This window comes from Prionailurus viverrinus, chromosome A2 (assembly GCF_022837055.1).
Source record: "Prionailurus viverrinus isolate Anna chromosome A2, UM_Priviv_1.0, whole genome shotgun sequence".
Lineage (NCBI taxonomy): Eukaryota > Metazoa > Chordata > Mammalia > Carnivora > Felidae > Prionailurus > Prionailurus viverrinus.
The window spans coordinates 132,789,833-132,934,011 of NC_062562.1; the positions used below are offsets into that span (position 1 = coordinate 132,789,833).

Sequence of the window (144,179 nt, forward strand, 5' to 3'; positions counted from 1 at the left end):
AATTAGTTAGCATATAGTGCAACAATGATTTCAGGAGTAGATTCCGTGATGCGCCTTACCCATTTAGCCCATCCCCCCTCTCACACCCATCCAGTAACCCTCAGTTTGTTCTCCATATTTATGAGTCTCTTTTTTGTCCCCCTCCTTGTTTTTATATTATTTTTGTTTTCCTTCCCTTATGTTCATCTGTTTTGTCTCTTAAAGTCCTCATATGAGTGAAGTCATATGATTTTTGTCTTTCTCTGACTGCCTCATTTCACTTAGCATAATATCCTCCAATTCCATCCACGTGGTTGCAAATGACAAGATTTCATTCTTTTTGATTACTAAGTAATATTCCATTGTGTGTGTGTGTGTGTGTGTGTGTCTGTGTGTGTGTGTCTGTGTGTGTATACCACTTCTTCTTTATCCATTCATCCATCCATTGATGGACATTTGGGCTCTTTCCGTACTTTGGCTATTGTTGATAGTGCTGCTATAAACATGGGGGTTCATGTGTCCCTTCAAAAGAGCACACCTGTATCCCTTAGATAAATGCCTAGTAGTGCAATTGCTGGGTCATAAGGTAGTTCTATTTTTAGTTTTTTGAGGAATCTCCATACTGTTTTCCAGAGTGACTGCACCAGTTTGCATTCCCACCAACAATGCAAAAGAGATCCTCTTTCTCTGCATCCTTGCCAACATCTGTTGTTGCCTGAGTTGTTAATGTTAGCCACTCTGACAGGTGTAAGGTGGTATCTCATTGTGGTTTTGATTTGTATATCCCTGATGATGAGTGAAGTTGAGAATTTTTTCATGTGTCAGTTGGCCATATGGATGTCTTCTTTGGAGAAGTGTCTATTCATGTCTCTTGTCCATTTCTTCACTGGATTATTTGTTTTTTGGGTGTTGAGTGATAAGTTCTTTATAGATTTTGGATACAAACCCTTTATCTGATATCATTTGCAAATATCTGCTGCCATTCTGTCAGTTGCCTTTCAGTTTTGCTGATTGTTTCCTTTGCTGTGCAAAAGCTTTTTATTTTGATAAGGTCCCAGTAGTTCATTTTTGCTTTTGTGTCCCTTGCCTCCAGAGACATATTGAGTAAGAAGTTGCTGTGGCCAAGATCAAAGAGGTTTTTGCCTACTTTCTCCTCAAGAATTTTAATGGCTTCCTGTCTTACATTGAGGTCTTTCATCCATTTTGAGTTTATTTTTGTGTATGCTGTAAGAAAGTGGTCTAGGTTCATTCTTCTGCATGTCACTGTCCAGTTTTCCCAGCACCACTTGCTGAAGAGACTGTCTTTATTCCACTGGATATTCTTTCCTGCTCTGCCAAAGATGAATTGGCCATAAATTTGTGGGTCCATTTCTGGGTTCTTTATTCTGTTCCATTGAACTGAGTGTCTGTTCTTGTGCCAGTACCATACCGTCTTGATGATTACAACTTTGTAGTATATCTTGAAGTCTGGGATTGTGATGCCTCCTGCTTTGGTTTTCTTTTTCAAGATTGCTTGGCTATTTGGGGTCTTTTCTGGTTCCATACAAATTTTAAGATTATTTGTTCTAGCTCTGTGAAGAATGCTGGTGTTATTTTGATAGGGATTGCATTGAATATGTAGATTGCTTTGGGTAGTATCGACATTTTAACAATCTTTGTTCTTCCTATCCAAAAGCATGGAATCTTTTTCCATTTTTCTGTATATTCTTCAATTCCTTTCATAAGCTTTCTATAGCTTTCAGTGCATAGATTTTTCACCTCTTTAGTTAGATTTATTCCTAGGTATTTTATGGGTTTTGGTGCAACTGTAAATGGGATCGATTCCTTGATTTCTCTTTCTGTCGCTTCATTGTTGGTGTATAGGTATGCAACTGATTTCTGTGTGTTGATTTTATATCCTGCACCTTTGCTGAATTCATGAATCAATTCTAGCAGTTTTTTGGTGGAATCTTTTGGGTTTTCCATATAGAGTATCATGTCATCTGTGAAGAGTGAAAGTTTGACCTCCTCCTGGCTGATTTGGATGCCTTTTATTTCTTCGTGTTGTCTGAGTGCAGAGGCTAAAACTTCCAATAGTGGTGAGAGTGGACATTCCTGTCTTGTTGCTGACCTTAGGGGGAAAGCTCTCAGTTTTTCCCCATTGAGGATGATATTAGCATTGGGTCGTTCATATATGGCTTTTATGATCTCGACATATGCTCCTTCTATGCCTACTTTCTTGAGGGTTTTTATCAAGAAAGGATGCTGTATTTGGTCAAATGCTTTATCTGCATCTATTGAGAGGATCATATGGCTCTTGTCCTTTCTTTTATGGATGTGATGAATCACATTAATTGTGATATTGAACCAGCCCTGCATTGCAGGTGTAAATGCCACTTGGTTGTGGTGAATAATTTTTTTAATGTATTGTTGGATCTGGTTGGCTAATATCTTGTTGAGGATTTTTGCATCCATGTTAATCAGGGAAATTGGTCTATAGTTCTCCATTTTAGTGTGGTCTCTGTCTGGTTTTGGAATCAAGGCAATGCTGGTTTCATAGAAAGAGTTTGGAAGTTTTCCTTCCATTTCTATTTTTTCAAACAACTTCAAGAGAATAGATGTTAGCTCTTCCTTAAATGTTTCGTATATAGAATTCCCCTGGAAAGCCATCTGGCCCTGGACTCTTGTTTTTTGGCAGATTTTTGATTAATAATTTGATTTCCTTACTGGTTATGGGTCTATTCAAATTTTCTATTTTTTCCTGTTTCAGTTTTGGTAGTATATATGTTTCTAGGAATTTTTCCATTTCTTCTAGACTGCCCATTTTATTGGCATATAAAATTGCTCATAATATTCTCTTATTATTGTTTTTATTTCTTCAGTGTTGGTTGCGATCTCTCCCTTTCATTCTTGATTTTATTTATTTGGGTCCTTTCCTTTTTCTTTTTTATCAAACTGGCTAGTGGTTTATCAATTTTGTTAATTCTTTCAAAGAACCAGCTTCTGGTTTCATTGATCTGTTCTACTGGTTTTTTTTTTTTTTTTTTTGGTTTCAATAGCATTAATTTCTGCTCTAATCTTTATGATTTCCTGTCTTCTGCTGGTTTTTGGTTTTATTTGCCATTCTTTTTCCAGCTCCTTAAGGTGTAAGGTTAGGTTGTGTATCTGAGATCTTTCTTCCTTCTTTAGGAAGGCCTGGATTGCTATATAGTTTCCTCTTATGACCGCCTTTGCTGCGTCCCAGAGGTTTTGGGTTGTGGTGTTATCATTTTCATTGGCTTCCATATACTTTTTAATTTCCTCTGTAACTTGTTGGTTAGGCCATTCATTCTTTAGTAGGATGTTCTTCAGTCTCCAATTATTTGTTACTTTTCCAAATTTTTTCTTGTGGTTGATTTCGAGTTTCATAGTGTTGTGGTCTGAAAATATGCACGGTATGATCATGATCTTTTTGTTACTTAGGGCTGATTTGTGTCCCAGTATGTGGTCTATTCTGGGGAATGTTCCATGTGCACTGGAGAAGAATGTATATTCTACTTCTTTAGGATGAAATGTTCTGTATATATCTGTTAGGTCCATCTGGTCCAGTGTGTCATTCAAAGCCATTGTTTCCTTGTTGGTTTTTTGACTAGATGATCTGTCCATTGCTGTAAGTGTGGTGTTGAAGTCTCCTACTATTATGGTATGACTATCAATGAGTTTCTTTATGTTTGTGATTGATTGATTCATATATTTGGGTGCCCTCACATTTGGTGCATAAATGTTTACAATTGTTAGGTCTTCTTGGTGGATAGACCCCTTGATTATGATATAATGCCTTTCTGCATCTCTTGATACAGTCTTTATTTTAAAGTCTAGATTGTCTGATATAAGTATGGCTACTCCAGCTTTCTTTTGTTGACCATTAGCATGATAGATGATTCTCCATCCCCTTATTTTCAATCTAAAGGTGTCTTTAGGTCTAAAGTGGGTCTCTTGTAAACAGCATATAGATGGATCTTGTTTTCTTATCCATTCTGTTACCCTATGTCTTTTGATTGGGGCATTGAGTCCATTGACATTTAGAGTGAGTACTGAAAGATATAAATTTATTGCCATTATGATGCTTGTAGAGTTGGAGTTTCTGGTGGTGTTATCTGGTCCTTTATAATCTTTGTTGCTTTTGTATTTATTTATTTATTTATTTATTTATTTATTTATTTATATTTTCATCTTTTCCTCCTGAGAGAGTCCCCCTTAAAATTTCTTGCAGGGCTGGTTTAGTGGTCACAAACTCCTTTCATTTTTGTTTGTCTGGGAAACTTTTTATCTCTCCTTCTGTTTTGAATGACAGCCTTCGTGGATAGATTCTTGGCTGCATATTTTTCTGATTCAGCACATTGAATATATCCTGCCACTCCTTTCTGGCCTGCCAAGTTTCTGTGGATAGGTCTGGTGCAAACCTTATCTGTCTTCCCTTCTTGGTTAGGGACTTTTTTTCCGTTGCTGCTTTCATGATTCTCTCCTTGCCTGAATATTTTGTGAATTTGATTATGATATGCTTGTTGATGGTCGTTTTTTGTTGTATATAATGGGGCTCCTCTGTGCTTCCTGGATTTTGATGTCTGTGTCTTTCCCCAGGTTAAGAAAGTTTTCTGCTATGATTTGCTCACATAATCCTTCTACCCCTATTTCTCCCTCTTCCTCTTCTGGGACCCCTATGATTCTGATGTTGTTCCTTTTTAATGAGTCACTGATTTCACTAATTCTTTTTTTTTTTTCAATGTTTATTTTTGGGACAGAGAGAGACAGAGCATGAACAGGGGAGGGGCAGAGAGAGAGGGAGACACAGAATCGGAAACAGGCTCCAGGCTCTGAGCCATCAGCCCAGAACCTGACGCAGGGCTCGAACTCACGGACCGCGAGATCGTGACCTGGCTGAAGTCGGACGCTTAACTGACTGCGCCACCCAGGCGCCCCTGATTTCACTAATTCTTAAATCGTGCTCTTTTGCCTTAATCTCCCTCTTTTTTTCTGCTTCATTATTCTCCATAAGTTTGTCCTGTATATCACTGATTCTCTGTTCTCCCTCATCCATCCTTGCTGCCAAGGCATCCATCTGTGATTGCAACTCAGTTATAGCATTTTTTATTTCATCCTGACTAGTTTTTAATTCTTTTACCTCCACAGAAAGGGATTCTCATCTATTTTCAACTGCAGCTAGTATTCTTATTATCGTGATTCTAAATTCTGGTTCAGACATCTTGCTTGTATCTGTGTTGGTTAAATCTCTGGCTGTCGTTTCTTCGTGCTCTTTCTTTTGGGGTGAATTCCTTCATTTAGTCATTTTTAAGGGAGAAAAGGGATTAATAAGGTAGAAATTTTAAAATTAAAAAAATTAAAATTAAAAAATATTAAAAATTTAATGCACACACACACACAAAATCAAATAAATGATGCTAGATCCTAGGTGTGTTTTGGTCTGGATGTAGAAAGTGATTTGATAGATTAGAGAAAAAAGGGGGAAAGGAAAAATAAAGGAGATTATTTGAAATTTGAAAAATTGAATACACTGAAGTAGACTAAAATGAAATGATGGGAGTAGTAGAAAAAAATTAAAGAAAAATATTTTTAATAAAAATTTTAAAAATATGATTTTTTCTCTTTCTGTACTCAAAAAAAAAAAAGAAGTGAACAAGAGAAAAAAAAAGAAAGAAAGAAAATCGAATAGATGGACTACTAACAGATTGAAATAGGACTGAAATTACTTCGTTTTCCCCAGAAGTCAGACTATGAAGTGCTTTATAGTCCATAAACTAAGCAGGTGGTGAGACCTGTGTTCTTCAAGAGCAAGGTTGGCCCAGTTGGGCGGGGCTTAGTGTAATGGCTCGGTTCTCCACTAGATGGAGCTGCTAGCCTACTGGGGTGGAGTGTTGTGGTGCTCCTAGGTGCGTATGTGCATGTGCTGGAGCAGTGAAAATGGCGTCACCCAGCTACCCAATCTCTAGTATCAGAACTCTGTTTTCCCTGATCAGCAATTGTGCACCTGTCCTCTGTCTTCAGCTTTTGTCCACTCCCCACTTTTTCACTGTCCATGACCAAGCCACAGGCAGTAACTCTTTCCCAAGTTTTGTCTCAGATGTGGCTGTTTTCCCTGGCCCCTTACTTCTTCTTCCCCCCCCCCCCCCGGCACCTTACTTCTGAAGGACTGTGGCTTTGACCTTTTCTGCCCCTCTGCAGGGGGGTCTCACCGAGCAATGGCCAAATGTCGGCTGTACCCAGGAACGTTTGCTGAACCCTGCTGCTGCCAGTGCCCTGAGACTGCGGCCAGGTGCCACCCAGCCCCAGAAAAAGTTTGAGAGAAAGTATAGCAGCAGCATTTCAGGGTTTATGGAAAATCACAACACACATCTGACACCAGGCTTCACCGTTTACGACTTGTTCCAGCACCAGCGAATGTGGCTGTTCTCTGGGGTCTGCTGGGACCAGGTGCCCTCAACAGTCTCTACCAAATGTCCTTCCAACAGTGGAACCGCTTTTTCCCGTGTGGCCCAAGAACCTCCTGGACCCCACTCCACTCCTGGGGATTTTCCCTTCCCAGCAGAGCATCTCCAGGTATCAAGCTGCAGAACTGCAGACTCTGTGCTCCCCTTGTTTACAGTCTTAATGGAATTTAAACCCTCTCCTTTCTCCATTTTTAGTTTAGTCCCTATGGCTGTTTCCAATTTTCTACTTTCTGTCCAGCTGCTTTTGGGGAGGGGTGCTTTTCCCGTATTCTTCCCCTGGTCTCCGTCCTCTCTCCACCCACAAAAGTGGCTCGCTGCCCACTGCAGCTTCTCTCTCCTCAAGTTCACCTCTCCATGCCAGATACCTGCTGAATTCTGTGGTTCAGGTTGTGCAGATTGTTGTGTTAATCCTCAGATCAGTTCTCTAGGTGTGCTGGATGGTTTAGTGTTGGTCTGGGTGTATTTCATGGACACGAAACACAAAAAAACTTCTATGCTGTTCTGCTATCCTGGCTCCTCCCTCCAATTCTTCTATTTCTTAATCATTGTAGTTTAATGACATGTCTAGGTGGTAAATTTCTTATTCTTTGATCTATGCAAAGATGGTTGACTCAGAGTTTTCTTTATTTGTGGGTATATGTTGTCTTTATATTTTCCTCCTTCTTTCTTCTTCTTCAATGTCCCCACAAAGCTCAAATAATTAAATAATATGTACATAAAACAGGTTCGACATTAAGCGGTCATCAGGATTGGGTTGTATTTGGGTAGAGGGGGAAAATACACCATTTCTCTTTTTTTTTATTTCTTCAAGTCTTAGACTTTCCAAGAAAAATGACAGAACTAGAAATAAATAATGCAAGCAATACCACCTTATTTATTTAGCAAATAATTGATAAATAATAAAGTTAAACTTTTTAAAGTTTATTTATTTTGAGAGAGAGAGGGAAAGAGAGAGAGAGAGAGAGAGGAAGGGGGAGAGAGAGAGGGAGAGAGAGAATCCCAGGCAGACTCTGCATGACAACAAAAAGCCTGATGCAGGGCTTGATTTCATGAACTGTGAGATCATGTCCTGAGCTGAGATCAAGAATCAGACACTTAACCCACTGATCCACCCAGGCACCACTACAATCACTTGATATTTATATGTCATTTAAGAAAAATGAGAACTGGTATAATATATATATATATATATGTATATATATATATATATATATATACACATAATATATATATATAAATATATATAATATATAAAATTATAAGAGATATATATATTATATATATAAAATTATAAGATTTATATATATATAAATATATATAGTTATTAAAGATGAGTTTTAATAATTAGATATTCTTATATTTAAAACTCTTTGAATAGGGTGAGCTTGAAACTAAAATAATTCTTCCTTTCACTTCATTACTTCAAGTATTATGCAAGGAAAAATTAAGAATCTGAAGTAAGAGAACAAGGATCAATCGTGTTTTTTTCTAATCTTAAGTAATTTTCCAGGCACACTGGAAAATAATCGTAAGTCCAAATAATGTTATGTTGAAAATGTGTCCGTATTTAGATACTTACAAATGCAAAAAGAATATTTATACATATACACACATGTGCTTTGAGTAAATAGACCACAAATGACACAGAAAATAGTATTCTTTAGTGAATATATAAATATATGGTCAATATTTTATAGTTGTTTCTTGATATAATAAACATAAATCTGTTTAACTTCATTTTCTGTATTCAATTAAGATTTATTTCTGAAAGAATATTTCTGAAAAGGCATTTCTGAACTGTATACAACTAAATATTTCTCAATATTTTCTAGCTAAAGGTAAAGAATGATTTCAAGACTGCAACTGTAAATTCCCTCATCTTAAGCCCTAATTTTTGTTTTTAGTCATAGTAAAAATGTATATTACTAGATTTGCATTATTGGCACCTTAGGAAAATAGACATTTGAATATACTAATGGCAGAGAGATTTTCAAGGATCTTTTGTCATATCCCAAAAGACAAATTGAGAAATTGCATACACACAAAAAAAAGGACCAAGGAGAGATACTGGTTAAAATGATTAATCCAAACAATGCAAACAGCATTGTGGAATCAAGTAGCATAACTTTTCAAATATTTAAAACCAAAAAGAACAAATAATGCCAGTGGAAGAGTTTAATGCCACTAGGTTCAGACAAAGCAAATGTGTGAACTAGAAGAAGCTGATTTTGTAGTTTTCCCTCCTACCCTTCTTAGAGCTTTCCCTACCGTAGTAGCCAAAGGCAACCATCTTGTCAACTGATACTCACAGAGTAGGCTTCATGACAGCTTAGGCTTCCCTTCCCCATACCACATTTGAGGAGCAGGAAGTTCAAGAGTCCTTGGGGCCCACTCTGCTACAAGATGAAGCATTTTTTTTTTCTGACACTTATTTTTTCTTTTGGCTTCTCATTTTTAACTTTCAGATCTAGATTGATTTTCTTTAGATATTTAAAAACTTTTTTGAGATATAATGTATATAAATTAATATGCTGCTTTTAAATATACAGTTTGATAAGTTTTGACATTTGTGTGTCCCTATGTAACTATTGTATCATTCAAGATATAGAATATTTTTAACAACCCAAGTTCCCTTGTGCCCTTCCATTCCAGTCATCCCCTCCCCTCCATGCACCACATACCTTCTGCCTCAGAGAATCAGTGATATGCTTTTTGTTACTATAGATTAGTTCTGACTGTTTTAATACATCAAAGATACGGAATCATGTACTGTGTGTCCCTTTGTGTCTGGGTTCTTTCATCTAGCAGAATGTTTTTTAGATATATCCATGTTGTTTTGTTTCAGTAGATTATTTCCTTTTGTTACTGACTAGTTGTCATTATATAAATATACAAAATGTGTTTAATCATTCATCTGTTGCCAAATACCACTTAATATAACAAGTGTTGTTGAAGATATGGAGCAATTGGAACTCTCTACACTGCTGATGAGGTTAATTAAATGGCACAATGACTTTAGAAAACAGTTTGGCAGTATCTTTTAAAGATTAAATATATACTTACCATATGATCCAGCATCTCCATTTCTAGATGTTTGCCTAAGTAAGTTAAAATGTATATCCGCAAAAGTATTTATACATGACTGTTCATTACATTTTTTTACACTCTCTTGGTAAGGTAAGGTGAAATTACACTAAGGCTACTACTTCCTATTTGGGAGAGGCTTCCTGCCTGTTTTGAGAAAGCTAGGCAGGATTCAGATTGTCACTCAAGAAAAAGAAATCACCATCCAAGTCTTTTAGGCACAAGTTAATGAACTGAAAACACATATCAGTAAATGTAAACCAGGTATCTCTCAAGTGATCTAAGCCAGTTATCAACATATGGGAGTTTGGGTTAAAGCCCTTTGCTAACAATAAAGAAAAAGGTTTTTACCCACTCTTCTCTTTTCTTATCTTTCTCAAAAACATAGGTTTTGGCTTCAGGATCTTAGCCAAACATCTTGGCTGTCTCATCATATCTATGGAGATCCTCCCTCCTTGTTTTCTAAGTAAACTTTTCCTTTATCATGAAACTCCTGAAATGGGGAAGTAAAGCAGCACCTTGATAGATAAGTAGGAAAATTACTTTTGGCTAGGTAGAAACGTGAGAAACTCTTCAAATCAAACTATGTGCAGATGCTAAGTTGCATGGAAGAACCAGCTATGAAACCTACCAGCTGGCATTTCTCAAGGAAAAAAAAAAAAAGACAACTGTAATCCCCAAATTATCAATATTGTAGCTCACAAGTACCCTTAATATAAAAATTATTAGATCATACTGGAAATCGTCATTGCTGATCCACACTTGTTCTCTGTTCTCTGGTTGTTAAACCAGGTCATTCACTGAAGAAGGGAAGCATTTTGTTGCATGTTCTGCTTTCTGATAACAATTTATTGTAAAGAACCCTTATCTCCTTTAGTGAGTCAATCAACTTGACAGAGCGTCTCCCTGCATCACAAATTACAGTCAATCATTTTTAAAATTATACTCTTTCAAATGATTAATATGCATTGAAACAACAGCAAGCAAACACAGGTAGAGAAGGGGAATTCTACCAATTTCAGACCTTCTCTTCTACCCATTCTCAAGAACAAAAAGCATACTACTCAGGGAACCTAACTTAGTAAATCACTTGGTTCTCAGTTGTTTTTTGTTTGTTTGTTTGTTTGTTTTTTCACCTACAAAGATATACTTTTCAAGGAGTTTTGTTTGTTTTCTTGCTTGCTTGCTTGCTTGCTTGCTTGCTCCCCACCACCTCTGGTCTCTCTTCCATTATGCCTTGCCACCCTTTATCACTGTTCCCCTTATTTTCATACTAAGATGGCCTGTTCAGAAACAAATAAAGTGGAACTCTTTGTGCCATGGTTTCAGGTGGACAAATATAAGCATAGGAAGTTTGGTCTGCAAACTTCCTAACCTTCCCCAGTCTAGCTGTTCAACTGAACACTCACTCTTTCCTCTTCAGAGTATTCTGCCCAAATCAGTAAATTATAGGACCAGAAAGATTCTAACTGGCCAGTTAGAAATTTGAAAGAGTGACTAATGGATTATCTTTTAAGCATATTTGTAGGAAACAAGATTCCTTTTTTGTGTTAGCTTTTTAATCTGGATAGTTTCAGTAGAGATGAGAAATACATAATACAACTTTATAAATTCCCTGTGATTCAATGGTTAGTAAAACTATTTTTCCTTAGGCATATAGTATTACATGGGCTATTTAAGTTAATAATGTCAAGTCATTGAGTCCCAATGTGAGGAAACTAGAATGTCTCTAAGAGATTATGGAGGAGTCAAATGTTTACATACTTTCAAAGTAAAAAAAAAAAAAAAGAATGAAAAGGTTCCCAGTTTTGATCATATTGTTTTGTTTTTGTGTGTTTTTGTTTGTTTTTGTTTTGTTTTTGTTTTTGCATGGGATTAGAGGCAACATTTCATGTGCAACATCAAACTGTAATTAAGAATTTTCCAGAGAGCAATGTCAGCGCTGAAATACTAAATAGAGGAATGACATTATGCCTGATCTGTTTTAGGGAGAGGGATGTATTGAATTGACATTGGAATGGTACTTCCCAGTTGGATTTAATGAGACAGTAAATGGGAACAGGAATTGAAGTGGCATACATTCTTTTAGTATCAAGGAATTAGGGCTATTTTCATTTTTCATGCTGTCCTAAATAATAATAACAACCCTATTTATTGGAACAAGAGAGTCCCCTATTTAAGTTTAAATTATTTTTTCTTGTGAAATCCCTTATAGTTATAATAACTAGAAAAAATACTTAGAGAAGGAAAGCTTTGAAATGAAGCAATCAAAAGAAAAAACTGCGTGTGGCATTATTAGAGCAGTAGTTAAATATAGTAGAATTATTTACAAATGGATAAGTAAATTTCAATTTAATTTAATTTAAAAATGATTTGGGACCTGTTTGATTTGTTTATAGATTCATGAATACCAAGAATCAGAGGGGAAGGATATGGATTGTGTGTAGTTAAAGCACAGATATTTTTGTTACACTTTATGTTTCAAGACTAAAGTTTTTTTTAGATGTAGGGACTTCTAGACCTTATCATGGATATGATTGAATTGTAGACTATAACCTTGAAGACTTTAGAGGAAAAACTCTTTCTATTAAGAGCATGGTAATCATCTCACTTTTTCCATATCTCAAAAGAAATATTCCTTCAGAGCAAAGGAGGGCTGAAACAGTCCCTTTGGCACATTACATTTTTGTTAGTGCTAATGGAATAAGGTAGACCCTTTCTACTCAAAGTATGGTGCATGTACCAGCAATGTCCGTGTCATCCTGGAGCTTGTTAGCAATGCAGAATCTCAGGTCCCACTCCAGACCTTCTTAATCAGAATTAACCTTTAAACAAGATACCCAGGCAATTCATATGTACACTAGACTCTGAGAGCAACTGTTACAAATCTTGGCACTGTAAACGAGTGCTGTCCAATAGAACTGTGTACAATGATGGAAATTCCCTGTGCTATTCAGTACAGTAACCAATAACTGCATATAACTATAAGAACTTCAAATATGGCTAGTGCCAATAAGAAACTAATCTTTTTATTTTATGTAATTTTAATTAATTTAAATTTAGATAGCCACATATGGCCAGTGGATACCATATTCTACATTGCAGCTATAACTTTTTTTTTTTTTAATTTTTTTTTTCAACATTTATTTATTTTTGGGACAGAGAGAGACAGAGCATGAACGGGGGAGGGGCAGAGAGAGAGGGAGACACAGAATCAGAAACAGGCTCCAGGCTCTGAGCCATCAGCCCAGAGCCTGACGCGGGGCTCGAACTCCCGGACCGCGAGATCGTGACCTGGCTGAAGTCGGACGCTCAACCGACTGCGCCACCCAGGCGCCCCAGCAGCTGTAACTTTTTATTCAAATGTATTTATGGGAACAATGTATGCCTTCTGAAGCTTTGGGACATTTGTTCTTTTTACCTCATTTGCCAAAGGTTATAGGACCTTTATAATACATTGATGCTTGTAAGTCTTGTGTATTTATTTATATATTATCTGCACTATTCCTGGGACATACTTCTTGTATTCTACTACAGTTATTTGTTTATGTTGGGGCTCAGGGCAGGCTGCCCCCAAAATGCCACTTTGGCATATTGATTATTTGAAGACTACTTAAACAGCCAAGTAAACAGGACATTTTTCACCCTCCTTTGTCTCCAGAAGGTAGGAAAGAAATCTCACATGTGAAAAGTACCCACCATGTACCACATGATAGAGAGTCATCCTTGTCATCAAAGATAGGGAATTCAAGGCCAAAGAAACCTATGTGAACAAACTTTGTTACTTTTATTGATTTACTATTCCAGTCCAAATTCTGTTTAGAATTCCTTACTAATTGAAGCTGCATAACATAATTTTATTTCTCCTGTCAATATTTCACAGATTTATTTTCTCTAAAGTTTATATAAACTGTATGCTTTGGTCATTTCTTGGGTCTGAATTTTATTATTGGGCCTCCATACACACGTAATTAGACTTTTTTCCTGTTAATCTGTTTCGTGCTAATTTCATTTAGACCAGGGAGAAGAACCTTGAAGGGGAAAGCAAAATTCTTCTTCTCCAACATTTACATGGCTGTTTTCTACCATGTCCCACCATCAACCTGATCCCAAGAAGATGACCTATAAGCTTCTCAAGAGAGATCATGTCTTAATAATCTTATTCCTATTAACTTAGTACCAAGTTAGGCGTGTATGAGGTACTCTTTGCAGTAGCACTGAATTGAATTGGCAAAGAAATAAACCCATGGGTATTTATTTTAATAAGACTTAGTAAAGCATGGAATTAGATCTAAAGTAACATTATCTTGGACAATATCCATTAGTATTCATCCCACCAAAAAAGAAACTGTCAAGCCAACAGAAACAATAACAACTATAAGAACAATAAATTTTGTATGGCTAGAATTAGTTTCAGCCCTTTAAATTCAGGCTGATGTACAGAAAATACTGAAGCATATCAGTAAACATATAAAATGTACTGGCTAAGTTATTTATGAGTAACATGCAAATCAATATTTTGTACTGTCAGTTCTGAATTAGCAAGAACCCCAGAGTCGGACCTGAGACATGGAAGAGGGGATGTCTCCCTAAGGAGCTAGATGGCTTAGATAGTGAGGCTGGATAGCCGAATTCTCCAAGTCCCAAGTTGATATGAGCTAAAAATTTAGCTACAGAAGACAAATAACCATGGGGTCACTAACACCAGGTGGGTAGCCTGACCCTCACACCATGGTGGGAATACACAAATGCTTTTCTGACAAGCAGTGCAAAAAGCCAGGTAAACAGCTTGGGATATGAACAGATGGCTTTGTAATGCCAGATTTTTTTTTTTTTTCTGCTTCTCTTTCCTTTTCTCCTCTCTTCATCCCCCCTTCTCCTCCTTTTGTTTTTAGAGAAGAAGCAGACTGCCTGTGGTAATAATGGCTTCTAATTTTGAATTTAACAATCTTTCTCATCTAGATTCTCAAATCCTGTGACTTGGAATAAACTATTACTTTACTAACATCAGCTCCGTGTGTTTTGCTCATTTCCATTGTCTTGTGAACAAAGATAAGTCTATTTTAAGTTTTTAATTATTGCACCTTCATATTATTTGAATCACTAGACATTAGGAATGATATGATATACTGAGAACATTTTGTCGATAAAGTTCATACTTATAGTTCATTCTTTAATAAGTTTGCCATATTTACAAAGAGTTCTGTCAACCAGGGGTCTTTTGTTTATTTGTTTAATCTCTAATTATGGACATTTTCAAACATATTCAAAAGTAGGTAATGATAAAAATCCACATACTTATCACTCAGCCTCAAAAAAAATCAACATCCTTCATCTCTCTTTGTTATTTGAATAGAATATGTTAAGCTAAGTCTCACCATACTGTTATTTCATTTATGAGTACTTCACTATGAATCTCTAACAGATAAGGGTTTAAAAAAAACAATATCATTATCACAACAATAATTCTTATTATTTAATATTCAGTCCCTTTTCAGTTTTTCCTGGTTGTCTCAAAATTATCTTCTTACAGTTGGCTAGTTTAAATAAAAATTCATGCAAGATGCAAATTGCATTTATTTAATGTGCCCCTTCATATATATATATATATATATATATATATATATTAAAAAGATTAAGTTGTGGTAAGAACACTTAACATGAAATCTACTCATTTAACAAAATTTAAAAAAATTAATGTTTATTTATTTTTGAGAGAGAGAGAGAGAGAGAGAGAGAGGAAGTGCAAGTGGGAGAGGGGCAGAGAGAGAGGGAGGCACAGAATCCGAAGCAGGCTCCAGGCTCCAAGCTGTCAACACAGAGCCTGACAAGGGGCTCAAACTCACAAACAGTGAGATCATGACCTGAGCAAAAGTTGGATGCTTAACTGACTGGGCCACCCAGGCGCCCCAACAAAATTTTAAGTATATAATACCATTTTGTTAACTATAGGTACAATGAACAGATCTCTACAATTTAATCATCTTGCATTACTGAAACTTTATACCTACTGGATAGTAATCCCCACCCACCTGCCAAACTAAGTTCTGCCAACCACTATTCTACCCTCAGTTTTTGACTTTTTTAGTGTATGAGGAGGAATAATAATTTTCCCTTTACCCTCCTGAGTTTTTAGCTTATACCCTTGTAATAAAAGATAGATTAACAATAGAAAATTGAACAGAAGTTTATTAACATGTGTACCTAATGTACACATGGGAGAGACCCAGGGAAAAATAAGTAATTTTCACAGTTAGCCTAATCCATCATCTTAAATACTATCTTCAGCTAAAGACAAAAAAGGGAAAACTGGGAGAGAAGGATTGGATGGGCGAAGGACAGGAAGCCCAGTTATGGGTAACCTGGAGGTTACCAAGAAAATTATATAAACAAAAGTAAGGTTTGTTATGCAGATCTAGATTGATGCCTTCTCCATTAAAAAAATTTTCCTAGGATTTAGAGTCTGCTTTTCCTTGGCTTGAAGGAAGACACCCTTAGAAATGGAGATTTGCCTTATACATGTAAACTTCCCTTAAAAAGGGTAATTTCTATTCTGTTTTCAGAGCTTCTCCTTCCTGTATTTGCTGTTTCTCAAAATAATCATAAGTAATCCTTCTGCCAATGATGTAGATTTCAGGGTGGCATATTCTACCCTTCATTAGATACTTGTTATCAGTTGAATCATGTAGTATTTGTTCTGTGGCTGATTCTTTTCATTTGTTATAATGTCCTCAAGGCTCATCCATGTTGTTGCATATGGCAGGAGTTCCTTCATTTTGCAGGTAGAATAATACTTCATTATCTTTATAGACTACATATTGATTGATAACAATTCCCTCTCTCCTTTTAATGCCAAGTGTTTGCTGAATAAATTGGGTCATTTGTGCTGTAAAATTTCCCACATTCTGAATTTGAATATTCTTGTGGTATTTTTTAACACGTTCTTCTTCTAGTTCCTGTATTTAAGTCTATGGTCAGATGCAGAGATTAGATTCAAGCTCAAAGTCTTTCAGCAAGAATTCTTCACTTTGGTTCTCTGTCTTCTAAGTCCTTCTCCACAAAGTAGATCTCTGAAAATGGAGGCAAATTAGGATGGGAGTCTTCTATCAAAGAATATTTAAAGCTTACTAGAAGATTTAGCTGTGAAAATGGATTCTTGTGAGGCTTCTTTAAAGAAATTTTTGATCCTTTTTTTATTATTGAAGTTAAAATTGGAATGTAACATAAATTTCATAACATATAAATTAGTATATAACATTATAATTTAATATCTGTATGCATTACAAAGTGATCACCACCAATAGTCTGCTTATATCCATAACCATAAAATTGACCCTCTTTCCTACCTATTGACGTACCTATTTCACTGACTCCCAATCCCCTTCCCATTTGGTAACCATCAGTGTCTTCTGTGAGTTTGTTTTGTATTATTTTGTTTGTTCTTTTTTTTTTATTTTTAGATTCCACATATAAGTGAAATCCTATGGCATTTGTCTTTCTCCATCCGACTTATTTTGCTTAGTATAATACACATAAGGTCCATCAGTGTTGTCACAATTGGCAAGATTTCATTTTTCTTTACTGGTGAGTAGTACTCATTAGGTAGATTAGATTAGATTAGATAGATAGATTGATAGATACAGAGATATCTCCTCTTTACCCATTCATCAATGGTTAGGTTGTTTCCATATCTTGGCTATTGTAAGTAATGCTGCAATGAATAGATGAATGTATATGTATTTTTGAATTAGTGTGCATATTCTTCAAATACATACCCAAAAATGGAATAGCGGGATCATATGGTAGATTTTATTTTTTGAGGAATCTCCATAATGTTTTCCATAGTGACTGCACCAATTTACATTTCCACCAACAGTGTACAAGGGTTCCCTTTTCTCAACATTTTCTTCAACACTTGTTATTTCCTGTCTGTTTGATAATACCCATTGTAATAGGTATGAGGATTCATTGTGGTTTTAATTTACATTGCATTTCCCTAATAATGAGTTATGGTGAACATCTTTTCATGTTCCCGTTGGCCGTCTATATGTTTTCTTTGAACAAATGTCTATTCAGATCCTGTGTCCATTTTGTTGTAACAATTTTTTTTTATTATTGTTAAGTATGTGTGTACTAAATATGAGTTCTTTCTATATTTTGGATATTAACCCCTTATCAGGTATATAAAATATTTTTATTATCATATATATAAAATATTTTTATTATTATATTTGTTATAAGCTCTGCCTTAAAATTTTTAATTCTCTCCAGTTTATAGTATTGTCATACTTTTGGAGATAATTGGATTAAAAAATAACAAAAATTTAATTTCTATATATCTCAGGTGAACTTTCTGTTTCACAAGTAGCAAATGAATGAATTTGGAGAAGTCTATCAGAAAGATCTCAAACCTGGTCTGTGGTTGCCTGGAATGGAAGGGGATCAATAACCCACCCAAAATTGGGTCTAAATATGTTATGTTAATAATGCTGTACACCCTGAGGGTATGAAGAGATTTATTTTGCATATAATGGGCCTTTCTGGGTAGGGTAGACTCTCCAGCACACTGAAAATAACTTGACAGAGTAAGGTGAGACACTAGTTTTACTTTTATTATAGTTAGGGGGTAGTTAGAGGACAGGGATTATTGCTGAGTAGTTTGAACTTGCTACGTCTTGGCTTCCCTAATGGCTTTCCCAGATATGGGGCAAGAGGGGAATAGACAGCTGGGGTTTGAGCCAACTGACTGAGCCACCCAGGCATCCCCAGACATTGTCTTTCTAATGAGTTCCCAGGATGTTGTGAACTGGGATGGCACTCTGAGAACCACTGTTAAACACAAATTTCTATGAACACAGATTGATACAGTACATGTGACTCATTTACCTTAAGAGTGATATGTCTTCATTAAAGTTTATCTGACTGGACTTACCAATACTGGTTGGAGTATAATATTAGTCACACCATAAGACTAATACTCCAAACTAAGACAGAATAGCATAAGGGTTAAAAGCATAGCCCTAATTCAAAAAGCTATATGCACCCCTATGTTATTGCAGCATTATTTACAATAGCCAATATTTGGAAGCATTCTAGGTGCCATCAATAGATGAATGGATAAACCCCCCCCACACACACACACAACACAACACAACACACACAAATATGTGTGCATATTATGCAACCATCCAAAAAAGGATGAGATCTTGCCATTTGCAATAACATGAACAAACCTAGATGGTATTATGCTAAGTGAAAAAAGTCAGACTGAAAAAGGCAAACACCATATAATTTCACTTATATGTATAAATCTAAAAAAGGAAAACAAATGAATAAACAAACAAAAAGCAGAATCAGTTCTATAAATACTGAGAACAAACTAGATGGTTGCCAGAGGGAAGGGGATGGCAGTGCGCAAAAGGGTAAAGGGAAGTGGGAGATATAGGTTTCTAGTTATGGAATGAATAAGTCACTGGAATAAAAGGCACAGCATAGAGGATACAGTCAATGATGTTGCAATAGCATTGTATGGTGACAGATGGTAGCTATACTTACAGTGAACATAGTTGAGTCACTATGTTGTAGTACACCTAAAACTAATGTAACATTGTGTGTCAACTATACTCAGAAAAAAAGGTTGCTTCACTTTAGAAGATCAGGATTTCTTTTCTTTTTAAAAATTGTTTTAATGTCTCTTTATTTTTGAGAGAGACATAGCATGAGTAGGGAAGGGGCAGAGAGAGAGGAGACACAGAATCTGAAGCAGGCTCCAGGCTCTGCACTCTCAGCACAGAGACCAAAGTGGGGCTTGAACTTATGGACCGTGAGATCATGACCTGAACTGAAGTCAGATGATTAACTGAGCCACCTAGGCACCCCCAGGATTTCCTTTCTAATTCTCCCACCAAATAACTATGAAACATTAACCGTGTTGTATAATTTTATGACTCATTTTCTTCACCTAGAAAATGGGGAGGTACTAGTACCCAATCATGGGACTGTTGTAAGGATCAAATAAGATAATGTATATAAAGCATCTGGCAAGTATGTTAATTCTTTAGCATGATATCAGAACTTGGTTAATGTTCTCACCTAGGATGCTCAGAGTTTGAAGTTTAATATCACTTGGCATTTGTTAAATATGTCCCAACAGTAGTAGTACAAAGTACTACAAAACTACAAAGTAGTTTTGCAATAACTATCTTTGAGGGTATAAAATTATATTTGCTTTTATAATTTGCTGTAAGTAGATTTAACTCTTAGCTTTGAAAAGGTTTTTGGTGACCCATAAGCAGGAAAAAAATAAGTTCATAAAATCAAGTGTGTACTTTCTATTGTGTTGGGTGAATAGAGAGGAATAATTTGTTTTTAAGGAACTCATACAACCTGAAGCAAAGTTTTGCAGAGTCTCAGAACTTATTTATGTCAACTGTCTTCTTAAATAAAATCTACTGATATATATCCAACTAATAGGAGATCAATTTAATCAATAAATTTATTTTTTAAAACCATCTCCATTAATGAAATTGAATTGAATAATACATGGTCGAAATAATTGGGTAATTGATGGATAATTGGCAATACTTTCTGTCTTACAGCCAGGACTTTCGGCATTATAGCAGATCCTAAAAATTTTGCTATGCTTTCCTCATTGCTGGAATAAAATGAAATTGGTTAACATTTGGTGTCTAGGTTTTTTGGTGTTTAGGGTTTTGGGTTTTTTTTGTTTTTTTGTTTTTTTTAAATACACTCTGTGTCCTCTGAGTTTGTACTGCACTGCCCTCTGGAGGACAGAATTCATCATAACACATGCATTGTAATTTTAGGAAAATTCATACTCCTCCATAAAGATAAATTGTGCTTCACGAATGTGTGATTCAGGATAATAGCACCAGGATATAATAGCAAAATAAAAGATATAATTTATGCTAATATTTCAATTGGCATTATTGACTAGTGTTTTTCCTCCATTCCAAGTATCACATTTCAATTTCCATAACAAATGATTAAAGCTTTTTTAATCAATATTCCTTTAAATAATGATGCACCTCTCTTAGTTGGATTTTAAAACAAAGGTCTAAATTTTTCCAAAATTTAAAATATTAACAGTTGAAATTCTCTAAGTGCATCAAATTTACTTTCCTGATTGTTAGTTTGCCCCTTTTATTTTGAATATAGACAAAGATTTCCTATTTGAAGAATAATTATGTATTTTTATTCACTTGCCATAGATTTTGATACATAGTCAAAGGTTAATCCTTTATCAATCATGAATACTAGTTGGTTGGGTTAAAGAAATAAGCTACTGGGTGCCTGTCTGGCTCAGTAGATTAAGATTTGATTTTGGCTCAGGTCACGATCTCACATTTTATGGGTTTGAGCTCCACGTTGGGCTCTGTGCTGACAGTGCAGAGCCTGCTTGGGGTTCTCTCTCTCTCTCTCTCTCTCTCTCTCTCTCTCTGCCCCTTCCCTGCTTGGGCACTCTCTCTTGCTCTCTCTCTCTCAAAATAAATAAATAGACTTAAAAAAATAAACGCTTAAGATATTTCTGTAGAAAATAAGTCTGTTGAACGTGACTGGTTGATAAAATCAGTGAAACCAGGAAAGAAGGATGGAGAAATATTTTAAGCAGATCTAAGTGACTTTTTGATCTTTCTTGCATTTTGGAAATCATTGCTTTAAAAAAATAGCTGTCACAGAAAGAAATTCAGGATGAACTTCATGGGACAAAATTTGTGAAAAATTACACAGTGCCAGTATTGTCCATAATTATCTTCTATCATTGTCTAATTGTATTTGGTTTATTTGAACTTGTTATAACAAGAGAAGTTACTTGTGTTTTTCTTTTATACCTCAGACTAGAAATCCAAAATGTTTTTGGTGATGATCTTTAAGTTGAGAACTAGACTAAATTTACAAGAAGGATGAGAGAGGAAGAAAGAAAAGAGGGAGTCTTGAGGCTTTAGTCTATTTTCCTTTCCTCTTCTTGTCTGTTTTTCAATCAAACAAACACATCTGCATGTTGACTTCAGACTGCTAACCAAAATTCTATGTAGATAAGTTCTTATTTAACACTGGTAAGCTGCCACTCTAAACTGGGATGGGTAACCAAAAAATAGAGCTAAATAGTAAATGTTACTTGTCTCTCACAGCTGTTTTTCAACTCCTGTCATCTTATGAGTATTCCTCATTGTCCAGCGTCAGGACAATGTTTGTAAAACATTTGTAAAAACAAACGGGTTACTTTCTATTTGCTTTTTAATTAATACTAGTTCAGGTCAAATAGCCAGCTAACAGAGATTAATCAAAACATGAGAATCTATCTCCATTGCATGGCAGGGGTTAAGATTTAAGAGAATGAAGAGAGTGAGGCAAAAAAAAAAAAAATGAAGGGAGACGTTCACTCTTTTTAATAATACTTATTTTACTGGGCTAGCCAGATATTAAGAATATATGTTAATTTCTACATTAACCTTAAAGCTGTACAATTGTGTTAGAAAAGAAGCACTGTTTTTTAATCCATTCATTCAGTTAATATATTTTGTTTATTGAATGTCAGCTATGTACAATGTATGGTGCTGTTAGGGCAAGTCATGGTGCACATACCTTCCCTTTGATTTAGTTTAAATAGAAATAAAATAGATAATTATCCGCTTTTAAATATATCTGACTTTAAATCCCCATTAAGTCCTCCAATTTCTAGTTCAACTATTAATATACACTTAAAATTTGTGAGCATTTCAACATTTCAATAGAAATAACAAACCTAGATAAGCTAGAATCAGATGTAAGATTATACCTCATATTCAGATTTTTTTAACTTGCTATACAATTATTATTTATTTAACAAACTGTTGGAGTATGCTTAACTCTTTTCTTCTGGATACAAGCCTTTTATAATGAATGCTCACTGTGCCTATCACTTCCATTGATTTATTATGTCAGGGAGTCCCTGTGTCACTATTTTATTATATTACATTGCCTTTCTAGTGCATATAGCTTTCTCATGATAAAGCTAATTCCGAACTCAATACTATGAGTTGCAAATTAGCTTGTATCCCCTTCTGACTATTGAAATACTTAATTTTTGTGCCAATAATTTTATAACGTGATATTCATGTACTTAATCTGTTAATCACTGCAATCCGAATTAATGTAGCTATATATCTGATTTATTTGCTACTGTGTCATGATTCCAGAAGAGCTGTAGCATATTTCTGGCTCTTATTTTTATGCATGTATTTATGTTGCTTAAAATTTTAGAGTAAGATTTTGACTTTCTGTGTTAAGTTTTAAAATAAAATTTAAAAAAAAGTTTTGAGGTTTCTAAAACACTCATTTGGCATATAGTAATGCTGACTTTTAAATATGTGCACATATGATTTCTTATTTGCTGATTCCTCTCTATAATAGAAATTTTGTGAATATGGACACTCCTACCCCCAAAATATATTTCAGTTTTCATCCATGAAGAGTTTGACATACAAGTTTCAACTCTAATTTGCATTGTATAATTTTAAGTTGCTCTGTATATTAGATAGATTTTTCAAAACCTGAATAGATGAACCTTGCCCCATTTCTAACGACTGCACTTCTCATTGGATTGCAGAGTTAGATTCATACACATACATGCTTCTCAAACTTCTTGGCTATATGTACCCTTTATTAACTATTTAAAGTATGATTACTCTGAAATCATAAATGCAGGTGGATTGTACTGAAATGAACTTTGCAGATTTCTATGAAGGGACTTAGTGGATGTGTTTTTAAAAAGTTAAGAAGCTGAAATAATGTACACAATTTTAGGCCTTTTTTTTCACTCTGTTTTCAAATACACTAGAACCAATAAGCATAGCAAAAGGCAATACACTTGTGATGTCATTTATTTTATTAACTATGATGGGACTCCACTATTAACAATATGGTAAGTCATTTTGTTCAGTGAGGATAAAGTTACAGGAACAAACACAATCATTCTGGTGTCTTTGAGCAGAAAAAATCTGGTAATAAGACTAGCTCAACTCCATCCTAAAGTGAGATTGAGATACAAATGTCTAAGGAATAAATTTAATTAATCTTAAGGAATCCACACCTCTCCAATCCTCACATCAGGGGAAACTTCAACTTTTGACCAGTGGCTTTAATAAGCTTTTGCTAGAACTAAATATCATCAGCATTAGAGAGCTTTTGTATATCCATCATTCATTGGGATTATCTATTTCCTAAAATAATCATCGTTAGCATCTTCCTTACTGACTCTGGAGAGGGAGTATAACCCATTAATTCACTTGCACATAATCTAAAGGTAGGAGTTTCACTCCTAACAGTTATGCCAGTTAAATGAGAAAACTATTCTAATTGACCTTGAGAAGTTAAAAGAATGAATTTGATACAAAAAAGATTAATTGAAAAAATGAGCTAAAATAAGATCATCTAAAAAGTAACAAAAAGAACAGTCAGAAGTATTTACTTAAGTACAAAATAGTAATAATAATTTAGGAAAACACATACAATATTACCTATAGCTATTTTAGCACAAGACAGGGGTATAAATATAATATCCAATATAAAATTGGCACTAATTTATATTATATATGTGATTGTTTTTGACTGAGGAAAGCAATTAACAATAAATCAGTTTTCTGATGTAATAGAGAAGTGGGATCTTTTATCCATTGAAAATTGGTTCAGCCTAACCTCAGGTTAATTTTCTTCCTGAGTTTTCTTCCTAAGACCCAACCCTGGGAAAGAAGAGTCTTTTCAAAATATGGTCCTGGGAAAACTGGATATCCACATGCAAAAGAACAAGATTTGAACTTTTTACTTATATCATATATAAAAATTAACTCAAAATGGATTAAAGCTCTAAACATCTGACCCTATGCTACAAAACTCTTAGAAGTAGACATAAGGGGGAAGCTTTATGACATTTTTGAATGAGATATAAGATACCAAAGTACAGGTGACAAAAGGAAAACTAGGTAAATTCGACTTCATCAAAAATAAAAGCTTTTTGGGCTTTGAAGGACACTATCAAGAGAACAAGAAGGAAATCCACCAAACTTGAGAAAACATTTTAAATCATGTATCTGATAAGGGACTAATATTCAGAATATATAAAGAACTTCAACTCAATAACAAAAATTAATCTGGTTAAAACATGGTCGGAGATCTTGGATAGACATTTCTCCAAAGAAGATATACAAGTGGATAATGAACACAAAAAAAATGCTCAACATCACTAACATTAAGAAAATGGGAATAAAAACCACAGTAAGATAGTCCTATGTAAGATGGCTATTAGAATGATTGTTATTTTAAATTTTTTTTCAACGTTTTTTTATTTATTTTTGGGACAGAGAGAGACAGAGCATGAACGGGGGAAGGGCAGAGAGAGAGGGAGACACAGAATCGGAAACAGGCTCCAGGCTCCGAGCCATCAGCGCAGAGCCTGACGCAGGGCTCGAACTCACCGACCGCGAGATCGTGACCTGGCTGAAGTCGGACGCTTAACCGACTGCGCCACCCAGGCGCCCCAGAATGATTGTTATTTTAAAAAGGCAAAAAATAACAAACATTGGCAAAGATTAGAGAAACTGGAACCCTTGTGCACTGCATGTGGGAATATAAAATGGTGCAGCTGCTGTGAAAAATACTATGCCAGTTCCTCAAAAAATTAAACATTGGATTACTATATGATCCAGTACATCCACTTCTGGATTTATATCCAAAATAATTGAAAGCAAGGACTCAAAGAGGTATTTGTACACTTATGTTCATAGCATTATTCATAGCAGCCAAAAGGGGAAAGCAACTCAAATGTCCATCCACAGATGAACAGAATGTGGTATGTATCTACTGTGATGACCAGTGTGTCAACTTGGAGTAGGTTTTGGGATGAGATTAACATTTAAATTGGTGATCTTTAAGTAAGCAGATTGCCCTCTATAATGTGGTAGGCCTCATCCAATCAGCTGAAGTCCCAATAGAACAAAAAGACTGGTTTCTGTGTGCAAAAGAGAATCCTCTAGCAGACTGCCTTTTGTCTTCATCTGCACTGTCACCTGTCCTGGATCTCTGCCTGCTGACCTTTGGACTGAAATTGCACCACTGATTGTCCTCAGTCTCCAGGGCTTTGGGCTGGAGTCCACACTTTGGGCTTTAGTCACACCATTGGTTCCTCTGGGTCTCAGGAATTGCTGGCCTAAATTGCAGATTTTGGACTTCTCAGCCTCTGTAATCATGACAGCCAATTCCTTATCACAAATCTCTTTAGGTAGAGATTGGTTCTGTTTATCTGGAGAACCTGCCTAATATACCTACACAGATATGTGTATCTGTGTACTTGTAGCACTTATCTTTAGTTGTAAAATTTGTCACCATTAGAGCTCTCAGTTGCTACTGTTAGTGTCTTATACTTCACTCCTAGTTTTGGGATACTAAATGCGTGTTTTTAGTGCTCTGGTATCCCAGAATTCCATACATTTTATAATAGTGTAATGCTCCCTTTTCTTGTCATGAATCTTCATTTCATACATCAGTTAGCAGTTTCATTCATCTTCAGTGGTTTGGTACAATCTCTTTCTCAACCCCTTCCCTGCCTCCCTGCCTTAATTACAATACTGGCATCTTAATCTCAAAGCCCCTCATTCCTGCTTTACCACTCAGCTGGCCAGTGCTGAGTGTAAGCTTCAGAGGTCTCTCCAATCTTGTCTAGGGAAGGTAAGTAGAAAGGTTCCAGGCTGGATAGACTGTCAGACAGGCAGCTGAGTAGATGCCAGAGAGTGCTGGCTGTCCTTGCACAGTGTTACCAAAGTCTTTTTCTATTCAAGGGAGTTCAAGAGAGTGGGAAGTAGGGGGAGCCCAACTTTGTACTCTGTAGATACCCAGCTAGAATAGACCCTCGCACAGGAAACTGAAGAATAAGTGAACATAGCCAGGCTGGTCCCAGCAAAGGAACCTTTTCTCATGTTCAAAAGTTTTAATACTTAATATATATTAAATGTCAATAATTTTTAATTTTAAAAATTCTGACAAGTCAATAATAAAATATGTTAATACCAATTAAATGTTGACATATTGCTATTTTGCTACAGTATTGTATTAATTATTATGAATTTTAACCTCTGAAATCCTTGCCATTGTGTTTCTGCCTGTTAAGCACCGCTTTTCTTATATCACATCTATAGGTTTGCCAGAATTAGCAGATAAAAATACAGGATTTCCAATTAAATTTCAATTTCAGATAAACAACAAATATTTTTTTAAGTTTGTTTGTTTACTTATTTATTATTTTGAGAGAGAGAGAGAGGGAGAGAGCAAGGGAGGGACAGAGAGAAAGTGGGAGAGAATCCCAAGCAGGCTCCACACTATCAGTGTGGAACCTGATGTGGGGCTCTATCTCAGGAACCATGAGATTATGACCTAAGATGAAACCGTGAGTCAGACACGCTTAACTAAGTGATGACCCAGGCGCTTCTACAACAAATAATTTTTAATTCAGAAATTCAAATTTGCCTGGGTATCCTATATTTTATCTGAAAGTCTTACACACTTCCCAGTTTTGACTATTGATCTTCTCTGGGACCTTCAAATAATAAACCATGACCTTCAAACTGGACTTTCTCTCTCACATCCCCAGTTGGCCTATTTCCGTCAAATCCCCTGCCTCCCCTTCATTCAGGTTATAGGTGTCTATGTCCTAAGATATGACAGCCAGTAATCTTTTGATAGTGTTTGTACCTTTAATTGAATATAGTACTTTTCTTGAGTGGTGACCTGAGCCAAACAGAATAGGACTAGCATCTCCCTTATAGAATCTACTTCTAAAAGGGTCTAAAGTAACAGCCTGTTGGTCAGCTTTATCACCCTGATAACTAGTATTCATCATCATCTAATTAATTTTGTCTTTTTCAAATGTTCAGCTGAATGGTATTTTACTCCTAGTTTTCTCCTCAAGCCTTACTTCATTCTATTTTAAAAGATTACAGCAACAAGTTTTCCTGTCCATTTCATTTCTGAGCTCCTCTGAGAGTTAGTTGAGTAGTCCCACTAGCATTGCTAGGTATTCACCTTAACTCCTAATCAGGCTTGTCTGAGATTGTGTCATCTGAATTTCATATTATCTCTGAATACTTTTTCCTCCAAAACTGAAGAAATTTAATTCTGTAAAGTATATGTCCACTTATGCCCATGTTTTAGGTGCTTTACATATATTATCTCTTTTAATTCTCACATAACCATGAAAGGCCAGTTCTATTAATTCTAATTTACAAATGAGGGACAGAGATTCAGTGAAAGCAAGTGATTTGTCCAGGTCAAGACTTGGAGTAAAAGTAGAAATGCTAGAAATGGAAGAGGCAAGGACAAATATGTGCTGAGCTAGTTGACTGGATAGAATCCTCACCTCAGAAACATCAGTGAGGGTGCAAATTTTGTGAGAAGGGGTAGCCTCAGGGCATTCCAAGGGTCCACAAAGTCTTTGATCTCACAATAAGCTGCCAAACTGCTCACCAGAGCTCATCTTCAGATAGACTTTGAACTGGCCTTTGGCACTAAGATATATATATAAAAAAAAAAAAAGGGGGGCGCCTGGGTGGCGCAGTCGGTTAAGCGTCCGACTTCAGCCAGGTCACGATCTTGCGGTCCGGGAGTTCGAGCCCCGCGTCGGGCTCTGGGCTGATGGCTCAGAGCCTGGAGCCTGTTTCCGATTCTGTGTCTCCCTCTCTCTCTGCCCCTCCCCCGTTCATGCTCTGTCTCTCTCTGTCCCAAAAATAAATAAACGTTGAAAAAAAAAAAATTTAAAAAAAAAAAAAAAAGCTTATAAACCCAAGCGTGGATTAGACTAACATAGACTATGGTTGCCAAATATATGGAATTTCTAAAAAATTAAAATAGGTTTGTAAAACAGTAAATTAAACTTAAATTCTAAGTTTGACTCCTCCAAAAATTACACTGTAGCAGAGCAAAGAGTCTAGAGCCTTTATTCTTTAGTCCATTTTCTTTTACTTTTTTATTGTTTATTTTTGAGAGGGAGAGAGACAGAACACAAGCAGGGAAGGGGCAGGGAGAGGGGGAGACACAGAATCTGAAGCAGGTTCCAGGCTCTGACCTGTCAGCACAGTGCCCAGCACGGGGCTTGAACTCACGGACTGTGAGATCATGACTTGCGCCAAACTTGTGTTTAACAGACTGAGCCACCCAGGTGCCCCTAGTCAAATCTCTTTTAATTAGACTATATTGATATTATGATTATAGTTGACTTTAACTCTAAGTAGATAACTAACATTTCATTCATATTTATTCTACTGATGGGTAGACTATCTCTATCACTCTCTCTTTCTCTCTCATTACCTTTCTTTCTATTAAGCCACTTGCCTTGTTTTTTAGAGTCTCTTTTTTTTTTTTTTCCCCAACGTTTATTTATTTTTGGGACAGAGAGAGACAGAGCATGAACAGGGGAGGGGCAGAGAGAGAGGGAGACACAGAATCGGAAACAGGCTCCAGGCTCTGAGCCATCAGCCCAGAGCCCGACGCGGGGCTCGAACTCACGGACCGCGAGATCGTGACCTGGCTGAAGTCGGACGCTTAACCGACTGCGCCACCCAGGCGCCCCTAGAGTCTCTTTTTTTTAATGTTTATTTATTTTTAAGACGGGGGGAAAGGCAGAGAGAGAGGGAGACACAGAATCCGAACCAGGCTCCAGGCTCCAAGCTGTCAGAACACAGCCCAATGTGGGGCTTGAACTCATAAACCACGAGATCATGATCTGAGCTGAAGTTGGCCACCCAAGCACCCCATGCCACTTGCCATCTTATAGTTGCTTATTTGATAGTTCTGAGACACTTGCTCTTTGGAAAAAGGCAACGTGCCATTCGGTGGTAAGTAACCTGAATGACATTCAGAATTCCCATAAAACTTAATTACGAAACGCATCAATGAGACATTTATCCAAATGTCTCAGGCACAAGATACCTCTCTCATACTATACAAAAACCTGAATATGCCTTTCCTTCTTACTTTTAATTATAATTTTTAAAAATTATCTCAGTTCTCCAAACCAGACACTAAGGACTGAGTCCTAGAAGCTAATAAAAGAAGATTTTAAAAGACTGAGAAGACACCCAAATGTATCAGAGTGTCTCAGAGCAATGCTCTTTCTGGGTATATTTTGGTATATAAAAATATTTAGAAACAGAATGACATTCCTTAAGATACTGTTCTGAAGCTTTCCTGAGAACCTCTCAGAGAGAGAGCCTAGAAGTTTACAGCTTAGTAAGTTCAGCTACTAGTTCTCTTCCAGTGAATGTAAATATGGGTACTCATGATAATTCAAGGGGCGAGTTATTCTAGGATGTAGCTTAACATTTATTTTATTGGAAGTTAACTCAGCAACACTAGCTTTCTTTGTTTAGTATTTTCCAGTGTATCTTTTACTGTATCTTTCTTTCTGCTTTTCTGTTTTAACTTTTTTAAAAAAATATTTATTTTTGAGAGAGAGAGAGAGAGCATGGATGGGAGAGGGACAGAGAGAGAGACAGATGATCTGAAGCAGGCTCTGAGCTGACAGCAGCAAGCCCAATGTGGGGCTGGAACTCATGAACCCGGAGATAATGACCTGAGCTGAAGTCCAATGTTCAATCAACTGGGCCACCCAGGTGCCTACCACCTTTGTGTTTTGATGTTGAGATATTCTCATGAGGCAAAGCTAAATTAAACAAATCCAATCACATTTTTGTGATTATGATATACATGGACTTACTTCCATCACCTTATTTTGTTTACTATTTTACATGTTTTTTTTTTCATTTAACTTTTCTGCTCAAGTTTTCTAATTTGCTTTTTAGTCCTTACTAGTTTAGAAATGTGTTCGATTTCATTACATATAACATTTGTCCTTTCATTTTTAATATCCTTTCCTAACATAAAATCTAGAATTAAAGAATATCTCTGTCCTCTCAAAAAGATTAGAACAGTTTAATTTCCAATACACTTCTCATTCTTTTATGTTAGTTTTATACTATAGTATTAGATTCTGCTTTCTTTAAACTCCTCAAAATAAGGTGGTTTTTGGGGGGGGGTTTCTTTTTGTTTTCTTTGCAATTAAAGCTTATTTAGTTTTACCGAAATATTTAACATTTCTTTGGAGAGAATTCCTTTTTGAATTGTAGCTCTTTCCTCAGAATACTCTTTTTTGTAATGAAATACATAATTTAATATTTATTTCAGCAAAGTCCACAGATTGAAAAAGCTCTCAAACTTAATCTGAAACAAATTTATTTTACCTTCTCTCTTAACCAATCATTTAGCTGAGTATTAAAGCCAATTTGTTCACTCATTTCTCCTGAGCCTTTTGAAGGTATCTTTCCATTACCTTGTGCAGCTTTTGATGATAATAAACAATCTTTTGTCATTCTGATTACATTTCCTTACTACGTGATTCGTCTTTTCTTTTGAAATATTTGATTATTTTCTTTTTATCTTTTATGTTCTTCAGTTTCACAACACCATGACTGGTTGTAGATTTAATTTTATTTTGTTGCTCTGGATCTTTGTGTCAATTTAATCTAAAATCTCATGTGACAATTGTGACAAACTTTCAAGCAATAAGTCTGCAAATATTGACTCACTCCTAGTCTCTACCTCTCCTAGCATACTTTTCAGACAGATATAGGATTTTCTCATTTTATCTTCCACATATCTTAATATTTATTCATTGTGATGGTTAATTTTATATGTTAATGTGATTATGCTAAGGTGCCCATTTGTTTTGTTAAACACTAGTCTAGATGTTGCTGTGAGATATTTTTTAGATGTGATCATATCCAGATTTGGAGGAGCAAAGCTTCTTGTGTTGCCTCTGCTAAGTCTTCATCATGGTTTGATTCTTCATAGAAGTGGGTTGTTTTTTTGTTGAAGACTTGTGATTCTTAAGTTATAAAAATGTCTCTACAAATGTTGCTTCTCCTGAAGTCTTAGGAGTTTCTGTGGTTCTCAGCTAAATGTCTCATTCTTGGACCTTCTCTGACCACTGGCTCTGTGTACTGCTCTTGATTCCCATCCACTCCTCACTCCACCATCTAGATCAACTTTCATAATTATAAAATTTCATAGAGTACTATTTATTTGATATCACTTCTCTGAGTTTTTAATTATACTTTTATTAGTATGATTACTTGACAAAAATATGTGACCCCCCCTTACGCTCAATAGACTCTTGGCTCCATGAGAACAGGGAATATACGTTTTTAGTTCACTACTTAATCCCTAACACTTGGCACAGTGCCAGAAGTCATTCACTTAAATTAAATATGTTTGTAGACCAACTGAATGAGCAAATAAATACACCCTTCTGTCCTGCTAACCATGAAAAATTTTCTCCTGGATGTGTTTCATTCAGATATTGAATAGATCAGAATTATTGAAACTTTTTTATTCTCTCCTACATCTGCTATTATTGGTGCTACTATGACTAAAACACTCAAATACCTGACATATCCAAATAAAGATATATTTCTAATTATAGAGTTTCTGAGTTTTTGAAAATTTGTAGTTGGAGTCATGTAAAAACACCAAAAGTTGCCTTTTATAAGTCCACAAAGTATATGAGTTTCTCCAGTAAAGGAATTGCAAACTCTCCTCTTCATGGAGAAAGGTTAGATCAGAGTGAATGACATGAGGCTGTTGCAAACTGGAATGAGATTCTAATTCATGGTTTTAGGAAACTTGATCTTTATTTCAAGTTGGAAGACTGCAGGCCAGGGTTGTCTTAATGTTCAAGTGAGATGTTTGGTGCCAGGAAACTCTTGAATTTTAGAGAAATTGGGGTACCTAGGTGGCTCAGTCGGTTAAGTGTCCAACTTCATCTGAGGTCATGATCTTGCAGTTTGTGAGTTCAAGACCTGCCTCGGGCTCTGTGCTGACAGCTCAGAGCCTGGAGCCTGCTTCAGATTCTGTGTCTCCCTCTCTTTCTACCCCTCCCCCACCTAGGCTCTGTCTCTCTCTGTCTCTCAAAAATAAGTATTAAAAAATAAGTAAATAAACAAATGAATTTTAGAGAAATAGCATGAGAAGTTTCTACTTTTTATAACAAAATATTGTGAAACTGTTAATGTTAGAGCTTAAATGAAACTGCTGGTACCTCTCTCTGGCATTCTTCAAAATCCCTATGTACTACCATAGTCATTAAAGGATGTAAATTTCTATACCAAATTCTGAAGTCAAAGAACGATCCTCCTTGCTTCATTACTAGTTGATGACATCTTATACTGGCTTCAGCTTCATGTTGATAGGTGTGTGTGTGTGTGTGTGTGTGTGTGTGTGGTCGTTTGTGTGTGTTTATGTGAGAGAGAGAGAGACAGTATTCTGATGGTCCCAAACATTTTAGCCAGCTAGCTTTTAATAGTAGTATTCTTTAATTGTTTGGGTATCCCTTCTGAAGAATTGGCATCCTTGTCAAGTCAGTGGTTAAATAACTTGGTTGTTCAATATTTTGACTTGTGTGTTTGTACATATACATGAGGTTGGATGGAAGGATAAATGAGTGGGAAAGCCACTTGTTGCATGCATTCATCTGGTTGAATCAACCCATATATGACTTCTGAACAATGAACTGAATTTCTCAAATAGTCACACCTTGACATCAAAAATAACCATGTCTATAGACCTGTTATAGTGTATCACTTATGGGGAACTTAAATTAATTTTCATTTTAGAAGCACATACCTTAAATGTTTTAATTTACTGTAAATACAAAGCAAAAATTTTAACCAGAGTATAATCTCATTATTGCAAATTTAATGGCTGGCCAATTACAAATGACCAGTAAATCTTTTCTTTTATGGTTGTCTTTTTTTTTTATTTCAGCCTTATAAATAGTCATCTGGCATTAAATATTTGTGATCTAGGCCAGTAACCTTTTTCAATCTCACAGGACCTTTTTTAATTAAACTATATCTTTGTCCCATGTCTGTAATCCTCTCACTGACATTTTATATACAAGACACCTTGCTGAAAAAAGGTCAAGCAGTACAGTTATAAATGGAAAAGAGATTAAAAGAATTCTCAAGCCATGGTGTGATCTAAGAGCGAGTTAAATATGGAGCAGTACTTAGTAGACCTGCTCAGTAGACAAGGAGGAATCCTCTGGGTAGATTTTAATGATTGGAGCAGCAAAGCAAATGAAAATTACTTTTACGACAAAAATGAAAATTACACATTTTTTTCATAGCCTTCCATAATTATTGTGAAAGACCATGAGGCTTTAATAGTCATAAAATGTTTAGGAAAACAGTTGGGAAATACAGTCATGATGTTTGTATAATTCTTGCCTACAAAGACACTTTTGTTGCTCCGTAAACCTTGCAAATGTCAGTCTTGTGTTAAGGTTAATTAACTCTAGAAGTAAAAGAAACATGTTGAAACTTATATGCATCAGTGAAGAGTAAGAAAGGAATGCAAAAACTGAGTAAGGAAGAGAGAGTGAGCAAATGCCACATCACTGAAAAATCTATTTTAGTAAGTATATATCAAAGAGTAGCTATGTGTTTGGAAGGTAAATACATTCACAGAAGTGACTTACATTATTTTCACCAGAACATTAAGCAGAAATTGAAAACGGATTTTTCCCCCTTAATATTCTCCAGCTGGCATGTTATGACTAAAACTTGCTGAATCCATGCCACACTGTGATGCTTTTAATGGTGTACATGGGTACAACTAAACAATACATTACTCGTAATGTCTGAAATAACCCTAGCAAGGCATGGTACTCAAGTGTTGAAATACCACTCTCTGTTTCTCAGAGGTTGCTTAGTTATACCCAAGAGGCCAACCTTCTCTGAAAAGCCTTTACTGCTAATTTCTTTCTGTCACTTTTATATAGTCCAGTAATAAAAGGGTACCCTTTCATTCCTATGTCATCAAAATGGTGTTATTTAGATGTTAATGCTTGAGGCATAGCAGTTGACACAGGACCTTTAATCATAGGACTTCTGCTTTCAGGGTTCTTTGTTTATAAATGGTCTACTTGGTCCCAAATATCCTTTGATTTTTTAAGAGAAAAGAAGATCTAAAATAAAATAAAATAAAATAAAATAAAATAAAATAAAAGTAGAACTTTAACTGACTTGAGCTAAATCTCTTTTGGTGTCTCCCATACTTTGGGTTTCTGGACAGAATCTTTGTCAGTGCTAAATGAAAAGGTTACTGTGTGCAGTTTCTTTCAGCTATTATAAGACTTCTGGCAGTGACTAAACTGTCAGGTTCCAGCAGGCCAGTCCCTGTTCAAAGTAATGGGATGCTGTGTTTGAGAAATGTGATAGTTGACAGCCTGACATTATGATGCTTGTGACCCAGCCTGAGACCCAAGCTTCGAATCAGCTATCAATCCGAACAATAAGAACAGTTTCTATACATAAAAAACTGTTTGTACATTTGCTTAACAGGAAACTATTTTCACTTAGTAAAGCTAGTTATGCTTTTAAAAATCAGTGAAATCAAACAAGTTCATTGAGTTTTGATCATTTTCAACATGTTCTGTTGGAATCAGTTTTTTTTTTCTTTCAAAATGTTCATCTAGAAAAAATTTTAGACTCTGACCAATTGAAAAGATAGAAAAATTCAATTAACCAAATAGGTGCTTTTTCTTTTTTTTTTTTTTTTTTTAAATTTTTTTTTTTCAATGTTTATTTATTTTGGGACAGAGAGAGACAGAGCATGAACGGGGGAGGGGCAGAGAGAGAGGGAGACACAGAATCGGAAGCAGGCTCCAGGCTCTGAGCCATCAGCCCAGAGCCCGACGCGGGGCTCGAACTCACGGACCGCGAGATCGTGACCTGGCTGAAGTCGGACGCTTAACCGACTGCGCCACCCAGGCGCCCCATAGGTGCTTTTTCTAAATAAAAACTTTCAACTAATTTTCTCAACTGACAAAAATGACTATTTGCCAATGGTTATGTTGCTGTGCAGTATGGGTTAAACTTTTGTCTGAGCTCATGCAAAATGAGCCAGGCCAGTCAAAACAAATTGTGTATTTGATAAATGATATTTTTCAGTTTGCTTCCTCAACAGATTAACCTGTCAAATAGTCAAACACAGATCTACTGTGAGATAAATTATGAAGAATAATCTATTGAATTATATTCTGTGCAAAGCACTTCCCAATAGCTCTATTATTGTTGGTGTTGCCATCGTTGGTGTGTTGAAGTTCAGGAAACTAAGATCCAGGGAGGCTATATAATTTGCCTAGGGTCATAAAAGTAGTGAGTTGGTTTATCTCTAATTTCATGTTTTCCAAAACTCTCAATACTTGCTTCCGTTTATTAATCTGGCTGCACTGTCTACAGAAATAGTGGTATTTTTCCCTTTTTTATCATATTGCCTAGATATAATAGACAAGGCTTTAATTTTATTTTGTCTACAGACCTATGGAATGAACAACTGAGAATATCAAATAATGGCATATGTTAAAATTATATTCAAGGAGTTTTGTTTAAGAAGAAAAGCACGTAAATTTTATTCTAATGAAAGGTGTATATATATAATAAACAGCATTTAAAAATATAAATATAGAATGTGTTTCTCATGATTTATATTTGAGGTTTTTATTTTTTTTTCCCCCTGCTTCTTAAAAGCTGTGATTTTCCATGACTCTACAGATATTCAGAAAAATATGTTCACTACTGGAAAAAAGAACAAAATATTTGTGATATGGTAAATACACTAGGAATTTGCTAGATGGTGCTGCAACATATATTTGTAATATTCTACTAAAAGTATCATTTGAATAGGAACTTTTCTTGAAATTAGAATATTCACATCGATATTAATATTTGTAGTCTTCTTATTATGATATAGGCACTATTTTTTTAAAAACAAAATTGGGCTATACTTTCAGCCCCTAACAATATTTCAACCTCCATTTTTATTAAATTTGGGCTATATTTAACAAATTAGCTTTTTATGTTTATAGAATATTTTAACATATAGACCAGGCTCAACAGGCCACTGCACGATAGCAAAGATTAAACTGTAATACTATGTTTCTTGGAACATAGCTAATTTTTTCAGTCATATCCTAGTAGAAGCTGAAAATAGTTCAAAATCAGATGATTTAATTTTAAGTGTGCTAATTCAGAACAAAGCAAAATTACTTTAGACGCTCCAGTAATCTGAAATGTAAAACTGTCCACTATATATTACTTTTTTTTCCCTTAAGTAAATATAAATTAAATAAATTAAAAGAAAAAGAAAAAGAAGTGTTTCTTTTTTTAAAGCCAAAAATCTTTTTAACATCAAGGTATTATCTCTACTATGGCCATCAACCACAATCATGTGTTTGTACTATCTAGCCTACATTCTAGGCAATGTCCTACAAAACTAAGTTCAATCGTAGAGAAGTAGGGGCCACATATATAGGGAGAAATGGGTGGCTGTGTATGTCAACACTGCCTAATTGATTTCACTGCAGATACCATTATAATATCTTTTAATCTTCAAAGCACTGAGGATCAATATGACCTTGAAAATAAAAAGAGATAAAACCAATGAATTCCTTTTTTCCAAGGCTGAGGCTCTCAGGGTCCAACCTTTGAAAAGATTCTCAAACCAAGTGTAATGAAAAAACAACCAGATATGCCAGAAGATAAAATATCAATTAAATTAATATTTTAATTTAACTCTTTACCCTGGAAAAAACATATAGTCTCCACAAACATTCTCCTCTCATAAAAATATACTGATGATGCAATAATATTAAACAATATGTATTGAATTAATAAGTAGGGTAGTACTTTATCGTCAAACTAATTGAGGATGACATCATATAGGTAAATAGTAAGATTATGTTGTAACATTCCCAACACTTCAAACCCTGCTTAGTATGAGACAGAAATTTCTACACAAGAGGAAATTTAAATTGCTATTCCAGAATTTTTATATGGCAGACTAGTTGTTATAACTCTTTTACTGAGAACAATTAGAAAAGCCAGATAATTGGAAAGTTCACAAAGCAGCAACAAAGGTTTCGAGGGGCACAGAGGTGAGTCTGACATTTGACTTTCCTTTTTCCTTCAAGGCAGTACACCAATTCCTAAATAGCTAAGAAGCTGAGCAAAGCTTACAGAAGACTCACAGTTACAGATAGAGAGACAAAAACTGAAATACAGATCTTAGGAACAAAGAGGCACCCTGGTAATTACTCCAGGGTTTTAGTTGAGAACCCTGAGGGGTTAGCCTAGTAGTAGAACTATCAAAAATAGCCTTCAAAAATGAAAGTGAAATAAAGACATGGCAAGAGGAACACCTAAGGAATTAGCATCTGCAAAACAGCACTAAAGAAAATACTAAAAGAATTGAGTGGGGGCAGGCAGAAAATTAAAAATCGCAACTGGAAACAAGGAAATTCAATAAAGAATAAAGAACAAGGGAGAGTACAAGTAGGTGGTTAAATGAAAATGAATATCAAATATACAAAATAATGCTAATATCTTGTGGGATTTTAAATATATGTATAATTAAAAGACTGGGACCATGCATTTGTCGAAACTTAACCTTAAGACACAAAGACCAAGACTTTAAATGAATTCAATTTAAAAAATTAATTAGGGGGCACCTGGGTGGCGCAGTCAGTTAAGCGTCCGACTTCAGCCAGGTCACGATCTCGCGGTCCGTGAGTTCGAGCCCCACGTCAGGCTCTGGGCTGATGGCTCAGAGCCTGGAGCCTGTTTCGGATTCTGTGTCTCCCTCTCTCTCTGCCCCTCACCCGTTCATGCTCTGTCTCTCTCTGTTCCAAAAATAAATAAACGTTGAAAAAAAAATAAAAAAATGTTTATTTAAAAAATTAATTAGGATATTGTGGGCTTCAGGATGGAATACAGATTGTGACAAAATATACTGTGGTACAGATGTATGACAATCACATTGGAACAAGGGGGGGAAATATTTACCTAACTTAGAAGATGAGTAGGCACCATAAGACTAAGGACTAAAAGATCTAATACAGCACTGTGCTGTAGTTAATATAGATGTTTTCCATGGGTATATAGGTATACCCATGGGTATATAGGCTAACAATTCTGATACATGTATACTGGGATTGAGCAAATAAAATATGCAAATAGATGATGGGTAGTGGGAGCAAGGTTTCTTACAACTAGAGGGAGAGGTTATAGATAAGAAAGAAAGCTAGAATGAACAATATGGTGCTGGATGAGAGTCAAAGACTTCAGTATAAGCTCATGTTTAGCTTAATATAGGTACAGATGATTACATATAGAAATAATTATAGACACACCTATATACATAGGTTAGTACACCACATATATTTTCTAGCACTGTCTGCTGAGAGGAACAGAATCCTCAGTAGCAACAAGTATACTTAGGGTCTAGATCTTGATTCCTAATAGCACTTTCCAATAAAAGGAACTAGGAATCCTTGAAGAATGACTGTTTCTAGACTAAGACAGGGAATATACAAGAAGAGTCTGGATAATCTTGTAGTGCCAGAAAGTAAGGAATTATTCAAAACACAAAATAATGGGGTTATGTCAAAGGGACACAAGAACCAAATGAAAGAGTTCCCAATGGTCAAAGCTGGAACAATTTGAGCACTAAAAATAATGAAATATTGAGTTATGATCTGAAGTATAACATAAATACCAGTGAGTCCATACTTATGTATGTGTATAAATAAATGGTTGAATAAATAACTAAATGGGGGAAAATAAACAGATTTCCCATACAGAAGAATTATAAATAGTTTACACAGGGGCTCCACCGTCAAGGAGGTGATGCATGACTCCCTACTCCTTAAGTGTGGACTGAGCATAGTGACTTAGTTCTAAAAAGTACGGGGGGCGAGGGGGTGTGGGAAGAGTAACTTTACATTGTAGAAATGTGACAAACTTGAAGTTGTCACTGTCAGTTATAATTCACACTCTTGGTACGTAATGAGAATGGCACTTTACCTCTGTGATCTTCCTTCCAAAAACTCACCTCTAACTATAAGAAAAATATCAGACAAAGCCAAATTGAAGGACGTCATGCAAAATACCTGACCTGTACTCCTCAAAATCCTCAATGTCATCAGAAATAAGGAAAGCCTGAGAAACTGTTCCAGTTTAGAGGAGCCTAAAGAGATATGACAAGTAAAAAAAGATGTGAATCCTGGTAGCACCTTGGAACACAAAGACAACATTGGGTAAAAACTAAGAAAATCTGAATAATAGTGTATCAATATCAGTTAATTAGTTATAACAAAATAGCATAATAATATAAGATGGTAACAAAAAAGGAAATGGGCAGTTGAATATATGGAACCTTTATTAATATTATTGCAACACATGCATAAATTTAAAACTATCCCAAAATAAAAGTTTATTTAAGTGCTCAAAAAGATATGTAAACTACTGGGAAACAGCACACAAGATGGTGAGGAAGTGTATAAATAAAGTCAGAGTTTTCTAGGATGTTGTCTCATCTCACAAGTGGTAAAAGTGTTATATTAGATATCTAAAAGTCAAGGGAGCATTTGTAATTTCTGGGTTAGCCAGTAAAAGAAAAGACTGTGTAAGTAACACATTCATATAGGAGAAAAATTAAAAACAAAATAATTTAAATAGAGTAATCCAAAAAAAGATAAGATTCTGGAAATTGAAGAACATAAAACAGTTTATAAAAATAGAAATACAAAGTAAGATGGTAGATTTAAGTGCAACTACATTAGTAATTATTAGATTTAGTCACATAAAATTTCAGGTGTTTGTGAAGATGGCAGTTGCACATGATTCATCCTAATGCACTAAAAAATTGAAATAAGTACTCCAATTAAAAAAACAAAGGTTGCTATTTTGGATGAAAAATGCAAAAGCATGCTACTTATGAGAGACACACCCTAAATATCAGAGTACAGAAAGATTTAAAGTAACAGGGTGAAAGAGCTGTGCTCTGTAAACACCAAACCTAAGAAGGTTGATGTAGCTCTATTGATATCAGCAAAAGTAGATTTCTTTAATTTTTTTAAATGTTTGTTTATTTTTGAGACAGAGAGAGAGGCTGATCATGAGTGGGGGAGGGACAGAGAGAGAGGGAGACAGAATCCGAAGGAGGCTCCAGGCTCTGAGCTGTCAGCACAGAGCCCGATTCAGGGCTCGGGCTCACGAACTTCAAGATCATGACCCGAGCCGTAGTTGGATGCTTAACTGACTGAGCCACCCAGGCACCCCAGGAAAAGTAGATTTTAAAGCAGGAAGAGTTACTAAAAATAAAAAAGGTCATGTCCTAGTGTTATTTTCTACCAGGAAAGGATAACAATTCTAAATTTTTATGCACATAATAATAGCTTAAAAATATATAAAATAAGAAAATAACATAAATGAAAAGCAGTGAAATCTACAGTCAAGTTATCAGAAATTCTAAGACCTTCCTCAATAATTGAAAGAACATGTAGATTAAACATTAAAAACGATAAATTTGACTATAATGAACATTAAGAGATCACTGAATGCAACTGTAGAATATTTTTTGAGAGCATATGAATCACTTAATAAAATTTAAACATTACAATTCTCAAGCAAAGATTGAAGCCATACATACAATTGAACATCAATGACAAAAAAGGCAAATAGAAATAGATCCAAATGTTTTGATATTAAAAAATTACTTTTGGATAACCATTGGGTAAAAGAAGAAATCACAGGGAAAGTTAGAAAATATTTTGACTGAAAGATAATGTAAAAATCATCTCTCAAAACTTGTGGGATACAACTAAAATGATAACTTGAATACAGTTATCCAAGAAATCTGAGGCTTTTTGCAAAGGAAGAACTTCTGAAATAATACCACTTATGAAAGCTGAAATAGGAAGAATCAAGAAATCTGAATAATTCTGGGTCAAGTTAAGAAAATAAATGTGTAAATAAAATCCTTTCTCAAAATAAAATATATTTTTTATATATTTATATTTATATACATTTTATATATATTATATGTATAAATATATTTTATATACATATATAAAATATACATTTTATATACACACATACATTCACACACATATATACATGCCTACAGTTGCATATGTTTGATAATTTTAATACTTATTCATAATAAAACTCTAAGTTAGCTAAGAATGGAACTAAGTAAACTAAGAAGGGAATTTTACTAATCTGATAAAGGGACCTACAATAAATCTTATTGCAAACACCAGACTTATGATAGAATATTATATTTTCCTTCTGAGTTTAGACCTGAGAAGAGGATGCCTGCTCTCACCTCCCATATTCAATACTGCATCAGAGTTCCTATCTAGTGGAGTAAGGCAAGATAAAGAAGTAAAACTGATAAAGATTGGAAAGGGAAGAAAATGCTATTATCATTCACAATTGTATTCACTATTATATATTCAAAAAATTTAATTATTATAAGCAAGAAAATATGGCAAAGTCACTAGAGTTGATCGTCATTACTTATGAATCCAGTATTTCTGAAATCTTCTATTTGTTAAAATTGATTTGTGATGCCAAAATCAATACCCAGAAAACTTTCATAACCGTTTGTGAACATGCACAAGAGGGTGAAAAATTTGAGTTGCCCAACGTGTATGTTCCCAGCTGAGGTCAAACAAGGTGCTATTCTGCCTTCTTATTTCAGCTCTCACACTATAAATGACAGTCCATTTTGTGGCACAAGTTTTACACATTTTGTACTTTTTGTTGGTGATGTTGCTGTTTAAAATGAGCCCCAGTGAACTCGCAGCTGAAGTGTTGTACTGTACTCCTATGCTCAAGAAGGCTGTCATCTGCCTCAGAGAGAAAATACGTGTGTTAGGTACACTCCATTCAGTCATGAGTTATAATGCTGCTGACTGTGAATTCAGTGTTAATGAATCAATTATATATATTAAGTAAGATTTCTTTAAGCAGAAACATAAATAAAACAAAGTTATGCATTGATTGCTTGATGAAAATGTGACCAGACGGAGGCTCACAGAAATCTGACTCTTTTTCCCAAGGGGAGCCATGGTTCAGTATTCGCTAATTCAATGTTCATGGTGATTTTATGGAACATCAAAAAAAATTTATCAGGAACAAGCAATTAGAAAATGAAAATGTTGAGATACCATATGTAACAGTTTTAAAAATAAAGAAATTTAGGAATAATCCTAGCAAAGGATAAATAAGACTCTATACAAAAAAAGTTTAAGATATTATTAGGAGAGATTAAAGGAGCTACATCTTTCCTGTCCTAAGCCTCATATAGACACACATCCATAATATGCATGGAAATAAAATTTCATAACTTGCCTTGTGTTTTCCTTATTGCCCATAACCGTCTAAGTCAGACTTGTCTTAAATATCTGTAGTCAGATTTGGTGACAAATTCTGATTCAAATTTAAAGCACTTCCTTGAACAAATATATAACTTACTCAGCTTTTTCAAAAATCACTATCCCCAAATCTGCTTTTGGCTGCTGAAACATTTTCATTTTTAAGATTTCCACATTAAATCAAAATCTCTTCAGTGGATGGAATCTGAAGGTACATTTTACTAATGCCTGTTAAGGAAGGTCCTAGCAGAATGGGAGGAGGCAGGATGGGCAGATTACAGGAGGGGGGACATAAAAAGACAAATGTTGTATTATAGTGCCTTATAAACCCTATTCACACTCACAGTGTACTTTCTTTTATTAAAATTAAACCCCTCATATGGCAATTAAAACCTTTTTCTTCTTTCTGAACTCCCAGAAGAATGGAGAAAAGTGATGCTTTATTAACGCAAGTTCCTTAAGGGAAGTCTGCTATGAAGATCTTACTTCCTTTTACATGGTCTAAATCTACCTCTGTTTTCCACCGTGACCCCATTTTTGACTCATTAATCAGCTTTACTGCTTACTGAGTCTTTTCAGTCACTTCTCTTCTGAATCATTATGGGTATCATTAATATAAAGCTGTTACTTAGTCAATTTTGGGTTTTGCACTATTTGAGACACATGCCATGTTATAGACTATAGATTCCACAGTCCTCAAATAGGAAATAGCATATTTTTAAATGCTGTTCTTTGAGAGCTGTGTTTCAGTGTGTAATGTTAAGTTCTAGATACTGAGAAAACATGCCTTCTCCTCATATTCTTAAAACCCCTCAGGGGCCTTGATGTCTGAATGTTAGAAGAGAAACTGAGTCTGCATCACGCCTAATCATATCATATCCCAGATCAGGAACTGGGCTTCCTCTCCAAAAAACAAAATTATAAATGCAGAACCTGGAATCTTGCCTCGCTGACAATTCTTCAAGTGCTATTTTGTGGTGAATAAGAATCATTCATTTTCCCCTCATCTTCGCCAAGTGAATGTTTCATTGTTCAGCTGAGCTGACAGAACAGATGAAGGCGAAACAGGCAATACTCAAGAGCACAGTTACTGATAAATAATTACAACAAGGACATTATAATTATTTAATTAAAATCTGCACACGGGGAGAGATTATGAGTCTTTCAGCTTGCTACCTCATTTAGATGATACTAGTCATTAACCAATTTAGCTGGAGTCAGCGCCTAAATGTCCACATGCTCCACTTTATCTTTGAAACCTGTGCAGTCAGCAGCCATGGCTGCATGCTCTGTGTCCCACTGCTGGAGAGTACAGACACCCTCCTTAATAGCGTGGGGAGACACTTGCAAGTCTTAACTACCCATAACCATCTCATAAACCTTCTCTGGGATTCTGAAGGTTTTCCTTTGAAACATAGTGCCGGAAATTTTGGTGGCATTTACTCTTATTAGTAACATACTGAAACTTCTGCCAAAGAATAGAAATCAATAGAATACAGGTTTGATGAAGACTGTAATCTCTAAAAATATTTCTTCTCTGATGTATTGAAACCAACTGTTTTAAAGGAAGAGGAGGTTCATCTATGTGACAGTCCTACACCATCTACTCCAAGACTCCAGGATACTAATATTTCAATCTCTACATAGAAATGAAAGTCCCTGCTCTTCAGGCATTTCCTTTTTGAGTATATATATATGAAGAAAAAGGCAGCTACTACATTATTACCACAGATGAGAATGTTGGGGCATGGGAAATAAGGGGGAGAAGCACTGATCTTAGTTTTTTTAATCCTAATTTGTTAATGGGGTCTCTCTCTCTCTCTCCTCTCTTCCTCTCTCTCTTTCACACACACACACACACACACACACACACACACACACACTTTCTCTATTTATTTTGGTTTTACTTTGATTAGTCATTTATTTTACTCTGCATTGGCCCAGTTCTGCAGATTCACCTAGTTTCTAAAAATGTAACAAATTACTTTATTTCTGAAATCAGCTTTAAGTAGGACATACTGGCAAATCAATACAGTCCCACCGGCCTCAGTACCTAAAAAAAAAAAAAATAAGACCACTTAAACTATGGTCAAGTAAAAATTTTAATAAAAATAAAATATGTGATCCCTGAACCCTGGGCTACTTCCTTGAAAGTCTGATATGATATAGCCACCCAAACTGGTGAGTCATCTCTGGAAATTTGAGAACCAATAACAATTTTTGACATTTTATGCAATCTGAAGAAGTTGTGTAACACAGGCTTCTGGTCTTTCAGTGCCTCACACAAAATATAAATTTCAGAAATACTAAATAGTATTAATTTTGTATGACACACAGAAAACCAAATACACAAATACCCTCTTGCAAGAATTCTTTTATCTAATCCAGTTCTTTGACACAGGAGATTATTCTTCTACTCATATAGGAGAAATGAGATCTGGACTAAGTAGAAAGGGGAAGACTAGACAACTTTTAGGATTAGTTTTATCTGTATTAATAACTTCCTACCCATAGGTAGGCTTTTATGTTTTTTTCTTGTAAATTACGTCTTATAAAAAAAAACTGCTTTCCTTTTACTCAACTTAAATACATACTCTGCTATAGCAATTCTTCCTTCTTGTAGCAACCGATCTAGTTTCTGTCTCAGGGCTTTAACCCTTGCTCTTCCCTCTACCCAAAATGTTCCTTTTTTATGGACCTTTAAATTTCTAGCTCCTTTTTCTGATTCAGATATTAGTTTAACTATCACCTCCTCAGAGAGGTCTTCCCTTGTCTCTCTGCTAAAATAGGCAGCCATTTGTTATTCTTCATCCTAACACCTACTTTTTGTTACCTTTATAGTACCCATCAGTATTTTTAATTACGTAAGTATTCATTTGATTACTATTTTATTGACTGTTTCTCTCTGTAGACTATCAGCTCCATGAATAGAGGTGCCGTGTTGGTGTCATCCACTGTTACAGTCCCATTGTTTGTTACAGTGCATGAAGGAATGGACCCCAATCAACTTGGAAGTAATAAGTAGAAAGTTTTATTATTTAAATACCTTTGCTCCTGGGGCTCCTAGGTGATTTAATCAATCGAGCATCTAACTCTCAATTTCGAGGCATATTCCAGGATTATGGGATCAAGCCCTGCATGGGCTCTCTGCTGTGCAGGGATTCTGCGTGGGATTCTCTCTCTCTCTCTCTCTCTCTCTCTCCCTCTGCACCTCTCTCTTGATCACACAGTCTCTCTTTCTCTCTCTCTCTTTCTAAATTAATAATAAAAAATAATAACTTTGCTCCTTTTATTTTACCTTTTTATCTAAGCTGGCTACATTGTTGACTAGTGGTTGAATATTATTGGCAAGTATTGTCTGGATCTTTGTGCATTACCTTGTAATTTTTAACTTTACTCCTACAACGTTTTGTTTATTTTGACTTTGTGATATCTTTCTCTATTGAATCTCATTCTGTTTATTTGTTTAATGTTTAATTATTTATTTTTGAGAGAGAGAGAGAGAGAGAGAGAGAGAGTGCATGAATTGGGGCGGTTGGGGGGGGCGCAGAGAGAGAGAATCCCAATAAGGCTCAGCACTGTCAGCATGGAGTCCTATGTGGGGTTTGATCTCATAAACAGTCAGATCTAGAGCTGGACATTTAACTGACTGAGCCACCCAGGTGCCCCACCATTCTGTTTATTTTTTACCACCTCTCTAATTGAAATCTATCCAATAAAAATATTAAGATATGCTATTTTAATTTTCCTTCATTTTTCTTATTTTTTTTTATTTCACTGGGATCCTGTTCTCTATCATTTATGAATAGTTCCCTCAAAGAAACCCTCAATTCATTTTCTAGTTTCAAAATCATCAAGTCAGTCACTGTAGAATCAATCCATCCATACTTATAAGATTACTTCAGCAATAAATGAAACTAAAACAATATTCTTAGTCTGTTATTCAGGGTGGGGGGCTCACTAGATTCCCTCCTTGGTTAAAGTAGGCATATATAATTTTCTCTGATGATAAACATTAAGATTTTCCTAAATTTGTTTGTTTGCCTATTTTATAACAGCTCTAAAATTCTACCCTGGGTAAATTTTTTTGCCATTTAAATAAAATAATGAACAAGACTTGAGCAATATTTTTGTTTATGCTAAATTAAAGTTACATGTCATTCTACATGAAGCAAAATATTCTCATGCATTAAAAAAATGTATTTGGCCAAATCGTGGCAGTTTGGTAAATTATATTGTTCCTGGGATAGGGATGTTTAAGTTATTTGCAAAGAAAAGATGGTTCATAGCACAAGGTCTGCTACAGTCTTATTTTTCCTTTGTATATTATTGTAATGTAATTATGAGTATATTGACACTTTTCCTTGGCATTTAATTTCTTTAACTATCCCATGCAAACTATGGCTCAAACCTCTCACAACTTTTTAAACCACAAAGTTGATCATATATTGTCACTTTCAATACCATGGATATCAAAGTTGTTGCTCTCTTTATCATGGAATGAGGAGCAGCTGGGGAAGTTGAAACACCAGGGCAGCTTATTCAGTGTCTTATAGGTTGGGTATTATGACGTGGCTGTGAAATCTTGTTTGGATTTTCATCCATTCTTAGAGTGGGTATAAGAGGACTGTTTATACATATGAATCAAAATTATTTTGTTACCCAGTATAAACAGTTTTCCAATTCTCCACTATTTTGAATTTTGCATATATTTCCTAGTCCGAGACCTAGATACTTAATATTTGGTTAGGTGTCTTATTTTGTAATTTTGATCAAAGCATTCATGAAGATGCCTCCAAAATCACTATACAATAGTGAAACACATAAACCTTGTTAGAATCTCAAATATCCCAATTTTACCCTGCATATAAGTATTTCTGCATTGTCTTATTTTCTTACCTCTTCAGATGGTGATCGTCATGAGAGAAGTGATTTTTTCTCATTCCTTTGGTGAATCTCTAAAGTTCCTACTCTGAGCCTTGGACCTGTAAGTACTCATTCAACATTTGTGGGGAAAAAATTGTATTAAATCTCCTGTTATGAAAGACCAACTTTAAAAATGTATAGGATATGAAATAATCTGACATTTTTAAGGTAAAAACTCATAAAAGCCATCGAGACTCTAAAGTATCAGTCTGTAACTCTTTTTTTTTTTTTTTGAGATTCCAATCTAAACCACTTGTTTAATAGAGGCTTTCCATCCAGACAACCTATTTAGAAGAGATACCTATTTCTGAAATAGTGCCAGAAACCTGTGAGGTTAGACTCGATATCATGCAAAAGATTAGCTGAGTGAAAAAGGAAAAGCCCACATGCTCTTAAAAACCTTCAACACAAATAATCAGCAGCAATAATTGCAAAGAAAAAAATGTAGCTAATAACACAGTGAATCTCTTACAGATGAACTGGCATTACAATTTCTGAAATATCACTGTGAAGTTTTGCTTCTCAACTTGTGGTTGACTCTCTTTATTAATGTAACCTCTTGGGGGATGATATTACATCACCTTGTACGTGCGATCTGCACATGGTTGTTAAAGACCTTTAAATCTAATGTGCACTGACCTCTTGAACATTTGCTCTCGCTGGTGGTTTCCAATTTCTTCTATATCAAATGGTGACCTTAACATTCTAACTCACAGATATAACTATTAGAATTGAGCTGACATGATAAATGACTACTCTTGCCATCCTGGTCATATTTTTATTTTTCAAAGATTCAGTTGATAGTTTGGTCTTTTCAGTTTGCCTTTTACTTCTCCTGAATAATGGCCATTTCATTATTAATTTGCATCCCCCACAGAAGAAAAAGAAATACTAAAATAATTTCATTACCAAATATAACCTCTGAAAGTCATTGTTTGATAGTATTGATCAATTATTTGATTTTTTTCTCAAAATTAATCCAGGCACAGTACATGCAACCATGTATACCCATGATTATCTAAAAATCTGCTATCTTTCATATTTGCAGATTTCATCATTTACCTATTATGCCTAGTTCTACTGTTCTCACAATTATCTACAGTTATTTTTAAAAGCCTTCATGATTTAGGCAACTATCAAAGTTTTCTCTAGCCCTAACTCACCATAGGTTAGTTTCCACAGTTTATCCCCACCGTTGATGTTTATCTTCCTGCTACCTGACACTAAATATGTCTGAACCCACATCCATTCTCTCCAGGCACTGTCATCACCAAACTGTCTGTCCTTGATTATCATCAACAGCAGAACAGCCCTGTCCTAGCTTATGACAATAACAAATTGAGACTCATCCTTCAGTTATGTTCACATAAATTATCTGTACTACCTAAAAGATTATTTTTCACTTAGCAAGATTTTAGAAACTCTAATTAACATATTATGTTTAGTCTAGATATCCATCAATTGGCTTAACTGAATTTGTAGCTATATGATTGCCTAAAGAAACTTGATATATAACTACAGTATAGTCAGATAAAAATTTTTAATGTTAATGAGGATTTGTTTAATGGACAATAATAGTTCCATTATTTAAACACTAAAAGGCTAAGTGCTATAGTCAAAAATTAAACTAAGCTATTTCTTGAATTATTAATTTGCTTCCATTTAGGTGTCCTCCTTAGAACATTTTATAATCTGAAACAATTGTGACTCTTTCATGATCATTAAATTTTTACTGAAAGAGTTAAACTATTTTCTGTCTAATACACCTCCAAAAATAGCCTTATTTAACTTGACAAACACAGTCCAATACATATTTAAGCTATTTTGAAAATAATGGAAAAATCTTATTAATAACTGTTTTCTCTTGTGGGGTGTGGTGAATAGTAATTTAGGGCAGATGAGAGCAAAGCAATTTAACATTTCCCTTGTTAGTTCCTTTGACCTACAAGTTTGGAGGTCTCTGCAACACCCTTGAGCTTTTTCCACAGGATAAAGTAACGGTTGCTAGGACTTTGCCAAAAAATTCTCTGTTTTGCTGTTAGGTTCTACTTATATCTCGTTCAGGCATTTCTTTCTTATATTATTTCTGTCTGCAAGAAGAGGAAAAAAATGTGTGTGTGTGCGTGCACATTGCTTGTAGATATTATATATGGTATATACAGTTAACCCTTGCACAACATGGGTTTGAACTCCAAAGGTCCACTATATGTGGATGTTTGTAAATAAATACAGTACAATATAGGTGTATAATCCCTTCCTTATGATTTTCTTAATAACATTTTTTCTCTACTTTGTTATAACAATACAGTGTATAATACATATACAAAATATGTGTTAATTTTTCATGTTATTGGTAAGGCTTCTTTCTGGTCAATAGTAGGCTATTGGTAGTTAAGTTTTGAGGAGTCAAATGCTTTGTGTGGATTATCAACTCTGCTAGGGGGCCAATGCTCATATCCCTGCATTATTTAAGGGTCAACTGTATTAAATTACAGGTAGCATATATCTATATTATATATGTTTCTTTCCACATAAATTGTCTCTTGGCTAAAGTTGATATTGCTCAAAGGAATGATGCCCTTTAACTTGATCTTATGTAATGAATCTATGTGTCCGATGAGTTAGGAATATATATTGCCTTTACCTTAAACAGCATGGCCATTTTCTTTAACCCACTTATGGAGTTACCTCTCACCATGGTTCCCATTTCTCTCTGTCTTGGCTCTTCAACCAGGTCAAGAGAAAAAAAAAACATGCAAGTATATTTTTGAGGAAACCAGTAAATGACTACTAGCAATAACTTATTGAAGTAAACTACTTGATTACCTTCAGGGCTTCTCTGAACCCTTTTATATCCTGGGTTTGTGGTGACTGCCTGTTTTCACAATTCAGAGCAAATGCCAAATCAAAATATTATCCAGTGAAAAACGTTCAGAGCTGTGAGTCAGCCAGCCCACAGTGCAATTGTAATTCTACCCTTACCTAACTGAGAATTTTGATAATTCCTGAAGTTTCCTGGATTTCATTTTCTTTGTTCGTAACATGAAGTAGTTGGATTAAGTTATCTAAAACTTCCTGCTATTCAAAAGTTCTGGGGTTGAGAATACTGTAAACAGAATTGAGAAAAAATAGTTTGACTTCAGTCAATTTCCATTCTCACTTTCACCTTTCCTCCCGCTAGAGGCGCCAGGTGCACTCATTCTGCCCAAGGCCTCCTCAATCCATAAATTGCCGGCCTGACCCCTGACAAGTTTGAGCTGGTGACTTCTGAGCCTAGGCAACATCTGATTTATTTTGAAATAGTGCCGACCTCCAATAAGTGCAACCTGAAATGAAAGCAAACTCCTAATATCTAATCTTTTTTATCATAGTCTACTCTTTGATCTCTCTCATCAGCTCAGGAGTGTTTTACGGTAATATTATTATCTAGTTGTATAGAAAACTGCCATTTTCACATATTTCAATAGCAGTTTAAATTACTACAATCTTTATACAAAGTAAATTGGTAATAAGCAACAAGAAGACTTCCAATTTTTTCATAATCTCTGACCCATAAGTTCAACATCTAAGACTTTGTTTTCAAGAAATATTAGGAGAGACACAAAAAGATATAAATACAACACTATTCCTAGGGAGGAGGGGGGTAGATTGAAAACAACAGAAATATCCAAAATATGACATCTGTTAAATAAATTATGAGTACCTCTGTAATGGGACATTATATAGCCATAAAAATCATGTTTTAAAGAATAATAATATGGCAAAAAGGTGACTAATTAATCAGTATAATTTCCAATTGGGAAAATTCAGGAAAGAATAGAAAAACAAAGAAAAATATCTGGATGTCCACTACTCAAGTCTATGATTGTTTATACATTTGTGGATTTCTCCTATCTCTATTAAAACCAAGTATTGCTTTAAAATGTAAACAATAGAAAAACAAACAAAAGAACCTCATTTAAAGGACTTTTCTGTGCCAATGGCTACATATTAAAAAGAAACCAAGGGGTGTGTGTGTGTGTGTGTGTGTGTGTGTGTGTGTGTCTGTCTGTGTGTTTGTGCTGAGGCGTGAAAACCCGGGAAACCGATTCAGAGTTTGTATACATGTAAATGTAAAAATCATATAGACACATGGAGCCTTCAACAATATTGCAGTTTCTCCCTCTCAGCAGGGTTTTTTCAACATCAACAGATAATTATTTGGGGGGAGATTTCTCTGTGTATTGTAAGATGTTTAGTAATATCTCTGACCTCTCTGTGATAGATGTCACTATTAATTCTCCCCTCACCAGTTCGTAATGACCAAAAATTGTCGCCAGATGTCACCAGATTTCTCTTGAGAGACAGTATCATTACCACTCGAGAACCACTGCTCTAAAGCTACATTCTTCTAGACGGTTTCTTTTTAGCAGCAAAAGGATATATCGTTAGATTGTTTTTAATGGGTAGGAAAAGCAGAAGATCCGGATATAAGTCACTGTTGGGAAGATTTGCCACATACTCCTGACTCCTAAGTGTTGGTTTGTTGTTGTTGTTGTTGTTTAAATGTTTTCAAGTACTGGCACTGTCTCTTAAGGTATGGCTCCCTTACACAGCAGCTGGGACAGGAGAGGCCAGAAGCTTTGGATCCCCAGTAGTCTCAGTCTCCAGCATCTGACGAGCAGGCAAAGTCTTAAATATTATTTTTATATCTCTAAGTTGACACCATCCACCAGTCCAAGAGAAACAGAACTGCCACAGCCTCCCGTATATCTCCCCACCTGGGAGGGATAGGAGTACCTCTGTTACTATTCCCTGACCTCTACTGACACCGTGGGGGAGTGGTTACTGCTTGGCAATAGTGAATGGCCTGACTTTCCACTAGGCTTCCTTTGACACTACCCCAGTGAGGATGAGAAGGGGCACCTAGTTATGCTGGTGGGGGTGGAAGTCCAGCTCCCCATTTGGTTTCCACTGACACCACAATGGGAGGCCTCATCCCTGACAGTAGTCAAATTCCTGGCTCCCTTCCTGGCCTTCTCTGATACCACCCTAGTTGGGGAGGAGTTGGGACACCTCAGTAAGCCTTGGCATGGGTAGAATTCTAGGGTCCCCACATGGCCTTTGCTAGTGCAGGTAGAAATGGAGCTACCATTTTATTAGTGGTGTTTATTAGTGTGTTTAGCTGGAGTAGAGCAACTACTTTATAAAAGCTTTCTGCTTGCTAGGCTGCCCCTTCCCTGGCCATTGGCTAGAGAGAGCAGGCTTTCCTTGAGGCTATTTTTGTCTGCATCCTTTGGCATTTCCAGGTTACCTGCTAACTCAGCTCCAAATCTGGGATATACGAAGTAAAAATATATGTACTTATGTAATGTATAGCTTCCCCCAAATCATCTTTTTCATTGACATTTTTGAAGTTACTAGCATAAGAAGTTACAAAGAAATATCCTAATTTAGTCTTCTACATGTCTATAAATTCTTTGCTTTTAATTTGTACTCTTGTATTTTCCTGAGTTCAAGAAAAATCTTTTACCTCAGGCCACACTGAAGGTCTAGAATATTGTTTTGAATTAATGTATATTATTGCTCTTATAGAACAGTATTGTAAGGACAGGTACATTTACAATTAGGCAGCTTGAGAATGGGATAGTAATCATACCATTTCCTTACCATGTGACCATAGACTGGTCATGAATCCTACATAGGTCTTATTTTCATCCTCTCAGATAGAATGATATATCTGTCCTACAGTTTTGCAATGAAGCTGAAATAAAATTAAATAAATGCTGGCAATTAACACCGCTTCTGGCTTTTAGGAGGTGCTTGATACATGCTAGATTTTAGCTGATATAGGGAGGAAAGCATTTTCCTCAACCCTCTTAGCATCCTGGGTCAGGTTTTAAAATTAAACTGACAAAGCCAGATTAAGAGGAGAAAAGCATATACATTTAAGTTTTACATAATACAGCAGCCTTCATAAGGAAATGAAGTCGCAAAGACACAGACTTGTCTTTTTATGCTAGGTTTGATGGGGAGTGGAGAGTTGGTTGGGTAAAGGAGTAGGAGGTAATTATACATTACATTGGGGGAAATTTAGACAGTCCTGTTAAGATTCTTCTTGGGGTCCCTTTGTCTTTGGAGAAAAAGATGCTCCTTTCCTCTGTAAATACAAGGGCACCTCTCACAGGAGGATTTTATGGCCTGTTTCAGGGAAGGATGATATGGATAGGTGAACTTTTCGGCTTCTGCCATGTTCTCAAACTCCTTCAGCTTAGATTATTCAATATTGCACAGTGCCATATTTTAGGGTAGTATGTCCTGCATCCCATCACTATTTTAGAGTATAATGAATAATTACATTGATGGTGACCTTCTTTATCTTTTCAAATTTATTAGTAAAATACTCTAATTTGAATTTATGCTCTCAATAAATTTGTTTTGAATACTATATAATATTTAAATAGTAATGTTAATTAGTAAGGAAGTTTTCCAGTAAAGTACTTTCTCACAAAGAATACAAGTCAGAGATGTCTGGGTGGCTCAGTCAGTTGAGCGTCTGACTTTAGCTCAGGTCATGATATTACAGTTTGTGGGTTCGAGCCCCGCGCAGGGCTCCATGCTGTCAGTGCAGAGCCTGCTTGGGATTCTCACTCTCTCCTGTCTCTCTCACCCTCTCCTGCTCACACTTTCTCTCTCTCAAAATAAATAAATAAACTTGAAAAAAAAAAAAGGAATGCAAACCAAAGTAAAGAAATTCATGTCATTCAGCTTTGTGAGAGGATGTTATTTTATGTGTCCATCCTCTTCTGTTTATATTGGACCAAATTATGTTCTTGTTACCTTAACACACCCCATGTTTAATACCCAGCTCTTCATGCTTTCTCCTGTGATCCTGTTCCCTAGGTCTCTGCTTTAGCAGGCTATACCCATTAAGAATTTTCAATATTAGAGAGGTGCCTGGGTGGCTTAGTCAGTTAAGCATCTGACTTTGGCTCTGGTCATGATCTCATGGTTCGTGAGTTTGAGCCTCAAGTTGGGCTCTGTGCTGACAGCTCAGAGCCCAGAGCTTGCTTTCGATTCTGTGTCTCCCTTTCTTTTTGCCTCTCCCCGCTCATGCTCTGTTTCTCTCTCTCTCAAAAATAAATAAACATTAAAAAAAGAATTTTCAATATTAGAAAACAAAAATAACATCTTAATATGGGGTTTGGTGATCAGTGATTGAATAAGAGGGTCAGGTGTATTAAAGAGCCTCAAAACCAGTTGACTCAGTATTTGGTTTTTCAGTCTAGATCTTGCCCTGCTACCTAATTGGTTGGACACAGAATCTGATCAGAAACAAAACAAATGGGGCTTCTGTGTGGCTCAGTCAATTAAGCATCCAACTCTTAATTTAAGCTCAGTTCATGATCTCAGGGTTCGTGAGACAGAGCCCTGAGTCAGGCTCTGTGCTGACAGCAAGGTGCCTGCTTTAGATTCATTCTCTCTCTCTGCCCCTCCTCGGCTCATGCATACACATGCACACAGTCTCTCTCTCTCTCCCTCAAAATAAATAAACTTAAAACAAAAAACCAGACAACGCAGACAAGAAAGTCCAAGATTTGGAATTTACGTGCCAGGAGGAAAAAATGGTAAACAAGTTGGGATAAGAATGGGAAAATTTAGTTGCAGAGTACAAACTGTAAACTTTACAAAAGTATAGCATAAATGCAGAAAAGTGCACTAATTATAAGTGCACAGCTTAATGTATATTTCACAATGTCAGCACATTTAAATAACCATCATCAAGATTAAGAAGCAGAACATTAGGAGAGCTCCATGCTGCTTTCCAGGCACCATTTCTACCTGCCCCAAGGGTAACCCTATTCTATGTTCATTCTGAAGTTGTGCAACACTGGCAAGGGCTATATGCCCTCCCTGACTTTTGGTAGGAGAGAACATTCTATTTGAAATCCAGGATAAGATATGATTTCCTCAATTTATGAATTCTATGATGATTTTTCTTATTATATAGCAGCATTAAACTCCTTATCCTTTAGCCTCTTAACAATCTTGACACTTAACCATTTCATAGCCACTGTGAAGACAGTTTTAACTAAGTTCCACATATGGTATGGAATCACAAAATGACTCAATAAAATAAGGACTATTTGTAATCACTCCACATTTGCTGAGGAAACTGAGGATAAATGAGTTGGCCAAAGTCTTAGTGTTAACAAGTGGCAGAGTAGGGAGTAGAGCAAATTAATCTGATTCTAAAGTGTAAATTCTTAACCACAAATTTATTCTCACACTCTCCCACAGATACCAATAAGATCTGATATTGTTGAAACTCTCTCCTTTATTTCGCTTCGATCGTTTCACATTCAGTGGCTCATTGTAAAAATTGCTTCCATCATTTGATACTTTTGGAACTTAAATGTAGAAGCAAAGATAAAAAAGAAAGCTGCTGGAAATGATGTGCCCAGTAAAATCATATATTCTGGAAGTTTTAATGAAGACTTACACCTTAGATGATGGACTACATCCTTAATTTTTAACTATTAAGATAATATAAAAACTTCCTCTTAGATATGATATTTAGCTACAGGAATAACTGTTGAATGAGAAGGTCATGTATTGTACCTTCTGCAATATTTTCAAGCATTGTAATTAGTAAATGCTATCTAGAATTAGATCATTAAGTCTTCGTGGGATACTCCATTTATATTTAAAGGTTTGGAATCAAAGCACTTTTAACACATGCCAATCTCTTAATCTATGAAGGTACTAGTTTCAAAGATTAGGTTTCAATTATCAATGAGTTTATGGCATAAACAGTGTTCCATAATAGTAAATAAGTTCACATGAAGAAAAACTATTTAAGGTTTCATCTTTTTTACTTTTTACCTAGTATTGCACCTGTAGGAGACATAATATATAGTTATTCTAGTAAATAACCAAATGTCCTTACAGTTCAAGTATAAAGTAACAGGTTGATGATGAAATAGATTTATTCTGAGATCAAACTCTCATTATTATGCCTGACCCATTAATACACAGTTCTTTGTGCCTTAGATTTACACAGTCCTCAAGCAAGAAGAAAGGGTTATTAAAATTAATTTTTCCCGTAGGACTTATTCTGGATTTTCACACACATTGCACAAGCAAAATGGCTTTTAAAACTCATGCTTTTTGTCATCCTAATTGTTTTACACATCTTGGCAACTTTTCACACCCTGCATAAAACAGGGGCTCATTAGGAGTCATTAGAAAATAATATTTTTCTTGCAAATGCATTAGAGAATTTGCACATTATTTTATGCCATTTTGGGAAGAGATGTAAATTGTGACTAATCATGAATCAAACAGGGTCACTTAACAATAATGCAGGAAAGAGTTTCTCAGCAATAGCATTTCAGAAATGAGAACTTGATGGGATTCGGACATTGAACCCTTATTACCTGAAAATAAGTGTATAGCATTTTATTTTTATTTGATAGTTTTTAGTTCTTAAGTGATTAGGTGATATTTTGATTTCTTCTTAGGTATTACAAGAAGAAAATAAGTGTAAGGAAATGGACAATAAAATCAAAGTCAAAGGTGAAAGTTGTATTCTTAGTTTACTTTTACCAAATGATTTCTTACAGAAAGAACATAGATATGAAGTGGGAGAGAAGGAATGTAAGGTGAATTTAGCAGAAGTATGCAATTTAGATAGTGAGATGTTGTTGGAGGAAGAAAAAAAGGCCTGTATTTCAGTATTACCAACGTTTAAGTCATATGAATGAATAAATCTGATTTTATAGCCACTTTATGGAGGATCCAGGAGTAGTATTATCATTAGATCCTTAAGAACAACAAGAAAAAATAATCAAATCATTGCCATGTAAATCAAGTGCATACATAAAGAGCAAATAAAAAGCATTCTCTAACTTTGTTTCTTAGAGCCACTTCTCTTTATTCAGTCATACGCAATTGCATGTGCACTGAGGTCCTGAACAAATAGGATGTCAGAATCACATAGTGAACTTTACATTCTAACTTTCTTGACATTTTTTATAACAATCTTTTATTTATCAAAACTAAGAAATTAACACTGATACAACACTATTTACTGAACTACAGACTTCATTCATATTTCTCCCAGTTTTCCACTATTATCTTTTTCTGTTGCAGGATCTAGTTCAGATTACCACATTGTATTAATTTAATACCTCCTTAGTCTCTTCTAATCTATGATGACTTCTCCTTCTTTCCTTATCTTTTATGGCCTTGATGCTTTGAAGAGTCATTGTTTTTTATTTATAGAATGCCTCTCAATTGAGTTTGTCTGATATTTTCTCATGACTAGATTAAGGCTTTGGGGTTTGAGGGAAGCATAGCACGGATGTGCCCTACTCATTTAATCATATGAGGCCAACTCCTTCTTTTAAAATTTACTTTAAATTGGTTTCCACGGGAAGCTTATTTGTGTGGTATAATTCTCTGGGTATGCAAGCTATAGTCATGTTCTTGGCCTTTCTTGCCTAAAAAGAATAAATGAAAAAGTTGAAAAGGAGTCAAGACAGTTTTATGGACCAAACAGAATATTAACAGGATCTAAGAAATTATGAGAATCGTTATTAAAAAAGCTAGAGTCATTTTATGCTATTTTATTTGGACATCTCTGCCATGCTGATTGACATCTATGGCTCTTTTCAACTCAGTTGAGAATAAATAACATCAATGACCACTGTATTCTGTCTATTATTTATAAGCTACCGAGGTTCAATGAGTCTTCTCACTTGAGTGGCCTCTGCATCAGGAAAAAGGTAATGAGAAATGCAATAATTGCTGAAGTTGGACTGATAGATGGTAAGGATCATCCAAAGACACATTTATATTCTTCATTGGCTGATAATCTGCTTTGTTACTTGTTGTTTACAAATAAGCCTTGAGTTTCACACAATTTGGTCACACAGGTAGACTTTGGAGCCAGATTGCTTGGGTTCAAATTCTTGCCCTTCCCCTTCTAGTTGCCAAGTCACTGTCCCTTCTACACATTTTGAGCTATTGCACGTAGAACCCTAAAACAACAACACCTAGTAAGTATTGAATAATTATTAACTACTATCATTATTGTTCAAAGTTACAAGACTTTATTAGTAAATATTTTATGTGTCACATTTTAGTGTGGACAAATAAGGCATAGAACTTTTTAAGGGAAAAGGGGCATTATACAAATAAAAGTACTCTTACATAGTTTGCTTAGCCTTTTTTATATCATTTATTATATATATATATATTTCCCTATATCCCAAAATTAAATGCTTAGTTTCCTATTTTAAGACTGAGTTCATATTTATTTTTCCAAATACATTCTTCTTTCAGTTCTCATTTATTTTACCAACATTCACATCATGTTTAGTTTTCAGATATCAGGCCTCTTGATACCTAAACTTTCCCTGTTAATATTGACTTTTAGATTCAAAAGTTGGCTTAAAAACCTGGAGAATTTTATATTTATTACTGGTATACCATAGCAGTTAAAGCTATTTATTTAGTACTCTTAAATAGTTTATTTAGTAATCTATGCTGCTAATAAAAATGGGAAATCAAAATATAAATAAACTCATTAAGAGTTTGCAGACTGGGATGACAAGTACTGTTCACATAAATAAACAGTGACGTATAATCATCCTTTTATGATCTGATTTGCCTGGTTTTGTTTGAGCATGTAGGATGACCTTCTAGGTAAGATCGCTCCTTGCTTTTCTAAATCGGAGCATCCTAGAGGCTATATAAAATAACTGTACAACAAATTTATACTCCCACAAAAACTGTTTCACTATCCTCGCTGTGATGAAATTATATCCAGTATATGATATAAACAGCTCTTCATTAAATGAAGGAGTTTCTTTTCACTCATTCATGTGTGAATCCTGTGATTCCCATTGACAATGATCTGAGGAACACAAATAAAGCTGTTCTTGAAGTTCTTACACAAAGTGAAAAAGGGCTCTCTCAGAAGTCTCTACCAAATCTGTCATCAAGTCTCATTGGCTCAAATTGGGTCACCTACCCATTCCTTGCTCACTGTTCAAGGAAATGCATTGCCTGGAGCTGGCATTGGTCCAACTTATCATGACACAGGTCAGCTGGAGGGCAGAGGACAAAAGGTAAAATCTGTGAGTTCTGTTAGGAAGAAGAAAGGAGAATGAATGAAAAATAGGCAATTAAAAATGTATATTATGGTAAAAATTGGACATATATTAAACATACATCCACATGTCTATTAGTGTAAGAAAGTTTCTGCCTTCACAAACTTACATTCATTGGCAAATACAGACACTCAAATTAAAATAACTTTAATATTCAATATGTGCAACAAAAAAAACTGAAACAGGGTAATGGGGGATGCTCATTTTAGGGAGGTGGCCTCTCTGAGATGGCGATATTTTAGTTAAGACTGGAATGGTCACAAGAGGCAGCCAGGTGAAGACCTGTGGAAAGAATGTTCCATTTCAGAGAGAAAGGCAAGTGCAAATTCCCCAAGACAAGCTTGGCCTTTTCAAGTGAGAGAAAGACTGGCAGAGCTACAACCTCATGAAGGAGGTAAGAGATTGGATATGAGAAGTCTTTGGGACTAGCTCATGTCCAGATCATAATGAAAAGTTTGGATTTTATTCTACTTGAACTGGAAAGGCACCAGGGTTGCATTTCTTGGGAGAAAAGAGAGGCATCAAAGAGAAGTAAAGCTTTCTGATGTCAGTCTCACAATTTCACCTGTATTCATTTGTGTCAGCCAATCTCTTTGATCATGGGGTTTGAGACCATTCATTTGAGTACCCCCAATATTTTTCTGATTTTCTGCAAAAATTATTGGTTAATTTTTCACATGCAGTTATTCTACAAAATGGATCACTTTCTAATTTTAGAGAACTCATACTATTAACTTGAAACCCCAGATTTACAACTGTCCAAAATGGAAGTTGGGCTTTATTGCAGAATTACTGAAGTAGTCAAAATATCCAGACTGGCTGGGAAACATTTTAAATGAGCAGATTTGTCAAGGTATGTACCATAAGTCAGAAGTAACTGCTATTCCTTCAACAGTCTAAACTGTCAACTCCATCCTCCTCCTGAATAAAAATAAACATTTTCTCCATAACAAAGGCTTTTTATAAAAGCAATAAAACAACTCAAGGGAGCATTGTTATCATGAGCTAATCACGCCCTTGGGGAATTAGAGGCACTTAGCTGCACCCAATGCCTCACAGCACCTGAGGGCTGTGATTATCTCCTGATAACCTCCCAGTCTGTCTGACAGACCTTGTTGGTTAATTAGATAATATTCAACTTGGTAATACTGTTTTTGAAGATTTTTTTGGAAGTTGCATAAACAAACACAATTTATAAAAACAGTACATACATACACACACATATCAGCCAAAAATTGGATAATTATCATTTACTTCAAATGAAACCAAGTTTTAAATAACTATATTTATATGTATATTTGTATTTATATTTATATTTATATTTATAAAATAGAGTCTAAGAACTAAATCCTGAGGTGCTACTTTAACAATGAGTAATTCTGATGAACTCAACCCAGGAAATCTTTTAGAGAAACCACAAAAAATTACATAATGTAGTTTATTTACAATTAACAAATGGTTGTGACACTTCAATCCTTTTTATAAGAGTCAGTTGCCCATTGTTTAATAAAGAGTTGGAGCAGAATTATGAATGCATATTGTTAATAATAAATCCCGGCATAAACATATACATTAACTTGGAAAAGTTTGTCATAATAAGGCTATGTTAGGGTGACAGAGAAAAACTTAGAAATAAACTTGAATATTGACAGTTATTTGGCAGTTCAAATGTTTTAATTAGTTTAAATATTTAAAGAAAAAAATTGCACAGCTGTGTTACTCTGCAAAATAAATTTACCTACTCTTAAAATGATTATAGTGTCTATGAATCTCACAAACTATGATATTACATTAATAAATGAGGGAATTTTTTTAATAAAAGATGCCATACAACTGAAAATATTTTATAGCACTATCACTTTTCACAAGTGATAATTAAGAAAATTAAAAATGATTCAAAAGTTTAATTTTGTTTTTCTTGGCTTTCTTATGTACTTAAATATGAATGAACTGGATGGACCTAAATAATAAGATTTCAAGGTAGAGTTTAAGTTTTGAAAACTACTAAGTTTATAATGTGGGAGCTAAATAGTATACTAACAAAAGATGATGGGACTTTAAGGGGAACATCGGGAATCTAAGATAAATAGCTAAGGATGGATAAAAAAAAGAGAAATTAGAATAAATTTATGAGAGAGATTATTGAATTTTTTCCTCTTGGCTTTTCAAAATGCCAACAAACAAAGCAAGATTTATTGAGTCACGGCTATATGCCAAGTACCATTTCCACCTAATTGCGTATAGGAGTCAAGATCCAAATAAAGTAGAGCCTCTACTCTCAAAGAATTTATCTTTTTGTTCTACACAAAATGTCTCATATGCCCAAACTTAGTAGTTATTTATGTAAGTCAATACAAATAATCAAATTAGTCCAAGATCTCAATACCCATCCGTCAGAATCACCAGAAGCATTTATTTTTAAACGCAAATTCTTAGGCCCTGAGAAATTCTAACTCAGCAGATCTGTGGAAGGAATTAGTTTTTAAGTCCCTCAAATGACTCATATTCACAGCTGTATTTGGGAAACATTCGAATATTGTAGGGGAAGTAATATAATTAAAAACAAAATCTTTCCATTTCAGAAAGCCTCTCCACAAAGATAGAAGAGAAAGAAAACGATTTTATTATTGAATAAGCATTAGACTGGAATGTGATGCACATCACAGGAAACCCACTAAGAGATTCAAAGACAGAAAGAAATCTCGCCATTTTATATGGCCCTACTGATACAACTCATTTCATGCATGTTTTCAATATAAACAATAATTAGTCCTCAAGTAAGAGAACTTGACAGCACTATTTGTCACACACAGTTTATCCTAAATTCACCTGGTAACTGGGTTTATACAAAGGAAAAAGAATTCCTCACATCTTTATGAGGGGCAATTTTGCAACTTGGAGCTAGGCTCCCACCTCCCTCAGAAACTCCACCTCCCACAAAAACTGGGAGGTGGGGTGCCGTAGCCCTTGGTGTTTACATTCCAAAGGGATGGCTAGCAGGCCTTTGAGGAAGGCATTCCTGAGTTGTAAAACTGGCAAGAGGCTTTTTAAAAGAGTTACATACTCTTTTAAATGAGTATGGGGCAGAGAAAGAATTTACAATTACAAGTTGATAAAAATGCCCTAAGAAATGGGTAGGCTGCATATCTTCCCTTAATTTTAACAGGGAAAATTAGCTTTTGATTTTTAATTTGTATTTGCTGCTAAAATATACATACCATAATCTCATCATCTAAGATGGTTTGTGAACTGGATTGCCTGCCTGTGAGATCATGATTGTTTTTAATTACTCTTTTAAATTTAAAATTCTAAAGAGACTTGGACAATGTAAGAATGAACACTTAAATAAATGATTGAGTGAATAAAGGAATTGAGAAATGGATGAACAAAAACCCCTTCATCTGAGGGGCATTCCGTCATAGGTGAGCTGTCCCAGTTGTCTTCCATAGACATAAGTCTTGGATAGAGGAGATTGCTGTCTCACATAGAAATTCCATGAGGTGGCCTTCAAGGCCCCTTCCACCAATGAGATTCTTAAAGTGATTTAGATCAGGGACACGTGGGTTGAAATAAAGCAAGTATATTAGAAGTAATCACTGACACAAAGATAATTCAGAGTTGGAGGGACAACTACCTGTAGAATTTATTGCCTTTCTATTGGAAGTTGGCTGTAGTCATTAAGGTCTTTCATATAAGCAATGAACATTCTCAATGACCACAAATACAAAAAATAAATCACCCTGACATCTTTTGAAATACGGTCATACAAGACTATGTAATTATGAAATTAACACAATGCCCCAGAAAGTGACAACCTACATTCACTCTGTGTGGGCTCTTATTTAAAAAGAAATAGCACTAAATTAAAAATCAAACATTTTAGCATACTTAAGAGAAGCTACTCAATAACCAGGTAAAACGCATTTCTAAGGAGAATGTTTTGAGTCAACTGTCAAAATGGCAAAAAATTTTAGCCTTACCACATTTTTTTGACTATTCATGGGTTATTTACTCCTATGTTTTGCTAATCCAAAGTAATGCATATGATGACAGAGCATAAGGCAGGCTGAGGGCAAACTACAAGCTAGCACACTGCCCTTACCCTCCCCAAGGTGGGATATGTGTAATATTCTTCAGGAACTCCTGGCTGCCCAAAAACAAAGGAAAGGAAAGAAAACAAATGGTTGATTGATAGAGATTAGAGTCCTGCAGGACATGAGTCTCCTTCAGTTTACAAATATCTTAGTAAATTTCAAGAAAAAGGCAATCTTATCAATAGCCTAATCTCCAGAAACCTATAGACTCCATTTCCTGGAGCCCCAACATCACCTTCCCCTCTATAGTGATATGGGGAAGAAGAAAATAGCAGGTAAAATTAAATTTCCGTATAAGCTACAGCCCTTGACAAATACTTGAAGCAAATGCAGAGTATACATTCTCCAGGAACTCCCTACTATTTTAATGGTAATGCTTTGCTAGAGGGAAAAACAACCTTATCTTGACAATAGCTAGCCCTCCAGTATCCTGTGAATATTCTTTAGTATATGAAAATCCTTTTAAGAAACTTTCTCTTGACTTTACCTCCCCCAACTCCATAGTATGTAACCAATTACTCTTCACAACCCCAGTGCAGCTCTTTCTGCCCATGGGTCTTGTCCCCATGCTTTAATAAAGTCACCTTTTTGCACCAAAGATGTCTTCAAGAATTCTTTCTTGGCTGTCAGCTCCAAACCCCCCTACCACTCCAAAATTTCATTACATCCACTCAATAAGGCAGTTTAATAAATTATTTCCAAGGTTGTTCTGGAAAATAACCCTTTTGAATCTTTCTGAATCAACCTGTGCCTTCTCTTACACAAAATTCTGGATTGTTTTCCCACTGATTAGCTATTTTACCTGCAAAAAGAAAAAAATATATTGTTTTATGAGCTAACACATTAATATTTTAGGACCGAGTAGACCTATTAGTGGAACAGTGATGCAAAAATATGACACCAGGCTTTCTTCTGAATTGTAACAGAACAGTAATGTTAGCTATCGCATACAGTTTTTGAACTAGTCTTCCTTTTTGCATAGATTGGTGTATCTAATGTAACTATTTTTTCAAAGTTTCAAAGAACTATTTTCCAAACTATGTAAATTATAAATTAAAATTGACCAAGCTGAAATTCATTGAAATTTTAAAAGACAAAGTGAGGCATATTTAACATTTTAAGAGTTTATTTGAGCAACAAGTGATTGTAATATAGCAGTGCCAAAGAAGTGGCTAAGAGCATTCCATTCACAAGGGCTTGGGGAGAGACTTTCATAGAGAAAAGGTGGAAGCAAAGCAAGGAAACTATTTGATTGGTTGTATCTTAAAACCTAGTTGATGGTTTATTATTGATTATTCTTAGGTTGTTTTTTTTTTAATTTTTTAACGTTTTATTTATTTTTGAGACAGGGAGAGACCAGAGCATGAACGGGGGAGGGTCAGAGAGAGAGGGATACACAGAATCTGAAACAGGCTCCAGGTTCTGAGCAGTCAGCACAGAGCCCGACGCAGGGCTCGAACTCACAGACAGTGAGATTGTGACCTGAGCCCAAGTCCGACGCTTAACCGACTGAGCCACCCAGGCGCCCCAAGGTTTTGATTTTGTATTTATTTACAGGCTTAGAGTTTGGTTTGCTTAGTAGGTTGCCATGGCATTAGAGCCACCTTAGTCTAATGGCATTAGAGCCACCTTAGTCTTAGCCACTGTCACCTTAGTCTCCTTGTTTAATTAACTTAACAAAAATCAGTCTGTAAGCTCTCTGGAACAAAAGGATCATCTTTATTCTATCATTTCAAACATTATTTATATTTCTTTAATATTTTTAATGAGGTTTTCTCAAGCTAGTGTGATGTTTGGAACGTATTTCTAGACCATAAAGCGTATCCTAAGCCTACCTCCTAGCAGAGGATTTTGACGATATATGCTCAGAAAACACTTAATAGATCAGAGACATATAAGATCTTCAAGAATTTGAGGAATTCTTGGGAAGCCTGAGGTGTAACATATCTTTAAATATTACCTCCTTTCTTTCACACTAACTTCTTAGTTTTCTCCAGTAATAATAGGAATAGATAAAAAATCCAGAAGGCAATCAAGAAGTCTTCTAAAGTGATTGCATTTTCAGGCAAAGTTATCAATCTAAAAATAGACTAGCTCTACTTCATGGAACTTTCCCAGGTGTAGGAAGAAAATCCCAATGACATTATTAAACACATTGCCTAATACTTTGCCATTCTGGGCATTTGACCATTTGCTCTATGTGGGTATGTTTAATGCCTAAACTAGAAAGCTTTCACATATACAGATAACGTCCCATTGAGTTTGTGGTTGAAATAGCTCCCAAATAGAGATGCCCAAATCAGGAATTGTAATTGCATGAAGTATTTTGATCAAAGAGGTGCCAATACAGAGTTAACAAGTCACCAGTAACTAAATTGCTTATATTTACAAAAATGTCAGTTTTCTGCCCAACTTTTTCACTGCCACCACCAGACTTCTTCCCTAAAGGCAAGATCTTTCAACATTTTTAGCTCTTTCTTCAAGCATTAACTTAAATATTCCTAAATAATATATATAGCTATGCTTAATTTATCAATATTATACAGAGCCAGCTTAATTTCTCAATATATGGCTAGTTAATTAGTTAATGTTTTTAAACTACTGTACACCTCCCTCCCTCACCTCTGCTCCCTCTTTGTTCTCAGTATATTTGGTTAAACAATATTCAGTGTATACAGTCAAGACTGTGCAACTCTTTTCTTTGCTGAACCGACCAAAATAATGAACTAGAATATCTTTTTCACAAGGTATATTTAATTTTTTTCACTTGCTTAGTTATCTAGGTACTTCTTAATTTTAATGATGAGTGATGCAGTTATCACTAATTTTTTTTACCCAGTCTTTCAAAGATCTACCAAATACCTAAAATATTTTTTCAAATGTTCAATCTCATCTGAGGTCCATTGCCTTTCCTGGGAAAGATTTCCCTCTTATATCTTCATCCCCTGTCAAGTTTGGACTGATTCTGTCTCGGCCTAAAATAAAACTGTCATCCTTGGACTTTGACAATTTTCTATGTTGGATCACCCATTACCTAAATCCTAGATTTTCCCTATTCTCAGTTTATTTCCATATTTTGCTGATACTTACCCTTTATTAGCTTCCTAAGAAAAGATATACTGGGCATATATATTTTTGCCCATGGACATTAGAAAGTATCTCTATTCTACTGTCATACCTGATTGATAGTTTTTGCTGGGTATGAATAGTTTGGCTGGTTATTTTTACCAAATATTAAACTATTTGTCCTCAGAAATTGGAAAATACTGCTTCATTGTTTTCCAATTTCCAGCATTATTCTTGAGGAAATTTGAACTATATTCTGTTTTTCAGTTATTGTTGGTGACCTGTCTTGTGTCCACCACTCTTTGGGTCTCCTTTATTCAGAAAATCTTTATGGTGTTCTGAAATGTCTTATGTGTCCTGTCCTGGATCTGTTTTTATTCACCATATTTGAAGGAGTGTGACCTTTAGGGATAAAGGCTATCATAGCGAGCTTCACAGGAAGAATCAGGAGCCCCATGGACCTAGTTGCTCTAAATAAGACCACCATCTCATTTTCCATCTCCTGTCATAGCTCATGCTTTTAATCACTGTTTTTCACGGGTTCTTGGGAGCAATTGTACTGATTTGCTTTCTCTCTTTTGTTTTACCTTAAGACTGCCTCAAGTCTACCTTAAGTTAGTTACCAATCATCCTTCTGATACCCATCTTTCAAAACTGTGTTGAAAAATTTCATTCATTTTTCACCTTTTCTGCAATGTTTTCTTTTTTGTCTAATACTTTATTATTTCTTTACTTTAACTTTAATGGGGTTTGAGTAGTTATAGGAGATAAACAGAAGAAGCTAGTCTATTATACTTAAGCAGATGCTGTAATTTCATTTTTAAAGGGAAAAAACCAATGTACCTAAACCTTCCTAATGGTAGCCTTAAAATACAGTACTTTCTATCTGGTCCCCAAATAAAGAGGAGGGTATGAAAACTTTTAAAAGAAGAAGTCTTTTTTTCAATACCTCCTGCCTGTCTTCCCCTACTACTCCTGTACTTCTTGGTATATGCCTCTTCCTTCCTAGCACCTATCTCCACTAAGTTTAAGTTGATTTTGTTTTAAATATTTTTGAGTTTATTGTATTTCTTTTTTGCTTCCTGGAATCTATTTTCTCCTTTCAACAGCTACCTCTAGTAATCTTACTTTATATTGCTTTTGTCTCAAGCAATTGTAACTATATTTATCTAGCCTTAAGAATATTGGAATGTGTATAATCCACTTTAGAAGGATATACACCAAAGAGACAAAGTGAGTAGTATTTCATAGCATATTTATAAATATCATTTAGGTGAGCTTGTCATTTCTTTGTTCCCAAATGAGACAGACATCTCAGAAAAAAGAGACCAATGTGTTTCCTCACTTGGCCAGATAGTATACCAATAATGAGAACAGAAATTTAAATATTTGACCAGCAAACTCTCCATAATCATGCATATTCAAACTTCTTTTCTTTTGCTCCCATAATAAAAAAAGACAAACATGATGATAAATAAGTAGAGCCAATATTTCTCACAGCAATAGAACAGTATTTAATTTATACTGGCATTAATCAGGTGTGATCTAGAGTGCTAAATACATTATTCACACAGATTTTTGTGGGCTCTGAATAAATAGAGCATTATTCACACAATGGCACCTTATGCTATTATAAAGACAATTGAGCTAAAAATAAATTAATAAAAGTGCCATGCAAATACAACTGAGTCATGTGGACTTTTTATTGTCTAACACACACTATATAGTAATAATAGACCCTTGTATTTATAGACTGATTTTCTTCAAGGAACTCAAAAAATTTTCTAGACATAGTTTTATTTTTATTTTTATTTTTATTTTTAATTTTTTAAAATGTGTATTTATTTATTTTGAGACACAGAGTATGAGTGGGGAGGGATAGAGAGGGAGAGAGGGAGAGAGAATCCCAAGCAGGCATGGTGCTGTCAGTGCAGATCCTGATGCGGGACTTGATCTCAGGAATCGTTAGATCACGATCTGAGCAGAAATCAAGAGTTGGTCACTTAACTGACTTAGCCACCCAGCCAACCCAAGACATAGTTTTAATATGCATGTTTCACAACTACAATAAGACATGAAAAAAAGAGAAAACAGGTACAATATCAAAGAGGGATTTTGTTTATTCATCACCTCTTTAATAAGGTAACTGTATTTTGTAACAAAAATATTCAGTATTATAGAAATCATTTTAAAGTGTGGAATGTTTCCTAAAGCAGCATCTATATAACAAGTTGTGTCTTTAAATGATGAGCTACTAGTGTTAGTGACATACTTTAACTTGTTTAACTCAGTTCAATGATCTCCCTTTTCCACTCAACATTTTCCCATCTCTTACCTCCTAGATATCTTATATTGTGTCTTGAACCTGGAAAACAATTGGTGTCTTCAACTTAAAAAATTAAAATGACACTATTTACTCCCTATTGTGTTTCCTGGGCTATGATGGGTATTAAAAAGGCCCAAGAATATTGGGGAGTCCTTTGATCATAAAAAGGTCCTTTGATCCTAAAGTGAGCATGTGTCACATCTACTAATCTCCACTATCTAATCTCCACTACTAATCTCCACTACCACTATTCTCCCTTTAATTTTGGAATTATTAGTATTCAAGTGAGACCCCCATTGCACTCTCTAATTTAGCATTTGTTGTGTCCCACAGCCTCCAAACCATCAAAACTGCTGCTTCCACTATCTGGTATGGAAAGCATGTGTCAGTTTCCTAGTGATTAAATGGATACAGCCAATGATAATTGAATTTCAATTGTATTTTTGGGACCCAGCAGCAAGAAGCTAGCAGTGGGCTTTTGGAACTAGAAGTTTATTTTGGAAGTAGAAGACAGTTAGACAGGGCTAAGTTGGAGCTGCTGCTAAGGCACATTCCCTAGAAGAGGACCAACATGGGTCACTTCTCATACAGGGTTAACCAGTAATATCCCAAAAAGCAGCATTGCCCAGCAGAGCACTCTAACCATATGCCCAGTTAAGAAAAAATAATTTTGCCTTCTCTCCATAATCCATTCTTCCTGATTCCAAATTTAAGAAGCTAGAATCAGAGGCAGGATAAAGAGTAAAGTAGCAAAACAATTTTCTTCCCCTTTCCCTGACTCAGGTTCTAGCTAGGAGGAGATAAACGGGATGATGAGTGACTGAGGTTTTAATAACTGTAGATGACTGGGAAGCTAAGGAAGTCTGCTCAGATATTCTTAGAAGATGTGCTACTCATCAAGGAAATGAGATTTAACTTAGTCCTGGTTGGGGCAGTGGCTGATGAAAAAAGCAAAATAATTTCATGTTATGTCCTACTGAGTTAAACATTTCAGCATTCTGGTTATACAAATCTATTCAAAGCTTTAGATAGTGAGGCACAGTTGTAGTGATGGGTTACTGTTTTCATTAGTATTTGATTTTTAAAACTCAGGCACAAGTTATAATCCAAAAGGATATTACACCAATATCCTACTACTGCCTGAATATAAATCTCTAACTGCTTACAGAAGTGCCTACATAAGTAGATTCCAACCTTTTCAAATCATCAAATAAATAATTAAGGGCACACTTAATTATTTTTCTAGTTTGCATCTAGTCTTCTCTTCTCCAACCCATTTTGCATTGATTTTTTTTACTAACTGAACTTTTGTTATTTATTTTTTTACTTGTCTATCAGATATCTCTTCTAAATATTACTCATAATTTTATCCCCTTAAAAGTGATAACATTGTCTATGTTGTTCATAGATATATTCCCAGCTCCTTGCTTATAATAGATATTTAATAAATATTTGCTGATTGAATGTACCCTTTGCCATACATTTTATATATAATTTCTACTAAACAAATGACATTTCATAAATTCTAACTATTTCATTTCCCATTAGCTCACCAGGATTGCTACACAGAAATGATGTCCTTCCAGGCCAGATCAGAGAACCTTAATAAATCTTTGCTTTATCAAGTGCTTAATGTAGAATTTCCCAAGTTGGAAATGACTGCTCAATAAAAATGAGTGATAACTATTGCCAAAATAAAATGAATGTGTTAGATCAAAACTCCATAGTAAATGTATATAAATGCTGGATGTCAAGATGATGATAATGTTAATTTTCCTCAATTTTCACTTTTACCTGGTAATATGAGCTATAATCTCATTTACTATATCTTTATAGATATTAGTTATGATCAGAATAAGCATCAATATCAAGTTGTACATCACTACATTATCATGTTTATCAAGGTCATAACATTGGGTATACTATAATTTTTTAATCTTTTATTTTCAATGAGTTCTTGGAAACAATTCCAAACATTCATGAAAACTGTTTTGTCTACATTTCTATTTTGTTTTAAATATGGAAATTCCAACATTTTATGGAATTTCATGACACTTTGCACTTACCTTCTGTATAAATCCAAAGCTATTGTTCTTTTTTACAGTTAAAATGACTATGAGAATTATTAATATCACTCAAATACTTCTGTGTGACCCTTAGTCTAGCTTTGTAGGGCATCTTCAATTTATATTCAACTTTAATTTGGGAAAGAAAAGGAAAAAATAAATTTGAGAACCTGGGAAAACAATATAATCTCTAATACTTATTTTAATTGTAATGTAGTAGGTGGTAATATTTCTTACACTAAAATCAAGTAAGAAAACCTCTTGACATGAAGTTGAAATATTAAACCAGTCAAGATTCTAACAAGATTCCTACAAGATTCACTTGTAGGAATATGAACTTGAAGGATTTGAAACCTGGTTGAGATGGATCATATCATTCAGAAAGTGATAAATACAACTCACCATGAAGAAAAAATGTAAATAATCAGAATACTTTGGAGTTCTTCTGAACATTTGTCTTAACTCTCAATGGCCACTAGATGGCACCTCGTATTTGGCAACCATAACAGCTCCTTATTTCTAGAGCTTAAAATAACTATAGCACCAGGTCAGTTCTGACAGAGCAAAAATTAATCCTGCCACGGACATCTAACACTTCCTTGTCAGATATCTAAATTTAAAATGCACGTGATTTTCTGGTCACACACAAAAATATATAATACCTTGTTATTGTTCCCAGGTGTTCTGACTTCTAAAGGAATTGTGAGATTTAAATTTTCTTAAATAGGGTATTTGATTTACATCATTCTAAAGTAGGGATTGGAACCATATTACTCTAAATATGTTTCATTCTTTATGCATTCATTTTATTTTTCCAAGGCCAAATTAAGTTATTTAAAATTGGTTTTGTAAACTTAAAAGGCAATTGTGATCAATACTACCCTCAAAGGATTTAGAGTCATAGACCCCTGTTTTATTCATTTATTAATTCTTCAAAAACCATTTTGGAACAATATCTATGACAAAAGCATGTGCTGTGTATAGCAGCATCTGAATGTACTACTGTTTATCTTTCCAGAATACTTCATTATGAAGTAAGAAATAAAAAATTAAAACTATCCATTTAAATGCATGTCTAATGCCTAATAGCTTCTCTAAGAATGGCAGCTTTCAAGTAATTGTAGATTTCGTCAGTGAATCCAGAATAATACAATTTAAATTAAAAGAAGTTAATTTTAGGGTGAAACAAGAACATAGGTTTGTTTGTTTAAGTGTTAACTGTTACTGCCCAGATGTTTATCTTTTTTCACATGCTTGTGTATTTTCTTTTTGTTGTTGTTTTTGGGAGGAAGTTTTTTTAGTTTTTAATTTTTTATAGTTGACACACAATGTTACATTATTTGCAGGTATACAACACTGTGGCTCTACCTCTCTATGCATTATGCTATGTTTACCTCAAGTGTAGGTAGCTACCATCTGTCCTAATACATCGTTACTGCAATATCACTGACTGTATTCCCTATGCTGTGCCTTTATTCCCATGATTTATTCATTCCAAAACTAGAAGAATGGTACTCTGTTTTCATACTGAGGGACGATTTAGTTGTGATATGGCCAAGGGAAGACAAATGCTCTCTTGCTTTCAGAAATACCATTTTCTCTTGCTTCTTCATTTTTATTTCTTTTATATTGTTTTTATCTTTTCTTATTCTATTTTGCTGGCTCATTTCCTTTGCCATCTTCTTCTCACTCACCATATTCTCTTCTCTTCTCTTCTCTTCTCTTCTCTTCTCTTCTCTTCTCATCCCACATTCCCTCAAGGTGCTCTTATCTATTTCCATGACTTTGGCTCAGAGATAATATATTAGGAATATTTCTCTGTTCTTCCTGTGCGGCTTTCCCTACTGGGCTCTAGATTAGAATATAAATTGACTTAGCATATCAGCTGACTATTTAATAGACAACTCAAAATCACCATATTTAAAACTAAGAATTTGCATCTTCCCATAGAACCCCCTCGCCCTTCTGAAGGATCCACCCACACACCCAGGCCAGAACCCTGGAGTTCCTTAGATTTCTCCCTTGCCCTTGCCTCTTATATCACTAAGTCCTGCGGCCACTGTCTTTGAAATATCTCCTACATCTAATCCCTTCCCTTCATCCCCTTCATACTTAGTATTGCAAGTAACATTTTCTTCCATTGGTTGGCCATGTCTCTGCCCTTCAATACTCATCTTTGCTCTCTATTTTGACCTTAAACTTGAGATTGACTGAAATACTCATAGTTCCTCTCCTTTGTATTCCTCCAGCCTTTTTACACTGACTGTCCCCTTTGCCTCTCCACTTGCTTGATTCTTATTCTGGTCAACTTGTGTTCTCTTTTCAGGGTTTAGCACACCTGTGATGTTTTCCCTGTAATCACTAGGTAGAGCTGGCCATGATGACAAATCAATATGTTTACTCAATGGATATCTACCTGAGTTTTAGTTTTGTCATCAATAACATGAGAAAATAATGCACTTATATCATTACATTTTTAAGAGCAATGAAATGAATAAATCACTTATGAAAGTTCCTGGTAAGTAAGTTCCTGGTTAGTAAGTATTTACTAAATGTCAGGCATTAGTAATAATAGTATTACTAGTAGTATTGGTGTTACTGCTCCTATTACTATTGAAGTGCCTTCTGTATCCCAGGTTCTGAAGCAGGTACTAGAAATATATGAATTGATATATATAATTTGCATGTCTACCATTATTCTAGATACTAAGATCTGTCAGATTAGGGACTGCATTGTACTTAATTTTGAATATCAAATGCCTGGCTTAATCCCTAATACAGACTAGGATCCCAAGTGAAGTAAGGAAAGTGGCATGTCAAAGTCCTTTACCTTGATTATTTCCATCATCATGTCAGGATATCAGTCTCAGGACAGAGTGGATTCTCTAATCTCAATTGATGGCAGAAGTGGGGAAAAACTATCTTTTGCTCTGAAATGGAATGTATAGATTAGAATTAATATACAACCACTGTTATTACTTATGTGCACTATCCATTTGGAGATGAGAGTATAATAGGATCTTGCTATCATAGTATAATCTCGGGATTGATATTAAAGAAGAATCACCACTCTGAAGTTCTTTTTTTTTTCTGTCCTGACAGTAATGACTTTGCTTGAATGTAGCATAAATTAAACCAGTCTTATATCAAATTCCACTTTCGCAGGGAATATAAAATGGGTCATGATATGTAAGTTTTCGCTATATTTCACTATCTTATAAAGGTGTAAAGAACTGCATTTTCCAGAAGTCTGAATAGTAGATAATGGTATTGCTTTAAACCATATGTACTAAGCATTTCAAAAGGAATAAATGTGGAGGCTAATTTGATGGTTCCCTTTTTTTCCCAGAAATATTAGTATAGGTTCATGACTACTTATTAATAACTGGAAATCTTTATTTTTAATAAAGTACTTTCTTGTCATTTTAATTATGTACTTAAAAATTATCTGATGAACTTTCATTTTTAAATATATTGGTGGCACTAAAAGATTACACAGTAAAAATAATGATGTTGAACTGAAAAAAATGACTTAAGAACTGGATATGGGCAAAATATTAGCATTAACTGCACAACGTGGACTTGAAATGCTACTTTTCCGCTGATGCTCCATTTGTAATGCATTTTCTTCTTCTCCCACCCAGTCTTCACTGGTTAGTAGGAAAAATTAGAACTTGAATTACAATATGTGTTTTGTTGACTTAAAAATGATCCCACCTATAACTGCTCTAGGGAACATATTAAACTAAAACAACATCTTCCAAATGTTAAAATTAACCCCAAATTAAAATTATGTATTTAGTTAAACATAGAAATGATAAAGAAAAACAAAACACAACAGGACTGCATGGAAGAGAAGAAGAATAATCTGTCTATTGATGTTGTGTCCGCAAAACCCCTAATTTTCTTGTCTTGTCTAAGTACCTTATCAAAGATATCAATGTTCTTCTCATTCAAAGTGAGTAAAGTAAGTAAACACCTATATTTCTTTCCTCCCTTCATTAAGATTCACCAAAATGACTCTAAGACATATGAAGGGGGAAAAAAACATAAATGATTCAAGAATGAGAACTTTCCATTCAACTTTATCATCAGATAAATTTTTAACAAGGATTTTTTTGAATTACACAGTAGTATGTAGTATATGTACCTTTTACAGTTAAACATAATGATACTGTAATATTTATTTATTTTAATTTATTAACACTAAAGCAGGGATTTAAAAATTAATAAATTATTTTGTACCAGGTGCTCATAATAATATGTGAACAGTAGAACGGAAATAATAAATAATTAATATCAATTATTAAACACCAAATATTAATAATATTTAATACTATTATATAATTATATATTATTATTATTATATAATAATAAATGTATTATTCAAATGGCTAGCTCATTTGAATCTTCTAATGTAAGAAATCAATGTTTTAGTCAATTCAGAAATGTTAGATAATTGAAATGCAGACAACCAGTGTGACCTCATTATCTTGAGAAGGAAAAAAAAAGAATTTGAGTTATTCTAGAGTATTATGTCTAGCTCAATTTAAGATAATTATTCTTCAGTTAAGTAAATTATTCATGAAACTATCATGATCATAGTTCTGAAAATTTGGGATATGTACAACAAATGTTCTAAATCACTCATAACCTGCTATGTATGCATTATTGCCTTGCTGAATTTATCTCCAGGATATTGTCTCTTGCTGATTGTGCCAGAGACTCTCAGTTGTCTCCCAAACTTACTTTCTTGCTACAGGAAATGACTTTCCACAACAGAGGTTTGAAAATATCAAATGTCTGTTTTCTCAGACTTCTTTGCAGCAAGGGTTTGTGACCCGGTCCCGGCCAATGAGGGCTGAGGGATAGTCTGATTAAGGAAAGGCAGTTGTGTTGTCTGGGCAATACTTTACTTCCTGTTAAAATAGAGATGTGTGAAAATTTGAAATGAGAAATGTTCAAGCATCTTACGATCAGTAGATGATGGCCAAGAGAAATTGACACAGCACTGACATTGTCAAACCAACATGTCTCTAGAAACAATATGTCTCTAATGAGGTATATACTTATATACTTACTGCATTGAGAAAAAAAGAAGCACTTAGTTTACATCACTTTTATTCAGGTATTCTGTTACCTCCAGCCAAAAAACATTGTAAATGACATATGTTTATATATACAATTATGATCACAGTGTGTATCTTATTTTGTATCTTATTTTTGTCACATAATATTTTATTATCATTTTCTTATATTGATATATTCTCCTCAAAGCTGTTATTAAATGGCTATATAATGTAACATTGTATGAATATATCATACTGAGAATTTCCATAGGCTTCACGAATATTATGGCAAATAAAATTGTATTAAGACCAATACCTTCAGTCCCAGTATTTTTGAACCCTCACTGCTTACATGAATGCTCTGTTTTATAAAGCAGGGATCTGTGCATGGGCTTCAGTTTTCAGAAAAACCCTTGTAATTATCAGCAGTATTTATGGTATAGTTTGTGTCTATGTATACTCTTTCTAAGGGGACAGTCCATAGTTCTTAGAACATTATCAAAGAGAAACAATAAGGCTAAAAGTTTAAAAGTGAGCTGTTCTCTTATTCCTTAAGTCTCCTTAAAAGATAATGGAGTGCTTAAAAAATAACAACAATATTGTGTGAGGTATGTAACATGTGTACAAATAAAATACATGGCAAAAGCACAAGACCAGGAGAAAAATGGAAGTATGTAATTACGAGGCTCTTCTACTATATATGAAGAGGTATAATATCATTTGAAGTTACTCTCTGATTACAGATGTTTACTGTAAATTCTAATGCAATAACCAAACCAAATGAAGACCACCAAAGGAGATAAAATGCAATCATAAAAAATATCCTGTAATCTAAAAGAAGGCAGAAAAAGAAGAAAAGAGAAGCAAACAACAGATGTGACAAAGAAGGCAAACAGCAAGATAATAGTCTTACACCCGATCATATCAATATCCAGGTAAAATGGATATAACCTACTCACTCCAATTCAGTGATAGAAGCTATTAGAGTGAATAAAACAGGGAGACCCACTAATATGCTGCCTACAAGAAATTCGCTTTATATATAAAGACAAATAGATTAAAAATAAAAATGTGAGAAATGTTACACCATGTTAACATTAGTTTTAAAAAGATAGAATTGCCATATTAATATCAAGCAAAGTAGATTTCAGAGCAAAGTTACTCCATAATGACAAAATGGCAGTTCATCAAGAACACAAAACCATTCTAACCATTTATGCATTTGATACAGAGCTCCAAAATTCCTGTGGGCAGGGGGAAACTGGGAGACATAGGTAAATCCACAATTAAGGACAGAGATTTCAATACCCCACACTCTCAATAATTGATAGAACAACTAGACAGAAAATCAGTCTGGATATAGAAGACTTGAACAACCCCATCAACTGATTTGAACATTTGACATTTGTAGAATATTACATCCAACAACAGCAGACACATGGAATATTTACCAAACATATCAAAAGCAAATTTTAATACATTTAAAAGAATTTTGGTCATACATAGTATATTTTGTAATTACAATGGTCAGAGAACAATCATTAGCAGAAAGATCTCTTTAAAATCCCCAAAAACATAGAAACTAGTATGTTACTTTTTTTTTATTTTAAATTTTTTTTAAATTTATTTTTGCAACAGAGAGAGACAGCATGAGCAGGGGAGGGGCAGAGAGAGAGGGAGACACAGACTCCGAAGCAGGCTCCAGGCTCTGAGCTGTCAACACAGAGCCTGATGCGGGACTCGAACCCACAGACTGTGAGATCATGACCTGAGCCGATGTCGGACGCTTAACCAACTGAGCCACCCAGGCGCCCCAACTAGTATGTTATTTCTAAATAGCTAATTGAACAAAGAAGAAAGCAAAAAGAAAATTAGAAAGTATTTTGAAATGGACATAAAACACTACAGGCCGAAATTTGTGAGATGCTGCTAACACAGTAATTTATAGCACGAAAGGGTTTATAGCACTAAACTACAAAGGTTAGAAAAGAAGATTATTCTTAAGTTAGTAACCTCATCTTCCAGCTTAAGAAACTACAAAATAAAATGAAACTAAAACCAAAGGAAACAAAAGAAAATACATAATAATTAACAGCAGAAATCAATAGAATATAAAACAAACAAACAAAAAAAAAATAGTAGAGAAAATCAGTGTAAACAAAAGATTGCCCTGTGAGAGAAGATCAATAAAATTGCTAAACTTCTATCCAAGCTGATCAGGGACAAAACAGAAATCACAAATTACTATCAACAGGAATGAGCAAGGTAGTATCACTAAAGAATCTTTAGATATTTAAATGAAAAAATAAATTATTACTAATATCTTTAGGCCAATATATTAGACAGCTTGGTTGAAATGAACCAATTCCTTAAAAGACACAACTACCAAAACTCATTCAAAAGGAAATACATGACCAGAATAGCCCATGTCTATTAAAGAAACTTAATTTGTAGTTAAAAACTTTTACATAGAGAAAACTCAAGGTCCAGGTGGTTTTACTGGTGAAGTCTAACAAATATTTGAGGAACAAAAACGTTGCCAATTCTAAATAAACCCATCCAGAACATAGAATATCAAAGTATTCCATGGTTTTGGCATTTTCAGATTCTAAAATTGAAAAAAATATATATCAACTTCAAGAGAAGAATAAAATTATAGCCATTGTCCCTTTTGAAAATTGATTTATACTCCTCAACAAAATATTAGCAAATAAAATCTAGCAATATATAAAAATGATAATATGTTACCAATAAGATTTATTCCTGAAATGCATGGCTGATTTAACAATTGAAAATGTTTTCTTTTACCCTACATAGCCCACTAAACTTTTTAAAGTTTAAATCTAAACTTTTTCTGACCTCATGAACTTTGCATACCGTGGAATCAGAATTATTTTCCATCCATCCGTCAACACTTGGCTATTATGGACCTATCGTTCTAGGTATGGATATAATTTACTATTGACTGATCACCTACTAGGTGATCTACACCTACTAGGTGCACTACTAACAGTATTTTATTTAATATTCACTGGAAAACTAAAAGTGGAAAACTATTATGTCATAGGAGACAAAAATCAGGCCTAAGATGTTAATGAACTTACTTTCCCAGGATGTGAAAGCAACAGGGCAAGGATTTTAATCCTTTACAATTTGTAAATCCATGATCTTCCATGTCGTGGTGAACCTCTTATAACCCCCAAACACATATTTTTCATATTTCTTTGCATTCTCACCTACTGTTCCTTCTGTTTGGAAGGAATGTCTTCCCTTCTTCGTTTGGTTAACTTTTATTCAACCTTCAAGAAACAGCATGTATTTAGAGAAACAGATATTATCAGACACTATTAGTATCAGTGTACTTGCTGGATGACAATTGGAAAAAATGTAAGAAGCTGAAATGACTTTTTTTTCTACCAAAAGATTCATATATTTTAGTTTTTTCTAAGGAAAAGAATTAAACTAGCGTGTAGAGAACACATGGAAAAATGGTTATTATAACATTACTATCTTATAATGCTTTCCAGAAACATGGAAATACGTAAGGTACCAGACAAAATAAAAACAAAATAAATCACAGCCAAGTTTAAAAAGAGAGAGAGAAAGAAAAGGAAGGGACAGAATAAAAGAGAGGGAAATTTCCTGGTGTCAAACCTGAAGGATATAGTCAAAGCCATACACCTATGTAACTGATGCCATGGCAGAGCACAGGCGTATCAGACATGACACAGCTCCAGAACAGTGGGGAATGAGTTACTTGCCCTTAGATGAGACTAGGAGAGTACCTTTAAACCAGTGCAAGAAAAATAGTTAGAAACAAGTGTCCTGCAAACACGTCACAGCCCTGAAGGCAGTTGCAGTCATGTAAAGAGGCCTTGAAAACACAGTCACAACAGCCAGAGAAAGTTGCAAAGTGTCTTGCTGAGTCCTGAATTTTAAAATGATGAAAAACAAAATTCTAGTAAAGTAATAGAAATCTAATAAAGGATAGAAATAAAGGAAAAAACAGGGAAAAAATGAAAAACAACCAAATAGAACTTTTAACATGAAAATATTGTCAGTGATGTTAAAACCACCATGGATGGACTAAACCAATTAATGATAAAATTTTAGCAATCTAAGACTACACAGAGCTTCTTAACTAGGTAATGTGCATCTACCAAAAATCTACAGCAAGTTTAAATCAGCAGTGGAAAATCTAGTGGGAAATATTAGTTACAAACTTAAGTTCATAATCAGGAATCACAAGTCACAAATATTTGGAAGCACCTATGCCATAAAGGATGAAACAATAAAGCCAACAACCTGAATTTACACCTGCAGAAACAGAATTAATAGAATAATTAGAATGGGACTTTTAAATAAGTAAAATTGCTATCCTCAAAGAGAGTATTATACTATAAAAAATGAGCAGTTAGTTAAATATAAGCTACTTAATGTTTAAGAAAACAAATTAGCTACTTAATGTTTAAGAAAACAAATTGTTTAAGAAAACAAACTGTGCCTGGGTGGCTCAGTTAGTTGAGATTCCAACTTCGCCTCAGGTCATGATCTCACTGGTGGTTCATGAGTTAGAGCCCCGCATCGGGCTCACTGCTGTCAGGGCAGCCTGCTTCAGATCCTCTGTCCCTCCCACCCCCCTCTGCACCTCCCAGCTTATGCTCATTCTCTCTCTCTCTCTCAAAAATATGTAAACATTTAAAAAATTAGAAGCAAATATTTTTGTCTTCGTATTTTATGTAAATATTTTATGTTTTAAACAAATATTGCTTAACAAATAACAATTATTTTTCTGGACTAACAAGCTGCCATACTTATTCTATCTTCTATCTTTTACTCCTCTATGGTTTTTTTAAAGCCACTTTCAGCTTTGCAGAGTAGGAAATGAAGAAGGGAAATCATGAGGATATAGAAGAAGTAATAGAAATGAAGAACAAATCCAGCTCTCTTAGCTTTAGTAAGGAGACAATTAAAACCAAGAGTGAATAATTTATCCAAGGTCACATAGTCTCTTGTGGAGAGCAAGTGTTGGGATGAAAAAAAGGGGGAGAAAGAAAAGGAAAGCAGTAGAGAACACCAATTTATCTCACTCTTCTCTCTACTATCCCAAACCAAGTTTCCAAAACTATAGGGGAATCCTTTCTATAATTCTTAAGTAGGGTGAGTTTCATGTGGGGGAGAGGTTGTACGATTTCCAGTTAAGAAAGACATTCTGATCTTTGTTAGGTATTGATTAAAGTGATTTGTTGGTTCTCACGGTTAAGTGCCATTTATATTACATTCAGTGATAAGGTCCCTATCACTACTCAGAATTTTTCCCAGTTCTATCACATCTGTTCTTCAGGATGGCAACACCTTTGCAGGATGTATAATGTTATACATGGAAAATCTGAGGCAATAAAAACATCATCAGTGTTAAGCCTATCCATTAAGGACCTCTTTAATTCTTACTTTGCTTTTTCTCTTTGACAGATGATGATAAGAAATGATATATTCAGCACCATATTCATAATGAAGGCCTACAGCTTGCAATCAGACACCAGAGAAAATCAGTTTATATTTGATGGCTTAGTGCCATCCTAGGGTCACAAGTGATTATGAGGGTCAAAAAAAAGACGCCAAAGCTATTTCCCAACATGTCCAATTCTTTGTCTTTGTAAGATACAAGTACCATTCTTTTCATTTATTTGAACTTTATAACTTGTATGTAACACATATCTGCATGTAAAACCAAACAAAGATAACTTATATTCAATTTATGTCATAATTTCTTGGATTCTAAAATAACTGTGATACCATTTCTGACAAATTATAAACATTTTTCACTATAGTTCCAAATATATTTAGGAATTTGGGTTTTCTTAAGCCTCGTTCATAATTTTTGTAAGCCATTAGATAGAATCTTCAACTTCCAGTCCATGTGAGCCTGGCAGGTAACAATGAGCAATGGAAGGAGTAATTATAGTAATAAATGGCATTTTTGGTCTTGAACTTCTTTATAAAACCTCATAGTTGATATCATAGTCTTTTGGAACAGCAAACCTGGGTCTTCCATTTAAATCTGTGTGATCTTGGCCAACACTTTAATTTGTTAAGCCCAGGTTCCATAATTTGTGGAGTGGGCATAATGATAATAGTGCCTACTTTGTAGTTGGTCTGTAAGGATCAAGAAAATAATGTATGTATAATATTTGACAAGGTTTCTGGCTCACAGAAGGAACTTTATATAAAGTTTAGATGCTACATTATCACCATCATCATCACTCTAACTGCCTTATTGGAAGGTGGTTACTTCCAATAACAGGATTATGGAGCGTTCAGATGCCTTCCTCTTGGCAGCCATTATAAGCACGCTGCAAAAATGCATGCTCCTTTCCATCCACTTGACAGCCTCACAGATTTAGCTATTATTGCATGACAGTTGCTGATGACACTGGACCTCATGACTTTGCCAATTGCCACAACTGGAGCCTGCTAATGACACTCAGGTTACTGTCCAGTTGCCACCAATACCACTCACACTTATTTTGGCAGGCCTGCTCCACGTCTCCGCTAGTGGTGCCCTTCTCACCAAGCTGCTTTCAGAAAAGTCTTGCTCTCTCAATTTTTAAACACTGTTACAGTCCTCCTGTTAGAGTCTGCCTTCCTTCACCTCCCATAACAATGATAAATGAGAAAATGTCTTTGTAAGCACATTGCTCACAATCTAGCAAAAGAGAGGGACATATTAACAACTGGCTATAAAACAATGTGATAAGTTTCATTTGCTATAATCTTACTTGCTTTTCTTTTCCTTTCACGTGATGTTTATGTTTCTGTCTTTCCAGTTCCCATGTCACAATGATAGGTCAGATCATAGGCTTAACTGTCTAATTGGCCTTCCTGTCTCCCTCCTCCTTTTCATCCAACACATCACTGTTAGATTAATCTTTCCAATGGACTGTTTGACGCAAGAGATCGTTCACCAGTTGCTTAAGAAAAGGGGACCTTAAAGGAAATTGGACTCAAAAGTTTTTTAAACTAGTTGATATGATTAAATACCCACTGGTATGTGAGAGAGTGCACTTATTACCTCCCACCCTCACCTTATTATTTTTTTTCTGAAACTTACAAAAACATTAAAGTGATGGACTCCTCCATCTGCTGAATGGTGCTCCTGAGCTATCCTCCACAACAGCTGGCTCACCAGGATGGACTGCTCAGTGACCAACTGAGATTTAGGCAGGTGGGCAAACTCCTCAGTCCTCCGACTTACAGTTGAAATGAGAAGGTTTCTCTCTTTAGCAAGCCCCTTCCTCCAAACACATAGCCCAAGACCTTCCGTTTGTGCTGCTTATCAAACTATTGTCTTTTGGCCTAAACCCACTGTTTTATGCTAGGCTCTGTGATGCTAGTGCTTGGACTCCACAAAGAACATTTCTACATTTTACCTCCATGGTGAAGGCTCCTGTTCTCTGCCAATAGGGGTTACTAGAGAGATTCTGCTAGGTTGCTTTAAGAAGAGTCTTGGTCTCTTCTGTTTTGATTCCTATTCCTCTGAGCGTCATCCTAGCAATGATTCTTCATCCTGATAGTCATGATGCCTTCCTGTAGTAACAGCTGGATCTGGTTTGTAGATTTTCACACACTTGCAAAACCAGATTCATCATGGACCACTTCCTCCACCATGAAACAGCAAAACTAGCAGAATGACACCTCTTCTTCAGACATTTGGGTTTTAGGCTCATGGGGACCCTCTTCTATACTCTTGAGTCTCAACTCTATGGAACCCCTCTTCTAAATTTCATTGATTGAAACCACTTCCCTTCTTACCCTTTAGTTACTCATCCCTTAGTTGCTCAGTGACAGCATAGGATTCCCTTTTGGCCTGTAGATTTTCTAGTTAACAAGTTCCTACTGGGTTAGCAATTCTTTATATTAAATTTCTTTGTTTAGATAACTGGTGCAGTTTCTGTTCCCTGGCTGGACTCCTTCCAATACACCATAATTAGACTATCCATCCGATGATTCTTTTTGCCTCCTCCCAATTTCTCCAGAAAATGTAGAGTGTATGTAAGGTAGAAGGAGGGATGGCAGGAGGCATAGCCTGTTCAGGAGCACCCCCACTGCACATCCAGTTACACCACACCCATGGACAACTTTCTGTTAGACGGAGAGACTTGGGGATACTACATGTGTTTTTTTGTCCCTCTGCCTGTAAATTTTATCAATGAACCTGCTTTACACCTACACCATATTTCGTTTGTGGAGTTTGTCCCATCTCTGACCTAACAAACAGAAGCTGGTGCAGTATAGAAGATATCCAGAAAATGTTTAATAAATGGGTAAATTAAAATTCATTAGTTGTTTTAAGAGAGAAATTAAGATAAATTAAGATAGATAAATTAAGAAATTAAGAGAAATTAAGAGAGAAGTTAAGCTCATAAGTGTTTCAGACAAATAATTCAAACTTCTGTTGCTAATACCAGCTCCTTCTAAGAATCTTGATTAGATCATCCCCAAATGCAGTGACACCTAATAGGCTCTGCATATATAAGTTAATGTGTTGCATTATCGAACTATTTTTTCTGATCTCCAGAAACATCCTTATTACACTCAAATACACCATGATTTTCTGATATTTTCTTCTTCCTTTTTTTTTTTTCTCTTTCAGGGTTGGTACCAGCACTAACTCAAGTAATACCTTCTGAATATTATGATTCCTGCTTTGCAAGATCCTTCTTCCAAGTTCTCAGATCAGTAAACCTATCCTCATTTAATTTTGTTTGCAAATTAAGTTTCTTCTTTGGCAGCTGGCTCCCTGTTAGGTTATTTCAACAGCTAAGATGACAAGAGAAGAAGTTTCCTTACTCCTGTTTGCTTGTCCCTCTCTTCATCTCCACAAGAGTTCTTCCCCTGGTAGTGACTGTTGGTTCTTGTCTCTCCCACACTCCCTGAAATAGACTCATGTAATCCCTCCAGAATACTAGCACCAGTTGGCAGGCACCCTTTCTTAGAATTCTGAATTCCAATTTCTGGGGCAGCCTCCTTTATGATCTTAAGATAGATGACCAGCACAGAGCACCAGCTAGATCACTCTCCCTCCACAGAGGTCTGAATTTTAACTCTGTAGGATCTTTCCTCCATTTTGTTGAGGTACTATCACCAGCTAAGTAACCCACTCTGCTCAAAAGTCCTGCTCCTAGCTCTGCAATGTACTTTCTCCAAGCTCCCAAGGTACAGACCCAGCCAGGCAATATCTCCTTAGCATTTTGAGTCCCAGCAATTTGGGGTCCCTTCTCTAAGCTTTAAGATTCTAATAATTGGGATGCCTGGGTGGCTCAAACAACTAAGTGTCTGACTTCAGCTCAGGTCATGATCTTGTAGTTTGTGAGTTTGAGCCCCGGATCAGGCTCTCTGCTGTCAGAGAGCACCAGATCCCACTTAGGATCCTTGGTTCCCTCTCTCTCTGTGCCTTCCCTGCTCATGCTTTCGCTCTCTCTCTCTATCTCTCTCTCTCTCAAACATAAATAAACATTAAAAAAATTTTTAAAAAGATTCTAATAACTCAACCTCTGTGTAACCTCTGTAATATTTCTCTTCTGTATTGTTTGTCCTCCAACATTCTAAACTTGCTGTTTAGCCAACATTCTATATTAATATTTCTCTCTTAAATGAACTATGTTGAAATATGCTTTTCCATCTGGATCCTGACTGATATAGTCACATTCTTGGTACAAAATAATGACACCAATATTGCCACAGCTAACTGACAGAGGATGAGTGCTGGTCCCAAGAACTCAGGCCACAAAGCCAGACTACCTTGCTCCATATCCCAAGTCTAACTCTTGCTAGCTTTGTCAAGTTGAGTAAGTTACTTAAGCTCCCTGTGCTTTTCTTCATTTATTTTAATAAGATAATTATGATACCTTCATAAAGTTGTGAGAATTAAGTGAATTGATACATGTAAAACACTTAGAGTAATGATTATCAGTAAGTATTAGCTACTATATTATATATTGTATATCTACCCTTCTAGGTTCTTGGCTAGAACCCCCATCCCACCATGGAATAAGGGACAGATAAATGGGAGAAAAATAGAAGTTTAATAACCTTATACCTTCAGTATACATGGGAGATACCCAGGAAAACTAAGTAACTCTCCAAAATGGTCCAACCTACCACCTTAAATACGATCTTCAGCTAAGAACAAAAGATGTTGGGGGGGGGGGCGGTGGCGAGAGAGAGGAAGGCCAATCATGAGAAGTTATCAGGAAAGGCACAGTAAACAAGGATAAAGTTATGGAGATTTCAGTTCTTGCCTTCTCAGTTGAGAAGTTTCTAAAGGTTTGGTCATGCTTTTCTTCCTGGTACAGAGAGAGAGAGATCCATACAAATGGATGTTTCCCTTATCAATGTAAATGTCTCTGACAAAAGGGTAACCTCTGGTTGGTTTTCTAAGCTTCTCTAGTGTCTGCCGTTTTAAAAAATAACCAGCTCAAAATAATCCTTGTGCCAAAGAGGCATGTTTTGGGGTGGTATATTTTGTTCTCCTTTAATATATTATTAAAATATTTCTTTATAAAGAGTGTGAGTTATGAAAAAAAGAATATGAGTTATAGTAAACATCACTTGGTGAGTAGTGGTGTATACAAAAGCAGGAGAATGAGAATAGCAGAAAGAAAGGAGTTGAGTCAATACTGTAGTCAGGGTTGGGTATACAGATTGCTTTCAGACCGTTAGACCTACAGCATCCTGAATGCAAATGAAATCAGCTACCCATCCTCGTGTCTCTGCATTTTCCTGTCCTATCTTCAAAGAACTTATAATCAATTATACTACAGCGTGGTAACTGCTGGAATAGAAAAATGTGGAGATTTATAGGGTCACAGAAGAAAGGCTGGAGAGTATTCCCTGAAGTTATGATGTAGAAAGGGAAACTCAGTGAAGAAAGGGGGAGGAGCATATGCAAAGACATAGCTCAAGAGAGCACAGTCTTTTAGATAAGTGAAAACAGTTATCCTGCACCACAGGATATGTGTGGGATGTGGGAGAAAATAAAGCCTGGAGATGTAGACAGATGCCAGATTATCCAGAGTCATGGTTACAAAGCTAAGTAGATTGAAAACTGCAGGGAGTCCTCAATTTAGTCCCTTTCCCATTATCATGGTAAGGCTGAGACAATGCTATGTGTTTTACACACCTTTTCATTTTCCTCCTGTGTACACATGAAACTACATTTCCCAGCTCTCCCTTTTAGAGCTAGATGTGATTGACTGACTGGGTTCAGACCAGTGGAATGTAGGCCAAAGTGGTATACAATACAGGTGACCCTTGAACAACCATGGGTTTGAAATCTATGGGTCCACTTATATGTGGATTTTTTTTCAAAAAGTATATGTAAAGTATTGTAAATATATTTTCTCTTATGATTTTTAAATAACCTTTTCTCTAGCTTACTTTGTTGTAAGAATATAGTATATAATATATATAGCATACCAAATGTGTGTTAATGAACTGTTTATATTATCAATAAGGATTCTGGTCAACAGTAGGCTATCAGTAGTTAATTTTGGGGGGAGTCAAAAGTTATATGTGGATTTTTGGCTGTATGGGGGTCAGTGCCCCTAACCCCTACATTGCTCAAGAGTCAAATGTACTTAAAAACCCAGGGGTTACTGCTACCCAGGGGCAGGAAAATCTCTTAACTCCCTGTTGCAAGAAAAATTCAGCTGCCCCTGAGTGTGAAGAAGTTAGAGAATCTGACTCCTCTCCATCCATCCTCCACTGATCCTAGGAAAAACCATCTTTTGCTGGGAGGGACTCAGGAAATAAATGTATGCCCAGGATCCTGCACTGATACGAAAGTATGTCTAAGGCTGCTGGGGAGGGGCAGGAAATTTATGCTTGCTAACTACCCCACTCATAGAAGACAGTTAGGCTGTCATAGATAAGAAGGAGGGGCACAAGGTGGCTCAGTTAAATTATCTGACTTCGGCTCAGGTCAGGATCTCACGGCTTGTGAGTTCGAACTCTGCGTCCGGCTCTGTGCTGACAGCTCAGAGCCTGGAGCCTGCTTCAGATTCTGTGTCTCCCTCTCTCTCAGCCCCGCCCCTGCTCTCTCTCTCTCTCTCTCTCTCTCAAAAATAAATAGACATTAAAAAAACAAAAGAAGGAAATCTGCATGCTCTCTAGACTCTATGCTGTGTGGAGGGAGCTATAGATTAATTCCTATGTTAAAGTCCTAATCCCCTGTGTGAGAGAATTTGGAGGTGGGGCCTTTGGGAGTGATTAGATCATGAGGGTAGAGTGCTCATGAATGGAATGAGCACCCATATAAAGAGACCTCAGAGCGCTTCTTCACCCAGACCCCGAGGTGAGGACATAGTGAAAAGACAGCCATCTGTGAAACAGGAAGCAATTCCTGACCAGACACTGAATCTGCCAGCACCTGGATCTTGGGCTTCCAGCCTCCAGAACTGTAAGAAATAAATATTTGTCATCTATTAGCCACCCACCCTATAGTATTCTGTTTAGCCACCTGAAGTGACTAAGATGGAGGAAGCTGTCTGCCACTGAAAGTAGACGAACTAGAACACTGCAAAAGCCCCACCCAGCAGGCTCCGGTGCAAGCCCCTTAGAACACTGAGGATGGAGGACAGGTAGAACACCTCTTCCTCCATAGAGCCGTACATTTGTGCCTGAGTGACAAGCAACAACAACCTCTGCCTTTGGAGGGCACGAGCAAGGAGAGAAATATGTGACACGGGTGTGCAGGGGCTCCTGAAAGTGGTCTGAAGAGCAGGAACACAGAAAAACTTTTTGGCAATCACGGTCCTTATACTAAACACGGGGCGTAGGTGTCTACTACTGGAATAATTTGAAGCCTGTTCAACAAATTCTAAGTAAACTACTGACCACCTTGAGTCAGACCCACATCAACGGCCTGATGAAAGGAGAGATGAACAATCTCTGAACATAAAGATTATTGACCTTGGTTCCTACTGTTCATTTATAGGAATTCAGTTTTAAGAAGTGAGGCCCCAAAAGCAAGAAAATATAAAACATTTCCAAGACATAAAGAAATCAACAGAACCAGGAGCACCTGGATGGCTCAGTGGGCTAAACGTCTAACTCAATTTTGGCTCAGGTCATGGTCCCACACTCGTGGGATCGAGCCCCGTGTCAGGCTCCATGCTAGGTGTAGAGCCCACTTGAGATCTCTCTCTCTCTCTCTCTCTCTCTCTCTCTCTCTCTTCTCTGTCTCCCTCTGCCCCTCTCCCCTGCTTGAACCTCTCTCTCTTTAAAATAAAAATAAATTTAAAAATTTTTAAGTAAGTCAACAGAACCAGACTTAGATGTTAGAATTATCAGAGGAAAAATTTCAAGTGACTGTGCTGCTATGATTACAGAGGGCCCACCTGGCTAATCCAGAATAATCTTCCCATTTGAAAATCCTCAACTTAATTACATCAAAGTCCCTTCCACCAAGTAAGGTTACATATTTATAAATTCCAGGGATTAGAATGGAACTTCTGAAGGCAGGTAAGGGAGGCATTATTTTGCCTAATACACCTAGACTCAAAAATTTCAAGCAAACTATTTCTTTAATTGCATTACATTTTCTCATCTTCCTCTTGTTTGCAGCTCTCTCTCCTTTTCTCTCTCTCTTTCCTTTCGTCCCCCACCCCCACCCCTCTCCCTAAGTGTTCTTCTTTTAAAATCTCTCTTGTTCTTCCTCTCCTCTTTCTACTTCTTCAGCCACTAGGAATATAGTTTCTTTTTATTTGTAGGTTCCCCTTCCCTCTATTTCAGGTCTTACTTTTAGCTACATGAATTCTTTTATTTATTTATTTTTTACTTTTTTCAACATTTATTTATTTTTGAGAGACAGAGCAGGGGAGGGGCAGGGGAGGGGCAGAGAGAGAGGGAGACACAGAATCTGAAGCAGGCTCCAGGCTCTGAGCTGTCAGCACAGAACCTGACACGGGGCTTTAACCCACGAACCATGAGATCATGATCTGAGCCGAAGTCAGACACTTAACCAACTGAGCCACCCAGGCGCCCCTACACGAATTCTTTTAAATCACTGACCAATTCATCTCTCACTCATATAAAATCTTCTACTGACTTCCTACTGCCCTCAAGATGAAGTTCCTTAGCAGAGTCCTTTTATAACTTGCCCTTTTCTACCACCTTTGCCTCCTTTACTGGCCCTAATTACTCCTGTCTATGTGCATTTAATGTTCCACTTACTTGATCCTGCTAGTGGGATTCCTGAACACGCCACGCTGCTTTGCATGTGAGCTTCTGTGCTTTCTGCTTTTTCTATTTGAGGTGCCCATCGTCTCCTGGGCTATTCTTCAAAAGCCAGTGCTGACTTGACCTTTGACCAGAAGCGCCTCCCCGCCTGACTTTCTAACAGAGATAACCCTCTTTCCCGTGGTCATCTCTCAGTTTATCTTTTATATATCCTCTTATTGTATGTATAATTCTAAGTACTAATTTACTTATATATGTTTTATTTTCTACCCTTTGAGCATCCAGAGATCAGGAAGCATCCATTCATTATCAGTATGTGGCCAGAACCCAGCACAGTGCCTAACAGTTAAAAGGTGCTCAATAAATATCTGCACCTATTATTAGCACCTTTTCAAGATCCATTTTTTAACACCACTCAGTATTTGAGATTTAACCTTTAACAAGTATCTCAGTATGAATCTCTGTGTCTGGTTTTAGAGAGTAAGATAATTCTCATATAATTAAGACTTCCTTAAAAAATATTTCCCTTGATGGTAAAATGAATTCTTTCTTTACTCACTTTGTCCTATGATTTTGTCCTATGATTTTGAAGCCAGTGTTCTCATAATAATAGGACTGGATTGATTTATATATCCTGGATGCCAGTCTATTTCTCCTGATTAGATAAATTGGTAAGCAGGTCAGGAATTTGTAGGCCAAGTGATAAACACTTTGGGGGGGAAGTTATAACCAGTATTTATTTATTTTTCTGTTCTTTACAATGTAATTTCCTCTTCTGTTTTCAGCGTCAGGTATTTCTGGAAATCAGAAGACAGTTCCCATAAAACCTGGAAATTGGGAAAATATAGAGCCTAGAGAATATGATACACAATATCACTATAATATTTTAAAGCAAGCAAAATATGGATAAAGTGAACACTGACAACAGAATTGAATGGAGAATGAGCTCAGGACATATAGCAGAGGTAAGCAGAGAATGTGTTGTAAAGTGGAAAGGAAAAGTCCTGATTTTGTTAAAAAAAAAATTAGAGTTCAGGGGCGCCTGGGTGGAGCAGTTGGTTAAGCGTCCGACTTCAGCCAGGTCATGATCTCGCGGTCTGTGAGTTCAAGCCCCGCGTCGGGCTCTGGGCTGATGGCTCAGAGCCTGGAGCCTGTTTCCGATTCTGTGTCTCCCTCTCTCTCTGCCCCTCCCCCGTTCATGCTCTGTCTCTCTCTGTCCCAAAAATAAAAATAAAAACGTTGAAAAAAAATTAAAAAAAAATTAGAGTTCATAAAAATAAGCATAATAGCCCCTTAAAGCAAACAAACACAAAAGAAAAGAATCAGTAGAAATTTCTAAATGTTTCCTTATACTGCTTCTGTCTTCCTGATTCATGTCCCAGTCACAGGCACACAGGCATATAGTAAAAAAAAAAAAACCAAAAAAAAAAAAAAAACACCGTTATTTTCCTTCCAATGCCCATTCAGACCCACTCTGTAGGTTTATTTGCTCTACTACTCAGATGAAATTGAGAGGAAATCCTATGACTTTTTGGTCACTCTTAGGTAATAAAAGGTCCTCCGATCACCTCTTGTCACAAAAGGAAAGTCTCGTTTCAGCAATTAAAATGTCTAGTCCGTGTAAAATCAAACTTCATCTGAGTCAGAGCTTCTCCTCACCTCAAGTTGGCCTGCTATAGGTTGTTACCTGAAGGGGGAAAAGGGCCTTGTGGGTTCCTTCTCTATTTCCTCTATTTCTTTGCAAGTCCTTCATAGGTGGTCTAACTTTAGAATATGGCAAATATTGTCTTGGGGCTTTAGCCAAAACAGAGTCAGAAATAGTTCAATTTTAACATCCTGTTGCATATCCTTGGTAGCACAACTAAAACACACGATTTTCATACAGCTTTCAACTCCATATATTGCAAGTTGAGATGGAGAATTCAAGAGCAGGCACTAGAATAATAAAGTAGGCACGTTTACACTCCTTGCAGGAAATACCTAACCCCACATGTCACAATCAACCGTAGTGTTTCCTAAACTTTCCCACCAACTTACCCTGAATCACTGAGAAAGAAGACAGACCTCTGTATGTTATGAGGTCTTAGTCTAAAGAGGCGTTTTTATTTATGGTATTTCTAAAGGGATGTGTGTTTTACTAATTAAAGCACACAAACTTTGTATTCTATACCATAATGTCTCTGCTTATTTTAGCATAAAAAGTTTTCATTTTTTTGTAACATTTTCTTTAAATTGTTTCACTGGGGATATACACCACATTTAACCTCTAATTCCGGTTAAATTCTAGCAAAATGTCATATTCCCCAGTTTGATAATCATGAAACCTATGGAAGTAATGGTATTCATGTAATTCTAAAGAATGCTTTCAGATTTAGGTTTTCTTGTGTTCCCCTTATTAATATTAGTATCAATGGCCATGCAAGCTATTTCAGCAGAGGACTTTAAATTCCTACTCAGGAGTGAGCAAACATTTGTTTGCAGTAAACATATTACTCAAGTAAATACTTGGACCCTTTTACAGACCTTGTTTTTTTCCTTCTAACATATCCCATTACAGTCTTTGATTAGTCTTCAATTTTGGGAAGCACTCAATTTAAAACAGAAATAAGAATATCTTTGGAAAGGGAAAGGAAACTTTAGAAATATTACTTGCTTTACTAGGTCAAAAGAAAATTGTTCCTGCAAGAGAACCAAGCTAAAAGTAGTACTGAGTGAGAGTACACTTACAAACATTTTTCATGTCAGTTGTCCTGCTATTCCTATTGTGGATTCACTTACCTACCAGAGGTGTCTATAGTTTTTCTACCTATAACTCCAACTATCATGGGAACAGGGGACTCCTTGAACAACTCTATATGCTCAAGCTGATACTCTGGTGAGACAGATATTCAAAGATAAGTAGAAATTATTCAGCTCTATTTCAGTTCCACACACACACACACAAAGTACTAACTTCTGTCGTTCCGAGATAAATAGCCCTGAAGAATTATTGATGAAGTTAATACCACACGAGGAAGTAAATGCTGTATGACTTAGCTGCAAATGTAGATAGAGTCAAAGAGGAAGAACAATAAGCTAGCTTGCTGGTTCTATGTTCAAAAAAGCAACAAACTTCAAAATTCATGAGATTAACCCTGGAACTAGTGATATTGGTAGTTTATCATAGTGAAAAGTGAACTCAAAGTCTAGAACAATATTTTCAAAGTTTGAATCTCAGAACGTTCTGTATCAGGATCACAAGTGAAGATGGGGTTAACCAGCTTGTTCAAATGCAGATTCTAGGCCTTACAGTAGACATACTGAATAAAAATTTGAGAGTTGAAAACTGCCCCCAGGAGATCCTTTTTGATATTGAAGCTTGAGAATAATTAGCTTAGGATATAATGGATGATTAATGTGATGAGGGGGAAACTAGTAGTAATAGTATAAAAAATAAATAGTTTACAATCCTGAAATCTATAAAGCTCTGAAAACCAAAAACCTTTGCTTTATTTCCTTAATTATTTTGTTGTTTGTTTTGTAATATATTTAGAGATAATTCCTAGCATTATCTCTATGTATTTTTGGCAAAAATTTGTGCAGTCGTGTATATGTTTATGTTAGATCATGTATAGCCTCTATTTATCCTACTTTGCATGCATGTTTGGATTTTACTGTATGGTCACTGTGGAGTGCCCCAAATGGGGTTGGTATATGATATAAGGTAGAATGCACCCTATTCTGAATTCAGAATCGCATTTGACCCAAAGAATTACAGATAGGGGAATGGGTACCTCCAGTTGTTCAAAGACTTTCTTTCCTTTCCTTTTTTTTTTTTTTTTTTAATTAGTTTATTTATTTTGAGAGAGACAGAGAGAGAACAAACCAGGGAGGGGCAGAGAGAGAGGTAGAATCTCAAACAGGCTCCTTGCTGTCAGCACAGAGCCGGATGCAGGGCTCGAACTCACCAGCCGTGAGATGGTGCCTGAGCTAAAATCAAGAGTAGGCCACTTAACAGAGTGAGCCACCCAGGTGCCCCAAGACTTTTTAGTTACAAGAAAACACTGCACCTAAATGAGCCTGAACCTACAGCAAATACTAAAGGGAAAATTTTTGAAAGGCAAAGGAGAGAGAGAGAAGGAGATATGGGGAGAGCCTTTGGGCTACAGTCAGGTCTGACACCTCTGGATGGAGAGCAGAGAGGAAGGAGGCGGGAGTGGGGTGTGCTCCAGATTGCAGAGCATCTCTGAGAAGTCTCAGTCAAGGCAATGTGGAGTCCCTGACCAAAATCGCCCACCAGAGGATTCTTGCTTTGGACAGAAATGGCCTGCCTCCGGTGCCCCTGCCATGCTTATTCATTAGCTAGGAGTAGCCTGGGCATTAGTGTGGCCTCAACATGAATATCTGTACAGATCTGAAGCTACAGCAGCTAGTCTTACAGCAGATTTTCTTTAATAAAATCTGGGTGGTGTACCTCAGTGGCCTCCATAATTCCTGGCTTACCAGATGGAGCAGAGCAGCCCAGAAGCCAGGAGCTTCACTTAGGATTGGAATATTGCAGCAAAATATACTTTGTTGTTGTGTAAACTTCTGTTTTATTGAGTCTTTTTGTCTCAGACTCTAACTGTATGCTAGTCATTGCAGTTCACATTTCTAATGGTCTTTACCCATATATATTTGTCAAACCATTTGTCCTCGTTTAGGATTTGGAAAATATGATTACGATAGGTTAAATTTTTTCTTCTTTTTTTGTCAGTGATAGTCAGCCCTGAGAAGAAAAGCTATCAAAGGAACTGTTGGGCTCTAGATCTTCTGGAGAAACCTTGAAACATTTGACTCTCTGCTCCAATTCACATCCTGCTCAGTCCACTGCTGTTGAGGTCAAAACTGTCTTGGTTAACAAGGACCATAGCCAAATGGCCCTGTCCTCTGCCTCTCTATCTCCTGAGAGAAGCCTGACCTGGAAGAACCTATTTGTTTGCTATAAACCAACATTAGTAAACAAAAGTAGATTCTGTAAAATTTGTTACTAACTCTACCAATTTGGGTGTTTTGCTATCTTCAGAACCCAGCTTGGTCTTTTCATTTATAACCAGATAATGTGGAATTTTCCAGATAAGTCTTATGAGATACTGATAAAGGCCATTGTTTGACAAGAATAGAAGGATAAATTAGGACTCTGTGCTTACCTCTGTTGATAAAATACATAGAAAATCTGTTATGTTTTTGCCACGTCCTTTCATAGAATAGACATTTATAGGGCCAATTTTTCCTTTCTTTTCCTTTCTTTTCCTCTTTTCCTTTCTTTTCCTTTCCTTTCCTTTCCTCTCCTTTTTTTCCTTTTCTTTTCTCTTCTCTTCTCTTTTTTCTTTTCTCTTTTTTCTTTTCTTTTCTTTATAAACTGTCTTGTTAATAGTGTTTAAGTTCAGCCTTGCTTTTCCTTGTTTCTTTGCTGTTTCAATATAGTGATCACCTTGAAAATCAAATATAAAAAATTCCTAAGAACTTAAGTGTCTGTTATTCTGGTTTCCATGGGGGCTCCATGGGTTTCAGGTATAAGAAAATATGGGGGAAATGTTCACTAGTCGGTGCCCTTGCCTCAGAGTTCAACTCTAGTTGTTCTCAGAGATTTTAGCATCACGCTCATTACTTATTTATATCTTCCCTCTTTTTTTCCACTTTGCAGATAATTGCTACTTAATTGATACTGCCTCTATGCAAACCTAGTCACAAGACACACTGCTAAATAGAGGAATCATTAATCTGCATGTATGTTGTAGATTTCCTTAAAAGGTTGGCTGGAATAAGCAAAGTCATTAGCAGTTTATTTGCAACAGTGCACTTATGAAAAGCTCTGTGGAGAACACATCAACAGTCAGTATGTAACTGAGCAATTAACACGGGACTCCTGTACTTTGGGGTGTTAGCATGGGAGTAAACAGAAGCAGATGTGAAGTGTTTGTACTGTTAGCATGCACGGTCTGTTCTGACATATGCAAATACCACTCATGCTTACAGAACCCACAACCCCTATTGTACCGTGACCTTACTGATGAAGCCCTATGACAGAAGTACTTCATTTGCACTGGGTGCTATTAATTATTAACAGGCCAATACCACCTTTCCTTGTTATTAGAGATTTGCACAAAGCCAGGTAATAAAGCATCACAAACAAGTTGATAACACTCTGGTTCCCAGCTTGCCTTGACTACTGCTTTCTTGCCAGAAGAGAAAATAAAGAACAATTAAGGACAGAGAGAGCAGAAAGGGTCTCACAAGACTGACAGATGGGATCACCTGTGCAATCCAGACATGAGTTTAAATAGTTTTTTCCATGGGACTCAGGTGAACCCTGTGATGATCCAGTGGTTTCCATATGAAGGCAAGAGAATTCTGGTCTTGGGACAGGTTTGTATCATAAGGACTTCATTTACCATTTTTCCCTTCCTTGACAGGGAGCTGGAAAATTGTTGCTGACTAGAACAATTAAAATTGGAGGGAAATGACATGACTTTCTGTCCTGTGTCTTTAAAGGACGTGTCATAGGCCTCACCTTTCATATCACATGCATTCTAGAAAAGAAAGCAACTTTTATAGTATAAAATGTAATTCCTTCCCTCTCACTGTCAGTAAATGCTGAGATTTCTCATCGTTAAAGAAATAGTCTGTATTCCTAAAGTCATATATCCATCTCAAAAATGGTAATACTTCATTAAAAAGACAACTGCAAAAAGATTATTCTAGAGCTTTGTTATTCTGTAAATGGGCATCCTACTCATGAGTGATTTGACAAAAGACAAGTGGTTGATATTAACTAGTTAGAATTTTTTTTTTTAATTCTCTAAATTACAATACAGTATACTTTTAGAATGGTGAAGAGAAACTTGCCCTTAATTCATTTTATAAAGAATATTTTTTTTCACCATGCATTGCTGGATATATGCATATATTCCATACTTCTAATGTTTTCCTATGACTGAGCGAGATGTAGTTTAAGTGCATCCCATTGGAATGAATTAATTTGAACCATTAGTGCATTCTGCTATAGATATCCTGACATTTACTTTGATCTTATACCAAAACCCTGGTTTTCCATTATGTTTTTGTGTAAGCATCTTACATGGAACCTGACTAAAGCTATTAAGGTAAGGGCTGAAACAACATATCTTAGAGTTATTGAATTGAAATTTTATCTCCTCTATAAAACTTAATCAGCTAAATGAAATGTGAGGCAGATTGCTCACTGTTCAACTTCACCCTATAATGCAGTTCTCATATTTGAGGGGAAATCACAATACTAAATCCTATGCACAGTGTAAATCTTCATTTCTCATAACCTTAACAATATTGTCTCCATCTTTATTTAATTTAAGTACAGCCCATATTTTTCTAGGTTTTTAAGTCGCTGTCCAGTATAGGGCAGGTGTTTTTGCTAGTCATGTTCTAAACATACTGAGTATAATATTTAATAAAATAAAATCTATTTTATTTATTTAAAAAGTACTTTAATTTTATGAATATAATCCATCAAATAAGAAACATTTTCCATGAAGAGGGTAAGAGGTAGAGTGAAAATAAGTAGGAAACTAGAAAAGTGAATAAAGATTCATGTTGTGAAAAATAACTTTGCTTTGAATGCCTTGATCTTTAAACCGGCATATGGCCCAAGAGAACAGGAGTCCTGAAAGGAAATGTTTATGATCCAGGTGATATATTAACTATGGTGAGATGAGATAGATTGAAGCATTCTGAGTCCTGGAATTAGGTGCCCTGTTCCTGAACTATGGTGGAATGTATAGAATGAAAAGTGGTAAGAGAAAATCTCCATGGGTCTTTCATGTTTCTCTCTGTCTTGGGAGCAAAGCCTTTTGTTCTAAGACTGATTTTTTAAGGATGTTTGTATAGAAACAGGCTTGTAAGATAGAAATGTCATTTCTCTCCAGAGGAAGAGGCAGATTTGCTTACTGTCCAGTATAATAAAGATAATGTCTCCCTCCAAGGCATATTCAGGTGTGCCTACTGCCCATTATAAAAGATTTGGGTTCCCAGGTTCAGAGTTCATCTCCTAGAGCACAACCTACTGCATATGCAGTTATCATCTAACCCTCTTTATTTGCTCTGGGAGAGCTTGGTCTCAGTTCCTCAACACAATATATGTTGACTTCCATGCTGGTTGCTGTGCTATGAGTAATGAAGTTATTTGGGTTGGAAAAAGGAGTCTCACATCTATGACGAGCACCCATAAAATTGTGGCAGGCTAACACATTAGCTCCCAAGTAGAGTAAAGTCTCAGACCCATCACAGATCTCAACAGTTTGGTGGTGGGATACTGACAAAGATACACTTTCTGGAAGAGGAAAAGTTAGGGCCTTATGGGGAAATTAGTGGTATTTGAGAGAACCCCCTAGGAATTTTACCTATAGTAAACATAGCAACCAAATTGTATGGCCAGCCTGGCAGTAAATGGTCCTCTGTTTTCTTACCTCTTAATGAGCAAGTATTAGGGAGTTGTTTGTAGGCCAAATGCCAGGAAGTAGTCTCACAGACAGACACATGAATGGTGGCCTGATTGTTGCTAACTCTTCTCCTATGTTGAAGGGGGAGGATTCCTTGACAATACCGCAGTCAGTCTTAGGTCAACCCCATTGAAACAACTAGCAACTAATACTATGAGTCATCCTAAGTAAATAGAATTTCCAACCCATTTCAGATAATAACTAAAGAATGTCCACTCCACTTGGCTGAAAGAAGGATAATCCATGGATAGTATGGGCAGGATCTAGGCAAATTATAGAACATTGGCTGGTTTACTAAAGAGATGAAGGGATGAGAAGCCAGGCACTTCCTGCTTGTTAAGAAAAAATGGCAACAACTGGGCAGTTTCATGGCTCAGTCTCTCCATAGTTTAGCATGACTAACTTAGTTCCATTCAGAGATGACAGTAAAAGGTCACAAGGTTTTGTTTTGTTTTGTTTTGTTTTTTGTTTTATTTTGCAGTGGGTCATGGCTGCACTAAGGGAAATTAGGCCCTCCCATGGAGATTTCCTGGACACATAAATTCCCTTGAGAAGCCACAGGTGAGATATTGACTAGACTTTGGACTCTTACTTCCCTCATTGGGCTAACAATACCAAAGGAGTTTACTTGCTGGAGAATGAAAAATTGACCCAAAGAATTTTAGATAAATTTTTGTAGTCAGCCCTGACACCACAGAATACTCCCTAGCCTTTCTACTGAAACTGGGTATGAACCTAAGGTATACTATTTTGGCCATGGGATAGCAAATGATACAGATTAAGATAGATTGCATTTAAAAGGATGACTATTGCTCAGGGGTGCCTGAGTGGCTCAGTCGGTAAAACGTCCGACTTCACCTCAGGTCATGATCTTGCAGTTTGTGGGTTTGAGCCCCGCGTCAGGCTCTGTGCTGACAGCTCAGAGCCTGGGGTCTGCTTTGGATTCTGTGTCTCCCTCTCTCTGTGCCCCTCCCCTACTTGCACTGTGTCTCTCTTGCTCTCTCTCTCAAAATAAAATAAAATAAAAACATAAAAAAATTAAAAAAAAAAAAGATGACTATTGCTCAAATCAATCCCAAGTGAATCAAAGTGTACAAACCTGAAAGCAACAATCTCAAAGCAGTGTGCCTAGGGCTACCGAATCAGAGGGTCTCCAAAGCTAAAGTATGTGTGTAAGTGATGATAAACCTGGTTGATAAAGGCCTTTGGTGAACCACTAACATGGGAATTTTGTTTGGTTGAGCCATGAAAAACCACTGTGTCACTGGAGACCTACGGTAAGTGTTCCTTACTTAATAGCCCAAGAGTACTCTCACCTGCATTTCCTTTCCCTCCCTCCCTCACTAGCCTGATCTTAGCTGCTTTACAAAGAAAGATAATTAGGGAGAAAAGCTAAAGTTTCCTTGTTCCCAAGGGGGACTGAAGTCCATACCTATTCATCCTAGTAACATGCAGAACTTTGGAGAGGGTAAGGACCTAAATTTTTATAGCTCTGTTAGGTACAGGCAGAAAGTTACTGTCCTATATGATCCTAGGGTGAGGAAAGGGATGCCCAAATTCAACTGACAGGGTTTGGGAAAGGTTTGCAGTGGAGAAAGGAAGTTAAAATGAACTTGTGGATTGGACTCTTTGGGTTATTTCAGTGTACTATATTGTTGTGGCTTCCCTTGCTGAATGTATAATTGGTATTAATGTTTCACATGCTTGTACTATGAATGTTCATAAAGTCCTGGGGGGATTTTTCTGATCAGTAAGAGCACATCTGGAAAAATGCTAGTGGGAAACATAAAATTCTTCCTATCATCTCTTTCTGACATCTCTACAGCCTAAAATAAAGCTACTGACTATGTGCCATGAGTGGTGCCCTGAATTCACAGAGTTTCCCCTAAGTATCTGGGCCTAGTTCATTGATGATTCAGATAATCAGAAACCCAGCAGTGTCTGTTGATCAGCTCTGGCTCCTCAACCTTAGTGCCGGCCATACAGAGCCAAAAATGACTGGTTGTTCCTCTCTGTGGGCAGAGCTTAAGTCACTTTCATAGCTTTAGCCTTTACTACCCTGGATGAACCTACTTATAGATTGAATGAATCTTGGACTGTTGCCTAGATGTTTGTTCTGCTACTTGTAAAACTATAGTCTGGAAGATTGTAGGAATCTTTTTGACAGACTGGCTACAACTGGTCCTTGACCCCCTCTTAGAGTTATCCATGGCACCTTACCACTATTGACACTTTTCACATTATGAGGTTGCCTTTCCAGTCCAATCAGTCAACTCTGGCCACTAATAGGTGTCAGGCTTTCAGCTTTTCAGTTCATGTGCAGTTTGACAGTCATGCAGCTCTTATCACAAAATCCAGTGAATAAGGGGTGATAGCAAGGTTTTGGTTATCTTCCATGTACTTGACCATTCACAATCCTCTGATATTATTGATTTTTAGAATGGCCTCATAAAACATTGACTTCAAAGCTCTCTGACTTTAACTCCCCATCTCATCCTGGTCCACACAGTTTAAGGACAATTTGGTCACTGAATATGGCTATCTACATAAATGTTCATTGTACTTTGGCCACTTCCTGGATAATTGTCATAATGATCAGGACAAAAGGGGGGTTATATAGATCTATTTTGCAAGTTCATATTTCGGAGATATTCCTAGGCATAATGACTTTTTTTTGTCCCTAAAAGCCACCTCAGGATGGCCTGATTGGTAACCCTCTTGGTGGCAGCCCAGCCAAAAGGGGACCTAATGAATTCTAACTTAATTTTGGTCAGCCACTTGGCTTATCTTATTGAATAACCATGGGCTTAGAACATAAGGATGATAACTACTTGGTCAAGTGCAGTGCTTTAAGTTTCCTCCTACAATGGCCAATTTGTCAAAGTGGGGAGCATAAGGGTTTTGATAAGTTTTATCAAAATTCCCATGTCTCTCTTTCACCTGATCCTTCTGTATGAGTAGGAGATGGTTAGAAAAAAGGTGAGGATATAGCTATACACAGATTTTGTGGTAGTTGAGGGAAAACAGCATCCCTGTTCTCTGGGGAAAGAACAGTTCAGACACCAAAAGGTATGAGGGAAAAAGAGCATTAATAAATTCTTTCTTTCATAATCACCCCTGCCACTTTATTCATGGGGTAAAATATCTTGTGTGGCTCTCCTAAGTTGTTGCAAACACTTTGAAAAACTGACTGCTAGATCTGCCATTCCCTGTCAGATGGGCCTGACCAAGATATGATTGCTCTTTCCTGGAACCCAGCTTAAAAAACTATGGAAAAGAACAGATTATGGTCCCACCTCAGCTACCAAGCACACAAAACATCCATCAACACCTTGGGGTACTTGCCTTTCTCCATTGCTGTAACTGTCAGTCATTCCATGGGACAGATAAGTGACACCTGGTTGGTGCTGTGGACAAATAGGGTGGGTCAGAAGAACTGCCTGAGAACTAGATTAAAAAATTCAAACAGAACCAGGAATTGTAAGGGTTACCAGCCAGTGGGAGGCCATATTTGATTACTGTCAAACTGGGCTCACAATTGATGTAAGTACTACTGATGGAGACTGACAATTAGAGATAACATGTTTTTTCCACGGGCACCACACACACCTCTATGACTATACTCTCTGTGTTGAAACCAGACATTACCTTGCCTCCCTCCCCAAAATATGGTGACTTGTGCCTAAGGGGTGGTCATGAGACCTTCAAATGTTTAAAGAAACACCACCAATAGATTATTTTGCCCTTAGATGACTTAAAGATCTCTCAAAATTAGCCATCCTTGATTACCTGGGGAAACTTCTGGAGGGATTAATGCTACATTATTGTGTGTGCCCTGGAGACACCTTTAATAGTCATCATCTAATTAAAAAAGCAGCATGAAATTTGTCACTGGTATCAACTGAAATGATTAATCACACCACTGGTCAGGGCTGTTATAGAGGACAGATTTTGATCTAGATGTAGCCATATACCTGAATTAATGCTTTCAATCTAGTGAGAAAGTCAAAATAGAGGCTTGAGAAAGCCACCTGGCTTTCTAAGGTAGATCATGATGCTTTCATGGGATTTATTCAGCTGGTATGGTGTTGGATTTGGGGGGCTATGGTTAATGTCAATCCTGCAAGTTAGCCTCATCCTGCTGCTTAAAGTCCTATGGATATCGACCTGAATTAAATTCTATCTGAGACAAATTGAAAGAATTTGGCCCCAGCCTCTGTTGGTCAGATCAGAGTGGCTGATGCAGTCACATACCCATGGGAATATTTTCCAGAAGCTAAAATGGTTTAGAAACAAAGGATGAATTTTGTAGGGAGACAGTTATCCCTGGGTCTCTCACATTTTTGCTTGTCTTGAAAAATGAGTCATTGACTGCCTTTTGCTCCAAACTATCATTTCAAGAATGTTTGTCTAGAGATAATGTCTCCATCTGGAGCAAAGAGCAAGCTTGCTTACAGTCTTGGACAATAGTATCTTTCTCCAGAACAAAGAACAAGCATCCTTGCTCTCCAGTATAATGTCTCCCTCCAAAGCCAAAAGCAGGCACATTTCTCAGTCATGTTAAAAGATCCAGACTCAATAATCTCAGGGTTTCTTTGCTCCCATGCAACCCTTTGCATGTTCAGGTGTCATATGGTCCTCTTTGTAACTACCCTGTGGACTTGGAGATAATTACATGAAAATATGAAGAGCTTTATGCACAAGGATGGTCTTTGGAACATTGTTTGTAATAGTAAAGATTAGAAATTTTATCATATGTATATAATGCAAAATTGGTAGCTATTAATATGAGCTATTAAAATTTGCAGGCATTTTATTTGATATGTAACTATGCACAGAATAGTTAAGTGGTGCTATAAATGGTAAGAGATGAGGCTGAATAGGTAGGCAGAGGCCAGATTCAGAAGGAATTTAAAAAGGATATAGCAGGAAACTTCATTGAAGGGACTTAGATGATCATATTTTTGTAAAAACTCTGAAAGTATATACAGATGACATTGAAATCAGATCATTTAGGATGTCCTTACAATAATCTAGGCAAGAGATGGTAAGACACTGTAATACCACCTGGCAGTAATAATAGCAATGATGGGATGACTTCATGAGACACATCAAAGGGGAAATTCACAGGATTTGATGAATCATTGGATGACACTATGTGAGGCAGGGAAGAAAGGAGGCTGTGAATTAATGGAAGGTGTTAAAAATGATATCCAGGGCAATTGTGATTATCGTGAGAGATGGAATCTGGGAGAATGAGCTGGTCTAGTTTCAGTTACTGGGGAAAAACAGCCTTCCATAGGAACGTGTTGAATAAGCAGGTGGATATGTCCTCTAGTATTAAAGGTGAAGAGGGAGGGCTGTGGTGGAGGTGTAGGTTTGAGAGCTGTTGATAGAAAATATTTCAAATTATGATACAGAATGAGGTTCCCCAGCGAGATCATATGAAATATTACAAAAATCCCCAAAATGGAAATGTACAAAACAACACTTTTTTGTAGCCAATGAGAGAGATTTAGAGAACAAAAGGAGGGGTATTGAATCTAAAAAGTGAGTCTTAGAACGGATGATAGTCCTTAGAGAAATGAAGCCTCTCTTATTGGCACTCATCATCTTAAGTCATTGTTTCCATGGACATTTTGAAAAACTCAATGAGAGTACAAAGAGATTTATGGTGAAAAATTGTCAATGGGAAGTATAAATTATATATCTTTTTAATTCTCAAGATACAACACTTTTCTTTTGTAACAAAAATACCAAAACAAAACTCTACATTATCTTTTTGGCTAGAAGAAATGTGTAGGAGAGAGTTATTCTCGGGATAATTGACTGAGGGAAGATGTATTTATCTTCCTAGAAAACGATGGCATAGATTTTTAAGTGTCTTGAAATTTGTCTGGTGGGAGGGGAAATCCACTGACCATGCCCATCAAGCCACAGATGAATGCTTTTAATTCAGCCACTCTGGTTCTCTCGGCCAGGTGGGAAGAGTAGGCTAGGAACACAGATGTGTGTGTAACATATCCCTATGTCAGCAGGGTGGGAGGGGGTGTCTCAAGATATATTTTATTTCCTCTTTAAAAATAAGGTTTTTTTCTTCTTTAAAAAATAATGATTGCCAGTAATAAAGAATATTCAAAGAAGTGCCAACTATCATGATGGGTACCTTTGCCAATTCTTTGCCCTGCTAAAAACCTGAAAAAGAGTATTAAATTTGGTATAGGATTACAAAGACTGCTCCTTCAATTCAAGTGATTAGAAACATGGAAGGGAGTTCTTGAAAACACAACAAAGCATTAAAAAATTAATTACAAAATATCTGCCCTTTCATACTCTCTGCTTTTCCATCCTCAGCCCCCTTCCACGACCACCACTAGCATCTTGCAGAATTGAAAGTCAGAACAAAGGGGTGAGAAGAGACCAACAGAACACAAGACCTGACACGTCTGTGAAGAATGACAGGTAAAGGGGTTGCCTGTGTTATTTGGAGGAAGGTTCATTATAGGATGGTAATTAACATTATCCCTCACACCGGTAAGTTAGAAGAAGAGGGGCATACAATTCCTCTGAATTATTTCATAGTCTACTAAGACTTATCCCTTCTGTGCCCTCCTGACAATTTGTGCAATGTTCCCAGATTCTCTCCTCATCAATTTTCTTCTTGTTTTTTTAAAGAGAGAAGCCCAAGTCATTTTCCAGAGCTAGTTCTTTGTGCTTACTATTGCAGATTGCCTTAAAAGGTATGTGCCGGGAGACTGTACATATTAAGGACAAGGGAGGCTCACCGTATAATCTATGCATCACATGAAGGATTTATAAAATAAGAGGCTATTTATAGATGATGATCTAAACTCTCATCACGTTCTTTTCCCTCCCAGAGAATCCCACTTGGATTTCTCTCCTTTTTTCTTTCCTTGCTAATTGAATCTTCCTTTTTTTAATGTTTCCTTCTATTGTCTTTTCTTTGCTTCCTTTGAAGAGAAAGTTAGGTTTTTGTTCTTGTTTTATCCCTTTTTATCTTATTTTCTATTGAATAGATGGTCTGTTGTTTTGTATCTCACCACTAAGTTGGGAAATTCTCCACACCATTTATTTAATGAACTAATTACAATTCTTCTGACTTTAATTTGGTCAATTACAATTTATGTTTGGTTACCTCAAGTTCCTAGACTGACACAAATTGTGTCACTTCTAGCAGCTACAAATGCCATTGAAAATAAAAATTTGGTGTCGTTCCAATCAGTCAGCTCTCCCTTCTCCTTTTTAATTATTTATTTTATTTTTAAGGCTCAAACTTCTGTCATTATGAAGAGGGTTGTTCATTATTCCAAAAACTGCTAAGAACAGGATTGCTACCCAAGCAGAAGAGAATCTGTTTTAAGTGGTGAGACATTTGGGTTGATTGTGGAAGAAAAAGGTGCCTCATATTCTTCCTTCCCTAGTAGAAATGCTTCTTTTTAGAATTCTCAGACCTGGTCCTTATTCACATTATTCTCAAAATAGAATGTAGTGACATTTATAAAAGGATGAATAAATCCTACTTTGTTGCTTTACACCTAAATACTTCAAAATTTAAACACTTCATGAAAAAAAGATTAAAAGTGTATCTATTAACACTAATGTACTTACTTTAGTGGATTCCAGGCTGTAGGATGTTAAAACAATAAGATTAAGTGTTGAAAGAGTCATTCTAAATATTTATTTAGCCCCATCTACCTATATCACTGTAATTGATGTTTCTCTGAGATACAAAGAAAGCACATTTCAATTTGATTCAACAAATATTTATTAAATTACTATTATTGCCAAGACACTGTGCTAAGTACTGCATGGAATACAAACATAGGAAATGTAGTCTGGTAAAGGCTGGAGTTCAGTTCTGTTTATCTCAGACAAGATTTATTGAGCACCTAGGTACCATGCAAAGTATTGAAAAATACAATACGTTTTCTGTAGGCAAAGAAATGTATAGCCTGGCAAGTTGGGGTTGATGAATCCTTAAAATTCAATGTAAAATTGTGTGGGTCAGTGGTGTGTGTGTGTGTGTGTGTGCACATTCGTATTTTTTCTGAGAAGAAGGATACTATCTTCTGGATTCTCAAAAAGTTCAGTGACACCCCAAAATATTAAAAGTCATGTGTGCAGTACAGAGCAGATTCTCAGTGCTGTAAGAGAGATCCAAACAAAGGACTCTTTCGGACCCTGGTTCTTCAGTTGCCCACATGGTGCTTGGAACTGGGCTATGTGCTGAGATGACCACTAGCAGAGGATTTTACAGAGAAAAGGGAAAAGGTCCTCAGAACCAGAAGGGAATTTTAAACGTTACTGCTAAGTAGAGGGATATTAAATGTTACAGGAGAGAAGGGAATCGTCAGTAAATCCTGGAACAGAGGCAGCAGGCTTTTGGATCCCTGAAGAAATACAACTCTAAGGAGCCATGGAGGACATGTAGGGCTTAAGTAATTAGAAACAGAGGACAGTGCATGTCTGGTTTGGGGAGATGGCCTTAACAAAGCTGCAGTTCAAGGAGTAGGCAGGAAATGGACAGTGATTCTTTCCTTGATGTTTCTGGATGCACTCTGAACTGATGGAATCCTGGATCCAGACTCTTTGGAGTCCAGTTGTCCTTCAACTTGGCTTTAACAGTTGCCACACCTGTTATACCACTGCTGGCTGAGCCAAAAAGTAGAGATTTTTGTGTGCATAAATACACAGAAAAATTCTGTTTGTATACAGAAACATGCAGACATGTTAGTGTCATATATATATATATATATATATATATGCATATATATATATATACACGTGTATATGTATATATATGAGCGAATATATATATATGAGTGAATACATATATATTCATCTCTTACCCAGCTTTTCTGATCACCATTCATTAACATATTTTTGAAGAGCTTACCTTTTGCTAAGTCTTGTGTGAGAACTGAAAAAGAAAACTAGCTCCCGTGATCAAGGAGCAAATGTTCATCATGTGAAGAGAGAAAGGGGAAGTATTGCAGCAAGAAAAACACAAATAAAGGCAGAGAGGCAGGTCACCTTATGCCTCTTCCTGGAAATGGCAAGTATTTCATTTGAACTGTTGTTGAAAGCAGAACCCATCAAAGACTGAATTTGATGAAGTAAGACCTCATGGAATACAGTGTATATCATGTTCAGAAGCTCAGGTTTTAGATACCAGGGAACCTTTAAAAGAGTTTAAGCAGAGGAGCAATATAATTAGATTTAGATTTTAGACAATCTCTCTGGCAGCAGTGTGGACAGTAAGACTGAAGATCAGGACAAATTTGCACAGTATTACAACAGATTAAGCGATAGAAGATGTCACATAGATGAGAAAATGTTACAAAGTGAAATCAGTGAGAATTGGTCCTTTATAAGATGTGGGAAATGAAGGAAAGGGAGGAATCTAGGATAACTACTAGGTTTACGGTGTGGGTGACTGAATAGAGGATAGTTGTACTCAACAAAGCAGAGAACACAAAGGCAGGGAAGGTATTAGCCAAATTATGATCAAATTACTTGAGACAGGTTGAGTGTGAGGAATCTGAAGAGGTAACGCAGTGGTCGCTTTTATAAAATGAAGCTTGAAAAAGACCTCCAGATCAGGCCTTAGCAAACTGGGCCCAGCAAGCCCTATGTGGCCTATTACCTGTTTTTGTACATCCTATGAGCTAACACTAGTTTTGCCATATTTAAATGGTTGAAGAAAATCAAAACAAGAAAAATATGTTGTATTAACTTGCAGGGCTGCAATTAAAAAGTACCACAGTCTAGGTAGTTTAAATAACAGAAATTTATTTTCTCACCACTCTGGAGACTAGAAGTCTGAGGTGTCTGCAAGGTGATGGAGGGTTGGTTTGTTCTGAGGCCTCGCAGATGGCTGTCTTCTCCCTGAATCTTCACGGTCTTCCTTTTGTATCTCTCTATCCCAATTTCCTCTTTTTATAAGGGTACCGGTCGTAATGCATCAGGGCTCACCATAATGACCTCATTTTCATTGAATTGCCTCTTTAAAGACTCAATTTCCACATTCAGCCACATCCTGATGTACTAGGAGCTAGGACTTCAACATAAAAATTTGGGGGGAACACAATTCAGCCCCTAACGTATGTCATCACGTGTGAAATTTGCATGAAATTCAAATTCCCGGGTTTTATTGGAACACAGCCATGCTCATTTGTTCATGTCTTATTATGGCTGTGTCTGTGCTACAACAGCAGAGTTGGGTAGTTGTGACAGAGACTGTATGGACTGCCAGACTTAAATTGTCTACTATTTGGCCCTTTCAGAAAAAGTTTGCCATCCTCTACTCTACATAAAAGATGGGTTGGTAGCCACAGTTTAGGGCTTGTGATAGGAGTGATAAGATTACTAAGGGGGAGTGAGTTGTGTGAAAAGAAAGAGGGAAGAGCACCCCTTAGGACATAAACAGGTCAGAGAAGGAAGAGGAAAAGAAGCTTCCAAGGTAATTGGGGACAAGAATGAGCACAGCTGTCAGAGAGAAAGAGGAGCTGAATCGTGCATGTTGTGTTTCACAAAAGAGGAAGCAGCAAAGAAGACATCCATGTGGCTAACAGACACATGAAAAAAATGCTCAACATCACTCATCATCAGGGAAATACAAACCAAAACCATGATGGTACACCACCTCACACCTGTCAGAATGGCTAAATTAAAAACACAGGAAATAACAGGTGTTGGCGAGGATGCAGAGAAAAGGGAACCCTCTTGCACTGCTGGTGGGAATGCAAACTGGTACAGCTGCTCTGGAAAACAGTATGGAGCTTCCTGAAAAAGTTAAAAAGAGAACTACCCTATAATCCAGCAATTGTACTGCTAGGTATTTATCCAAAGGATACAAAAATGCTGATTCGAAGGGGTACATGCACCCTGCCATTTATAGCAGCATTAGCAACAATAGCAAAACTATGGAAAGGGCCCAAACGTTCACTGACTGATGAATTGATAAAAAAGATGTAGTATGTGTATATGTAGATAGATAGATAGATAGATAGATATACAATGGAATATTACTTAGCCATCAAAAAATGAAATCTTGCCATTTGCAATGACGTGGATAGAGCTAGAGTGTATTATGCTAAATGAAGTAAGTCAGTCTGAGAAAGACAAATACCATATGATTTCACTCATGTGGAATTTAACAAACAAAACAGATGAACATATGGGAAGAAGGGGAAAAAAAGAGGGAAAAAATAAGACACTCATAAAAATAGAGAACAAACTGAGGGGTTGTTGGAGGAAGTGGGGAGGAGAATGGGCCAGATGAGTGATGGGTACTAAGGAGGGCACTTGTTATGATGAGCACTGGTTGTTTATGTAAGTGGTGAATCACTGAATTCTACTCCTGAAACCAATATTGCACTGTAGGTTAACATAAATAAATAAATAAATAAATAAGGCAATGAACAGTGACAAAAACCCACAAGGGTTCTAATGTGATAGAAGCCAGCATTTCGCATAGGAGGAGCTGGTAAATTAAAGCAAACACTATAAAGATGTGAAAATAATAAACATCAAAAAATGGCTTTTAGGTTTATTAGTGATCTATTTGCTTTGAAAATGTAATATATATAAATAAATACTTTATTTTAATATTATTACCATTTTAATATTTTTATATTTTTGAATAAAGCATTAATATATATTAATGATATATAATGTAACTTATATATTTAATTTTATAAATTAAATTTTATAAATGTTTAAAAAATGTATCACTGAAGTTTTGCCTTTCATATGAATTGCAGAATGTTCCCAAGAAAATAATCAAGTGTCTAAACTGTAAGTATTTATATTTTGAAAACATTTCTTGTGAAATTGTCTCTAGAATAATACTTTAATCAGTGAGTAGTGTGAGGTAAAAAGAACAATTTCAAATACATTCTAAAACCATATTTGGTACACATTTTCTTTATTTTTTTATTATTATTATTTTTTTTTACTTATAAGCAACCAAAATTTATTTCTTGCAGTTCTGGAGGATGGAAGTCCAAGATCAGGATACCGGAGTGGTGGAGTTCCAGTGAGCGCCCTCTTCTGGGTTGCAGACAGCTAACTTCTTGTATCCTCAAGTGGTAGAAAGAGCTGGCTCTCTGGCCTCTTACAAAGGCACTAATTCCATTCATGATGGCCGCCACCTCATGACCGAATTACCTCCCAAAGGCTCCACTTCGAAACCCTATCACACTGGGGGTTAGATATCAACCTATGAATTTTGGAGTGAGCGGCCACAGATATTCAGTCCACAACAGTAATTCTTGGAAGTTTAAGCAAGATAGTTTTAGCTGATTTATAAAACTCTATCTCTCTTAAAAAGTCAGGAAGAAATTAAGACATATTTTTTGAAATTATTTCTTCTCTTTGCTCCTCATTAAGTTACTTTCTTCTCTTCTTCATCCACTCCTCTGCCCTTATTTTTGTCGATGTTGTAAAATTCAACTTTTACCACTAATTAAATCCATTAGGAGTTGAAAAGGCATCCCAGCTGTTGGATTCTTTTTTTTTTTTTTTTTGATGTTTATTTATTTTTGAGAGAGAGACAGAGCGCGAGTGGGGCAGGGACAGAGAGAGAGGGAAACACAGAATTCAAGGCAGGCTTCCAGCTCCAAACTGTTAGCTCGGAGCCTGACACAGGTCTCGAACTCACAAACCATGAGATCATGACCTGAGCTGAAGTTGGATGCTTAACTGGCTGAGCCACTCAGGTGCCCCTGGGTACATACTTTAAAGGGCAAGATGTATAGATATTTCTGACTTGTCACATTTACCAGAAAAATACCAGACTTCCATTTCACTTCATGCTGAGAAAATCATTGTAGTTTGTATTTTATTCCTTCAATGTTACTATCACATCCTTACTTAGTCCTTCTTAAAACAAACCAATCTCATATAAAGAGTGGATCTTACTATAAACTTCCATATTTTGTACTATTTCATATTTTATGCCTTGAATGAAGTTATTCAAAAAGAATGTCGCTGAGAATTTTATCACTAATAAAGAAGGGCATTTGAATAGAAAACAGCCATACCCATGAACTAGTGGTTTAAATATTATGATTAGATTAAAACGGATGCACCCTTTGTATGCATTAATTAATAAGACTAGTGCCAAGGACCTATTTATGCTTATAAGCATCACTTACTATCAACAAGAAATAAACTCAAACATAAATTCAGACCACAGGAGCATGAGCATTTCACAAAAGTACTGAAGAAAGAACTGTCACTAAAATTTAATACAGTAAAGACAAATACATCATGGACATAGAGAATGACTATTTTTTTTTTCAGTGTAATTTTATTACTAATATATTCCCTGCACCTCTTATATTTACTCTTGAAAATTATTTTCCTCTATTATTTTTTATTATTTGGTTATTATCTTTAAATCTGCTTCTTTTCCAAAAGATTTTCAAGCCTTTCTGTATTTCTTGGCATATTATTTATGTATTTCCTAACCAATGTTATTTATTTTCTAGTATTTTGCTTCTTAGGAAAAAAAATGTATTTTGAAAGCAAAGATAGAAAATATTCCAGAGAACTCATCCATCTGGAGTAAGTAAGTACTTTCATGCACATTCTAATATTTGTATTGGGCTGAATTTCTAATTACTTTATCATTTCAGGAGCAATGTAACAGAGTGGTCTGCACACACACAAAAAAGTATTTCCATTTGGAAGACCCAATGCTCTATTTAGAAATGGCTCCTGCCTATTAAAGTACTAGAAATAGATTTTTCATTAGATTATTTAAATAAATAAATCCAAATGCTAATGTGCTTAGTGTTTGTAGCTAACATAAAAGCATTATTATAATTGCTAAGATAAATACTTCTTCAGCCATATTCTTGTTGTACTTAATGACCGTCTCCTTCATAGGAAAATGCTTGATTTCAAAGCAAAAATTTTACATTTTTTAATCCTGTAATATCAAGATAAATTTCCTATTTAATGTCTTGACATTAGTTTTACCATGTGGATTAGTTTTAGTATCAATCCTTTAAAATGTGTTCTCAGTGAAAACTGTTTCCTAGAAAATGAGATTATCATCTCTTTGGTCCTAGACAATTGTGTTAAATGGATACACTGTTGATACAACTTTTAGTTGCGTTTTACTTTCAGGGGGAAAAATACTCCTAGCTGTAGAGGGACCAAAAAAAAATATGGTTAAAATAGTCTTAATACTGTCCTTCCACTCTAATTATTTTGGTGTTTTGATTTTTGAAATGCTATGCTTTGTTTTCTTAGAATGTGGGTACAGATATTGAATCCAGCATACACTAAAATCCCCAAAAGGAAAGCAAACATTTTATGAGAACATAGTGATTCTTCATCCAACCAAAATTTACAGACTGTGTGCTCAGCTTAGAAAGCATTAGTCAAGACTGAACTCAAACTTCCCTGTGGGAAGCGACAGCTAGTCACTATCAATTTATACTCCTAACTCATTAGGTAGAGGAGAGAATGTAAGCCTAACTTTTGCCCAAAGTGCAGCAGGGAGAACAGCTGTAGTCTTCAGCCTACTTTCCAGTTAATCAAGGGTTAAGTCCAGAAACACTGGAAAAAGACTAAGTAATCTGACTTTTTAACAAGTATCTTTACCATTTGCCAAAGTTTTTCAGAAATAAAACTTGTCAGTTTCTACATGTATTACTCATTTCTTTCTTTCCTTATTCCTTTTGTATAAATCATAGTCTAGAATTCAACAACGTCTTGTGAGTTATGTATTTTTGGTTGATTTGTTTGCTTATTCTCTAACTGTACCCCATCCGTCAACACTCCACACACACATGCTACACTAAGACTGCCAGGTAGCCAAGCAGAAGAAAAAAAGAAAGAAGAAAGAAAGAAAGAAAGAAAGAAAGAAAGAAAGAGAGAGAGAAAGAAAACAGTCTCAGAAACTTGTTTCCTAAGTTAAGCAATATTTTCAACTTTCCTAAAGATGTTTTCTTTCATCACTTTTTGATGAAAATACCATATGTCCCCATGGCTCACATAATAGAAAATGTAATCATATACATCTGGGCAAGGTGAAGAATGCCAAGGCTGACCCAGGAGCCAAATTATGTTACCTTAATCTTCCACACTTAGTTCAGGAAAAAATGTTAAAACTTAATAGGGTCTGGAAGCACTAAAATGGTTCTATTTCATAGAATTTGGATTTGTAATTTTAAAACTTTTTCCAGTTTTTAAAAAGCTACCAATTAAGCTGCTAAAATTCAGAGGGTTTGTGCTTCAATATAACCTCCCCCCACCCATAATTTAATTTTCATCTGAGCAGTCAAGAAATATATACACAGGACCTGGGTGAATTATGAGCTCTGCCCTTTTTTTTTTTCCATTTACAGCCTCCACACTTTTCATCTTCCCCGACCCTGTACTTCCCCAACTCTATCCCTAAATTCCTTTCTGCTGCTGATAATCTTTTCCATTTTGATATAATTGCATACTAACTGGGTCCCCTAAAATTCCAAAGGCATTGTCACATGATACTAAATATAAAGGACTTGATAGACTGTGAACAAAGCCATTTCTCTCCCTAAGTATACTCCAGTTATCATCTTTACCTCTAAAATAAAGTTTCTGTCTATATTGGTTATTGGGTCACAGGAGAATGGCTAGATGGATTTGGAAGGTGTGTTTGGGATGGTACAAACAAAATTATTATGGAGTATCATGGCCAGTGGTGGTGATAAAGGGCATCCCAAAGAGTAGGCAGTCTTCCACAGTTGGCAGCTGAAAGTAGGGCCTTTAAGGCTGCTATGCAAAAAGAAAAAAAAAACAACAGTGATTTCAACAGTGAACCCCGAGAACCAGGGGTTGACTTGCAATTGGGGTGTTTCTCTTGTACTCATTCCCATAGGTGAGCAGTAGCAGGGACTTTTATATTTAAAGAAAGATTTTGAGGGGGCACCTGAGTGGCTCAGTCGGTTGAGCATCTGACCCCCTTTTTAAAGTTTTTATTTATTTTGAGAGAGGGAAAGAGAGAGTGAGGGAGAGAGCAAGTGAGCAGGGAAAGGGCAGAGAGAGAGAGGGAGAGAGAGAATCCCAAGAAGGTTCCGTGCTGTCAGCATGGAGCCTAGAGCATCCAACTCTTGGTTTTGGCTCAGGTCATGATCCCAGAGTCATGAGATTCTACCCTGTGTCGGGATCCACTCTGCGAGTGGAGCCTGCTTAAGATTCTCTCTCTCCTACGGGCATCTGGGGGGCTTAGTTGGTTGAGCATCTGACTTCAGCCTCAGGTCATGGTCTCACAGTTTGTGACTTTGAGTCCTGCATCAGGCTCTGTGCTAACAAACATCTCAGAGCCAGGAGGCTGTTTCAGATTCTGTCTCTCTCTCTCTCACTCTCTCCCCCTCCCCTGCTCATGCTCTGTCTCTCTCTGTCTCTCAAAAATAAGTAAATGTCAAAAAAAAAGAAGATTCTCTCTCTCCCTTTTCCCCTCTCCCCCGCTTGCTTGCTCTCTATCTCTCTCTAAAATAAATTTTAAAAAAAATTTAAAAGATAGGTTTTGATTCTTCCATGCAATTTTGGAGTTGTATATGAACAGCTGGTATATGACAATACTATAGTAATTTCTTAGAAAATTATTTATGCTTTAATATCTTAAAAATTATATTAAAGTTACTTATTTTGCTATATATAGTAAATTGGAAGAAATAATTACAATGCGATCCTTGACTTCAAATAGCTGACAGTCTTGTGAGGTGGAGGACTGTATTTGCCTCCTGTAATGCGTGATGAAGAGAAGAGGTTTAGACAGTGTACTAGGTCAACATTGAGCAAAGCTTACTAGTCTTGACTGGGCACATAGAAAAGCTTTATTAAGGTATCTGCCTTCATATATAAAATGTTACATTTTAATTTTAAAAATATTTCACAGAGTAGCAATTCATGCCACCGGAAGTTTGGAAAATTTTTGACAACACAAAAAATCTGAGTATATACCTTCAAATTCATTTTGTTTGGACCAAAACATTAATCAGTGAAGTTTTACACAAAGACTATGTGATATTACCATTTTTTCTTTCTTCCTCCCATTTCACATCTCCTCTCCCTTGTAATCAACACTATCAAGGCTCCTGTTCCCAAAATTCCCTTGTACTCGGTCACCATCTCCAAACTGAAGGAAAGGGCAGGACTCTTCAGGGAGAAAATGGACAACAATGACATTTAGGGGTCAAAAAGCTTACCTGAAAAGGTGGCTTTGGATCAGACCATGAAAAGCACTGTCTGCCATATGTGGGGGAATGAATCTTACTTAACTCTGTAGGTGTTTCATTGAAGAGCTTTAAGCAAGACATGGACAAGACCAGATCTGCATTTCAGAAATATGATTGTAACATCACAGAGATAGGAGAATAATTTCATTAAACCACAAGAGAAGCTAAAAGTTCTGGAGGGCTGATCTAGAAGGATTTCATTGTTACCTCTTGGCATTAAAGAAGCTGTATTACTTTGCTAAGGCTGCCATAACAAAGTACCACAAACTGAGTGACTTAAACAACAAAAACTTATTGTTTCAAATTTCTGAAGTCTGAAATCAAGTTGTTGTCAGTGCCAGTTCCTTTTGAGGGCCATGAGGGAAAGATCTGATCCAGGGCTCTGCCCTAGTTTTATGTTTGCATAGTTCTCGCTGTATGTCTCTATTCAAATTTTCCCTTCTTAAAAGAACATCCATCCTATCGGATTAGAGTCTATCCCATGGCCTCATTTTTAACTTGATTCCTGTGTAAAGATTCTATCTCCAATAAGGTCGTATTCTGAGGTACTAAGGCTTAGGATTTCAACATATGAATTTGAGGGGATACAATTCAACCCATGACAGAGACCAATAGACAAGGATTAAATAATTTGTTTGCAATCATAGGGTTGATCAGGATTAAAATCTAGATCTTTTAACTCTTAGCTCAGGATTCTATCTACTATACTAGAGGTGATGCAAGAAAGCACTCTGTTGCCAGCTAGCATTGTGGTTTCAATAAGGTAACTTCTAAAGTGCTGATATTGCCCATAAAGAATTAGTTATTCACAAAGGGATTGACTAATGTCTTGAAAAAATTTTAAATGAGAGTCCTGATTTTAGCAACCAAATTGATTTTTTAATAGAATTTGGAAAGCAGAGTTGATCTTCTTAAAGCAAATATCATGAGGTAATTCAAAGTACTACACGCAAGCCCTCGCTCATGCAGTATTATTCAGCATCGTCCAGTGATACTTTCATACAAATCCCAGGATCACAGTTTGTGAAAAAATTAGATGGGATAGCTTGTTTTCACTGGTTAAGACTCCACTTTTCTTTTATATGCAATAAGAATACAGCATTTTTTTTTGTTCATAATAATGTTATAAAGCTTACATTCAGAACAAACTAGGACAAAGGACTAAGTGGAGGTAATATGGAGCCCAAGCTTGGGAACAAATCTCGAATTTTTTCCCTGATGTTATGTCAGCTCATATGATGATTATATAGGATTTATATGAGTGGTGCTCATATGCTTTAAATCATTCAACAGATAGTTACAACCACAGATAATTCAAATTATTCATTATACTAAATCATTGTACCATCAAATGGAAATTTGTCTAGCACTACTAAAAAAAAAGTTCATTTGCTGAAGAGGTAGAACAGTTTTATTAATTGTCAGAATTTTGTTATGCCACAGCCATTTATCCTTTGTTTATTTTGCTAAGAGAAAGTATAGAATAACGTTTAATTAGTAAGTATGGGGCTACACAGAGATGTCCCTCAAAGATCTTGGAAATAAGTGAACTTGTCCACAGAGAAGTAAATTTTAAAAGCAACAAGTAATAAATTGGTAAAGATATAAGCAGTCACTGGAAAGAGACAGGATGACTGATAGGCCATACAACCAGGCTTACTCCAGTCTGATTATACATATGTGCATTGCACATACACATACACACACACACACACACACACACAAAAGTAATATGTCCATCAACAAGGAAACTCATCAGCACAGAAATAGAAAGAGAGTAATATAGGCTGCTGCTAGAAGTGCCCATTCAAACACTCTGTATGGTAGAGAAAGAGCCCTTAGCCATCAGGTATCTTCAATCCAAATGGCAAGGCTATTCCTCCAGTGTAGATGGATAGAAGTGGTGATAGCTGATGAACTTTACTGATTTCAGTGCCATTGGCAAACCCCTTACTTCGTGAGAGGGGAGTGTTAAGACACCTTAGTATGAACCAATTCCATATTTAATTCATTTAACTCTTTTTGTTCAGATTCTACTCTGAAATAGCATCTTCTTGATTATGATTTAGTTTTAACTATAGAGCTTGATTATAGAGAGAGAATACAATACTAGAATATAATTGAGTATTCTAGTCCCATATGATTGTCCCCATTCTAACTGCAAATTAATACATTGACAACCTGGCATTAGTCCCTCAAACTTTTATGCATCCCAGTTATTCTACAGAATTTTCTTAAAGCTATGTTTAGGATAATGTTACAACCTTCAAAGAAAATGGGCAACTTAATCTTGACTTTATCAGGTTCTTTCTGGCTCCAGGAGGCTTTCCCTTAGATGACAACAGTATCCCGTATTTCTCTTTTCTGATTCATTTCTACTTTAGGCAGTAAGAAAATGTTCTCACCACTGTTTCTATGAAGTTTTTCTCTTCCCCTATTCTTAAGCAAGAGAAACATGTCTAATTGGCCTAATGTCAACCATATACATTATCTAACTCAAAAATCATTCTCTTTAAAACACATACAAATTGTTACTTTTAAGAACTTAAAAGATTTCATTCAATTAACACTGAATCAGTTTCATCGTAGAACTAATATTGTACCCTATGAGAAATACAATTTGCATTCCATTAGTTCATATTCTTAAAATGCTTCAAATGGAAATGTCTTTGAGTGTTAAGTATTTTAGCCTCCTGAAGGCTTGTTATTTATCATTAATGTTTCATCAAGAAATGACTTTTTTATAACCTAGTTTTAGAATTCCATCAATAAGTACAAAGCTTCACAATAGGTCCTTGAACCTCCATTCTCAATAATAAGTAACAATTATCTCTGTGTTTTATACACATTATATGGAATTAGAGCCCCCTGTAGAGACATTAGATTAGGAATTATGAAACCAATGTGGCATGCAGTCATTGTCCTGATATTTTCAAACCATCAACAAAGAATGGAAAAAGGGGCATCTGGGCCCTGACCTACCATGTGGGACCATATTATGCAGCAGGGTATCTCTATGAGAGTCACTAACTAGACTGCCTGTGTAAAGTTAGATAAGGGGTAAGCTTTATGCTGAGAAACTCTATAAATAATTATGCAGTTCACCAAGCAAGGTAACACTGCACCCTGCGGGGTCTGAATCAGATGACTCAGTATGTGAAGAAAAATATTTGTATTTAACTGGAATTTAATTTAGTTTCACATCCTCACTATAGGTTAATCTTCCTTAAAAGTAGATCACTAAATTGGTAGTGTTTTGAAGTGTAATTTCTTTTGCCATGTCTGTCATGTCTGTAGACCAACTTTTGTAGTTTATAATGTAAATGTAGTTTATAATGTAGTTTATAATGTAGTTTATAATGTAAAAACCCAGAATAATTTGAGGGGTTAATTCTATGGTGATCAATGAAATGGCTAAAATGAAGACTACTGTCTAACTGATAACAAGAAGATTTCAAGTAAAGGTCCTTCAAAACCTAATTTAATGAGAAGGGATTCATATGTAATTATCTCCATCATTCTTTTTTTAAAAATTCTTTAATGTTTGTTTATTTTGACAGAGAGACAGAGAGCGAGCAGGGGAGGGACAGAGAGAGAGGGAGACACAGAATCCAAAGTAGGCTCCAGGCTCCAAGCTGTCAGCACAGAGCCCGTCGCGGGGTTCAGACTCACGAACCATGAGATCATGACCTGAGCTGAAGTCTGACACTTAACTGACTGAGCCACCCAGGCACCCCATCTCCATCATTCTTAAATATGTGTTAATAACTGTCCCTAAATAATTATTTTCTGAAGTTAAATATATATGTCTCACTTATTAATTTGTTTTATCTCAACGCTTCTTTCTTTCTAGAGATTTTCCCAGAACTCTTCAGATCAGCCTGGATCCAATTTTCATAACTCATCCACACAGTGGATGGTGGGCATTTATATTATGTCTCCTTAGAAGCAGACATCGTCCTACACAATCATCTAGAGCTTCTTGCAGCCTTGAAAGGTACATCAATTTTTGCATTCATCAGAAGAGTAATCTTCATTGTTATTTTTATTGTTACCTTATTAATTTCTCCCCATTATTCCTAGTAACCTCTAATTATAGAGCCAGGTAATGCTATGATAAGTTCTGCTGGTTAATAAGATGTTTCTAATCCAACTGACGAATGTCCTCTGAAACACTTGAGCTCTTAAATTAACCTGATAAGTCATGCTTCATAAGAGCCAGTAAATATCCCAGTTCATTTTGGCAATCCAAGGAGATTTTTTATAATCTGGAAAAGGTTAAGAGATGCAGCTCAGCTTCCTGGGACAGTATTTGACATCCACTGACCTTACCCGAGGAAAAGCTATTCTTCCCTAGAATCTCAAGGCAAAGACATGATTCATTCTGTATCATTAGGCTGCGTACATATAGCATAGAAAAGGGTGTTGGGAAGAGAGAACTGGTATTTATTGAACAGCTATTTTATAATAGCCAGCAAGTGATGGAGTTTTACACAGGTAGGCTTATTTCATGCTCACAAAAGTGCTACAGTAGATAGCATCAACTTATCAAATTCATTCCACAAATAAATATATATAGTTGATAACACTCTATTGTATAATGAAACTTGCAATGAGAATAGACCTAACTCTTCTCATATACACCCAAAAAGAGATAAATATGTGAGGTGATGTTTGTACTAATTAACTAGATGGTGGGGAGGAATCTTTTCACAATGTATACATATGTCAAATTACCACGATTTATTATTATTATATTTGTTCATTATACCTCAATGAAACTGAGATTAAAAAGGAAAGGAAGAAAAATTCAGAGATAATAATATCTTAGCTCTAGGAGAAGAGAGATTTGAGCCAGGCTCTTTACCCTATGTAGCCTCTAACATAGTGGACTACATAAAAATAAATTTTTATTTGTATATCAAGACACACACACACACACACACACACACAACCACCACACCAAAATAAAAGACAAATGACACACTTGGAAAAAACTATTTTCAATTTATGTCCCAAAGAATTAATATCCTTAATACATAAAAGACTTATAAAAGTAGAGAAGAAAATAATCAACAACACAATAGAATAATGGACAAGAGATATGAGTAGTAAGATCACAAAAAAGAAATCAAGGCATGTGGCTCTCAAATATGTGAAATGATGCTCAGTATCACATGTAATAAGTTAAAATCCACTGAGATATATTTTCTCATCTAATTGGTAAAATTCAAAATTTTGTTATAATTTACTAGTCATGCACAATCTAGACTCTAATGGACATATAGCCCATTTTCATAAAAATGTAAATTTATAGGAATTAAAAGAGAGACATGGAAAGGAAAGCTTTGGAGTAAAAGTAGAAGACATACATCGATCAGTTGCAAAATTTGGACCTTATATGGATCTGAACTTGAAAGAGTTAAAAACACTTATGAGACAATTAGGAAAAGTTGAACAGTGGCTAGATGATTATGAAAAGAAATTATTGGTAAAATATTTGGTAAATATTGATAAAAAAATTTATGCAGGATAATGGTATCATGAGTTTTTTTGTTAAGTCCTTATATTTTAAAGAAATACACTGAAATATTTATGAATAAAATGATACGATGTTTGGCATTTGCTTCACAATAGTCCAAGGCAGGCAGGCAGTGGAGGATGTAGTGGATTTTATAAAGCAAAATCAACTATGAGTTGACCATTTTTTAAGTTAGATGATAAGTTAATTATATTAATCTCTAGCTTGTTATGTTATTGAAATTTTCCATAATAAAAACTTTTTTGGACTGTCAAAGCAGTGTATGTTAAAAATAAATATAGTTGTCCCTCTGAAGCTCAATTTACTATAGTGTATATCAAAATATTTTTGTGATAAAAAACTGACAAAGTCTCTACCGAACCCTGAAAATCTGAAGACAAAGACAAGGTTTATGTTTTTAGGATTGCATAACAGACAACTTCTAGTTCAAGGTGAAATCCCTTGTTCTTTCACGTTCCCTAGCAATTTCCCAATGGCTAAGACAATCTCCCTAGGTCCTCTCTTCCTACATTCTTCACACTTCTCCTCCTTACTTTCTGTTTACTTACTCTGGGCTTCACTCTCAGCAGCCATGCTAGGAAACTAAAAAATTTTTAAAAGCACCTTAATTAAATTATCCCCCCTTTTCTCTCCTTGTTATTTGAGGGACTGCCATAAGAATCATCTTTCTACACACAAAGTGACCTGAAATTATTTGCTTTAAGGAGATCTTTCCCCACATTTAAATCAATGCTCTGTGCCATAAGTATATGGATTTATGTATTAAATTGATACATATTCTCAAAATCTTAGTTTTTTTGATATAGTCATTGACCTATACCGTTCATATTTCACAGCAACAGTTTGCTAGGAATGCATTATATTGTTTATATTTAGATTTTTTTTAACTTATAAAGACTCATTTTGTTCACTGTTAGGAAAAATGTACATGAGGATATACGTCAAATATATATGTATATGTGGAAAATATGTATTTCATCAAAGAAACAATTATCTTTAAGTAGTTCTGAATGAGAAAGTCATCATATAACATCTAACAAACTTGTCATCTTTTAGGCTTTAATTTTTAAAAATCACTTTATATTGTTCTCTCCATTTTGTTTCCTCCATCCCCCCCCCCCCCCAAATGTAACGCATGGAGACATTACAACTACACAACTTTCAATTTATTGGAAAATTTCTGTATGATTTTATAAATTTAACTTTCTGTAGCAACTTTTGTACTGTGCAGAATTATTCATAACTGCCATATCAAAAGTCATCCTTATTATGTCAACAAAAATTTATTGAATTTCTGACAATACAGAGGCACTGCCTCTTTCCCCTGTATCCCTCAGGACTTGGGCACAGAGCCCCGTCTCTCTCTTGCAGTGTTCTGGTATACAGTGCAACTCCAACTTCCCCTGAAACTTCCGTAGTTTGGATCCAGAAGACATCTTTGCCTCTTTTCTATGTTTATTTAGCACATGAAACCTTTGACTCTTGGATTCATGCATCTCAGAAGTACACCATTCATTTCTGGGTAGCTCTTAACTTGTTTTAAGCTTAGACAATTTTTTTATATAGCTTCTGGAAAAAAGTTTAAAAACATGTGTTCAAGGGAAGATCCTCAAAGCCCAAATGCAAGCTCATGCACTAAACTATTGCTTAGTTAGTTATTTTTTTTTAAGTTTATTTATTTTGAGAGAGACAGAGACAGCATGAGCTGGGGAGGGGCAGAAAGAGAGGAAGAGAGAGAGTCCCAAGCAGGCTCTGTGCTGCCAGTGCAGAGCCCAATGTGGGGCTCGAACTCATGAAAGTGTGAGATCCTGACCTCAGCTGAAACCAAGAGTCAGAGGCTTAACCAACTGAACCACCCAGGCGCCCTGCTTAGTTTAAATTCAAGTGACATCCATGGAAAGACTGACTATAGATAGGACAGTCATTTTTAGAGGAAGATAGAAACAGCATCATAACTTTTGGGAATGGCCAACAATTAATTTGCTTCCATGATGTCATATGTACAATATTAGGTCACCTGGTAAGTGTTGGAATACATTTTTGCTGCAGTGCAAGGAAGTTTCTTTTCACCATATGCACCTTAGCCGATTAGTTATCAAATTCACTAGTGTAATTAAATGTGAAATAGGAAAACACACCTAATTCCTTTTTCCTAGAAGCAAGTTCTTTTTGAGAAAGAGCACACCATTAAGCTAGTTGGTTTGGAAAAGACTCAGTAACTTTTTATTTGAGCCCTCCCAAAGACAATAGCGACATTATTCCCCATGGTTTAGGTTCTTTCCTAGTTCCTCTTACTCTGAAATTTCTGATTTAATGCAAAAGCTATGTCACACATTTTAGTCCTGAGGGAAATTACTGTGACCTGTTTCTTTTTTCTTTTTTTCTTTTTTTTCTTTTTCTTTTTTTTTTTTTTAACTTTCTTCAGGGAGTTTATTTTTCTCCACTTCCCCCTTCCCCCAATTGTTGGCTATTTCTTACCAGCTACACTCCTCTAAATCCTGTTCTGGCAGGGCATGCCAGCTGTCTACTGAGGATGCATCTAATCTTGGCCCCTGTCTGTCATTTGGCCTTTTTAAAATGGTCCCAGTTAAACATGTTGTGTAATAAAAATAAATAGGTTTGCCTCCCTGAGTGCTATGACTCACCCTCATTAAAGCCTCTGCTGCCTTAAACGACACTGATTTTACCTTTCTCTTCAGAGTAGAAAAGCTAACATATGTGTGCTTTGCAATAGAATTAGAGCCAGAAGATTCTTGTATTTTAGTTAATCCACATTTATGGATCACATACTATATGCATCAACCAGGAACGTGCCAAAAAAAAAAACCTGCATAAAGGGCAAAAAACAAACAAAAAAAACCCCAAAAAAACCCCAACTCTACCAACTATTTCATCCCGGTATATTTAGATTTAATATCAAGAACCTGAAATCCACAAATCTTTCAGGAGTTGGTATCTCAGGAATTCCTTCAGCTTGCATTCTTGGCTTTCACAACCCTGAACAGAATATACATATTTAGTTGCTCTTGCCTTCCTGTGGTCCTGTTCACCTCCAACCCCACCTGCCTGCCTACCACAGCTTCTGCTGTTTCTGACAAAAAGTCCTAGGTGCTGAATACCCTTCTGTAAGTTTCCCCTCCATATGTCCGTCCAGATTGCTGTAAATAGTGTATGCATTATGCTTGAGTTCTTTGAAATTATAAATTATTAATACTAGCTGGAAAATATTAAATAGTTATCTCTATTGTGTTGTTCAGGACCTGTCTGAGTAATTGGTTTTGTAAAGGAATGAACATGAATCTGAGGGAGAAAAGATCCACAAGGAATTTGACTGTCTTATGTGTTCCTACGATATGTTGCATAGTTCATCCTAGGAAATTTTCAGATATATTATTTGCATGTTATACACAGATAAGCAAGAAAACACTGCCTAGTAGTATTTAAAAGTTAATACCAATTAAGATGCAGATGGAACTTTTCTTTGAAAAAGCACCTTGTAAAGCAAAATCATTTTAAGCAAAATCAACCTATTTGTAGTTTTTTCCTAGTATTCATGTAAATGTTGCTACCTTCATACCATGAATCCCTGGGTCTATATGGGCAAATCATTTGTTTAAGTAGCATGTGGCAGTCCCAGACTGTCATCTGCCAGTTGTTACACATCAAAGCCATTAAACACTCCTTTCTAAAAGGAGAGTAGAGAGGCTGATAAACAGTTTGTATCAATGGCCAACCTCACACACTTAGAGGGCAGAATTATAGGGCTTTAAATATGCCCACCAGAGAGTAAATTAAAAATAAACAAATAAAGGAAATTCCCAATTATAGCTTTACATGTTAAAGGTCAGGCTTCTTTAATAGAAACTTCCTTTGTGGGCCAGTGATTCTCCCTGTCCATTTTTTGTTTTTGGTTTTTTTTTTTTGGGGGGGGGGGCTCTTAAAGCACTTTCTTTAGAATAGAAAGTTAAAACAAAACCCAAAATAGAAAGTTAAAATTCAGGGCACCTGGGTGGCTCAGTTAGTTGAGAATCAAACTTTGGCACTGGTCATGATATCGCAGTTTGTGGGTTCGAGCCCCACATCGGGCTCTGTGCTGACACCTCAGAGTTTGGAGGCTGCTTTGGATTCTGTGTCTCCTTCTCTTTGCCCCTCCCCCACTCACGCTCTTGTCTCTCTCAAAAAGAAATAAACAATAATATATATATATATATTATATATGTTAAAATTCAAGGTGAACTCTTACCACATATTTTTCATGAAAATAGTTATCTCACCAGGAAGAAAATTGGTCATGGTTTGAACTAGTTTCTCAAACTGTTTTCCCAGGATCTCTGGAAAACTTAGAAGGAGAGAAGACATGCAACTTCAGGGTCAAAATTTCCAAAATAGTGTTTGAAATTTGTTTTTTCATTTTGATGATAATCTTTTTAAAGATACCAGTTATAAAAGTTCTCTTTTGTGGTATACATTTTATTTTTTATTTTTTTTAATGTTTTTAATGTTTATTTATTTAGAGAGAGAGACAGACAGCGTGCAAGCAGGGGAGGGGCAGAGAGGGAAGGAGGGAGACACAGAATCCAAAGCAGGCTCCAGGCTCTGAGCTGCCCGCAGGCTTGAACTCACAAACCATGAGATCATAACCTGAGCCGAAGTCAGATGCTTAACCGACTGAGCCACCCAGGTGCCCCACTGTGGTATACATTTTAAAGAAAAATATGTTTCCATAGGTTTAGAGGTCTGCAAGAAGTTTATTTTTTACCCCTCTTTATAAAAGGGGTCTATACCATGACTCAGGTTTGAGACTAGCTTTGGTTAAGGAAATGAACAAATTGGTTCTTACTATGTAACAGAGCAGCAGAAACTGAAGAGAGAACAAGACACATGATGGGAACTTTCAAAGGAAAATTGCACTCAAGAAAGTTAAACAAGGTAGGCTTTATTTAAGACTGTTGTAACAGGGGTCATTACTATTGCAATAAGGTAGAAAAATTGAACTCAGTGTAGGGGAAACAACAGAGGGAAGAATTATTAAGCTCTGTAGGACTGGAAAGTACTGGAGAGCATTAAGGGGGAAGTTGGTCAATGTGATTAGGCTATCCGTGTTTGCTAACTGGCGCTTATTCTAGACTGATAACAAATTTAAATTCCGAACACCTAGCTCAGTACCTTGCACAGTGAAGAACACTCAATGCATTTTCTCATGGCAAATGTTAATTGCGCCTACTCTAGTCCCACCATATACTAAGCATTAAGATAAGACAGTTTCTGTGCATTAGCAGGTGACAGTAAAGTCAGGAAAAGAAGCAAATAAACAGGTTTTCAATAATGCAGCCTGCTATAAGAGGACATAGAGGAAGGAGTACATGTCCCTCTGATTTAATACCTATAGGGACTCTAGCTTATTGTGGTTGGTGCCATTCATTCATTCATTCATTCACTCATTCAAAATACAGTTATTGATCACCTACTATGTATCAGACACACTTGTAGGTGTTGGGATTTAGCAGTGAACAAAACAGACAAGAGTTCATAGGGTTTATATTATGATGAGTGGGACCTACAATAAACAACCAACCATGTAAGGCATTGTCAGAATAATGGTAAATACAACAAAGAAATTAAAAAGTCTGGAAAGAAGAAAGAGAGTAACAGGAAAGCCCTACTTTAGGTAGGGGGTTTGGGGAAAACTTTTCATAAAGGCAAGTTGTAAGCAGATTTTAGAACGGAGTAAGGAAGCAAGTCATGCTAGTATGTGAAGAAGAACACTTCAAGCTGAGAACAACAGCATATGCAAAGGTCCTGGGACAGGAGCATATTTGGCATGTGTCACAACATCAAGAAGGCCAGCATAACTGGAACAGAGGGAGGAGTAAGAAGACTAGAAGGAAATGAACTAGGAAAGTTGGCCAATGGCCAAATGATATAAAATCTTGTAAAAACCATGGTAAGGACTCTGGATTTTATTCTAAACATGATAGGATGCCAATGGAAGATTTTGAGCAAGAAATCAATATGATACAATTTTATTGGATTTGCTCTGTACTTGGGGGGAGGGCTGGTGCATTAGATAGGCAAAGATGTCTGGCGATGGCAGACTGAGTTTACTCTGGAAAGATACATTAGAGCTAACTAAATAAATAAATTCAACTGGGTTAGAGAGTAGAGAATGGAGTAGAAAATTGCAGCAGGCAGAGGCAGCAGCATGTGTAAGGTTTGGGGACAGGAGTCATGATAATATCTTAACTGGGCTGATTTACCCAGTAGACAGTACTAGACGCACTGTGCTAAAGGCCAGTGAACTTTCAAAAGATGGCAAAAATGTTTGAGACCAAAAAAAAAAATCTTTTTTTTGTTGTTCTGAAATAGTAAAGGGGGAAATTTTTAAATTAAGTGAATCAATAATTATAGCAAAATATAGTTAAAAATAGAATGTAGACTCCACAAAAGTAGGAACTTACCTATTTTGTTCACAGAAGTATTTCAGGACCTAAAATAGAGACTAGTCTGTAGTAGCCACCTAATAAGTATTGAATGAATTAATGAAATTCATTCTATTTTATAAAATAAGGTATTATGTCAACCAGTCAACCACAACTCTGCTCAAATCTTAGTTTTTTGTAAGCTCCTCTTCATGTGGAACGTGGGTTTGCTGTAATATGTCTGATAAGATGTAGATTTCCAAAAGGAATTATTTCCAGGCCTGTGTCTTTAAAAGAGTCTGTGTCCTGGAAACCAGCAAGTAGTTAGTATTGCATGAGCTGGTGGAATAGTAAGGAACAAACCTAGAGGCATCAGCAGGAGCCAGGCTGTGGAGGGCTTCGTAGTGCCATAATGAGAAGCATCAACTTCATCCTGGAGGGAATATGGAGCCATTAAAAGCATATTAGGAATGGAACTCAGAGTCAAATGTTCAAACAGGCACTCTGGTTTTCACTCTGACAGTGGATTTGATTGAGATAAGACTAGTAATTGACTGGAGACAAGGTAAGAAGATGGTTGTCTCAATCTGAGGGTAAAATGAAGGTAGATTGATCTATAAGGTCATGACCCTGGGAATGACGAGAAGGGAACTGACTTAAGTCTATTAAGGAGATAATATTAGTTGGAATTGGTAACTAATTAGTTGTAGAAGTAGAAATAGGAAAGCATTGTGAATGATTCTCAGGTTTGTAGCTGAGTCATTATAGATGGAAGGTAGTGCCTCTCCCAGAGAGGAGGAGTAACAGAGGAAATGCTTATTAAATTAATTAATTGATTGATTAATGAAAAGATGTTTCTAGTCCCCCTCCAAAATTTACCATCAATTTTACCTTGGGTAAATTACTTAAATATCATTTCCCTTATCTGTAAAAAAAGGACAATTGTATCTACTCCACCTGCCTCATAGAGTTGGTTTGAAGAACAAATATAATATTTTCTAATATAAAAAAATTTACATTTTACACACAAAAATATTACATAAGTTAGAAAGCATATTTTTAAGAAGGGGTCTTCTTGAACTCACCATAAATATATTTTTAAAAGAATATTACAGGGGTGCCTGGGTAGCTCAGTTGGTTAAGCATCCGACTTCAGCTCAGGTCATGATCTCACGGTTTGTGAGTTCGAGCCCCGCGTCAGGCTCTGTGCTGACAGCTCAGAGCCTGGAGCTTGTTTCAGATTCTGTGTCTCCCTCTCTCTCTCTGACCCTCACCTGTTCGTGCTCTGTCTCTCTCTGTCTCAAAAAAAGTAAAATAAACGTTAAAAAAATTTTTTTTAATAAAAAAAATAAAAGAATATTACAAATGCTTTTTCATCAGCGTGCTTTTCCCCATCTTATCCTCAGCAACACTGTTATGCATTTTATGTTTAACATTTTGTTACTTAAAAAATAGTTTTCTTTATATATGCATACACTTCCAAACAAGGTATCACAAAGTTTTTCTTGTTCTTGAGCTTTATGCAAGTATGTCATCTAGACAAATGTACCTTGCTTTTATTCAGTAAATATTATGCCTTCATTATGATTACAGAAAATTTATATATAAAAGCAAGAAGAAAAATAGAAACAATACAAATGTCTATCCACAAAATAATAAAATTATGATAAATTCTCCCAGTGGAATATTGTATAGCAGGAAAAAAATCATAGCTAAATATAGTAATAGAGAATATGTATTATTACCTTGAAAAATTGCAAGAAGGTATGCAAATATAATAATGCTTTTATGAATTTTATATAGTTAAAAATAAAAGTTTCTAAGGAAAGTCTATCCTATTACAACACCTGATAAGAAGTTAAATCACATTTGATAAGAATTTAGCAATTAAGAACCAAGCAGGAGATTGTTCATTGAGAAGATAGATGCTTTCTTTTGAGCTTTTGTTTTTACCTTTATGTTCTCCTACTTAGAGGTGCTCAATGATCACCACCACTAACTGCCAGGAATGCCTGCTTTCTTGAACTCTAAGGCCTAAGCATGTATTAAGAAATATTTTTTGTCTGTAACAGGGTTTAGGAACTAGCCAATCTGTTTATTTTGTCCCATTCAGACAAAGGCCAATTTTATTAAAATTAAAACATTACCTGACTCAAATCATGGAAGACTTAGTATTTTATTTCAATAAGGGAGGCTTCTCTATTTCTGAGGGCTTTTTTAAACATCAAGAATTTTCATATGTCCTAAATTGGATTCAGAGCTGTAGAACTTATTTTTTAAGCTCTATGAATAGATCTAAGTGTTGTAGTGCTAGATAATAAATCCTATAGAATCAAGTTATTAAAAATATAAACGTCTATGGCTAGGAATTATTCTATTTGATTTATATCTTTCCTCCCTGTATCCTCAGTATTTAAGGAGTACAATAGTGATTCCGAAAATGTGCCAATCCAAGTCAATGCAGCTTTGCTTCAACCCATATCCATTATAAAAAGGTAAAGTTTTAATTTTTGGCAGGAAGGCAAAGGAGGAAGTCTTGTTTATGCTTCCATCTCAGTACGAGCAGTATATTCCTCATCTAAGACATAATTTTCAGCTTACTACTACTACAACACTGCTTCATTTGTCTTTTCTGTATCTACCTATACGTATATCTATGTAATACATACAATTATCATGTATCACATTATGATTACAATTATCATGGCTCATTTAAGTAAATATTTTCTTTATTCTGGTAATAGTTGATACATTTATAATTTTTTCTGTGTCTAAGTGCTTGACTGTTAAAGCCTGCAGCCTGTTAGGTGAGAACTTATTATCCACATTTTGCAGATGAAGAAATTGAGACCCAGTGAGTTAAGTAGTAAGATCAAGATCACACTGTTCCTACATATTATACCTAGGGTTCAAACCCACATGTCTGGCTCCAGGGTCCATGCTCTCAACCTTACCCTATATTGCCTTTTACTAAACACCTATATGAAATGAAGCCATTTAAAATGTCGGTGTAGAGTTAGGCTAGCAACCCAACCCAAAGATGTTTCGAATTTGCTTAGTAGCTACTTTGAAAATTAACCTTTGAAGTCTTTTTGCCTTCATCAACTAGGTAGAATTTTTTCCCCCATTAGTACTGCCATTGAGTCTATGACCTCTTCCAGCTGAAGACTACTCTTAACTATTTCTACTCTCCTGAACATTGTTGAAAAGATACATAAGAGTGACTGATGCAATTAATTGGCAAATTAAAAGAAAGTTTTGGTAACTGGGTGCTTCAGATTGAAATTTTGCTCTTGAGAAACAGTAACATATTTTGGTCTGCATTAATCAATTGAATAGCCTGTATTAATCTATTTCATTGGGTAAAAAAAAAGTTGATCACTAATTTAATTAGCTTAGCCTATAATTTGTGCCCTTTGGTCATAAACTATCAGAGATTATTCCTGTGACTATTTTAACAAGGCCTTTGAAATTTGAGTACATAGCATTCTCATGACACTATAGTGTTGTCTAAAGGTGCAAGCACAAAATTTTATTCAAATATGAACATTTTGAGCAAATACTGCAGTGTATTAAATTATTTCAATATATTTAAAAATCTAACTAAATTACTAATTCCTATTGAAAACCAGTTTACTTGTGATGAGCACTGGGTGTTGTACATAAGCGATGAATCACTAAATTCTACCCCTGAAACTAATATTACCACTGTGTGTTAACTAACCAGAATTTAAATAAACACTTGAAAACCAGTTTAAAGGGTACAAAGTTTTCAAATGAAGAAATGTTTAAAACATTTGCTACTGTGTACAAAAAAAACCTTAGCGTTGGTGAAATATAGTCAAAACTTAATTCTCAAATTATTTTAATGGAGAGAAATATAAGACAATCATTTGTGTGTTTCCTGTTTATTACCCGACACTTACAGATATAAAACATATGTAAGAGAGGTAAGTCAGGCTCCTAACCCTCCAATCTCTGTGTAACAAGGCTGGGCCACTTATCACAATGGTTCTGTTCATTCAGTTAATATTTATGGACCACCCATTCTATAAAAGGCACTATACTAAATTCTCTGTAATCACATACTGCATGCATATGATATTTTAAAGTGCTTCCAACATTCACAAGTATTGTCATGTTTTGAGTTATGAGGTACAGTTGGCAACATTGGTATCCTTCTTATCTGATTACAAATGTAGAAACTGAGGCCCAGCAAGGTTAATTATACTACCCAAAGTCACAGAAGTGGTGAGGAAACAGGCTACAGAAGCAGTAATGGTAATAAAAAGGAGAGGGAATAGAAATAGCCCATCAAAAGGTTCTGCTTCATAAAAGTCTTGATTTGAAAGCAGTGTTAAATGGTGTGGTCATACACGGAATACAGACCAAACTCACTTTTATCATTAAGGTTTAAGATTCTTTTGATTGATACAGACCACGTTCCAATAATAATACTGTTTTTAAATATAGTTGGTATATTCTTATATCATACTTTTCTCTCTTCTTGCTTAAACTTAATTGAAAAAACAAGCTTCAAAAAGGCACCCTAAGAATAAATAGGGTATGTAATGAGCAACCATTATACATGATTTCTTCACTCATGTGGAACTCCTATAACCCACTAATGAGTTCACCACTTGTGAGGTACTAAGGCCTTTTGTTTCAACTAGGTTAATCATATTTTATGACCAACCATTATGTCTCTTCTATTCATGTATACTACTATTTCATCACTAGGTACAGTATTCATACTTTATGGTCCAATTTATTATTTGGCTGCATCTGAAAACCGAGTCTATATGAATATTTTATTTGATATGCAAAATACACTAAAGTTACTGTTACCTTTATAAACATATTATAAATTGTATAAAAAGGCATATTTTATTTATTTATTTTTTAATGTTTATTTATTTTGGGAGGTGACAGAGACAGAGTGCGAGCAGGGGAGGGTCAGAGAGAGAGGGAGACACAGAATCCGAGGCAGGATCCAGGCTCTGAGCTGCCAGCACAGAGCCCGATGCAGGGCTCAAACTCACAAGCTGTGAGATCATGACCTAAGTTAAGTCAGATGCTTAACTGACTGAGCCACCCAGGTGCCCCTAAAAAGGCATATTTTAGAAAAATAAGAAAATCGAATAGGAAGTTTCTAAGCTTTCCCATCCTCGATGTCAGCATACTAAGCATGCAGAAATTTATTTGGCTCAGTGTTGATGGTAATAATGTCTACTATTTATTGGGTACCTTCTCTGTACCTTACTCTTTATGTATACATTTATGTATTCATTATTTCACCTAGCTGAATCTTTAAATTGCACATATTACAAGAATTATCTTCATTTCACAGCTGAGGAAAGTGACGTTCAGCAAGGGTAGTAACTTTTCCATGTCAGAAGGCAAATCCATCCTAACACATTGTCTGCTACATCATAGCTTTTCCTTACCCCCAGTCCTTCCATCCTCTCAGACCAAAAAGCTGATGTTCTGTTTTAATTCCTACTCCATCATCTCTGCAGCTCATTTATTTAGTTATTTATTCAACATATATTTATTGAATACTTACTACAATCCAGGCATAGTTTTAGGAACTGAGGACACAAAGTTAACAAGGCAAAGTCTCTGCTCTCAAGCACTTAGAGACTCAAGGCAAAAGCAGGCAATAGGATATAAATAAACAAGATAATTTCAGAAAGTGATAAGTGCCGGGAAGATAAATAGAGTGAAGAGATAGAGAATCCAGGAAGGGGGGCTGGTGCGAGTGGAGAGTGTCTATTTTAAATTGGAAGACCTTTCTGAGGAAGTGACATCTGAGCTGGGCCATGAATGATGTGAAAAGACACCAGGTGATCTGGGGCTGGGTATTCCCAGTGGAGAGAGCACTAAGTGCAAAGGCCTAAGGCAAGAGCAAGTTTAGCAAGTTCAAGAAATAGCTAGAATGCCAATGTGGCTGAAACTTAGTGAGCTGAGAAGAAAGTGGTAGTATGAGATGGGGCTGAAGAAACAAACAAACGCCCGATCCTGTAGAGCCTTACGGGTCCTGGTAAAGAGTTTGAATTTATTTTAAGGGCTGTACGAGGCCACTGAGGTATGTGGAAATGTCCTAGCCTTATCACTGCCAGTTTAGCTCTTGTTTACCTCTAGCCACCTTCCGTTATCTTATTGTGATGAAGCAGCTGCCTCAACTATCAATCACCCTGTTAGAATCTCTTCTGTCTCCTGTGGGTTTACCTGACAAATTTCACCTTTTGATACTGATGCCAGAGCCACGTTAACTAAGTGCACACTTTGGATGCCTTGGAACTGCCCTGAGCATGCTCTACCATTCACTAAAATTATCTTTACTTTCTCTGACCCAATGCTGATAGTCCCAGCTAGATATCAGAGAAACATCAAGGGGGTGAAGGTAGAGATAATTCTCTTTAAAGTGTGGCCATCTGACATCACTTTACTAAACTCTGTAAGAAATGTTCACATTTTTAAAAGAAATTCATATGAACCCAAATGAGCTTTTAATCTGTAGAATGTCAAGTCATTTTAATAAAGTGACTTGGGAATCACCACATATACAGGTGTAGCCAGGATTAGTTCTTCTAAATTAATTCTGCTTTTCAAAGTTCTATGACTTTCTTACCTCTGACCAGTACTTTAAAACTCCAGCATTTTTCCTACACTTACTCTCTTGACAGTGGTATTCGGGAGGAGAAACCAATGGGAGAAGGGTATGAGGATGACTCAGAGGCAACTTTTTGTTTTAAAGAGAGAAACAGAGCATGCGTGAGTTGGGGAGAGGGGCAGGAGAGAGAGAGAAAATCTTAATCAGGCTGCACACTCAGTGTGGAGCCCAGTGAGGGGCTGGATCCCATGACCTGGGATCATGACCTGAGCTGAAATCAAGAATCAGATGCTCCACTGACTGAGCCACCCAGCTGCCCCAGAGGAAACTATTTTTACGTGAAAATTAGTTTTAAGTTAAGGATTTGTACTATAGGTATATGCACACAAGTATATACTTACGGTAAGTAGATATACAAACCATTTCTAGAGAGAATGAATTCTAATATATAATAAAAAGCATTGATATTAATTAAAGTTTGCTTCCCAAGTTTGTTAATAAAAATGATTCCAAATGATTTCTGTGGTCTTGAAAAGTAGTTATAATCATTTCTCTAGTATATTGCCCATAATTCAATCAAACTGGTTAAGGGAAAGGAGCTAGGGAAAGCGATTGCTTTATTACACATGTATTTGAATGTAGTGGCCTAGTAATTACTTTATATTTTTATGTAAAGACAATCCTGTAGAAATTTTCATACATGTGAGATCTCAGAAGTTTAATTTCTCCTATACCTAACCTTAGCAAGCAGGTTCAGTGACATGGAAATCAAGAAAGAGAAAGACATAGGACCCAAGAGAAGTGGATGCAGCCCCAGAGAACAGTGAAATGAGAAACAGAGAATGAGACAGTGAAATGAGAGCACTGCTAGGCAACAAACCTGGAAAGCATTTAGTCTATGGCAGCAGGAAAACTGGAAAGAAATTTTTGGGGAAAACATTATCTGATAGAATTTTTGATATGACAGAGCATTTGAAAAAAATGTATACAACAAAGACAGGTAGTGTAAGAAAAGGGAAATGCAAAAAGTAACACCATGAAAACCAAAAAGTAAAACAATAAATGAAAAGAAATAGAACTAGAAGATTTGGCTCTATAGTGCACAATATTTGCAGACTAAATGCTGTAAATATTATTCACTGATTTAATTAAAACATCTACATGGTTATTTAGAAGAATGAGTGAGGGAAGGCATTAGGGTCACACATCGGTTAAACTCTCATCAGTCTTCTCAGGAATTGAATAGATGTCTCAAAAAGATAAATCAAGAATGGTCTGTGTATTAATAGAGATGAAGTATGCTATCTCCACTGTTAGAAACAGTTAAGAGTTAAAAGTGATTCTAACTCTCAAGGTTATTATCACTAGACTCCTCTCTCCTGCAATGTCTTCTGAGGTATATGACTTGAGTCTGTCCTGCAGTGTATCTTTATGGCATTTCTGATGTCCTTCCCATTTGAAGAACTTTAAAGAATCACTGATCTACAGTCTTATTGCCATATTGTCTCATTCATTCAAGAAATATACTGAATGCCTGCTATATATATATTAGTACAGTATGTACTAAAACTATGAAGCAGGAAACTTAATACTGAGAGATTGTATTCCTTTAATTAATTCTACCTTAATTGTAGTACATATCGAAGAAAACAAGCAGAAATACAGTGTGTGGCATTTAGGAAACAGGTTCAAAGGTGCCTTTTTTTTTGAACCTGACCTATGTGTATGTATGTATTTGACAAAATAAGCAAACCAAAAGAAGCAGAGATAAACAAATAAAAATATTATACTTCCTACTTCTTTCTTATGAAGCATTATTAGAAAGTTTGTAGCCTAGGAACCACAGTTTTCTTTTTTTTTTTTTTTTAATTTTTTTTTCAACGTTTATTTATTTTTGGGACAGAGAGAGACAGAGCATGAACACGGGGGAGGGGCAGAGAGAGAGGGAGACACAGAATCGGAAACAGGCTCCAGGCTCTGAGCCATCATCCCAGAGCCCGACGCGGGGCTCGAACTCACGGACCGCGAGATCGTGACCTGGCTGAAGTCGGTCGCTTAACCGACTGCGCCACCCAGGCGCCCCGGAACCACAGTTTTAATTACTTTCTTCATTTCTGTCAGTTACTCTCTTCAGTCATCACATATGCTGTTCATAAGAAAGAACTTACTAACAGAGTAAATTGTTAGAAAACAGTCTTGCTGATATTTCTAAAATGCAGTTTGGATCACATTAGCCATCTGTTTAAAATGTCCAAAATTTCCACTTTGCCCTCAAGATAAAATCTAAGTCGTTCTTTCTCTGTATCTTATCCTCCCTTTCCCTTCTTTCTTTCCCTTCCTTTCCTAAACTAGTCAGTGACAAAGCCATCTGGTGAGGCAGAGTATGACAGGCATAGAGGTTGCTCAGAGTGAAGAGTCAAAGCCCAAGCAGAGTGAGTAAGGCATCTGCACAGATGTGGGGACAACCTGGTATTGAGTGCCTGAGTCTGATAAGGGTGAGATCTCTCTCAGATAACAAGGTCCAAGTAGAGTGAGGAGAGCATCCACACAGAAAGGGAAACGTAAATTATAGATTAGTTATATACAGGAGGATTGATCGAACAAGTAAAAGATATTAAGGAAAATAGGAGTCGATTTTCCCAGTGTTTGAGAGGGGAGTTACACATACAGAAAGAGATGCAACTAGAATGAATCCAGTGGCACTGTATTATAATTGCAGGTGTGAAATCTGGTTGTGTATTGATGTATTTACATCCCAAAATGCAGTGGTTTGAAACACCATGATCATTTTGTTATTTCTCATGGTTTCTGTGCCTCAGGACCTTGAGAAAAGCACATTCAGAGAGTTTATCTCTGGGGATTCAGATGGGAAGACTTGAAATATGGGCCTTACTTGGCAGCTGGGGGCTAAAATCATCCAAAGACTCACTCCAATGTCTAGAGTTCCATGCTGGCTCTTAGCTGGGATCTCTACTGAGGCTATTGCTGGAATGTGTACACCTGTCCTTTCTTTGTGGCTCTCTTCTTTTTAAAAGGATGATTCCTGGGTTCCAAAAGGACCAGAAAGAAGCTGTATAATCTTTTAAGACCTATATTGAAAGTCCCTTAGTCTCATTTCTGTCATAGTCACAAGTATTAGCTTAGGATGCTATAGCAAAATACCAAGGACTAGATGGCTTAAAAAACCAAAGTTTAGTTTATTTTCTGACAGATTTAGAAGCTGGAAGATCATATCAGGATGCCAGCATGGTTGGGTTCTGTTAAGATAGCTGCCTTCTCTCTATGTTCTTACATGGCAGAGAGAGATAGAGAGCAAGCTATCTGGAGTATCTTCATATAAGGGAACTAACTGCATGATGAGTGCCTTACTTTCATGACCTCATTGTAACCTAACTAACTCCCAAAGGCCCCATTACAAATACCATAACACAGAGGGGCTAGAGGAACATATGAATTTGAGGGGACACAATTCAGTACACTGAACTCCAATTCAAGGTAGGAGACAGGCATAGGTCTCCTTTTCACATGGGAGAAGCACTAACTTTATATTGTAAAATAATTACGTAGTTCATATGGTATAGGAGACCTTGTCATGGCCATCTTGGAAGATGAAGTCTGCCAACTTATATGTACATGTATACACACATATACATATATGCACATACATATATGCATATATGCATATTCCCTAACTCTGTCCAATGAGAGGCCCCAAGAGAATAACTGTGCCCTACTCAACAGCATTGAGTACATCTAGAAACCAAATCTTGACTTGCAAATATCACTCTTCATTCATTATAGGGAACTGGGGATCCTTGGGGAAATAGCTGATTCAAGAGCTAAGGAAAGAGCAAGATGATTTTAGAACCAGTTGTTGTGACAGAAATCAAAAGAATGATGAAAGATGCCAAAAGGATACAGGGATCAGCTTAAAGGAGCTCAGTTGGCCAACTCTGGAACCATTTGAACATCAAAAAATATAATGAAAGTGACTGATTATATAACCCATTGGATTAAATATAAAACCTTTAGTGAGGAATGGGATATGTACATAGTTTCAAATTACCTCTTCGTGCAAATATGATTTACAAAACTAGAAAAGGAATTTCACAGTGAGGAAGTCTGACACATGCCATCTTAATTAAGTGATTAAAGTGATCATCATTAAAGGGACAAATTAAAATTTCATACCACCTGATAGGAGGCAATGAGAAAAGTGTGGCCCCCTCTTCTGTGATATGCCTGCTGAAGATGCATCACTTGAATCAAATCATGACAGAAAGCTAGCCTATTACAGTGTCAAAGTCAAGGAAAGACTGAAGAACCATTTCTGACTGAAGAGGACCAGGAAAACTGGATGCAACATGTGGTTCTGAACTGCATGTGTTGCTGTAAACAGCACTACCAAGACCATGACAAAAGTTGAATGGAGTCTGAAAGCGACATTACAATCCTGTATCAGTGTTGATTGTTTAATTTTGAGATTGTATTATGGTTATGTTGGAAAATATATATGTATGCATTTAATTTTTTTTTCAGAAAGACATAGCGAGCACGAGTGGGGGAGAGGCAGAAAGAGGGGGAGAGAAAGAATCCCAAGCAGGATCCATACTGTCAGCACAGAGCCTGACATGAGGCTCCATCCCATGAACCATGAGATCATGACCTGAGCCAAAATCAAGAATTGGTCACTTAAGGTCACTTAACCAGTGGGACCACCCAGGAGCCCCGGAAAAGTGTTTTTATTTGTAGGAGACGCAGAGTAAAGAACTCACAAAGGGTGTCACATCAGCAATGTTCTTTCAGGTAGTTCGGAAAAATAAATGTTTTGTTGTTGCTATTGTTCTTGTGCTTTTTTGTAAATGGGAGATTGTTCCAAATTATATTTTTAGAAATGACACAAAGCTTAGTACACATTCAAATTAGTTAGCATCTTATCCACAAACCTTCCAGTTTTGTGTGTTACCTTCCCACTTCCCTGAAATAATAGTTAGCATCTTATAATAGTTAGCATCTTATCCACAAACCTTCCAGTTTTGTGTGTTATCTTCCCACTTCCCTGAAATAACCACATGCTTTAGTTCCAGAGCTGGTCAAGCCTCCTTCTCATCCTTTTACAGGAATACTGATACCTTTCTCTTCTCCCTCCTAGAAAATTTTTCGTTATTCTTTATGACCCACTGAAATGCTCTCTCTGTGGAACCTTTTCAACTCTTTTGAACACAGTATCTAGGCTCTCTATTCCCATCAACTTTACACATTACTCTGTGGGTATTGTCTGTAATACAATACCTGTTATGAAGGAAAGGCCTGCAATATATTCATCTTCCCATTCCCAGGACTTCTCACAATCCCTAGAACATAGAAGCAGCTCAATATACTGTATTGAATGAGTGAACACTAAATTAATGGATAAGGTGTTGGAACTGTTTGTTAATATTGTGTTTCAAAAGGAGTTCTGTTATAACAGTTAATCTTATATATCACATAAGCTTGTGAACATATGATCTTTGGGGGAGTTGTAGTAGTCCTGTTATATATGTGTTACATTATAAATCCTTTCAGATTATTATTTTTGAATAGAATGGAAGTAAAGAGAGGGAGAGAGAGAGAGAACAGGGAGGGAGGGAGAGAGGAAAGAAGAAAGAGAGAGAGATTAGAAGGGAGGGGAATAATTTTGAGTTTGGGAAATCCAGTGAATTAGTAAGACTTATCACCTCTAATATCTGGTTAGCACAGCTGCTTGGGCATAGTGGACAGTATACTTACGTTAGGATAGACAAACCTGCATGTAACCTCCAATTCTGCCACTTTTCAGTTACGTCGTGTTGGGCAAATTAGTTAACTTTGATGATTCTCAGATACTTCATCTTTTAAATGAAAATAATACTGTGAACTTCATAGGTTCATTGTGGTGATTAGAGGGAACATTTTATTTTATTATTTTATTTTTTTAATGTTTATTTTATTTATTTCTGAGACAGAGAGAGACAGAGCATGAATGGGGGGGGCAGAGAGAGAGGGGAGACACAGAATCCGAAGCAGGATCCAGGCTCTGAGCTGTCAGCACAGAGCCCGACGTGGGGCTCGAACTCACAGACCGCGAGATCATGACCTGAGCCGAAGCTGGACGCTCAACCGACTGAGCCACCCAGGCGCCCCTAGAGGGAACATTTTAAATAAAGAGTTTAGCATTATGCTGGGGATATTATAAGTCCTTAGCAGGTGGTAGCTCTTATTTTTATTATCCCTAAGTTTTGATGCTCCATATTCTCTAACTGATAAACTATCACCCTGTTGTACTTGATCAAGAAGTTAATACACTAAATATTTGAAAGTATGAAGCAGCAAAATCCTACTTCGAAAATATCTCATAGTTTTATTTTTTATCTATAATAGTGTTTATGATTACAGATTTTGCTTGCAGTTTGGTTATTTTCCTAGGCAGTTGTATTTCCGGGTGAGTTGTGTATGAGAATAGACAATTGGACATTTTGCACATGTAAAGCATCTTCTTTGGTTTTGACAAGATAAGAGGTATATTGTGCTTAGTTCTTGGGATCATTTTCTTACTTTCCAGACAAAAGGTTTTCTACTGCTAATTTGTCAGTCTTAAATCTCATGGGATATGCTCTCTTCAACCCTCCTCTCTCTTGTTTTTTGAGTAAATAATTATATGATGTGTTCTTCCTAATGCATACATTGCTTTAAATCAAAGCTCTCTACAAGAAAAATTTACATGGAAATGAATCACATAGTAAGTATTAATGGTGTTTTGAAATAATAAACAGCAGCTATAATGGCTTTTAGTCAAGTCAAACTAAAAAAATAAAATAAAATAAAGTAGGTTACTGAGTTCAGGCTGATGTTATTTTTCACATCACTTCTCTTAGAGTTAGAAAATTCATGAGGAATAACAATAAAATCTCCCAAACTGGAGACAACAAAAGATTTCAAAGAGTGAGCCCAAGATATCACACTTTTAACTTTAAGGTCATGGAGAGTGAGAAACCTAAGCATAGAGATCCATTCAGGGTCTGCATTTGCCTGTAACCCCCAGTGTTACATGTGAATTTCTATGGTGGCGATGTCCACATTCCTCACATGAATTGCTGAAGGAGTTTCTACATACCACCTCCTTCAGTATTCACTCTAAACAAGTCAGCAATCACTATTCACTCTTTAAGTTTAAAGAACATTCTTTTTATGTGCATTGAAAAGTGTTGTATAAAATTGGAAATTTCCAGGGTGTTGTTTATGTTCAAGGACAGAATTAAACAATGAGGAGACATCAGGCTTGGAAAAGTCTCTGAAAACAAAGAAAACCTATATCCTGTATGAAGAGAAAAACATTAGTTGGAAAAGGCTGTGAGTCGATGCATCACTGAGCGCACATACACCAGTGTAATTATTACTAGTAAGTCCCTCTTCTCATGCTCTACACCTGTACTGCTGGGTCTTTGACAGTGCTCAAGAGCTACACTTTGCTCTGTGGATTGCAGAGGGCACCTAACAAGCCACCCATATTTTGGAAGCAGTGAGCTGGAGGATTAATGAGTTGCTTAGGCCCCCTCCTTTGAATGACTATTTATTGATTCTGACAGAGGCATAAGGAAGTGAATGATAGAGAGGAGAGTTGCATACCTCATCTGGCTCTCTGCCTTAATTTGTTTGTGAAAATGAATTAAGACTGATGGCAAATAAGACCGTGCAGGAAAGACAGGACACAGAAAACTATAATGGTCACAGAAAGGGAGAGGAGCAACTAAAAAAAAAAAATCCAGTTTTTAGCTGGGTGCTATTTTTATAGTCTAGGATTTTAGGCACACATAAGCTATTTTAATATCATGTGTATGAATACATTCACAAAGTTATATGCAGTTTACAGCCTTAAAAACAAGGTTTTCCTAACTTGCAGCACAGTAAGCTCGATTTCGTGTACCTGGGTCTGAAAAAAAAACTCAGATTGCATTCTTTTAGTCACGTACATCATCACCAATAAAAGAGATTTCAGGTGTTCAACCACAATGGCACCCTTGTTAAAGATGCATGAAGTCAATGGAATAGATCCTATTTCTCTACCGCTGTAGAGGCTCTGGAGGTCTGTCAGTGATAAACATTTGTCTGTCACTTAAATGAGGCATAAATGACTCAGAAGAGAAGATATAATTAATATGCGGGGTGGGGGGGGTTGTTTGTTTGCCTTCTTGTTTGGTTTTGTTTTGTTTTTGATAAGGCATGCTGTTGGCCAGACCAAAATTAAGGTTAAGAATGCAGTGCTGTTGGAACCCTCTCATTCTATGTGGTCTTTAGCTTCCTTTGTTGATGGGATAAAAATTAGAGTGAAAACTCCAGTCAGCTGGGCTTCTGTGTGGCTATACTCTTGTATTAGCTTCCTAGGGCAGTTGAAACACAGTACTACAAACCGGGTGGTTTAAATTAGCCAAAATTTATTGTCTCCTGGTTCTGGAGGCTAAAAGTCTGAAACGAAGGTACAGGCAGGGCCATCCTTCCTCTGAAATCTGTAGGGGAGAGTCTTCCTTGCCTCTTCTAGCAGCTGGCTGTTTGCCTGCAGTCTTTGGTGCTCCTTGGCATGTAGACACATCACTCCACTCTCTGCCTCTGCTGTCCCATCGCCATCTTTTACCTGAGTGTCACTGCCTCTGTATTCTCCTCTTCTCATAAGGACGCCAGTCATATTGTATTAAGGGCCATTCCACCCCAGTATGACCTCATCTTAACTAATTACCTCTGCAAAGACACTTCTAAATAAGGTCACATTCTGATGTACTAGAAGGTTAGAACTTCAGTATATGGTTTTGAAGGACATGATTGAGTGATTTCCATGTGTATGTATGTATTTATTAAAGTTTATTTTGAGAGAACACACACACACACACACACACGCTTGAGTGGAGGAGGGACAGAGAGAGGCAGGGAGAGAATCCTCAGCAGGCTCTGCACTGTCAGCTCGGAGCTCACCTTGAGGCTCAATGCCACCAACCATGAGATAATGACTTGAGCCAAAATCAAGAATCGGTCACTTAA

General features: G+C 36.1%; 2 long non-coding RNA genes across 3 annotated transcripts; both read left to right on the forward strand.

Moving 5' to 3' along the window:
* The first annotated feature begins 47,760 nt into the window (after positions 1–47,760).
* Positions 47,761–95,720, forward strand: LOC125160474 (uncharacterized). 2 transcript variants are annotated; one of them, XR_007150261.1, is made up of 3 exons: positions 47,761–47,839; positions 91,584–91,763; positions 95,534–95,720. It is a non-coding gene; the product is annotated as an uncharacterized LOC125160474 (long non-coding RNA). The 2 variants fall into 2 exon arrangements; XR_007150262.1 differs by lacking the exon at positions 47,761–47,839 and adding an exon at positions 85,211–85,296.
* Positions 95,721–99,778: 4,058 nt separating this feature from the next.
* On the forward strand, positions 99,779–111,527 carry LOC125160472 (uncharacterized). The gene is made up of 5 exons (XR_007150260.1): positions 99,779–99,854; positions 105,648–105,755; positions 105,969–106,033; positions 111,080–111,113; positions 111,305–111,527. It is a non-coding gene; the product is annotated as an uncharacterized LOC125160472 (long non-coding RNA).
* The last annotated feature ends 32,652 nt before the right edge of the window (positions 111,528–144,179 follow it).